The sequence below is a fragment of the Pelodiscus sinensis genome, chromosome 6 (assembly GCF_049634645.1).
Source record: "Pelodiscus sinensis isolate JC-2024 chromosome 6, ASM4963464v1, whole genome shotgun sequence".
Taxonomy (NCBI): Eukaryota; Metazoa; Chordata; order Testudines; family Trionychidae; genus Pelodiscus; species Pelodiscus sinensis.
The window spans coordinates 101,514,174-101,641,494 of record NC_134716.1 but is presented as its reverse complement, the minus strand read 5'-3'; the positions used below and the strand labels follow the sequence as shown (position 1 = coordinate 101,641,494).

At 42.9% G+C, this 127,321-nt stretch overlaps 1 protein-coding gene across 1 annotated transcript; it reads left to right on the top strand.

Annotated features, from left to right (window-relative positions):
* Window positions 1-9,063: 9,063 nt before the first annotated feature.
* Window positions 9,064-94,730, top strand: NNT (nicotinamide nucleotide transhydrogenase). The gene is made up of 22 exons (XM_006139514.3): window positions 9,064-9,220; window positions 12,291-12,496; window positions 27,236-27,465; window positions 28,710-28,927; window positions 31,903-31,990; window positions 32,690-32,778; window positions 35,006-35,193; window positions 36,223-36,356; window positions 44,244-44,435; window positions 47,434-47,587; window positions 49,760-49,921; window positions 51,982-52,092; window positions 53,095-53,240; window positions 54,973-55,168; window positions 56,301-56,534; window positions 58,901-59,061; window positions 60,423-60,602; window positions 66,942-67,101; window positions 68,726-68,807; window positions 86,354-86,472; window positions 89,875-89,990; window positions 92,846-94,730. The coding sequence occupies exons 2-22, from the start codon at window positions 12,346-12,348 to the stop codon at window positions 92,993-92,995; spliced, it is 3,261 nt and encodes a 1,086-aa protein (XP_006139576.1). The 5' UTR covers window positions 9,064-9,220; window positions 12,291-12,345; the 3' UTR covers window positions 92,996-94,730.
* Window positions 94,731-127,321: the final 32,591 nt, after the last annotated feature.

Here is a 127,321-nt window from a genome sequence, read left to right as displayed (position 1 = left end):
CACATAAACACCACCTTCCGAAAACCTACTTACCGCTAAACCTACCTTCATGGCTCCAGCTTCCATCCCAGACACATCACATGATCCATTGTCTACAGCCAAGCACTAAGGTATAACCACATTTGCTCCAACCTCTCAGACAGAGATAAACACCTACAAGATCCTCACCAAGCATTCTTTAAAGTACAATACCCACCCGAGGAAGTGAGGAAACAGATTAACAGAGCCAGATGTGTACCCAAAAGCCTCCTACTACAAAACAAGCCCAACAAAGAAACCTACAGAATACCACTGGCCATCACCTACGGTCCTCAGCTAAAACTTCTCTAACGCATCGTCAGTGATCTACAACCCATCCTGGACAATGATCCCTCACTTTCACAGGCCTTGGGAGGCAGACCAGTCCTTGCTCACGGACAACCCGCCAACCTGAAGCAAATTTTCACCAGCAACTATACACTGCACTACAGTAAGTCTAACTAGGAACCAATCCCTGCAACAAACCTCGGTGCCAACTCTGCCCACATATCTACACCAGCCACACCATTATGGGTTCATTCACCTGCACATCTACCAATGTAATATACTCTATCATGTGCCAGCAATGCCCCTCTGCTATATACATCAGCCAAACTGGACAGTCCCTACGTAAAAGAATAAACGGACACAAATCAGATATCAGGAATGGAAATATACAAAAACCTGTAGGAGAACACTTCAATCTCCCTGGACACACAGTAGCAGATTTAAAGGTAACCATCCTGCAACAAAAAAACGTTAAGAACAGACTTCAAAGAGAAACTGCTGAGCTATAGTTCATCTGCAAATGTGATGCCATCAGTTTAGGATTAAACAAATACTGTGAATGGCTAGCCAACTATAAAAACAGTTTCTCCTTTCTTGGTGTTCACACCTCCACATCAGCTGCTAGAAGTGGGCCTTATCCTCCCTGACTGAATTGACCTCGTTATCTCGAGCCTTACTCTTGATTGGTACTCTTTTCTTATGCCCGTATATTTATACCTGCCTGTGGAATTTCCACTACATGCATCTGATGAAGTGGGTCTTTGCCCACGAAAGCTTATGCTCCAATAAATTTGTTAGTCTATAAGGTGCCACAGGACTCCTCGTCACTCTAATTCCAATACTTCTCTGTATATCTGGCTAGTAGAATTAGTTTGTGACAAGACAGCCACTTGAAGATCTTTTAAACCGTGATTAGGAAAATTGAAATGTTCCCCAACAGGTTTCTGTATGTTACCTTTACGTATATCTGATTTGTGTCCATTGATTCTTTCCCGCAGAGATTGTCCAGTTTGTCCAATATATATGGCAGTGGGGCATTGCTGGCACGGCATAGATCAAATTACTGGACATGCAGTCAAATGATCTTTTGATTTGGTAGCTTATGTTGTTGGCCCCAGTGATGAATTCACTAGTATAGATATGTGGGCAGAGTTGGCATTGCGTTTGGTTGCAGGGCTGTGTTCCTGGCTGCTTATGATGTGGTTGTATGGCATGGTTACCGGAAACAATTTGCTTCAGGTTGGGGGATTGTCTGTAGGTAAGAATAGGCTTTTCTCCCAAAGCCTCTGAGAGTGAGGGATCATGTTCCAAGATGGGTTGCAGATTGTGTATAATGTGCTGGAGGGGTCTGAGTTGTGGACTAAAGGTAATAACCAGAGGAGTTCTGTTATTTTCTCTTTTGGGTCTGTCTTGAAGTAGTTCATGTCTGATTACTTTTTTGGCTCTGTCAATTTGTTTTTTCACGTCTCCAGGTGGGTATTTCAGTTTTAGGAATACTCTATAAAGTAGATAATAGTCTCTGTCTGTGGGATCAGAGCAAATCCAGTTGTATCTTAGGGCTTGGCTATATACAATAGACTGAGAAATGTGTCTGGGATGGAAGCTGGAGGCATGAAGGTAAGTGTGGTGGTCGGTGGGTTTCCGGTATAGGGTGGTGGAAATTTGTCCATTATTTAACTTTACTGTAGTGTCCAGGAAGTGGATTTCTCATGTGGACTGGTCCAGGCTGAGGTTGATCGTGGGGTGGAAGTTGTTGAAATCCTTGTGAAATTCTTCAAAAGTTTGTTTTCCATGGGTCCATATGATGATGTCATTGATGTAGTGTCAGCCGACGTTCAGGGCAGTGAGTGGTGTGTGTGTGTGCTATACACCCGAGACTTCAACTGCTGAGACTGGGGTCCCTTGCAGCGGGCAACCTGGAGGAGATTGACGAGCGCCCCAATTCTGCCAACCAACAGATCTGCCACCTGGGAGTGACACAAATCCAAATGCCCAAGCTCTCCCTATATCTGTCCCTTAAGACCGGCTGAAGTTCTTTTAAATTGTGCCTGGTTCTGCTACAGCAAGTGAAGGAGTCAGGTTAAAGCTTAAACAGTTACAGGTTTATTGAGGAAGCTTATAAATCATATGGTTACAATGGCTATTGCTCTATTTCTTAACTGCTAGCAAAATATAGATCTTAAAAGTGGTTACAAAGAAGATAAAGATAGAAAAATAGAAATAATGGTACCAAGTAACAACTTACTCTTTCTATGTATACACTTAAGACAGATGACCACATCCAGGTACAATTTTTACCCCCTTCTGTGCCTCTAGACTCCAGCGTGTCAGGCCAGGGCCGGTCCCTCAATTCCTAGGAAAGACGAAAATACGAGGTGGGCGTCCCCATAGAACCTCGGGAGGTCAAACACCTAACCCAACCAGCAGGTAGAGGGTAGATTGACACTCAAAGTGAGTGTGCTGCTGTACCCATCTTTATACCCATGGGGTCACGTATTTCTCTTTCTTATCTGTGATGCCAAATGGTGCTGGTCTGTCTTTTGTGAGACCAGTTCTTACAAGGGAGTTGTGAACTTAATTTACACTTGTAAGAGAGATAACTAAATTGGAAGTACTGGGCATTCTTTTCTCAGTGGGAAATTCCTCTCCCAGGGACTGTGTGTTCGTATCAACATGGGTGCCAGCCAGGTACTTCTCGCAGCCTCGAGGCCAGCTTATTGCCTTAATCGCTCTCTCCTCATATCTATGTTTTCAGCTTCTCAGGATCAGATGAGCCAGCACAGACTATGCTGATTTTATTGCTCCTTCTCTGTCCTGTATGCTTCAGGAACCTCAGAGAGGCAAAATAAGATGGATGAGTTGGGGAGGCTGGCTACATGTAGAGTAAGTAAAGTAGAGGTGTTAGCGAGCGAGAACTGAGGAAACGTTGTTAAATGTCAGCCATAAAGATGTTGGCATATTGTTGTGCCATGCGGGTGCCCATGGTGGTCAAATATTGGAATAAATTGCCAAGGGAGGTCAAATTCAGGGTGGTCAAATATTGGAATAAATTGCCAAGGGAGGTGGTGGAATCTCCCTCTCTGGAGATATTTAAGAACAGGTTAGATAGACATCTGTCAGGGATGGTGTAGACGGAGCTTGGTCCTGCCTTGAGGGCGGGGGGCTGGACTCGATGACCTCTCGAGGTCCCTTCCAGTCCTATTATTCTATGATTCTATGGCTGTGCCGCTGACTTGGAGATACAAATTGTCTCCGAATTGGAAGTAGTTGTGATCGCAGAGCTCTGTAATCAGGTGTGCAGTGCTGTTATATGGGATGGTGTTCCTGATGGCCTGTAATCCATCTTTATGTGGAATGTTGGTGTAAAGGGCTTCTAGGTCCATGGTGGCCAGGATGGAATTTTCAGGAAGATTACTGATGTTTTGAAGTTCCCTCAGCAAGTCAGTGGTGTTGCGGAGGTAGCTAGGAGTGCTGGTAGCATAGGGTCTGAAGAGGGAGTCGATACTGCCAGATAGTCCTGTAGTGAGTGTGCCAATGCTTGAGATGATGGGTCATCCGGGATTACCAAGTTTGTGTATTTTGGGTAGCAGATAGCAAGTTCCTGTTTCGGGATTAGGAGGGGGTGTTAGTGTAAATTTGTCCCTGAGCAGCATCAGGGAACTTCATGAGCAGTTTTTTCTTGTTTTGTTGGTATTCCTTAGTGGGGTCACAGGAGAGAGGCCTGTAGAATCTGGTATTGGTGAGTTGTCAATTCACCTAATAGGGACAGTGTGGGGAAGAGAGCCAGATCTTTCAGTTCTGCTGGCAGCTCTCTGGCAGAAGCTAGTTGCTGCTTCCTAACCCCCTGCCCTTACCTCCATGTTTTCTGCCTGCTGCAAGCAGGAGAAGCTAGCCAGGGCTTCTGGCCTCCCTGTTTCACCCAGGAGTTTAGGGTATGTTCTCACCCTGTCCCCTAGTGACAAATGGGGCTCAGCCATCCAGGTCTCCAGAGCAGCAGCCTGGACTCTAGTGCTTATCTTTCTTATCAGTTTCACAAAGGAAATTTACAAGAAAGCTGAGACCTAACAGTCAATGTAAATAACACAGTGTCTATGCAGACACTACTAGGGATGTTAGCTACTGTGTAATGGAATAGTCATGGAACCACATGAAATCTTAGCAGTTATATGACTATTTGATAGTCCCTAGAGGTGGGGCCAGCAGCCAGTGTGCTTTGGCCCCATTCCTGGGTAGCTCCCTGCCACTCTGCGCTGTTGCCTCTGTATCAGCAGGGTGCAGGAAAGGCCATCATGGGCTCTCTCCTTTCCCCCAGCCCCTCCCAGGGAGAGGGCTCTCTCACTCCCAGTGTGTGTGTGTTTGGGGGGTGAGGGTGGCAGCAGGGATTGTCTCAAGGGCTCCACTTATCTAGCTGGGTGGCAAGCAAGCTGGCAAGCTCCATCCCAGCTGGCCATTCTCTTGATGGTGTGGCTGCCCCAGTAGTGACTCTGCAGGATCGCTTGTCTCTTGTGCTCGCTGCCACAGTGGTCACTGTGAGTATTGTGTCCCTTCAAACAGCCCCTCCCTTTCCATGTTCTGGAAAAAAGACCCATTTGCCCACCACAACCAAACCCTTGCTTTAAGAGAAGAAGCTGCATACCAAATTTGGTGGTCCTAGCTCTTACCATTTAGGAGGAGTCCTTGAACAAATGGACTTACAGACAGACACACATGTACATTTCTAAAATATATAGATCAGGGGGTGAGGAATCTAAGGACTGGGGGCTGGATGCTGTCCTTGGCTTGCCTGGATCTACCCCTGAGCCTCAAGGCTCCCCCCTTGCATTGAGGAGCCTGCACTGGCACTCCAGTCCCCTGCCACCTCCCAGTGGAGATGGAGCATACAAAATCTACTAGTCTGGGCCTTAGGCTCTGGTGCATGTGAAATATTTGGGAGAGTGTCATGGGCCAAGTCAGTAAGTATTTGGTTTTTGTTCCTCACCTGTGTGCAGCTGCTGACTGATTTTTCTGGCGGTCAGTGGCCCCTGACCCAAAAAAGCGCCCTCCCATGCAGATAAGACTTTAAAATATTCTTTCCCTATTTTGGCTTGCATTTCTTCCCCTCTTTTAATATTGTGTCTTATAGCAATTTACCTTTTTAGCAAAGACTGAAGCAAAATAGGAATTGAAGACCTCATTTTCTTGTCATTCATTATAAGCTATTTTTCCCTGTGAAAGAGGACTTATATTTTCCTTCATTTTCCTGTTGCTCTTAACGAACCTCTTATTTCTGTAACTTATTTTGTGGATTACTCTGTGATATTATCTGTACATATTTTTGCTATCATTTTGTATTCCTCCTTAGCAATTTATCTGTGCTCCCAGCATTTATAGGATTCCTTTTTGATTTTCAGTTAAAGAGCTCCTGGTGGAGCCATATTGGCTTCTTCCTAGTTTTTTTCCACATTGGGATATTTTACTGTTTTAGTTTGAATATTGTCTCTGGGAGATCCTGCCAGCACTCATGAACTTTTCCTTTTAGTTTTTCTTTCCATGCAACTGTTCCTACTAGTGGTTAAAATCTGCTAGTTGAATTCCCTGGTCCTCTGTTGCTTTCACTCATTCCTTTTCTTAGAATCATGAATTCCATCATTCCACAATCTCTTTCATCCAAATTGCTTTTCACTTTCAGACTCAACCAATTTCTCCCTGATCAGACTCGAATCTGAAATGGCTGTCCCCTGGTTATTTCATTCATCTTCTGGAACAAGAAGTGATTTCTAATATATTCCAAGAATTTATTAGATTGTAATTATTACATTGTATTTTACTGTATTATTTTTCCAACAGGTGCCTAGGTGGTTAACATTACTATTCCCCATTGCTATCAGCTCTTGTGTTTTGGATACTTCTATTATTTGTAATAAAACTGCCATATCTACCTTTTTTGGTCTGATTTGGAGGTCTTGAATAGACACCCATCATGACCCTTCCCTCCCTTATCTTTACCTGGAGACTTTCAACTGATTTGCTCATACCTCCTTCTTGCCATATTAGTCATCCTGTTGTTCCTAACATGTATTAGCTATCCTGTTGCAAAATGCTGGGAGAGAAAAAGATAACCGTACTCAGAGAGTAGTTATTAATGGTTCACAATCCTACTGGAAAGGCATAACAAGGGGGGGTTCCGCAGGGGTCTGTTTTGCTACCGGTTCTGTTCAATATCTTCATCAACGATTTAGATATAGGTGTAGAAAGTACGCTTATTAAGTTTGCAGATGATACCAAGCTGGGAGGGGTTGCAACTAATCTGGAGGATAGGGTAATAATTCAAAATCACCTGGACAAATTGGAGAAATGGTCTAAGGTAAATAGGATGAAGTTTAATAAAGACAAATGCAAAGTCCTCCACTTAGAAAGGAACAATCAGTTTCATACATACAGAATGGGAAGCGACTGTCTGGGAAGGAATATGGCAGAAAGGGATCTAAGGGTTATAGTGGACCACAAGTTGAATATGAGTCAGCAGTGTGATGCCGTTGCAAAGAAAGCAAACATGATCCTGGAATGCATTAACAGGTGTGTTGCGAGCAAGACACAAGAAGTCATTCTTCCACTCTACTCTGTGCTGGTTAGGCCTCAGTTGGAGTATTGTGTCCAGTTCTGGGCACCTCATTTCAAGAAAGATGTGGAGAAATTGGAGAGGGTCCAGAGAAAAGCAACAAGAATGATTAAAGGTCTAGAGAACATGACCTATGAAGGAAGGCTGAAAGAATTGGGTTTGTTTAGTTTAGAAAAGAGAAGACTGAGGGGGGACATGATAGCAGTTTTCAGATATCTAAAAGGGTATCATAAGGAGAAGGGAGAAAACTTGTTCATCTTGGCCTCTGGGGATAGAACAAGAAGAAATGGGCTTAAACTTCAGCAAGGGAGGTTTAGGTTGGTCATTAGGAAAAAGTTCCTAACTGTCAGGGTAGTCACACACTGGAATAAATTGCCCAGGGATGTTGTGGAATCTCCATCTCTGGAGATATTTAAGAGTAGGTTATATAAATATCTATCAAGGATAGTCTAGACCCGTGGTCACCAACAGGTCGATATCACGAGGCCTCGACCAGTCGATCATGAGGCATCCTGTCCGCCCTACCCCCATTTCCCTCTCACCCCCGAGAAGCCACACTACGTACCTCCAGTGAAAATGGAGGTAGTGTAGGCTTCCCGGGGATGGACAGAAGTCCTGCAGCTTAGTGCCACTTTTGGCGATTCCGGAAGTAGCGCTAGCTGCTCTGCAGGGTGTACTGCGGGAGGGAGCATCGGCTCCCTACACCGCACAGGAAGGGTGAGTCAGCCCCGGGGGAGGCCCTGGGGCAGGCACGCGCGGGGTTTCCCTACGCCGGGGAGGTTGGCTCTCAGGCAGGCACGCATGGGGTTTTCCTGAGCCGGGGCGGTCGGCCCTGGGGCAGGTGTGCGTGCACGGGGCTTCCATGTGCCCGGGAGTGGGGGGTGAGAGAGGAAGGGAAGGGTCGGCCACTGGGGCAGGCGCGCTCGGGGGTTTGCGGAAAAGCATCCTGCAAATCTAGATGATCTATTCTGAAAATGCTTTTAATGGAAAACTTTACCGTTAAAAGCATTTTTGGAAAATCATGCCAGCGTAGACATAGCCTGAATGTCGTCTGTGGACTTAAAATGAATAGGCAGAAGGTTTAAGAACAAACAAAAGTCCTTCACATAGTGCACCATCAGTGGAACTCTTTGCCATGGCTTATCCAAGTTATGTGTTGCAAATAACAGTAAAAGCTACTGAGCTGGTGGGGATTTTTTTGCACTCACAGATAAGCATATTACAGAAGCATAGGCCTTTTAAAAACATTTTAACCTATACTGCACCTACAAATAATAATCTGTCTACACTAGAGAGTAATTTTGTAACTACAAAATGGAAGGTAATGTAGGCAAACAGAAAAATTGTTTGTGAATAGTTCCCTGTAAAGCCCCCTATAACTGATTTTAATAGGTTTTAATCCTAATAATTAGAAATTATAGTTACATCCCTCTTTTGTGGTGTACAGACCACAATAAGCTTGACACAGAGGATTTTCTGCTACAGTACAGCATTTCAAAAAATAATAAAACATACTATTTAAACAATGCTTTACATAGTCTTACCGTTTCCTGACCAACATATAGCTAATTAATTACGCACCATGTCAAAGACACTCTGTATCCCAAACTTTTCCTGTCTTGAACGTGCTTGTCTGCATACATCACAATAATGCAGGCAACAAAGAAAATGCAGACATATCTAGTTACCATTACCCCGAACAAGGAGCATAGCGCATCTCCCCTAAATTCCAGTGTTTTCCAACTCTGGTGATTTTTAACAGAAATCTCACAGTCTGCGGAGTTTTTCTTAACGCCTCAGCTGTTGAAATGGGGACACTCGGCTCTCAGGTTTCACTAAAGTTTTTATCCTGCAGGGCTACACGAAAAGCTCGTAAACCTGGAGACAAATAAAAAGACTCCCATGTATTAGCGTTACATATTTTTCGTTCGGAGTTTTTGATCCCACGCAGCTGGTAGCATCAGGGCGCGGTAGCCAGGCGGCAGGCTGCACACGCTCCCTCCCACAGCACAGCGTGGGAACGAGCCAGGGGGCAAGGTTATAGACAAGCGCGCGCTTCTCTGTATCACCAACGTTCGAAGAGCGTCACGTGATAAAGCACGCGATTTCCTCCCTCCCGGCCTTTTTGAAGGAGGCTTAGGTACTCTTAAGATCACGTGACCCATCTTGCCCCGCAGCGCTTGACCTAGCTTTCTTCCCAGCACTTCCGGGTTGTCGGATGCTTGCCCCTCCCTTTCGGCCCTGGCGCGCGCCGGCTCTCGCCAGAAGGTCAACGCAGCGTGAGCAAAGGCAGGCGGGAGCGCGGCGTGGAGGCTGGTGGGTGCTATTGTCTGCTGGGGCTGGGGAGGCGTTTTATGTATTCGCTAGCAAAAGGAGGGTACTCAGCGTGCGGAGCGAAGGGTTAATCAGTGCCTCTGAAACCTGCCTTTCCGTCACACTGCTAGCGGGTTTTACTCCTCTGCTATGTGTAGCGAATCTTCGGGTTAGAGTCTGATTTTATTCTTTTTATTCCCCTCTTCTACTGAAATTGCAGCAAGTGCTTGGGAAGCAAGGAAGGGTTGAAACTGTGCTGCTGTTTTCTCGTTGGAGCGGCAGCTGCTGCTGCCTACTCTACCCCCATTTCACTAAGTCACTATAGACAGATAAACTAAATGGAACTAGATTCTGGAGACTCGGCGCAATTTGCTGATTCTGTTCTGCAGAACAAGGATGAGATATAAATACTTTATGGGGAAAGCCCAGCAGTGGTAGTTCAGTTGTCTGTCCCATGAAAAAACGGGGTTTTATTCTGCTGCCCACTAGACTGAATTAAACTTCATGTTCAAGAAAATTTGGAAAAATCAAGTTTGAAGAATCAGACTTGCAGGGGACCAAGGATTCAGTTTAAGTAAATTCACTATCGTAATGAGGGCTAATGTACTGACTTTGGCAAGACTAGAGGACACATTTACAATAGTGATGAGATGACCTTGTGCTAACTAGACATTGCAGCTTTCATGGAAATGGTGTTTGTAAAAGACATGGGGCAGGGCTACAGAAAGGAAAAGGAGGCTGTGCAACTGTGACAGAGCGCTTGCTGCCTAGATGCATGCATGTGTTTTTAGAAGAAGGAACATAATTTGCCTGATGTATTGCACTGCTGCAGCATTTTCATTGGAAGTTGTAGAATACTGTTTCCTGTGGAGATTAGCTCTGAGTTACATAGTTACAAATGAAGTATCAGTAACTCTTGCTGAAATTAATTATAATTACATGTACTTAATAGTTCTTAGAGCCAAGGCATTTGGTCCCGAATTTAAATATAGATGGACAGAATGAGGCTCAAAGAGTTTGAATGATTTGGGCAAGGTCAAAAAGAAGGTAGTCTGCTCCTATTTTGCAGCCATTCGAGGAGACATGTATATTATGAACACAGCATGGTCTGATGATTGCAGCACAACAGTCAAAATCATCAGTTAGGAGTTTTATTTCTAGGTTCATCAATGAGGGTAATTAAATGTGCAGTAGTTGTAAGGCAAGTGATTTCACATTATTTCAGTGCTGTTTTAATGAGCGGACTTGGAGACTCCAGGGAGAGATTGATTTATGAAGTGAAGGGTAGTGGCCAATCCTAGAGGCTTTGGGTAAAGCATGAATAACATTTGTCTGCAAGCAGCCAATAAGAATCCACTAACACAAGAGTGCTGTTGGGACACCGGTAGCTGTGCTAGTGGAACATGCAGACGTGGTAGCGCGTGTGGAGTTGGGTTGAAGAGTATCCTTTAAGGGGGAACCTTTTCGCAGGCAGATGTGGTGTACCCTGAGATGGAACAATTCATGTTTATTTACCCCTACTACTAATGAAGGGGAAGATTTTTTTTTTTTTATCCCAAGTGTCTGTCTGAATATGTGGCTTGAGGACTGGTAACTTACTCTGCTACAGTGTTTTGTTTTTTTATTTATGGTAATTCCTTTAGAAACTGTAGCTGTCTGCTGAACGCTGGTGACTGGTTATTGGAGAGCAGAGAAAAGGGCAAGATTTTTTTTTTTTTTTTTCAGGTAGGAGAGCTGTATGTGTTGCTAAAACAGGGGAATTGTCCTAGCACATCTCAATTTGTTATTTAGAAATTAAAATATTGCATGTAATTCATTGTACTCAAGTACTTCATGACACTAAAGAGGAGATGAACAAATCATGGTAGAAAACAAAATGGATACATCAGAAATGTCACATTCCAGCAAGATAATGTAGGTAACCAGGTCCTCACTGACGTCATGGGGCCACATGGAAGTGCAGATGTCCATATGTGTGCGGTGTAGTAGCTCCAATCCTCCAAAAATTGAAATAGCTCTGCTAGCTGTGGTTAGAGTCCAAAATTGGAAAAGCTGATGTCAAAACTCTCAGTAGATGGAACTATACCTTAGCATAGGTTTTAAAAGATTTAATGTCATCTTTGTGCAAATTGGTTTTGCTCTCTTTTCTTATATATATTTTTATAAATAAATTAAGATGTTGGATTTAAATCTTCATCAAATTGTACTGTCTATACTTTTGTGGTGGGAACTTTATGTACCACAGATTTAAAAAATCCTGACTAACTGTTACGTTTCAGTAAAATTGACTTAATCCTGATGACAATAATGACCTAGTTGGTCATTATTGTATAGCAGCATGTCTATTGAAGTTGAACCTTAGATTCACAAACATAGTCTATGCTTTTTGATAAGTAATACCATTGTCCGAATTAAGTAAAAATTGCATCTTACATGGCAAAAGAAGAAAGTAATATAAATACAATCAGTTGACTTTGCTTATCAGCTTATATTTAAAAGCAAGAATATTTATTGTTGGTGGATTTCTCTGTGGGAGGCAGGGGCCGCTGACATGTCAGTTCTTGCTATTTGGATCAATGTTTGTTTAACACTTCAGTAAAGATTTAGCATGAATGGTCAAATATCACTTTACATTGAGGATTGTAAATGCCTCTTATATTGAAGAGGCAGCATGGCTGTTGATTAAATGTATGATTGTGTAGGGAAATGGATCTAATACAATGTCCTAGACTTAGCATGCGGCTTTTGTCAAATAGTTAAAATTTTTGCTGTTTCTCTGTAAATGGGCACTGGGCTCTATCCTGCCTATTGAATGTTGTTAATTTCAAGTAGTACTTATAAAATGTTATGTAAATTAACTGTACTGTTGTTCCTTCTATCTATCTGTCTATTTTTGATGGCTGCTCTGACTTTTTAAAAAAGGTGGCCTTTGTTTTCTACTTCGGGGGGACAGATGGACATTTTGTGTGGGTGTTTTAATCAATTGCAATTAGCATCTGGCTCTATACAGTTAATATCTCTAAAGTCATTAATTAAAAAAGTTAATGCCTCTTTTTGTGATTTCTGTGCACAGCAAGGTTGTCACGGAATCCACGCAGGGCAGCCCTTGTTCTTAGATCCCAGGCAACATGGCGAACCTCCTCCGAACAGCAGTTACCAGCTGTTCAAATCCTTTCTTCAGCAATGTGATTTCACGAAAAGTGCAGACTGTGAAGACGCCATGCTTACGAATGTTCCAAACCAATCAGATACTCTGGTGTCATGCACCTGTAAAACCAGGTAAGTTAGCTTACGAAAACTGTCTTGTTGAGCAACTAGTTTTTCCTTTTTGAATGTGGAGATTAAGTTTCCTAAGTAGATATATTTTGAAAAGGCACGGTTATGGTGAAAATGTACAAAACTCACTCCTGAATCATGTGTTAGTTCTAATGGATAAGAGATTTGTGCTTGCTCTTTCCTATCCTGTTGTTATCAGGGAGTGAGGAAAGCCTGCAGCTCATCTGCCCCTTGCCCTCCCCAGCCAGAGGGAGAGGAATACAGCAAACTTTACACTTTCCTCTCACTCCCTGAGTGGAAGGGAACAACAAGCAGTGCTGCTTCAGCCCCTTCCCCTCCTCTCTAAAAGGCATCCTGGGGTGGGGTTGGAAGGTCTTGGGGGCTGAGGCAGTCTCAAACCAGTGAGGAGGTGGCAACCCTTGCCTGCCTGCTGCTTAACACTGCAGCCTCCAGGAGAATTCCTGGGAACCTGGCTGGAAGCATGCCATGTCTCCTTCTTCAGCTGAGCGTCCCAACCAGCCAGCTCCTTGGCTCCTTCTTGCCACAGCATTGCACCGGTGTACTTTAGCCTCTTGTTAAGAACTCCTACTAAATATGACCTTGGTTTAGAGAAGTACTTCATGCATATACTTAGGCTCCATTGCAGTCTAAGGCCTTGTTTACTCTTGAGTTTTGCTGGCATGGCTGTAGGGAAAAACTCTCATCCTTAACAGATATAGCTATGACTTAGGATAGCTGTAGTTAGTACATCAAATGTTCTTTTGAGAGTATAACTTATTTAATTCAGGGAATAGCGTGGCATCAAAAGACCTCTTGCTGACATAAACTGTTTCTGCCTTAGGGAGATTTGCTGTTATAGCTATATGGGCAAACCCTTTTTACTATATATGAGGTGTACGAGATTAAATAAATATATAACTGCTTCCCAACATCTGGATGCTTCCCTGGGCATACTGTAAATTTGGTGGATTAAAATCTGAAGACAGAATTTAGCTTTATGGCCATCAAATGACTTTGCTAGTAGCCCACGCACCAGAGTGAAGTTTGACAGCTTCTTTGGTATTCAGTAGTAATTGTTTCTAAAGATTAGGATATCTTCATATGATACTTGATGTTATGTGTTCAAGTATTTACTAACTACAAAGTATTTTGTATTTAGAATGGTCAATGTGTTTGAAATTCCACTTAAGTGTGAAACTTACTTTTATACCATTCAGTGTTTTAAAACTGAAAGTAACCAAACTTGGTTTATGATTAAATTGTACCAGGTTGGATTTTTTGTGTGTGTTTTGTGTGTGTGTGTGTGTGTGTGTGTGTGTGTGTGTGAGGGGTGTGGTGTTTTTTGCAATCTGAGCATTGGAATTCAATAAACATAAAAGGCAAACCGAGTGTAAATGTCTAAACACAGTGTCATGCTCTTTTCTGTTAAGATATACTTTTATTTGTAGAAATTCATCGGCATATAAACTAAATCATTAAATTTCACTGCCATTTCAAAATCACAGTTATCTTAAAAAATCACTCTGATGTACATTGCATTTATTTAATGTTATTTAGCCTTCAGAATCAGTCTATAAAGAAAATTTGAAAATGTAAGTATGTTTGTTTAGATGTTTGAGGTTGTAGTTGCTTCCTCAGAATATTTTCCCACATTTTGCTTGGTATTTGCAAAAGCTAAGCCTTGAAAAAGAAAACTTTTTGCACTGGTTTCCTTCCATTTGATATCAGTCTGATCAAAATAGGGAAGAGATTTACTAAGAAGAAATCATGGAAGATGTTTATACTTAGATATATTTAGAGATTGTTTTCCACACTGGCTGATTTACAGAGCATACATGGAATGCTGTACGACTGAGGTTAGTGAAAGGACATCTGTAGAAAAGTTGAAACTGAAGGTAAACTTGAAGGGTGGATTTTTTTAAGTCCCTGTTTGTTCTTGTTGCTGTTTTCTTTGTCTCTTAGGTTTGTTTTCACTGCCATGGAGATTAACACTGAAGCAGTTGATATTCTGGTGATCAAATTAATAGGTCTAGAAAAGACCTGCGAAATTATATGCTGACAGCACTTCTGTCAACCACAAAACTCCTCACAGTCGTGAGGCGTAATGGAAGTCGATGGAACATTTCTGTCATCGACCTCCTGATGTGGGTAGTTGTAAAACTCAGCTTCTTCATGTAGCTTGAGTTGTGTACCTTAAGCTGACCTTCTGGCTTTAGAACTGTTCTTTGAGCATAGGAATTGCCATACTAGTACAGACAAGTAGTCAACCCAGTTCAGTATCCTGTCTTTATTTTTTTTTCCTGTGGTCACTACCAGATGCTTCAGAGAAAAGTGTAAATAACTCCACAGTAGGCAGTTACAGAGTGACTTGCTCCCAAATAAATTTTCTTCTTAAACCTGCCTTTAGAGTTTGCTTTATGTCCTAAAGTGTGATGACTATGTCCCTCCTTAAACTCTTTTTTTAGCTTTAAAAAAAATCTTTCCTACTGTTTAAATTCTTATAATTGTGATTCCCCCCCCCCCCCCCCCTCCCCAATCTTACTATACTCTTAGCATCAGTGAGTTCTACAGGCCAACTGTTCATTACATTTGTTTAAAAAAGCCATGAACATTTCATCAGTTGAATTTGCTACTTTTCAGTTTCATTGTTTCTCCTTGTGCTTGTAGTAAGAGGTTGAATAGAAGCATCTGCTCTACCTTCTCTACGTCACTCATTTGTTTTCATCGCATCACTGTCTTTCAGACTGTCTCGTCGCTCTGCTTCAGAATTGTGAGAACAGGTGAGCAGCTTCTTCTGAAGCTGATGTTAAAGTTAGTGACTAGCTGAGCTTTGCTTCCTTCCTCCTCATCCTTAAGACATAGCATGTAATATGATAGTCTGTCTTCCCCTGCAAACTGACTGACTCTCCTGTCTAATAGTATTTATAAGTATCACTCTGTATCCCACCACTCCCTGAAGTTAGAGTATTGTGAAGAAAAGAGTTTGTATTTTTCTTTTGATTTCTCTGCACATTTCTTGCTAATTTTTCCTGTTAGTTGAATATAGTAACTTGTTCAGTATCTTGAATTTTTTAAGTGAAAGTTAAAAGGAGAATAGACTAAGTAAGCTCAGTTTCAATTGTTTGTTACCTCTAAAAGCATGGGAATCTAATTTTTCTACCTATTTTGTGTAGTCAGGAGTTTTTTTTAAGGCCACGTATGCTTTGAAAGACTCATCAATGAGCAGCTGAGTTTTCTGATTACTTTTTGCAGAATCACAGCAGCAAGAATGTTGTTGTCTAAATAATATTTCTACATGTTACAATTTCCTATAGAACTTTGTTAATATCACAAACTATATAGGTTATATGTAAGGCCCTACCAAATTCATAGTCCATTTTGGTCAATTTCACAGTTGTAGGATTTAAAAAGTTATAAACTTCGTGATTTCAGCTAGGGATGTAAAATCCCATTTAATCAGGTAACCAGTTGAACATTATATTTAACAGGTTAACCACTTAAACGGGGGGCGGGGGGCACAGGGCCGGCCAGTGGGCTGCTCTGACCAGGCTGCTGGTTAACTGCTACTGGTTAAGTATTCATATCCCTAATTTCAGCTATTTAAATATGAAATGTTAGTGTTGTAATTCCAGGGGTCCTGACCCAAAAAGGAGTGGGGGAAGGGTTACAAAATTATTGGGTGTGGGAGGGAATGAAGGGGGGCTAGGAACGTGAATGTCTAGTTCAGGGGTGGTGAGTCTGCGGCTCATGAGCCGCATGTGGCCCGCGAAGAAAAAAATTGTGGCTCCTGACTGAACCCGGCACTGCTCATGTCAGCCACTCTCGCGGCCAGGCTGCTGTGAGCTACATGCGTGCTCACTGCCCACACTGTTTTGCTCACAGCCCCCAGCACTCTACGTAATATCCTGCTCGTGCAGGCTGGGTTGCACACAGCGTCCCAGCCTGCACGTGCTAGCAGCCGGCTGCTGAGCACAGGTAACAGCTCTGGGTGCAGCAGTGGCAGCGCCAGCGGCGGTTTTAGGACTTGGGCATAAGGTTAGTGGGGAAGGGGGGAATTGGGTTAGAGCGGGGAGGGGAGGTGTCTGGCTCTGGGGAAGTGAAGGGGAGGGGAGTGGGGTTGGGAGGGTGCGCATGTGCCCCAGAGCCTGGAGGGAGACACACGGCTGCAGCGGTTCTGGGACCCGAGAATTAGGTTAGAATGGGGGAAGGTGTGTGCGCCTAGCTCTAGTTGGGAGGAGCATAGGGAAAGGGAAGAGAGGGGTATTGGGTTTGGGGGGAGGGTGCGCAAGGTGTCCCAGCCAGTGTGTCTCAAGGCTGGCCACTCAGTGCACATGCCTCAGCACCTGGCGGGAGATGTGCATGGCTGTAGTGGCGTCTCCATCTCTGGGACCAGAGAATTAGGTTAGAGTGGGGGAGGAGAAGGGGGAGTGCTATGGGGGAGGCCAGTGCCTGGCTCTGGGGAAGGGGAGGGGGATTGGATTGGGGTGTGTTTTTGGCTCGGGGGGGGGGATTGGGTGCCTAGCTCTGGGGAAGGGGAGGGGGATTGAATTAGGGGTGTGTGTGCCTGGCTCTGGGGAAGGGGAGAGGGATTGGGTTAGGGTGTGTGCGTGCCTGGCTCTGGGGAAGGGGAGGGGTGCCTGGCTGGGGAAGGGGGGGGGATTGGGTTAGAGCAGGGGGGATACCTGGGAGAGGGGAGGGGAAGAGCAGCCAGCATGCTTCCTGAGACCCAGGATCTCCAGGTACTGGTCCCAGCTGTCTGTGCCCTCCTCCTGGCCAGACCCTCCCCCCCCCCCCACGAATACCTTGCCCCAGCATCCTGTCCCCTGCCCCCACCAGCACAGTTGGGGCCATATTAGTGAGGCTTGGGGGTTTTTGCAACAGCAAAAAATAAAATGGGGAAAAAATTAATAAAACAATGAATTGGCAACTGGGCTGGCTTTAGGCCGATTACACTGATTCCCCCGAATCGGGCCCCGTGCCTAAGAGGGCCCTGCGCCCTAAAGCCGTGGTCACCAATTGGTTGATCGGGATCAACCAGTCTATCGCGAGGCTTTCGGGCCCCCCACTCCCCTTTTTTCCTCCCAACCCTGAGAAGTCCCACTACCTACCTCCAGCGTAGTGCCAGCTTCCCGCGGGATGGACAAAAGTCCTGCCTGCAGCTTTGTGCCACGTCTGGGGGTTGCGGAAGTGCGCTGGCTGCTCCTCTCCCACAGCTCTGTGGTGCGCTGTGGGAGGTGGTGTCGGCCCGAAGGAGGAGCATGGTAGCTGCCCTGTGCCGCAAGAGGAGTGAGTCGATACAGGGGCAGGCGGGACGTGACTCTGCCCTGTAGCTGGGGACTTAAAGGGGCTGTGACTCTTTTGTGTGTGTGTGGTGTGTTTTTTTTTTTTTTTTTTTCCGGTTGCCGGGGCCCCATCAAAACTTTTGTGTGGTATGGGTTTTTTTGGGGGGGTGGAGGGACGGGGGGGTTTCTCAACAAAAAATCCTGGCTGCCGGGGCCCTGTCAAAACTGTTCGAATTGGGCCCTGCACTTCCTAAAGCTGGCCCTGATTGGCAATACAACTTGTAGTAGCTGACAATGCTTCAAAGTAAATCATTGAAATTAACAGTTGTCTAGATTAAGCTTGTGTTCTTTTAAGTTTTCAGCTTATCCTCTAGCGCCTGAACAATATAAAGGCTTGATCATGATTGTCTCCTTTTTTGGGGCGGGGTTTGATTTCCCCTCCCCTTAACAGTAGGCTCCCTCAATGCCACTGCATTTTGGAGCTTCCTCTTCCAGGAAGAAAGAGGGGGATCCTTTCTTTCTTCTTTGAGTGATTGCTCATGTCCATTCCATGTAGATGTGCACGTGTAGTGTGCACAGATCGTCAGAGTTTCACCCAGGGACAGCGTACCAGCCAGTGTACAATGGCCCTTCGCCAACTTACTGTCCCCTTTCCACTGTGCCTGGTTGCCTATCATGATGGACTGTTGGGTCCTAGGGATGTTGGAAAATGCATACTCTATCCTGTTTCTGTCCTGTCCCTCCTCCCACTCCCCTCCCCTCTTCAGGGACCTCTCTCACAAGCATCTCTTACAGTTATAGGTGCAACAGCTTCTTGATCTCAGAGCTGTAGAAGAGGTCCTGACAAATCACAGGGGCAAAGGGTTCTATTCCCATTACTTTTGGTCCCAAAAGCCAAGGGTGGGTTTTGTCCTATCTTGGACCTCCAAAGCCTGAATGACTTCATAGTAAAGTTGAAGTTCAAGATGGTGACACTAGTTTCTATCATCCCTTCTCTAGCCATGGAGCACTAGTACACTGCCCTAGATTGCAAAGATACTTACTTTCACGTCTTGATTGCGGACCCTTACAGGTGTTACCTCCGATTTATGATGGGTCAAAATCATTCTCAGTTTATGGCTCTCCCGTTTGGCCTCTGTATGGCCCGCAGGGTGTTCACCAAATACATGGCAGTCATTGCCGCTTTTCTGCACAAGAGATGGGTTCAGGTGTACCCATAGCTAGACAACAGGCTCAAAAGGGGTTCCTCTCCTTCTGAGGTCAGGGAAACCCTCCTCCAGTTAGGCCTCATTCTGAATGAGGCCAAGTCCACTCTACTTCCCACCCAAAGGACAGTTTGTGAGAGCTTGCCTCAATGCTCCTATGGCCACGGCTTCCCTGCCTGAAGCTTGTTTCCTAGTGATAAAGGAGGCTGTTCTGAGATGCCACCTTTCCTCCGTTACTACAGCCTGGTGTTGCACAAGATTGCTAGGCTTCATGGCAGTGTACATGTATGTGGTGCTTCACACCAGACTCAGACTCTCCCTGATTCAGCTGTGGCTGGCATGTATTCGCAACCCAGTGTTCTAACCCATGCATATGATGGTGATGGGTGTTACGAGATCCCTCGACTGGTGGCTGCAGGAGGAGGTGGTCTGTGTGGGGATGCCATTCAGCAGCCCTTCCCCATCGATCCGGCTGATGATGGAGGCCTCTGATATGCGATGGGGAGCTCACCTCGGGGACCTACGGATTCAAAGCGTGGTCCCCCACAGACTTGTCCCTGCATATCACTGTCAGGGAGTTGAGGACTGTTTGCCTCACTTTCTATGCTTTCTTGCCATGGCTTCAAAACAGGTGCGTTTTGATCCTGCTGGACAACACAGCAGTGATGTTTTACATAAACAGACTGGGTGGAGCTCACTTGTGCCTCCTGGCACAGGAGATAGTTCTTCTGTGGGAGTTCTGCATTGCCCATGCCATCTACTCAGTGGCCTCTTACCTTCCTGGGGCACAGAATGCTCTGGTGGACCAACTCATCAGGACCATTCAAGGGGCATGAATGGTTTCTTGAGGCAAATGTGGCCTTGAACATCTTCTGCTGGTAGGGGTTTCCCCACCTGGATGTGTTTGTGACTTGCACCAACAGGAAAGTGTCTCCACTTCTGCTCCCTCTTCAACCACAGGCTGAAGTCCCTGGGAGATGCCCGGCTGGTTCCTTGGCCTCTAGTCTTGTTGTATGCCTTTGCTCTGTTCCCTCTGACTCACAAGCTGATACTCAAGGTCTGGGAGTTCTGAGCCTGATAGTACTGGCGTGATAGTACTTGTCAGCATTGGTTCCCGGCCCTGCTTGACCTCTCTGGAGCCCTCCTCCTGTATCAGAATCTGATCTCACAGGACTTTGGCAGGCTTTGCCATCTGAACATTTGGTCTCTATCTTATGGCTCCATGGCTGCCTCTCCAAGGCGTTCAGTGTTTGGAGTGCATCCAGAGTGATTTGCTGGGGAGTCGTAACTCCCCCACTACAGCCATTTACATAGCAGAATGGAAACACTTCATGCTGGGGTCAGAGGGGAAGAGTTTCTCCCCCATAGAAGCCCTTGCCTCTGCCATCTTAGACTACCTTCTGGACCTTAGAATCCAGGTCCTTGCCTCTTCTTTGATCAGAGTGCACCTGGCCACTATCTCAGCTTTCCATTTGGGGTCCTGGGGAAAGACTGTCTTTGCAGACCCTATGGTGCATTGTTTTCTTAAGGGGTTGGATGGGGTGTATCCTGAGGTGCGACAGTCCCTTCCCCCCAGGACCGTAATCTGATGTTTAGTAGCACCTCCTTTTGAGCCATTAGCAATGTGTTTGCTATTGCACCTTTCCTTGAAGGTGGTGTTTCTTGTGGCCATTACTTCTGCTAGTCGGGTTTCAGAACTGCAGGCCTTGACTGTAGACCCCTCCCTTATACCATCTGTTTCAAGGATAAGATTAGGCTTTGCCCTCACCTTTTGGTGTCTGTCAGGATATATTTTTACCTGTTTTTTATCTGAAACCTCATGAGTTGGGAACAGAGCAGGCTCGACACACCTTCAATGTTAGACGTGCTTTGGCTTTTTCTTTAGATAGAACAAAATGCTTTCGTAATTTTCCCCAGTTATTTGTTTCCATAGCTGACAGGATGAAGGGCATGCCAGTGTTGGCTCAGCGTATCTCATCCTGGATCACTTCCTGCATCAGGACTTATGAGCTGGCTCATGTTCCAGCTCCCCCATTAGAACTCACTCCACTAGGGCCTAAGCTTTGTCTGCCACCTTTGTGGCTCAGGTGCCAATTGTTGAAATCTGCAGGGTGGCCACCAGGTCTTCAGTACGTACTTTTGCAAGTCACTACGCCATAGTGCAGCAGGCCAGGGATGACACGGCTGTGGGCAGGACGGTGTTGCAGTCCCTCTCTTTGTAGTCTCCAACCCCATCTCCGTGGGTGTGGCTTTGGAGTCTCCTACATGGAATGGACATGACCAATCACTGAAACAAGAGGTTTTTTCTTCTAACTGTTCTTCGAGATGCGTTGCTCACATCCATTCCAAATCCCACTCTCCTGCCCTTTGTTGGGGTCTGCTGACAAGAAGAAACTGAGGGTATGTCTATACTACAGTGCTAATTTGAACTAACTTAGTTCGAATTACTTAATTCGAACTAAGCTAATTCGAACTAACGCATCTAGAACTAAAAACTAGTTCGAATTAGCGTTTTGCTAATTCGAACTAGCGCGTCCACATTAAGTGGACCCTGAAGCGGGGTTAAGGATGGCCGGAAGCAGTGCCGGCAGGGCATCAGAGGAGGACTTAGAGTGTGGAGATGCTGTCTCAGGCTAGCCGAGGGCTGTGCTTAAAGGGTCCCGACCCCCACCCCGGACAGAAAGTTCTCAGGGGTGCCCCGCTTGCAAAGCAGTCCTGGCTTGGAGTGCCCTGAGTGCCCACACTGGGCACATCACAGCACTCTGCCATCAGCCCGGCTGCACTTGCTGCAGGCTGCCATCTGAGGAGAGGGGGCAATTGGGGGGCTGCAGGCGAGCTTCCACCCCCAGAAGCCCGCAGAGCCAGCCCAGTCCTCCCCATCGGGGGCACGTACCCCATTCTTCCCTCACCTCCTTCCACTTACCCTTCCCTAGCCCCTCTTCTTGATGTACAAAATAAAGATAACGTGTCTTCCAAAATGGAATCTGTCTTTATTGAACAAAACTGGGGGAGACTGGGAAAAGGAGGTGGGAGAGGGGAAGAGAGAGGCTGGGACAGGAGAGGGCAACTAAAATGATCAGGGGTTGGGAACAGGTCCCATATGAAGAGAGTCTAAAGAGACTGGGACTTTTCAGCTTAGAAAAGAGGAGACGGAGGGGGGACAGGATAGAGGTCTCTAAAAGCAGGAGTTGGGTGGGGAGGATGCATACAGAGAAGTTCTTCATTAGTTCCCATAAAGAAGGACTAGAGGACACCAAAGGAAAGGAATTGGTAGCAGGCTTCAAACTAGTAACAGAAAGTTGTTCTTCACAAAGCAAAGAGTCAACCTGTGGAACTCCTTGCTGCAGGAGGCTGTGAAGGCTAGAACTGGAACAGAGTTTAAAGGGAAGTGAGATCAAGTCATGGAGGTTGGGTCCATCGAGTGGTATTAGCCAGGGGGTAGGAGTGGTGTCCCTGCCCAAGGTTTGTGGAAGGCTGGAGAGGGATGGCACGAGACAAATGGCTTGGTCACTGTCTTCAGTCCATCCCCGCCAGGGTCCCTAGGTTTGGCCGCTGTCGGCAGACAGGCTACTGGGCTAGATGGACCTTTGGTCTGACCCAGTACGGCCATTGTAAGCTCAGGGCTCAGGGTCGGGGGTCTCTGTGGACCCCCTTGATTCTCTTGCACACCTGCTCGTGGGTGGCCAGGCTGGCAGCTCTCCTGCCCAAGCCGGCCACTTTCCTGTGACTAGTGCGGAGGTCGTGGACGAGGTCCACGATGTCCGCACTAGCCCAGGCGGGTGCCCGCCTCTTGCGGTCCCGGGCAAGCTCCCGGGAGCCGCCAGCCTGGTCCCGGGAAGAGGGGGAGGGCTGGGGGGCATCGGGTGGGTGGCTCGATCCGTGCCAGGTGCAGGGTCTGCTGGCTGGGTGCTGGCAGGCTTGCACCTGGCACGGGCACCGTAGCCAGCCCGTGCCCCTTTAAGGGGTCCGGGGCCGGGAGGGGGGCAGATGAGTTTCCCTGGTGTTGGCCAGAGTGGCCACCAGGGAAACCTGGGGAGGGCTAGCCTCCCACTAGTTCGAATTAAGGGACTACACACCCCTTAATTCGAACTAGCTAGTTCGATCTAGGCTTAATCCTCGTGGAATGAGGATTACCTAGTTCGAACTAAGCGCTCCATTAGTTCGAATTAAATTCAAACTAACGGAGCGCTAGTGTAGCGCCTATGAAAGTTAGTTCGAACTAACGTCCGTTAGTTCGAACTAACTTTGTAGTGTAGACATACCCTGAGGGAGTGGTGGGCTGGCAGGGGATAATATATGCGCATATGCAGGCCCCACTCCAGGGGGCTCCCTGCCAGCCTGATGGGTACCTCTAAGGAAAAGCTCTCCGATGATCTCTGCATGCAGTGCATGCCTACCTACATGGAAAGAACGTAAGCAACAAATCTCGAAAAACAACAGTTACAAGAGGTAAGTAACCATTTTTTCTTTCTGGCTTTATATAAAGACGGGGAAGGGAGAATTTTTCCATCCTCTCCCTTGGTTTTGCTGTATTGTGTCCCATTTCCTTCAAATCACCCTCAGCCTTTGCTGTTCAGAACCTTACTGAGCAAGAGTGAAGTGACAATCTGCTTAATTTCGCTTCTGCTTTTGAACAGCATGTTTTTTTTCACTCGGCTGAATCAAGTAAGAGGCAGCACTGGGCCTCTGCTACTTGAGGAGCTGGAAAAGCAAGAGAAGGGGGTGCCTTTTCCAAGTAGCAAGAGAACAGAATTATGACTTTTGTTGGCACTCGGTTGGCAGAGAACGCTTCCTACTTGTTCTTGGTGGGAGTGAGAGTTGTTTTTCTAGTTGCATAGTGATGTCTAGATGGGCTTTATATTGACAATGCAGATGTTTGTAAAGTACCTTTCATGTATGTAAACTGTTTGGAAACAAATCATGGCTCTTCTATGTAGTGTTCTTTAAACACTGCTTATTTTGATAATTGTGTTTTGTCTGGTAAGAGTCGGGAGTTGTATAAAGAACTGTTGATGTGTAATATCCTATTTATTTAGAAATAACATACTGGTGTTTTTAAACTTTTTTCACCACCACTGCAGCAAATAAATTTTGTGTGTAAACACTGAACATCAAAGGAAGAGCAGAAATAATTAAATGAAATATAACTCTGCTTGTTAATCTCGTATCGCTCATTTGATTTCTCCTACCACTCATGAGTAGTTGTGTTCTATAGTCAGTTTTAAAGGATATAGGTGACTGGCTAATCTAATCAGTACAGGCAGTCCCCGGGTTATGCGGATCCGACTTATGTCGGATTCGTATTTACGAATGGGGCTTTTCTCGCCCCGGAGGATGCAGGCGGCGGGGACCGACCAGACGCGCCGCGGTCCCACTGCCCGCGTCCTCCGGGGCGAGAAAAGCTGCTCCGCGACTCCCTGGTCTCCTGGGGCTCCCCCCCCCCCCCCCCCCCCGCCAGCAGACCAGGGAGACGCGGAGGGCCCCGGTGGCGGGACCACGGCAGGTCTCGGCGTGTCTTGGTCCCGCTGCCCGTGTCTCCCTGGTCTGCGGGCGGGGGCGGGGAGGGGGAAGCGCAGCTAGTGCGCCCACCCCCCCCAGCAGACCAGGCTTTTCTCGTGGACGCCTGTGGTAGAGCAGCTGGGGCGCTGACGGTTGGTCCCGCAGTGCTGCTCCTCGGCGCTACTGGACCAACCTGGCAGCACCCCAGCTGCTCTTCCCCAGGCATCCTGATTCAGCCGCTGCTGGTCCGTTTCAGTTTGTATCTGGTTTGTATCTGATGCCTTTAGTATTAATTAACTTAAAAAGACTCTCCCTTCAGGTTGAATATAAACACTTAGGCTATGTCTACACTGGCACCCTTTTCCGGAAATGCTTAAAATGGAACAGTTTTCCGTTATAAGTATTCCGGAAAAAGCGCGTCTACATTGGCAGGATGCTTTTCCGGAAAAGCACTTTTTCCGGAAACGCATCTGTGCCAATGTAGATGCGCTTTTCCGCAAAAAAGCCCCGATCGTCATTTTCGCGATCAGGGCTTTTTTGCGGAAAACACTACTGTGCTGTCTACACTGGCCCTTTTCCGGAACAGTTTTCCGGAAAAGGACTTTTGCCCGAACGGGAGCAGCATAGTTTTTCTGGAAAAGCACTGATGATTTTACAGTAGATCGTCAGTGCTTTTCCGGAAAAGCAAGCAGCCAGTGTAGACAGCTGGCAAGTTATTCCAGAAAAGCGGCTGATTTTCCGGAATAAGTGGCCAGTGTAGACACAGTTATTGTTTTTGTACTGAATATTTAAGTTGTATAAAGTCTATCACCATCTTGTAGCAAAAGACATAACGTTTATGGTAAAGTTGAAAGCCTTATAAATTTTGCAGGAAATTCACTTAACCCCTCCCCCCCAAATTGAAGATGACTGATGCATCCCTCTCATGCATCTTTATGGATGCGATAGGCTATGTCCACTGTAAATTTGGGATGTTAGGAAGCGTGTAATTTGGTAACTGTGTAACCGACAAAAATGTTGTCAATTGCACTATTAACCACTGCAGCTCTTAATTGAAAGGAGCTTAGGAACCAATGCGCAGTCAGGCTAGCTCAGTCCCAGCTCATGCCAGATTCCAGTAGCTGCTCCCCCTGTGGCTCTGCATTTAAAGGATTTTGAGAGCTGGCAGGCAGGCATGCTGGCTCATTTCTGTGCTGGGTCCTGACAGCTTCCCCTGCAGTGGCTCTGCAATTAGGGATGTTAGATAGCAGGTAATATAATAATCAACTAACTGCATGAATTCTTCGTGGTTAGTTGACTATTCTTTAGTCCCTGGCAGGGGGTTGGCAAACAGTGTGCTCCGGCTCCACTCCCAGGGAGTCCCCTGCCACTCTGCACTCTGTATCAGAGGCAGCAGCGTGGGGTGCCAAGCAGGAGCCAGTCTGAGAGATTGGAGCCAATGTAAAAACCAGCTCCGCTTGCAGGTGGGCTGCCTGCCACGCTGCACTGCTGCTTCTGATACAGAGGCAGCAGCGGAGCATTGCAGCAACCCTTGTCTGCCGTGGGTCTGGATGCTCAATGCCTTTGTTTTTAACTTCTATCTCATATAACTTTCTTTGAAACATTAGCTGGAAGGTAGGTAAATATTATGTTTATTTGTAAAAAGGTAGACTCAAGCTCTGATTCCTCTGGGTTCAGATACTGGCTCTATTGTACATTAGTCAAGCCCATAGTACAGGGGTTGGCAACCTTTTAATAAAATACCCTTTTGTGTTTTAACCAAAATATTTTGAGAGCTGTATCACACGCAAAATTCCAGGATAGGCAGGAGAGTGTGAAGGGTGTTGGTCTAGGAGAGAGTTTGGTGCAGGAGGGGTCTCCACCCAGGTTATTGTGGTACAGGAGAGGGTATAAGGCCTGAGGAGGAGCTTGGGTGCAGAAAAGGGGTTCTGCCCTGGGATAAGGGGTTGAAGTGCAGGAGAGGGTGTAAGGTGCAGGCTCTGATTAGAAGTGCTTACCGCAGGGAACTCCCAATTGGCAGCACAGAAAGCTGTGCCCCCATGCCACTTCTGGAACCATCTGACTGCTGGTACTTCTCTGTGTGCCCTTTAGAGGGAGAAGGCAGTGGGTCTTCCTATGCTGCCTGCATCTACAAGCACTGGCCTTGCAGCTTCTGTTGGCCGGGAACTGGCCAATGGCAGCTAGGAGGACAGTGCTGGCGGCAGGGGAAGCACATGGAGTCTCTTCCCTTCCCTCCTCCCCCAGGGAACATGTAGAGACGTCCCGCAGCCAGCCGCTTCTGGGAGTGGAATGGGGCTAGGGCATGCAGGCAGCCTGTCTGAGCCCTGCTGGTTTGAGCTTTTAGTTGCCTCAGAAGTTCATTTCCTTTTGTTTTTGTTTGCCTGCAAGGGTACAGCCAAAGAGCTACACGTGGCTCCTTAGCTTTATGTTGCCAACTCTGCCATGCTATTTTTTGCCATAGTTTCAGGAGAGTGGCATTTGAAACTCAAAGCCTTCTTGCTGCCTGTGAACTTACTCTCCTGTGACATTGAACTAGTATTGCAACCTGATAATTAAGGGAAAGTGATTCTTGGGAGTAGCTGAACTGTATGTTACATTTCTGGAAAAAATTGCTTAGTCTCTCTTACATTTTGCTTGAGGAAAGCATTATTAAATATATCTATAAGTGTCAAAACAAAGTATAGGAAAAATGCTGTCCAGTAGTTCACTATTGCTAAACTAAATGCCTTTTTTTTTTTTTTTTTTTGCATTCACAGGAATCCCATATAAACGGTTGACTGTAGGTGTTCCTAAGGAGATATTCCAGAATGAGAAGAGGGTGGCATTGTCCCCAGCTGGTGTTCAGGCTTTGATTAAACAAGGATTCAATGTTGTGGTGGAATCAGGTGCTGGAGAGGCTTCCAAATTCTCTGATGACCACTACAGGGAGGCAGGAGCAAAAATCCAAGGGACCAAGGAAGTATTGGCTTCTGACTTAGTGCTCAAAGTAATTACTGTCCTTCCCTCTCTCAATATAATGCATTTTAAATGTTTTTAAGGCTAATATATGACTTATTCCAAACTACTTAATGTAGTCTGCTGGACGTATAACTGTTTTTTAAAGTCAGAGCTCTTGTTAAATTCACATCTTCCTTATTTCCAGTTTTACTGTTTCAGTTTTCATCAGTTGATAATTTGGTGACTCACTTCTGGGCAAATAGCTGAAAAATAGAACTAAACCTTTGAATAGCAGTTTTGAAATGTATTGAGGATAGCTTTCTGCTGTCACCCACTCAGAGTAGTGGCATCTCCCAGAGCAAAGGGGAGGGATTGGTGTTCAGAACAATGAGTAGAGGGGATTCCTGTCCCATGGCACCAACTCTCTTTAGACTATCAATAGATTAAAAAATCAGTTATTTTTCTGAGTAATAGTAATTAATAGCTCTACTTGCAGTGCCAGCATAAGAATGAATGCCACTAGCCATCCTCTAGTTGTTCTTCAAAGACCATGTAGCAGCAGTGTGTTCTAAAGTGGGTTTGAAACAGAACAGTGACACCTGATATGGGGAGAACATTGGGGGGGACGGGACCATGAGGAATATTACGAGGTGTAGGTTGTAGCCAAGTTGTGTAGAGCCTTGGAGATAAACTTAAGCTTGATGGTGGGACTTGCTTTGGAAATTTTAAGTTGTGTGTCACGATTTAGTTATGGTATAGTGAAATTTTTATGGACAAAGTATCAATTCTTCAGAAAAATAGTGATTTATAATGGAGCGCTGGCAGTATTAAAAATGTGATTGAGGGTCTAGCTAGACTAACAGATTTGGACATCTTAGCCCTCTGGGTCTAATGCAGTCACCAGCAGTGCAAGCTTCTTTGTGGTTTTCAGCCTTTAGGAGTGAATTCTTAAAGAGTAGCCTGGCTTCCATATCAGTTCAGGAGTCGGTCTGAGACTGACACTAAACCTATTAGTTACCATAATGCAAACATGAACTTCACAAAAATGACCACCAGTTGAATAGGGGCGATGAACTCATTTCACGCAGGGATCTGAATTCTGTTTCTATACTGGCACTTGATTGCCTAGGTCTGATTTTTAACCAATGACCTAAAGGTGAATGGTGCCTTTCACTAGTTTAGTTGTATAAAGAATCCTTAATAAACCTCATTGTCTGTTCATATTTCTCCATGACACATGCACTGATGTGTTTTTTTATATTGATTAATCTGAACCCTTCTCTTTTCCTTCAGGTGAGGGCTCCTATTTTTAACCCTGCACTAGGAGTACATGAGGCAGATCTTTTTAAGACTGCTGCTACCTTGATTAGTTTTATCTACCCAGCTCAAAACCCAGATCTACTGAATAAGCTTGCAGAAAGGAAAACTACTGTCTTGGCTATGGATCAGGTTCCACGAGTCACCATTGCTCAGGGATATGATGCTCTTAGCTCCATGGCCAACATTGCTGGGTATGAAACTAACTTTTTCAGCTTGACTGTAAATATAGCTAAATAAAAGTAACATAACCTAACATTTTGATATTAATGCATTGTGTCCAGAACAATTCTGCATTTGTTTTCATGCAGCAATTTCAAGAAGAATTCATGTTGAAGAGTTGTCTAAACTTGTCAGTCTCTTGTGGTCATCGTTGCAGTGATCAGATTTTTTTTTTTTTAAATTGAGAGGCAATTTTTAATCTGTGAATTTGTTTGTAGTGCCTCATTCAGTGAAATAGATCAGAGTGGGCATAAGATATGGTTGCAATAGTGATATACTAAGAGACATGGAATAACTCATGTCTAGCACAGAGGTGGGGGATAAAATAGTAGAAAGTGCTCTAAATGAAACCCAGCAGCATGGCAGATGGGATTGAATACCAAAAACTACCCCTAAGGTTTGCATTCTCTGTATCTTCTGTGGTGGCAACTTAGAATATTCATAAATTGGCCTGCAGTAAGTATTATGTGTGTTTGCTTTTTTGTACAGAAGTGACAGTGTCACTCTTCAAAGTAAGAAAACTTTTTGTGTCCTTTAAAATGTATATAGCTTCTTGATCTAGGCAAACTACCAGTTTATTTGTGGATGTGTAAAGCTGATTTTTAAAAACAAATTATAATAGAAGAAACAAGGTAATAAATAGCCTGAATAATTATTCTGCATGTTTTCTCATTCACCCTGTACAGTTTTAACAGAATGTGACAGGTAGTCATAATACACATTTTATAACTTTTAAAAATACAAGCTTTGACCCAAAGAATAAACATTTTTTTTTGTGTTCAGAACCAGAGCTAGTCCTAAGACAACCTAAAGACTATACATTTTAAAATAATGTATTTTATCCAGAACAATTATCAGGCTTCTAATCATGTTAAGCACCTATTTAGCACAGATACAGGATTGTCACTATCCCGTGTCTTAATATAAAACATCTCGACTCGTGTTGAGCAGGAAATAAATCCCAGTTTTTCAAACACAACTAGAGACCAAAAAAAGAGCATTGGCAACTTGGGCATAATGCGTACACCAGAAAAACCTTTCCCCCTTACTGAGGCCCCAAGGCTCCTTTGTTGTCCACTAGACTAAGCTGTCCCTAATAAGTTAGTCTGGCTGCATTCTACACTGGAAATGTTAGCAATAATGTCCCTGTGCTTTAATAGGACATTCATTTCTTTTCTTTCTTAAGAATGAGCACTAGGCAACATGTTGCTATTTATAGAAATGTAACATGGCCAACAAGAAGACCTAATGGAGTATGACCCAGTAATAAGCATGTTAAATTTACAAATTGCTTTACTAACAGTAGTTAAAGCCCCTTTATAATGAAGTAAAGCATTCTCAGTTTTTCAGATGAGGCAACTGAGGCCCAAAGATTAAACAACTTGTCCAAAGGCACCCAAGGATTCCCTGGTAGGGCTGGAGCGAGAAAATTCTTGACTCCCAGTTCTGTGCTTACTCTCCCACACTGTGCCACGTTCACTACACAGTTACTGGGCTTGATTCTGCTGTTTCCATGTATGCAGTTCCTCGCATTATGCCTTCATAATAGCTGATGCTGCAGACCTTAATTTCAAAGATTGTAAACTGTTGAAGTTAGTTGCTAAGTGTCAATGTGCTGATTAAATTTTATAACCCCAGGCAAAGAATAAATGGTTAAAGACATCAGAAATCTTCTATTGTCCACAACTATGAGCTCTTAAGTGCAAAGAAATGTACTATGAGGTATCTAGATCTCTTAAGTACCAATATATAGAAAGGAATAATGTTTTGAGTAACATTTGAGATGCATGCAGACAAATGTTACCCCAAAAATATTCTCACTGGAGACCACCCAGGGTTACACTAGTATGGGTTTATTGCTTGAGGAATTAGCACGCCAAGGTTAAACCAAAGAAGATAGAGCTGCCACTAAAGGTATAAACTAAAGAAGATCGAGCTCGCTCTCTCTCACACTCCTCTATACATTCACACACATTGATTCCTCCCGTCAGGCACTCATACACTTACACAGGCATATGAGTTGCAGAAAGAGACAAGTCATGTGGATCCTGGAGGGTCCGTCTGCTCATCATGGCTGGGAAAGCTGGTCAGGAGGAAAGACACTGGCTGTAGAGATGAGTTTCTCTGGAGCAGGGGAAGAAAGCACATGTGCTCCCTCTCTTTATATAGTGTCTGAACGGCTCCTGTTAAGACACCTTGTCATCAGGGAGCATGCCCAGACCTCCCTTTATCCAGCAAAAGCAGCAGTCTGTGATGACTCATCACCATGTGTTCTAGTCTTAGCAACTCCAAAAAACACATTCACACACTCTCTCTCTCCATTCGCTCAGAGGAGAATGCAGTTTAGAGCAAGTTACAAGCAAGGTGGCTGAGTTATAAAGTTGCATCTTGCAGTAAGTTTCTGAGAGTTACAAAGTTTTACAAAGATCACAATGACTTGCAAGGTTTGACAAAGATCCCAAGTTGCAGTTTAAAACCTTAGACCTTACGGTTTAGTGTAGTTTCAGAAAATGCATGTGTATAAATCAAGTAAGCTCATGCGGAGGCTTCTTTATGCAACAACAAACATTTCATTTCCAGGTTATTTAAAAAAATAACATCACTTGCAAAAACACTCAAATATCTTTAAAAAGTTAAAAAACATTTGTTAAATGTTCAAGAACATTTATATTCAGAATAAATTGCAAGTTTCAGAGTTAGAGGTGCAAAAATAACTAGTATTTTATAAACTAGTTGCATCCTTAACTAACTAGCACTTCTCAGTGGGGGCATTTCCCCTCCCCCTGCCATGTTGTCATATTGGCCTGACTGGAGCTGCCCCCTTCAAATATAGAAGTCAAACTACACCTATCTTAAATGAGTGTCTCTTTGATTGCTGCAGTGACTGGGTGGGAGTGGGACATGAACAAATATTGATACATGCGTTTTTATTTTTTTCCTTTGACAGTTACAAGGCTGTTGTGCTAGCAGCAAATCACTTTGGTCGATTTTTCACTGGTCAGATCACAGCTGCTGGTAAAGTTCCTCCTGCCAAGGTGTGTGGACTAAGAAAACTTACCCTGTAACAGAGGTGATTTCATACATACAGTAAACTACTGTTCATGGTTAAGTTCAATGGGCTTTAGTTTCAGAGTTTAGAACCCTGTTTATTCGTTCTGTGTCACTCCTTATTCAGGTCAAGCTTCGTTTGTCTACAATGAAAGCTACTCTCAGTATAAAGAATGTTGAACCTTAATAAATGTCACTTATGCTCAACTTTTTCAGTTCAAGCTTTTGATATAAAATCAGTTTATGCATTAGCAACGTGGGGAGAATTTTGGAAACTTTTGGGGATTGTGAAGGTGGAATTTTGGTGTCTTCAAATCCAGATAGAAGTGGCCCTTGGTGGAGATTGATGAGGGGAATAAAAGAAAACCAGTTGAGAATGGGAAATCAAAGCAGATGTAAAAAGGGGAAAATGTATATTCCTTATGTCAGTTTATGTAGGCGCCATGCTATATATGGGCTAACTCCCAAATTATTTGAAGCTTAGAAATGAATTTCATTTCATAATGTGATATGAACTGTATGCGAGTCAATTTGTATCTCGTACTGTAAAGTAACCTGTTAAATAGATCTGGTCAGTAAGCCACATTCCCTATGGGGAATTCTGTACTATGTCAAACAGACTTGCTGCCACTTTTCCAGATCACTTGTATTTAGCTTGGTCTTTTTAATAACAAATATCATTCTAGGTCCTTATAATTGGAGGGGGAGTTGCAGGGCTGGCTTCTGCAGGAGCAGCTAAATCAATGGGAGCAGTGGTTCGTGGATTTGATACCAGGTAAGCCTGGTGATAAGAATGTTAGTGGCATCTCAAACTCATCTTTGGTTTTTCATGAAATGGTGGAGTATAACTGTTTTTCTCTGTGTTTAGTTGACTACTCCATTGGCTTTTGCATTCCCTAATTAGACAGTGTTTGTTTGGTTAAGATCTCGAGGGAATGGGCTTTCCCTAAGGGGGATATTGCAACACTTGCAATCAGTGGAATTTGTCAAGCTGACAGCCTCTAAGTTTTTAAAGGGAGGAGGCTATTGGGAGGGCATTTGAGGGGGTTTCAACTCTGGAATTATACCCTCTTATTATGATCTGACTTACAGAATATGCTGCCAGCGTAACTGTGTTTCTGAGCACTTGTAGGTAAAGGGCTTGAGAACTGATCGGGGGTGGGGGGAAGGAAATTGTATTATGGTGAGTGTGACAGACAAAAGAAAACATTTCTATTGCATTTGTCAGTTAAAACAGTTTTATTTCAGTTTCACTCCAAAATAGAAAAATAATCTTCCCAACCATTCACATTCATCATAAGAAGTGGTCGTGTCAAAGTCCGTTAAAAAGCTTGAGGATTATATGAGTTAAATGAGTGTGTGCTTACATGTCCAAACTTTCAGGGGAAACCCATCACCACCTTTCAGGCCTCTGCTCATCTAGGAGCTGCAGGGGAGGCAAGAAAGAGAGGAGGCAAGGTTTCTATATCTTAATTTTCCAGTGTGCCTTGCCTCAGATGAGGGCTACAACATGGCTGCCAGAAGGGACTATTTCAAAAACAACAAATGGCTGGTAGCACTTCAAAGATTAACACAACGTGTAGGTGGTGTCATCAGCTTTCATGGGTGCAGCTCACTTCACAGAAACTCATGACATCATCTGCATGTTTTGTTAGCCTTCAACGTGCTACCAGACTATTCGTTGTTTTTTTAAGTTTGTCCTGTACAGACTAACTTGGCTACCCCCTGAAGCTTCAGAAGGGACCATGTTTCCCAGAAACCCTGCTATCCTTTATAGCAGGGTGATGCCACTTGAGAATTCCTGAGCAAGGCTTTTCCCTTGCCACTGAATGGGGAGAGAGAGTCTAATCCGGTGTTTCTCAACCAGTGGTACGAGTACTCTCAGGGGTACTTGAGAGAAGTCCGGGGGGTACATTAACACAATTTGGAGAATTTGGAGAGAACTGAAGTTTTACATTGCTTTTATTATTTTTGTACTTTTTACACCCAAAAATTTCATTGCTTGCCCGGCTGTGATTAAATTGTTTGCAACACATTTGTTTAATGTAGAAAAAAATATTTTGTGTGTTTGTGTGTCTGAAAACTATTAGGTACTGGGGGTCCTTATAATTTTTTTTTGAAAAAGGGGTACTTTATAAAAAATGTTTTCACCTTGTGTGCATAAATCCTTGAATGTTGAGACTATTCCTTCCAGATTAAAATTGGAAAGTAGTATCTGAAACTCTATACTGTGCTGCCACCTGCTGTTAATAAAGTCTTGCAACACAGGTAGTCCCCGGGTTACGTACAAGATAGGGACTATAGGTTTGTTCTTAAGTTGAATTTGTATGTAAGTCGGAACTGGCTCCAGATTCAGCGGCTGCTGAAACTGATCAGCGGCTGACTACAGGAAGCCCTAGGTGGAGTTGCTCTGCCTCCGGCTTCCTGGAATCAGCCGCTGATCAGTTTCAACAGCGGCTGAATCTGGACTCCTGGGACAGAACAGCTGGGGTCCCGCCGCCTGTGCGGCTTTGCTCTGGTCTCCCTGCTGTGCTGGGGAGTCCTCCCCAGCACACCTGGGAGACCCGGAGCAGCTTTTCTCACCCTGGAGGATGCGGTGGCGGGACCGGTGCGCTCTGGGTGGTCCCGCCGCCCGCGAGTTCCAGGACGAGAAAAGCCCTGTTCGTAAGTGCGGCTCCGACATAAGTCGGATCCGCGTAAGTCGGGGACTGCCTGTAATAAGATTGTTTTTGTTGCAGGCACAATCGCAGCCTACCTAGGGTGATTATTGCCTTTGAGTGCCTCTTGATTTTTAATGTATTTATTCTCGAAACCTCCTTTCAGCTAGTAAAATGCTGTTATACCTATTTTATAGAAGGAGGAACTTGATCATACCTTCTGTCTTAGAGAGGAAGAGCAAATTGCTACTGTAATAGTCTTCAGCAAAATCCTGACTGGACTTAATTGTCACTACAAATCCTGATTTTACTTTTCTATGATCTGTAATTCATCTAAACCTTTAGAGCTGCAGCTTTGGAACAATTCAAATCTCTTGGTGCTGAGCCCTTAGAAGTGGATTTAAAGGAATCTGGAGAGGGGCAAGGAGGGTATGCAAAAGAAATGTCCAAAGAGTTTATTGAAGCTGAAATGCAACTTTTTGCCAAACAATGCCAAGAAGTTGACATCATCATCAGCACAGCTCTCATTCCTGGTATGTCACCAATGCAGCAGACATGTTTTCCTCACCTGCTCTGAATACTTTTATTATTCCATCTCCACTAATCTCAGGTAAGTTTGTGCATCTTTGGGGCTATCTGACTCCAGGGTGAGATCACAGAAGGCAGAGAAGCTGTTGGTGATATAGCTTTATGTAAACCTGCCCTCCCCTTCTATTGGTGTGTTCCAGTTATTGAAGAAGTTGCTATATTTGTCACAGCTCATGCCTTGTAAAAACAAATTTGCTAGAGTAAGCAATAAATCATGCTGCACTATTTTTCTCATAGACCTTTCTTACCTTCAGTTCTTGTCAATAGAGTATTTCAGTGTTTGTTCACATAGAAAAATCCAGAAATAAATGCATGCTCTCACTTAAACAAGCTAGAAAATGTTATTTAAGGCCCTTATTGCATAAAGAGAATCACTTGCACAGAGTTTGTCTGGATTCTTTGGGATTACACTGTCTGAATCCCTTCATAAGATTCAAACCTAGCTTCTGCAGAGACCATACATCCCTTTAGAAAGATAATAAAGGTTCACTTAAAGGAATAAATAGGGATAACAATACTCCTAAATACTATTGCTGCTAACATATGGATACTAGAGGCACTTCAGAAATCTTTTTTGTTTCTCAAAAGGCAAATTTGAGGGTCATATCCTAAAGATAAATTTAAAAAATGCAAAATAGAATCGTCTAACATTGTGTTACATAAATAAATATGCACTTTCTGGAGAACAGCATTTTATAACTACTGGAGAGCTTATGAGGCAGTTTCCTACATATTTGGGAAAAATACAGTATCTTTTCTCTCTGCAAATACACACAAATGTAGGTCACATCTGAGCTGAAAATGTTCAAATTAGAGGCCAAATTCTTTCCTTAATATGCACGTACAACTTGGGTTGAGTTCTGTGGTAACTATATGAAAATAGCACATTTCTCTGAGGGAAGTATTAGGTCTTGGGACATTTATTTGCAGCATTGGACACACATGTAGCTGATTCTATTTTCTTGTCTTATCAGGTAAAAAAGCTCCTGTCTTGTTTCGTAAAGATATGATTGAATCAATGAAAGAAGGTTCAGTTGTTGTGGATTTAGCTTCAGAAGCAGGAGGAAACTTTGAAACTACTAAGCCTGGAGAGCTTTACATTCACAAGGTATGGACTTTCTTAAGCAGCAGTTTTAGATTCATGAGAATACATGTAGTTTGAAGACCCCACAGCTTATACACTTAAACACAAAAAACGTGTATCATTCTGCTCTACCATACTGGCTTTTAAAGAATTTTTTTTTTAAGACTAACATTTTGTTACCAGTCATATTTTAAAAGTCAAATGTAATTCAAGGTCTGCTTAAGGATTGCCTTTAAACAGGGAGTGGTTCTTAGACTACGTTGAGACTGATTTGACCCAGCTGTCTCAAGGTTATAGCTACACTTACAGTGGCGCCACTGCAGTGCTGCTAGCGCAAATGTTCTATACCAATGAGAGAGTTATCCTGTCGCTTTAATTATGCCAGCCCCCATGAGTAACAGTAGCTATGTTGGTAGGAGAAGCCATTCCACCAGCATAGCACTTTTCACACCTGTGCTTAAGTTGGTATAACTGTAAGTTATGTCACTTGGCATGGGAGTGGCTTATTCACACCCTTGAGCAACAGATCTTCCTGTATGATATTCCGATCCTTTTCTGAATTGGCAATAGCTCCCAACTTTGTGTCATCCGCAAATTTTATTAGAACACTTCCACTTTTGGTGCCAAGATCAGCAATAAAAAGATTAAATAAAAATTGGCCCCAAAACTGATCCCTGAGGAACTCCGCTAGTAACCTTCCTCCAACCTGACAGTTCACTTTTCAGTATGACCCGCTGTAGTCTCCCCTTTAATCAGTTGCTTATCCACCTCTCAACTTTCATATTAATCACTGTCTTTTCCAATTTAACCAATAATTCCCCATGTGGTACTGTATCAAATGCCTTCCTAAAGTCGAGGTAGATTAGATCCACTGCATTTCCTTTATCTAAAAAAAATCTGTTACTTTCTCAAAAAAGGAGATCAGGTTGGTTTGGCATGATCTACCTTTTGTAAAACCATGTTGTAATTTGTCCCAATTGCCATTAGCCTCAATGTCTCTAACTACTTTCTCCTTCAAATTTTTTTCCAGGATCTTACATACTACAGATGTCAAACTAACAGGCCTATAGTTACCCGGGTCACTTTTTTTCCCTTTCTTAAAAATCGGAACTGTATTAGCAATTCTCCAGTCAAATGGTACAACCCCTGAGTTTAGAGATTTATTAAACAATTTTGCTAATGGACTTGCAAGTTCATGTGCCAGTTCCTTTAATATTCTTGGATGAAGATTATCTGGGTCCCCCGATTTACTCCCATTAAGCTGTTCAAGTTTGGCTTTTACCTCGGATATGGTAATATCTACCTCCTTATCTTTAGTCCCATTTGTTAACTTACCATTATCCCTAAGCTCTTCATTAGCCTCATTAAAGACTGAAGCAAAGTATTTGTTTAGAAATTGGGCCATTCCTAGATTATCCTTAACCTCCACTCCATCCTTAGTAATTAGCGGTCCTACTTCTTCTTTTTTTTGTTTTTTTCCTATTTATATGGCTATAAAACCTTTTACTATTGGTTTTAATTCCCTTTGCAAAGTCCAACTCTACCTGACTTTTAGCTCTCTCACTTTATCCCTACATGCTCTAACCTCAATAAGGTAGCTTTCTTTACTAATCCCTCCCATTTTCCACTCCTTATATGCTTTCTGCTTTTTCTTAATCACCTCTCTGAGATGCTTGCTCTTCCAGCTTGGTCTAACACACCTGCCTATAATTTTTTTCCCTTTTCTAGGGATACAGGCTTCTGACAGCTTCTGCAACTTTAACTTAAAATAATTCCAGGCCTCCTCCACTTTAAGATCCATAATTTCTTTAGTCCAATCAACTTCCCTAACTAATTTCCTTAATTTACTAAAGTTAGCTCTTTTGAAATCAAAAACCCTAGTCTCAGATTTATTTTTGTTTATCCTTCCATTTAATTTGAACTGAATTAGCTCATGATCACTCGAGCCAAGGTTGTCTCCTACAACCTTTTCATCTATGAGGTCCTCGCTACTCACCAAAACCAAATCTAAAATATCATCCCCCCCCTTGTTGGTTCAGCAACTACTTGATGAAGGAATTCATCAGCTATCACATCTAGGAAAATCTGAGCCCTATTATTATTACTAGCACTTGTTCTCCAGTCTATATCTGGAAAGTTTAAATCTCCCATGATTACGCAGTTTCCATGAGTATTTACTTCATTAAAAACATTAAAGAGGTCTCTGTCCATGTCCAAATTGGATCCTGGTGGTCTATAATACACCCCAAACACTATCCCAGGGGAGGATCTGATAGTTTTCTTCCCCAATGTGATTTTTTTGCCCAAACGGACTCTGTCTTCTCCATTCCATCACTTTTTATTTCTTTACAATCTACCTCATCTTTGATATACAATGCGACTCCACCACCTTTACCCTTATTTCTGTCTTTCCTAAACAGCACATACCCTTCAATACCTGTACTCCAGTCATGCCTAGTATTCCACCATGTTTCTGTTATTCCTATAATATCTGGTTTCACTTCCTGGACCAATAACTCTAGTTCTTCCTTTTTGTTACCTAGGCTCCTCGCATTGGTGTACAAATGTCTTAATTTTTGCTGTTTGGCCTCATTCACATTCTTTACCCAATTTGGCACGGACGTTAGACCTCCAGTATGACCTATTAGACTAGTATCCACCCCACCCTTCCTCATGTTCATTCTCCTACCCCCAGCTATATCCTTTCTTACTTCATTTTCCTCCCTCTCAGTGTTAAAATCTGGCGAAGAGATTACCTGGGCATCTCCCAACCGTCTCCCCCAAATTCCTAGTTTAAAGCTCTTTTAATAAGTTGAGCCAGCCTCCATCCTAGAAGTCTATTTCCCTCCCTACTTAGGTGAAGTCCATCTCTAGAGAACAGTCCTCTGTCCATAAATGCCTCCCAGTGAACATACATCCCAAAGCCCTCCTTATAGCACCACTGCCTAAGCCATCTATTGATCATCATAATCCTGTCACATCTTAGTTGCCCTTCTCTAGGAACAGGCAGAATCCCACTAAAGATCACCTGAGCCTCAATTTCCTTGAGCATCCTCCCCAGCCTAGCGTAGTCTCCCTTAATTCGTTCCAGCGAGAATCTAGCCCTATCATTTGTTCCTACATGAAGGATGATCAATGGATTCCTTCCTGCTCCCTTAATAATTCTCTTCAACCTCAGTTCCACATCTCTTATCTTAGCACCTGGCAGACAGCACAGCCTTCTATTCTCTGGATCAGCTCTGGTTACAGGCCTATCTATTCTTCTCAATAAGGAGTCCCCAATCACATAGACCTGCCTTTTCCTAGTGACAGTAAAATTCTCTGGTCTATCTCTAGCTTCCTCTGGCTGCAAGTCCTTGCCATTCCTATTTTCCCTTGTAATCCTAATGCTCATTATTGGTGTTGTCTCCATTAAGTCTTCCCCTTTATCTATGGGACTAGCCACTCTTCTCTTTTTCCTTACCCTTCCATCTTCATTATCTACCTACTGTACCCCTTCTACATTTTCCAGCTCCACATACCTGTTCTTGAGCTCTATTTTTCCTTCACTGACCCATCTTTTCCTCTGCCTGGTCCTCTGAGTCACATGCTTCCACTGTCCATTTTCTTCGCCCAGCAGTCCCCCCTCTGAGGCCCTTGATCCTGCTTCCATCTGCATATCTAAGCTTTCCCCTTCAGCCACGTCATGCCTTTGCCCCATCATCTGCTCAAACCCCCTTCTAAACTCGACCAGAGTTCCCACCTGCATCTCCAGTCCTCGGATCTTTTCTTCCATCAGCTCTATCAGGCGGCACTTCATGCAAACAAAACTCCTTTCAGGTACCCCCTCCAGAATCATGTACATACCACAGCTACCACATCCAATCATCCTCCTTGTGTTCTCTACTACTTGGGCCATGGCCACTAATGCCTCTGTGTTTTATCTACTTTCTCACCAAAATCCTATTAGTCTGGTGAACACAAAAACAAACCAAAACACCCTCTCCACAGCAGAAACAAACTCCAGACAAGTCCCACAATCCAAACTCCCTTTACAAACTCAAACTCCCCTGTTTACAGCTCTGTTTTCTTGGCTCCTGTGCCGCTGCAGCTAGCCAGAGCCAGATACATATTTCCCCTTCTGTGTTTAACTCCACTTGTTCTGGGACAACTAATTCAATAAAGATTAAGACTATCTAATTTGGTAGGAGAAATAATTATATTGTTTATTTTCTGTTGAAAATTGATAGTAATCAATCATTTATTTTTGTAATGAATGTAATTGACATCTCCTTGGCAAACAACAGTTTTACAGAATTGAAATGTGTCTTCATAGTCTTTGTAGTTAAATTATTTTATTTCTCTAGACTTAAACAATAAAATAATGCATTTAAAAATAGCATCATTTAGTACTACCCCTAGAAAGGAAAAATCAAATACAAAATGGGAAATAACTGGCCAGGCAGTAGTACTGCAGAAATATATCTGGGAATTCTAGTGGATCACAAATTGAACATGAGGTAACAATGAGTTGTAGTTGCAAAAAAGGCTGATATCATGGTGGGAAGGGGGTGCATTAAAAGGAGCATTGTAGCTAAAGCACAGGTATGTTAGGCATTGGTGAGGTCTCTGCTGAAGTATTGGGTCTAGTTTTGGGTACCACACTATAAGAAAAATGTGGATGTACTGGAAGCAGACCAAAGGAGAGCAGTTAAAAATGATAAAAGGTTTAGAAAACCTGACGTATAAGGAAAGGTGTTTTTTTTTTAAGGCATGCTTTTAACCTTAAAAAAAGAAGTCTAAGGGGTGACCTAATAATAGTTTTAATATATGTTACAGTGTTATAAAGACCGTGGTGATGATTTGTTCTCCGTATCAGCTGAAAGTAGGTCAAGAACACAAGAATGGCCATACTGGGTCAGATCAAAGATCCATCTAGCCCAGTTTTCTGTCTTCTGACAGTGACCAATTCCAGGTGACCCAGAAGAAATGAACAAAACAGGTGATCTCTCCCCTGTCTCCCATTCCCAGCTTCTGACCGAGGCTAGGGGCACCATTCCTGCCCATCCTGGCTAACAAGCCATTGATGGACCTATCTTCCATGAATTTATCTAGTTCTTTTTTGGACCCTGTTATAGTCTTGGCCTTTGCAACATCTTCTGGCAAAGAGTTCCCCAAATTGACCATTCATTGTTTGAAGAAGTACTTCCTTTTGTTTATTTTTAGTAGATAGCAGGTTTAATTTAATTTAGTGGCCCCCCCTAGCTCTTCTGTTATGAGAGAGCATAAATAAATCATCTTGATTCATTTTCTCCACACCAGTGATAATTTTACAGACCTCTACCATGTCCCCCATTAGTAGTCTCTTTTCCAAGCTGAAAAATCCTTGTTTTATCACATTCTCCTGATATGGAGCTGTATCTTACTCCTAATCATTTTGATTGCCCTTTTCCAAACCTTTTCCAATAGTGAGAGAGCTTTTTTTGAGATAGGATTACCGCATTTACAAGGAGTATTCAAGATGTGGGCATACCGTGGATTTATATAGTGGCAGCAAGATATTCTGAATCCTTTTCTTAATGATTCCTAACATTGTTTGCTTTTTTGGATGCTGCTGCACTTGGAGTACATGTTTTCAGAGAACTATCCACAATGCCTTCAAGATCTCTCTCTCTCTCTTGAGTGGTAATAGCTAATTTAGCCCCATCATTTTATACACATAGTTGGGATTATGTTTTCCAATATGCATTACTTTGCATTTATCAACATTGAATTTCATCTGCCATTTTGTTATCTAGTTACCTAGTTTTTGTGAGATCCTTCTGACGTTCTTCACAGTTTTCTTTGGACTTAGCAATCTTGAGCATTTTTGTATCCTTTGCAAATTTTGTTGCCTTATGGTTTACTCCATTCTTCACATCATTTATGAATATGTTGAATAGGATTGGTCCCAGTACAGACCCTGGAGGACACCACTAGTTACCCCTCTCTACTCTGAAAACTGACCGTTTATTCCTACCCTTTGTTTCCTCTTTAACCAGTTTTCAGTTTATGAAAAGACCTTCCCTCTTATCCATGATATCTTACTTTGCTTAAGAGCCTTTGACGAGGGACCTTATCAAAGGTCTCAGAAATCAAAGTACACTATATCCACTGTATCCCCTTTGTCCACATTATTCTTGACCCCCTCAAAGTATTATAGTAGATTGGTCAGGCATGATCTTTCTTTACAAAAGCCACATTGACTTTTCCCCAACAAATGATGATAATCTGTGTTTAACATTTGTGGAAACTATAGTAAAGAATACCAATTTGCGTGCTACTGAAGTTAGATTTACTGGCCTGCAATTGCCAGGATCACCTCTTGATTCCTTTTTTTAAAAATTGGCACCACATTAGCTATCTTCCAGGCATTTGGTACAAAAAATAATTTAAATAATAGTTTTATAAACCACAGCTAGTAGTTCTGCAGCGTCCCATGTGAATTCTTTCAGAACACTAGAGTAAATGCTATCTGGTCCTGGTGACTTCTTGTTTAGTTTATCAATTTGTTCTAAAACCTGCTCTAACAACACCTCAATCTGGGACAATTCCTCGTGTTTGTCATCTAAAAACAATGGCTTAGATTTGGAAATCTTCCTAATCCTCAGGTAGGAAGACTGATGGGGGGAAAAAATAATCATTTAGTTTCTTCACAGTGAACTTCTCCTTGAATGCTTCTTTAGCATCTTAATCGTTCAGTGGCCCCCACTGGTTCGTTAGCAAGTTTCCGGCTTCTGATGTAGTTTTGAGTTTTTTAGCTGGCTGTTCACATTTCTTTTTGGCCTTCCTAATTATATTTTTAAACTCATTTGCCAGAGTTTATTCTCCTTTCTATTTTCTTCACTAGGATTTAACTTCCACTTTTAAAAGATGACTTTTTTTTTGCCTGTCACTGCTTCTCTTACTTGGTTGTTAAGCCACAATGACGTTTTGCTGGTTTTCTTACTATGTTTTTTAACTTGGGGTATACATTTAATTTGAGCATCTATTAAAAAGTAATCTGCTTAGTCTGCAGCAAGAGAGATTTAAGTTAGATGTAAGGATAAAATATATAGAATACTTAAGTACTGGAATAGGTTACAAAAGGAGTTATGGAACCCCCATTATTGGAAGTTCTTGAGATCAGATTAGACAAACATCTGTCAGGGATGGTGTAGGTATACTTTATCCTGTCTCAGCACGAGGGGCATGGACTAGATAACCTTTTAAGGTTCCTTTTCAGCCACACATTTTTATGATTCACTGATGAAAAAAGCAAACACAGACAAGGACAAATAACTCAGCCAGACAGCCAATCTCTTCTCTCCTCCTCCCCCCCCCCCCCCCCAAAAAAAAAGAAAAGGCTGGGAACACACCCTCAACACTCTCCAAAAAGACTGAAAAGACTTAACAGATGATCCTGTCCATCTCTTACCTGGCTGCTTAACGTACCTCAAGCTATAAGAGTATTTTAGAAATGATATCTGATTAAGTAGATTTTACCTACAAAAGCTTATGCCCAAATAAATCTGTTAGTCTTTTTAAGCTGCCACATAACTCTGTGTTGTTTTTGCAGATACAGACTAACACAGCTTCTCCTGGAAACACTTAAACGAATAGTCTAGTAGCAGCTTAAAGACTAACAAAACACAACTTAGATATTAGAGATAGGAAAAATGCTGCAGTACATCCCTCTACAAAATTCAGGTTTAATCCCAGTAGTGTGCAAAGAGGATGAGTTTACTCTTTTTGTAATAGTAGTAGCTATACAAATCAGAATTGAAGCTATACTAAGACTAAACTTAGTACTTGAAATGTGCATACCCAGAAAAGTTTTGGATGTTTAGAGACACTATTTATTCTTCTGTGAATTGTACTGGGTTTTTAAATATTTCACTTGGTTTCATTTAGGGAGTTACGCATATAGGTTACACAGACCTTCCAAGTAGAATGGCTACCCAGTCCAGCACTCTGTACTCCAACAATGTTACCAAGCTTTTAAAGGCAATAAGTCCTGATAAGGAAAACTTCTACTTTGATCTGAAGGACCAATTTGACTATGGCACTTTGGACCATGTTGTTAGAGGCACTGTAGTAATGAAGGTAAGTCAGAATACTATATCTTTATAATGTGTTTTTGTTTACTTCCAGACCTAACATTGAAATCTCCTTAAATCAATACTAAGGAGGTAAATATTTGCTTGCATTATGGTAGTTTATGAAATAGTGTAAGACGTACAACTTTGTTTTTATGTTCATGTTAATGATCACATAGAGCAGAGGTATGTTTATCACAGCTTTATTTTTTTGTTTGAAAGGCAACGTCAGTTTGAAAATCTCATTTGTTTGAAAATCACATTTGTTTGAAAATGCAGTTCCCTACTATGGTTTACAGAAAAACCTAAGATTTCTCTAACTGAATGATGCCAGCAAAAACTTTTTCTGTATTTTTTGGGGGGGCTTGCTTTGAGAATTTGGCAGCACTTTCTAAGTAGACATTTATGCTGTTCCCATGTATAATCAGTTTTTCCCCTTGCTGAAAAACATCCTTATACGCATTCCAAAAGGAGCAGAGAAACTCTCCTAAAATCTATTCTCAAGGAATTCAAGCAAATAAAAATTAGGAGGTGCTACTTAGAGGGAGTTCTAGCAGAAATAGAATTTTAACATTATGTTCAAATTAGGGGGTTGTGCCCCCTCGATCGCTACACTCGCCTACCCCCTTCTCTGCCAGGGCTGAGGCTGCCCTGGCTCTCCTCCCCCTCCTCCCTGGCCTCTGGGGAGGGCCTGGCTCCAAGTGGCCTTGGCCTTGAGGTGGCCCCAGCTCTTCCTCCTCCTCCTCCTGCCTCCTGCCTCCCCCTCCCTCCCCGACCTTGGCTCTCCCCTATCCTTCCACTAGGCTGGGCCAAGGTGACATCAGCCGTAGCTCTCCCCCTGGCTACCAGTTGGGCTCAGATGGTGGAAGGGACCCAGATTCAGCAGCTCCTCACTGGAAGCGCAGCTGGAGCAGCCCATGTGGAGCAGCTGACTCCAGCAAGTGGTTGAGGGCGGAGGCAGAGGTGGGGCTGTGGAATACAGAGTAACATGATGACATCACTGTCGTCCCGCAGGAAAAATAATACATCTATAGAGAGAAAATCATCAAGTAGACAGTGTCGTTTAAAGTTGTTTTTTTAGTATAGGTCAAAACGGAAGGAAACTTTAAGACCGTAATTTATTCCTAGAACAGGTCCAGCATCAGCAACGGTAATACAGATTTCTTCTCTCTGTTCATATTATTGTGCCTCATTTGTGATTTTATGGAACATTTGTGAAGAGGGAAGGGGGAAGTAAGTTGATTCCTTGTTCTGTCTTCTCTAACAAAGATGTCAGTTGTGGCCTTTTGTGATATTGGTGTCTGTCTACAAGAACCTGAAATAAGACCTCTAAATATGTTCCTTGTATTCCAGGAAGTGAGTTGTGTATAGATGTTGTTTGCTTTTTAAATCTGAATGTGTACTTATCCGTTCACATTATCAAGACAAATTCATCTGAGCAGGAAATATGTCTGTTCATATGTTTGAGAGGCAACATGGCTGAGCAGATATGGCACTGGACAGATAGTCATGACACCTGAGTTCTATTTTTCCACTCTATTACTGACATACTGTATGAACTTGGTCAGATGGCTTCACCTCTCTGTACTTATGTTTGTCCTCCTCTCCTTTGTTTTATAATCTGAGTACGTAAATCCTTTGGAACAGGATTTGCCTCTTTTCTGTACATATTACTGTACGCAGCACCTGGTCCTGGTATTCTACGTTCTAGACTAGTCATACTTCCTCGGGTGCCTAGCAGCTGGGGAAGGAAAGACAGGCAGGAGATGGTGCTTGTGGGGAATCCGGTTTAAGCTGTCTCTCTTCTCTTCCCTCCCCCCCCCCCCACTCATGGGGTGTGTCTAGACTACATGGCTCCGTCAACAGAGCCATGTAGTCTAGACACACCCATGCATTGCTGCCTCTGCATCATAGGCGGGATGTTGGAGCAGCCCCTTTCTGCGGCAGGCCCAGGCATGCTACAGACAAAGGCTGCTCTATGGGATGCCAGCGCAGCCTCAGTCCGTGGAGAGCTCAGGCAGCAGTGGGCGCAGCAGGTGGGAGCTGGTCTGTGAAGGGAGACAGATTTTAAACCGACTCACCTCATGGACCGGCTCCTGCTGGCCATCCCGTGCTGCTGCTTCTGCTACAGAGGCAGCAGCGCAGGATGGCAGGGGACTTCCCTGGGAGTGGGGCTAGATGCATACTGGCTGTTGGCCCCATCCCTGGGGACCATCAAATAATCGTGTAACCACTAAGATTTGGTGAGGTTACATGATTATTAAATTGAACAATATCTAACATCCCTAGTTCCTACTTGTTTCCTGATGGTCCACTCTCCTTTTCTAGACCCCGCACTCTTGCATGCACTTGGGATCAGAAATGTATGTTGATCCTGCTCTTGCCTCTGAGGGGTGGGATGGGATTGGGGAGTAAGGATGTGAATAGTTAATCAGTTAACCCTTAATGGGTGAGGCTTATTGGTTCTAGTTAACCAGTGGGAGCTAGAGCAGCTCCTTGTCCACCGCAGGCAGGAGCTGCTCCAGCCTCGCAAGGCCTGCTGTGGGTAGGGGCACTCCAGCCTGGCCAGAGCAGCCCCTCTCTGAGGTGAACAGGTTGCTCCAGGCTGGCCATTGCGGATGGGCCTGGGCTGGAGCAGCTCCCTCACCCACCCCCACTTTAATCGTTTAACTAATTAAATGGGATTTTACATCCCTATTGGGGAGGAAGAAAAATACATTAGCCCCTTCAATATATCCATTGCAGGCATGCTAGCTCCCTGTGCATCTCCAGTTCCTCTGACCCAAATAATAATCTTTAGCTTTCATTGAAAAGACATTTGTTATGGAAAACACTCTCTTCATAATTATGACTCCTATTTGACAATCCACAAATCAGATGTTCACCCATCATTCTTTGATTTAGGCTTTGACACTAGTCTGAAGGATTTATTTTTTGAAAAACAAGAAATGATCAGTCGTGTAAGCTGTCGTGCTAGAGGTAATTGTAACTTTGTGTGTTGTCAGGATGGCAAAGTGACTTTTCCTGCACCGCCACCAAACAACATTCCTCAGGGAGTCCCTGTGAAACACAAGACTGTGGCTGAGCTGAAAGCGGAAAAAGAAGCCACGATTACACCTTTTAGAAAAACTATGACTACTGCCACTGCCTATACTGCAGGTGAGAGAACTTGGAGTCACTTAATGATGGCTATAGTTGGACTGTCAGTGTGTTATGTGCCAAATTCAGCCTCTGGAAAACTTAGGGGTTGTCTACAAGGGGAAAAATAATTTAGTTTAGTTCACTTTGGAAATAAATCAAGCTGAATTGAATTAAGATCATGTAAATTTTGAAAGAGCATCCACGTAAGAGGCAGTTTAATCTACTTCAAAAGTTAATTCATATTAATTTTTTCATGTAGGCTAGTCCTTAATTAAAATAATAAATTTTAATCATTCTATTAATAACTAGTTCTAAATTTGTTTTTTGGGGTGTAAAAAAATGGACTGGTTGAATGTTGACTTACTGCAAAACCAATGCAATAATTGTTTCTTGGAGAACAAACTTAAAGAATATCACAGAAATGCAGTTATTCCTACATCTCAGCTCAGAGGGGTGTGTGTGTGTGTGTGTGTGTGTGTGTGTGTGTGTGTGTGTGTGTGTGTGTGTGTGTGATAATTGTTTCTTGGAGAACAAACTTAAAGAATATCACAGAAATGCAGTTATTCCTACATCTCAGCTCAGAGGGTGTGTGTGGGTGTGTGTGTGTGTGGATTGCCTACTTAAGAATTTGTGAAATACTTAGTATAAGAAAGATACTGGTTGTTCCTCATGCTTAGCAATGTTTGTGGGCAAGTATTTTGTTTTCATGAATAAGGTTTTCAGTTAGCATTTTGCATGTACCAATATTGTACATTAGCTTACTAAGGAATTCAAAATATATAATTGCCGTGTCTTTTTTCTTTAAAACTCATGTTTTTAAATATTGCAAAGAATTTCACTATGATTGTGACACTCTTATTTAGCTTTTACATTTAATCAAAACAGGGGAGACACCACTATCTTTGCTAAGGTAGAAAGCTCTTCTACCAGTATAGCTTAGTTTGTGTGTTTAAAGAAAACTCTGAGAGCATTTTTATTAATAAAGAGCTTCCCTTCAGGCCCACAGATCTGATTACATTTATAGACAAAACTGTACTTGAGTTTTAAGTTCAATGTTGTCACAGTTCAAGGCATCTGCATCTGTATTCCCTCTCATGACCCATCAAAAGCACTTGCTCTAGGCTCCCTGCTCCACATCTGTCATCTCTCTTGGACAGAGACTTCTATGTCTCTGTCCTGACTCGGGTATTTCCTAACTGCACAGCTCCCTTCCCATACTGTGACCTCTCCAGGAAACTCAGGCTCCCAAAATTGCTTTATTTTTTGCCTCAGACAATAAATGATGTATTTGCCTACCGTTAAGCTACCACACTGCTCTTTCTAAGCAATCATGTTTATTCTTAATATAAAAGCACGACTGAGAACTTGAACTATAAAAGAACTTGCATGCATGGGAATAAGCTTACCAAATATCACACCCTTACTCTAACAAGGGCTCTGGCTTCATAGGCAGTGAATGAAGGTAGGGCTGGGGGAAGCAAGCCCCATGCCTTCTGCACAGGCTTGGCCCTTCCTACAGGAGCTAAGCTGTCTCCCCATCAACACCACGGGAAGGGCAGAGGGCACACAGTGCCAGCCTTCCCAGCCCCAGAGCACTGGGGGGGGGGGGGGTGTGTGTGTGCTCGGAGGCAGTAACCATTCACCTCCCACTATGCCTACAGTAGGCATTTTGGGGGTGGAGTCTGGGTGGGGCCAGGCTGTCAGTTTAGGAAGGCAGTGTCTTCCCCTACCTAGCATAGCTTGTGCCCATGTCTGGCTGGTAAACAGTCCTTCAGGCCCTACACAGATGTTTTCTTGAGGTCAGAGGTTCATCACAACTTCAGATCAGAACAAGCATACTCATGAGTCAGTGAGTCCCTTCCTTATTCACTTTAGGTCTTTGAAGACACCGTGAATAGGTAATCAGCCAGACAATGAGTTTCCTCCTCTTGATAAAACTTCAGAAGGCTGACTTCTTATGTAATTGGAGTGAATGCATTTGAATGCTCCCTAAAAGAACATGCACACAATCCCAGAAAAGTGCAGTAATGTACAGTTGGATACATTTGGGAAATGGGATGGACACAGGGAAATGCACATTGATCAACTGCTATATCTGATTTACATATTCGCCATGTTTTAGAGTCTCAATAGAAACATAAATAAACCATTCAGAGATCATAATTTTGCATTAACTATGTCCTCATTTAGGTCTGACTAGCTTGCTGGGACTGGGCATTGCAGCTCCTAATTCTGCATTCCCACAGATGGTGACAACGTTTGGTTTAGCTGGAATAGTAGGATATCACACAGTCTGGGGTGTGACCCCTGCGCTTCACTCTCCACTCATGTCCGTGACTAATGCCATTTCAGGTAGGTGTCTGTCCTGCAGCTACTTGTGTTGTATAGAGGAAATACTATGAGATTTTATCAGCTTACAGTAGAAGTTGAATCCTCTGTATTTAATGTAACCTATACATCTACTGGGTATGGTTCACTGTAAGTGGTCTGTGTGCCACTACATGGGACAGTGAACCACACTGAGTAGATGTGTGAATTACATTAAGATGCCAGGGAGTCACCTCTGGGTCTAATTGCTGGCAGCTTCCCTTAAAGTGAATTCATTACAAATCTGTTCAGGCAAATATACTTCATTTTTTAAAAAAGTGATTCAGCATGTAACTGGGTTGTATCTTCTCCGGGCCTTGGCAACATCCTGTTGCTAAAATCATCTCCCGTGCCTTCCCTTCAGGCAGACTTGCTGCTTTCTGCTTCCCTCCCCATTCACATCACATTCAAGTCTCTTAGTCCTCACCTTTCAGATCCTAAACATCAGCCCCTGCTTACCTCTGTTTTTCATTTCTACCTACTTCCCTTTTTACTCCCCTCAGTCCTCCTAAGCCTGTATCCTAACTGTTCCCCTTCTCCCCTTTTCCTGGTCATCTTTCCAGAAGTGAGTTTTGAAGAGGAACATGAAGTTTATAACCCTCTCCTTCTCTTGAAAAAAAAGAAAAAAAATACACCAGCACTTGAGCTAGTGTGAGTCTGAGCAGTTTTGTCTTTCATAGACTGTAAGTTCTTTTAGATGGGGGCAGTTTTCTCTTAATATTTGAACAGCATTTCACAGAATTGTTTACTCTCAGTGTTGGTAGTAAATTAGCCATCCTTTTGAAAAGAACTACTGATCTCATGAGCAGCAAAGTAGGTAACATTTGCGGCTTAACTCAGCCTTTAAGGGTACAGCCAGTTACTAAGCTGCCTAAATTAGCCTTTGATGCATTGTATTTCAAAAATGCATTGGTTTGTTGTTTCTGATGTGTTCTGTGGCACAATTGGTAGATTTCCAGTTAAATAAAAATTGACAATCTTGATTCAGAGGGATTAAACAACAGTGATGTGTACAGTGTTTGGCAAAACTGTGGTCACATGGTATGTGTTGATTCTTGTAGTAGGGATGTTAAATATTGGTTAATTGAATAGTCGAGTAACCTCATGAATTCTTATCGGTTACTTGACTATTCTGTAGTTCCTAGGGGTGGGGCTGGCAGCCAGTGCACTCTGGCACTACTCCTGAGCAGCCCCCTGACACTCAGCGCTGCTGCCTCTGTATCCGAGACAGCAGCATGGCATGTTGGGTGGGAACTGGTCCACAAGGGCAGCCAGTTTAAAAACCATCTCCTCTTGCTGACTGGCTGCCTATCACCCCACATTGCTGCCTCTGATACAGGGGTGACAGCAGCCCCTGTTAGGGGGTTGGAGTGGTCTGAGCTCTTGGACCTGGCAAGAGCCATAACTGAGCTGGGCTGCCTGCCCGTCTACCTCTTAACACTTTAAATGCAGAGCCACAGAAGGGGTAGATCCCAGACCCATTGCAAGCCAGGACTGAGAGCCTGCTTGCCAGTATGCTAAAAAATTGACTGGTGGAGGAATGGGAGAAATGCATGTAGTCTATAGCATTAACCTATAAGCTTTTGCTTATCGGTTAATCGACTACACCAGTGTTTCTCAACCAGTGGTACGAGTACCCTCAGGGGTACTCGAAAGAAGTCTGGGGGGGGGGGGTACTTCAATGCAACTGAAATTTGGAGGAAACTGAATTTTTGGTTTAAGTTTTACAGTGCTTTATTATTTTTGTAACTTTTTACACCCAAAAATTTCATTGCCTGCCCAGCTACAATTAAGTTGTTTAAACAAATGTGTTGTAATGGTAGGGGAAAAAAATGGCGTGTGTGAAAACTGTAAGTACTGGGGGTATTTATAATTTTTTTTTTTTTTAAAAAAGGAGTTACTTTATAAAAAAAAGTTTGAGAAACACTGGACTGCACTATTAAATCCCTATCTAGCAGCAAAGATTGCTGCTTGCTATATAATGAGTTTATGTTCAATAGCTTACTTGCATCTTTTATTTATTTATTTATTTATTTTTTAATTAGGACTGACTGCAGTTGGTGGGTTGGCATTGATGGGAGGAAGCTATGTCCCTGACAATACTCCTCAAGGACTTGCTGTGCTTGCTGCTTTTGTGTCATCTGTCAACATTGCTGGTATGAGCATGTTAACTTTCTATGAACATGAATCAAAACAGTTGGATCACAGTCCATTAATGCTTTCTACTTTTGTAGTGGTATAGATTTACAGGATTACAATTTATGGATTGGGATCATTTAACAGGCAAACAAGCTAGTATGGTTGTTGACAATTGCCTCCTTGTGTGCCCTTTCTATGATGTCATTTCCTGTTGGAGAAAGTCTTAGGATAGCAGTTGTCCTTTATGGTTTAATCACTATGGTGATTGCATGGAATACAAGTATTCCTTTGCATCTTGAAATGGAATGGTATATGTCCATCTCCCCTTTTTGGCCACAATTTTGATCTGGACTCTTCAAAAGACTCATAATAAAATTAGGGAACAGAACATGCTTTTTGCTGTGTAACATGGAATGTCATCTGACTTCCATGAAGGCTGGCTGGGAAGCGGGGAAGGGGGAGAAGAGTGAGCATAATCTCCATTCTTATCCCTGTGTTGGCAGAAGCTTTGCCACCTGGTTAGGGTTTTGGCTGCAGCAACCAAGTGCAGCCACTGGAGAATTTTAATCGGAAACTACATAGTATGTCAGTGCATTTCTATCCCACAGTATGGTGAAGAGGAAAGATGCATGCTTGAGTGATCAAGCCAGTGGTGTGATCACGAATGAGCTGTGCGGCTGAGCTGATGAACAGTTGAGAGTAATAGCTGATAGGTAGGTCACCTTGCAAATGTGTGGAGTGTCCTGCTGATCCTGGGATCTCTCCGTAATTGCCAGTTCAAAAACCTTTCCCTCCATGGATAAATTTCCTGTGTAGTCTAAAGAAAATGGTTATATCTGACCTTAATCCTAGATACCTGTAAATTGGCTGATACACCATATTTCAAGCTTTCCAAAACTCTTGCTCACTCAGTCACAAACTTCTATCCCTGTGGTTAATAGGGCTAACTAATTTTTTTCCTGGTAGGTTGGCCAAGGACTAGTTTAAGCTTTCATTTTTTTTCTTTTGTATTTGGCAAGGTGGTTTTCTGGTTACACAAAGAATGCTGGATATGTTCAAGCGTCCTACTGATCCTCCTGAATACAATTACTTGTACCTGCTCCCTACTGGTGTCTTTGTAGGGGGATATGCAGCTGCTCTCCAGGGTGGCTATAATATTGAACAGGTAAGAAAATCCTTCATTTTCTGTCATTTGCAGATCCAGCTTTCAACAGCTCTTTCCCATTTGGCAATTGGCCTTAAAGTGTACATTAAGCAAATCACTTTGATCAAACATGTTCTGAAATAACCATACAAAAGGGCTATATGCTGCTCTCCTTCATCTTCCATCCAACTCTTTCTCAAATTGCATCTAGTTTTACCTCTTATTTATACACTTTGTAAAGATGACATGGGCAAAGGATCAGAACCGAACAAGACAAGGTCAAATGACTTTTCTGATATTTCAGGTTTGTGAGTAACTTAATGCCACTCTAAGTATGGCATTTAGTGTAAAGGCTGGAAAAGGAAAAATTCACTCTGTTGATCTTGTTTTCTTTCTCCCCACGCACACTAAATTGCTATACTTTCAGCACTGTTTTCTTTTTTCTGTGCTTTGCCATGCTTTCCACTTGATGGGAATGACTCCAACTCCAGCTTACATTAAACATTCCCTCTCTCCTTTACCTGCTGCTTGGGATTGGAGCTTGTCTGTACTTCAAGTGCAGTTTTTTTTGAGCAAGCCTCCACTGGCTGCTAGTGACATGTCCTAGTTTTCCATTGATGGGCTTTGGAGAGAACAACTATTTATTTATTGGCTTTTCATCCTTTGCTTATATCCACCCAGGCAGCCAAAATGCTATCCTCATGAGAGAGCACCAAACTTGCAAGTAAACACTAGACATTGACTTTAGTGTGGCAAAGTTTCTAAATAACAACCTCCTTTAAAAAATCTTTATATTTCTGAAATAACAGCAGAGTCTGTAATGTTATGGACAAATCTCTTAAACATTAACAGCAGAAATAGTAGCATTTAAGCTTTGAAATGGATGCTTTCTAGAAATGCCTAAGTAGGTTTTTTTGTGAATCAGAGATTAGGCAAAAAAGGTAGGTTTTATTTTACTTGAGTCTTAAAACATGTAAATCACATTTGTTGTGAGGTAGACACACACACAGAGGGATGGATGTGTGGGATTTTGAGCTAAGGCTGTCTACAAAGATTCAGCGCAAAAGGAGCGATCAGAGATAAGGTCTTAAACATAATCCCATTTCTCAAAATGTAGAACATCTTATTATAGTGCTGCTTGTTCAGATCCATGGAAGCTATCTTGTTTTCTTTTGTAAACAAGAAGCCAAAAGTACCATAATGAAATATTAAAAATTGTTTCCATGCTCATTAGGACAATTGAAGTCTTAACATTAATTTGTGTTATGCTAAGAAAATTTTGCTTCTGGATTTCCTTAAAGGGGAAAACTTCTGGAAAATTGTTTTAGCTTAAAATTAATGTCATGATAAGCAGGTGAACTAAGCTAACTTAAAAAAAAAAGAAAGTTTCAAATCTGATTTATAAATGTAACTTTTGAAAATGGCCACAGTCTTATTATAACAACAAATTCGCACAGCATAGGAAAATTTCTACTCCTCAGTTTAAAAAAAAAAAAGGTCTTATAGCACCTTAGAGACTAACCAAAAAAGCTCATGATACTATCTATATTTTTCTGTTAGTCTCTAACATGCAACAGGGCCATTCATCCATTTGTTTGTTTTTAGTTACAGACTAATATGGCTACTCCTCTGAGACTCCTCCTCAGTATTGTTGTTAGTTAAGATCAAATCCACCTTTGAATCATCAGTAAAAATCTTTTTTGTATAACAATCAGATTTTGATGCATGTATATGTTGCTCTATTATTTTAAAGATGATGTATCTAGGCTCAGGCTTGTGTTGTGTTGGTGCTCTGGCCGGTCTGTCCACACAAGGAACTGCTCGTCTGGGTAATGCTTTGGGCATGATAGGTGTTGCTGGAGGTTTGGCGGCTACTCTTGGAGGCCTTAAACCATCACCAGAACTGTTGGCTCAGATGTCAGGTGCAATGACTCTTGGTGGCACCATAGGTGAGTGCTAAAAGTCAGACAGTTATTTATAACTTAGAGATGAAATTAATAGTTCCTGGTTACATGCCACTTTTGATACCTTTACTCTAACTTTGCACCTACAGAGTACTTTTATCCATATATCAAAGCACTTTAGTGGCATAAAAATTGTGATTCCCACTTAGCAGATAAAAATCTTGCTGCTTGCAACAAACTACATTTTTCCTGCTTCCATTATTATGGCCGTGGGCCATGTGGGGTCCCAGTGCTACTGCCAGGTCATTAATGAAAATATTCAATCAGATCAACTCCAAAGACTGATCCTTGAGGGACTCCGCTAGTAATCTTCCTTGAGCCTGAAATTTTACCTTTCAGCACAACTTTTGGTCTCATATCTTTAGCCCCCACCACACAATTCTGGTATAAATCCCAATTTTCTCAATTTTTAACTAACATTTTCCCATTTTATTACTGTGTCAAGTGTCTTACTAAAGTCCAAATAGATTAAATCTACCATACTTCATATTCCTGGAAAAAATCAGTTATCAAGGTAAAAATATTGGGGTGGCCTGGCACAATCTGTCTTTGGTAAACCCTTGTTGCATTTTATCAAATTTTCCATTTATCACAATGTCTTTTTAATTATTATTTCCTTCAAAATTTGTCCTAAGGGCTTGCATGCTATTGATGTCAGACTAATGGCTCTGTGATTGCCCAGCTCGCTCAGTAAGAAAATTAAGGAATAGAGAGGCTAAGTTATTTGACCAAACTCTCACTGCAGGTTAGTTACTGATCAAGATACTGAAATCTGGTCTACTGAGTTTAGTCAGATTTCCCCTGTTTTTGGACTATGCTGCCTCATATGAAAAGAATACTGGATCCCGTGAAAGCTTCTCAGGTGGCTGCAAAGAATACTTCTGATTTTTTTTTTTTATTTCCTTATTTGCCCAGAGTTCCTGATGCACAAAATTACTTACATTAGGGCTTTCAGTAAAAATGTTGCTAACAGCACCACTTCTAATGCAGAGCAAGTTTTCTTGGCTTTTTTTCAGCAGTCTGTTTAGATTCCATAGTGAACAGAATGCTCAAGTTCATGCTCACATTAAACAATACCTTCTAATATCCCTTTTTATTTTTCTTCAATTCTCACCAGGTTTGACAATTGCTAAACGCATCCAGATTTCAGATTTACCTCAGCTAGTGGCTGCTTTCCATAGTTTGGTAGGTTTGGCTGCTGTGCTCACTTGCGTAGCCGAGTATATGATTGAGTATCCTCACTTTGCTACTGATCCAGCTGCAAACCTCACCAAGATTGTGGCGTATCTTGGCACATACATTGGTGGTGTGACATTCAGTGGTTCCCTCGTAGCTTACGGGAAACTGCAAGGTGAGTGTTGTCCCTGTTGGGCAAAAGCTAATTTTTAAAATTTCTTTGTCAGTTTTCTTTAACTCGATAATACATTTACACATTACAGTTTATTAAATGGATCCAGATGGAGGTTTAACTTGTGGGGTTTTTTTAATTACTGCCTTCATTTTTAAATTTTTGTTTTATTGTGTAGTGCTTTTTTGGGGGGTGTAGTGCTTTTTTGGGGGGGAACTATCTGCATTCAGTCTCCTTATGGACACTCTTTCATGTTAATTACCAAATAATGTAAATATTGTCAAATTCAGTACTGTTTTGGATTTCTTATTTAATGTACTGTGCATACTTTCTGTCTGGACATAATTTGCTTTTACTGAAACTTACTAAAATTAAAAATGCATTCATCATCTCACTGAGTAGACTATTTAGGATGATATCATGGCCCTATTAAAGTAATAGAGGTTCTGTCACTGACTTCCATGGGATTTCTTACTTAGAGTACATATTTATTTTATTGTATCAGTTGACTTTTTGCAAATGTTATATGACCCTTCTTTAAACAGTCAAATTCATTAAAGTAATTTAATGTAGATGCACTTCTCCTTGCATACCTCATGAAGTCTGTCATCTTTTTACATTTATAAACATTCATAAACGATTCCATGTTTCATGGGATTCAGCAACTCCTCATGAGGGGTGTAAATGGTTAACCGGTGGTGACTGGAGTAGCCCATTAGGGGCGTGCTGAAGACAGGGGCACACTCCAACTCATTCGGAGCAGCCCCTGTCTACAGCGGGGGAGAGGGAGAGGCAGGGGGATGACCCAGCGTTGCCTGTTGGCTGGGAGAGGAGGGCGGCAATTTGTTTTGTTTTAGGTGTCCCCTGTAGGTGGTTGTCCTTGCTAGATGGGTCTCCAGTGGCTCAGCCTTCTAGCTAAGTTACATAGTCATACTTGATGAGAATTCCTTCTGGGGTAACAGAAGTTCAGCGCACAGTCTACTCTTTCTAGGATCTTCAACACTGTCTCAAGCCCTTTAAATCTAGCCGCTTTCTTGAGTCTTTAGTAAAGAGTCCAACTGGAATGGTTGGTCTGCTCTCACCAGGGCCTTCATCACTGGGTCCCTTTAAATTCTGCTCTTCACTTGGGCTTCCCAGCAAAGCTTTGTGAGGATTTGGGCACATGGATTACTCCTGGTCCCAGCCCAGGGACCCTACACACAACAGCCACAAACAGCTTCCTTCAGTTTGCTGCTGCTATTCCCTGCCCCCTTTCTCTAACTTCTGAGCTGAAGTTCTCAAATCCTTTTTCACCTTCTTCTGGTTCTGTTCTTGAGCTTCAGTAATCAGCAAAAAGCACCCTGCCTTGTTCCTCTGATCCCAGCCAGGAACTGACTTCCTCAGTCCCTGCAGCACCTTTAAATCAAGCCGCTTAGGTTCTGATTGGTTAGCTGCTTCCCTGCAGCTTTTCTAGGTGTAGAGGACCCATCTTCACTGCTCCTTTCTGGTGGGTATGGTATGACAGCAAAGCCTTCACTAGGGAGCTTGATTTTACCATGTCACAATACCCTTTTTTGGTGCTTTCTGACAACGTACAAACAAATAAAGAATCTGTACCTAACTGGGGATTGGTGTTCTGTGGTGCTTTTGCTGTGGATAGCACGAGTCTTTACCTCAGAGCTAGAACTGATTATGTAATGCACATTCCCTTCTACCTTCTCATTCATTCATTCATTTTCCTCTCTCTCACTCTCATCCAATCCAACCTGCTTGGTTTTATCATTTAAAAAAAAAATTAGGTGAGGTTTACTTTGGAATACTCTGGTGACTGCAGAACTTTTGAAATTAAACATAAGTCACTAGAAACTGGGCAATTGAGAGGGTGCAATTTTTATTCTGATAGGTTAAACTTTGTTTCTGTTAATATTTATCTAATGCCAATGATTAATTAACACTTGGGAGAAAGGACATATTTGTTCCTTTCTCCTAGCAGAGTCAAAATACTCAGCTCTAAAAGTTTCTCAAGCAAGAATAGATTTAATGTTCTTTGGAGTCCTACTTTAACTTTGTCTGTGTGGTACATTTTTTTGAGCCCTTTGAAGCTCATAATACTTCCCTGGGTATTTATTAGCTAGAGACATTATATAAAAACCCACAATAGTATATATACACATGCACTTTTAATATAATGTGCTCCAAAGGTACTAAAAATTAGTTGGATAAGGTTTGTCCAGGAAACTGACACAACTGTCAGTTTCTGCCTTAACTTTGAATTTCACTTTGGTTTTAAGTGGTTTACTTTCCTTTTAATCTGTTTGCGGGGTGTATGTGCTTGTCAATTCTCACTCATGCATTTTAGATTTTAAATGTGATAGTATGTTTGATTCCAGGTATCCTGAACTCTGCACCACTCCTTCTGCCAGGCCGGCACTTACTGAATGCAGGTTTGCTGACAGCCAGTGTTGGTGGAATGATTCCATACATGATTGATCCTAGTTACACTACAGGGCTTACCTGTTTAGGTTCGGTGTCGGCACTTTCTGCTATTATGGTAAGTCAGTGAGTCACACCAACACTCAGTGATCAGTGAATACTAGGGATGTTAACAAGTAGTCAACTACATGATTAACCAATAAGCCTAGACTTATCGGTTAATCCTGTCGACTACATGCATTCCCCCTCTCCCGCTGCTTGTGTCAGAGGCAGCAAGTAGCAGAAAGGGCAGGAGCTGATATGTGTGGGGAGTTGGATTTTAATCCAGCTCTCCGTGGAACTGTCTGCATCCCGCTTCCTCTCCTCCCCCCCCCCCCACTTGCTTCCTCAAATAGAGGCAGTGGCAGGGGGGGGGGCGGGGCAGAGCCAGCCCTCTGCACATGTTGGCTTCCATAGAGCCGCCTCCACTACCCCCGCCTCCCACAGAGTCATGTATGGAATTGTCAGCTGTATCTTCCATATACCAAAATTGTTCAACAGTTTATTGGTGCAGTGCATTGGTTATCATGCCATAGGCCAGAGCTACAGAAGCTTCATTTGCCCACAGGGGTTCATTATGATCTGTAAGAACTCTAGTGAGGTGTGGTTTAGTATTTAGCTTTGCAAGCTGTGTAATTTTACATCCCTTTAACGAGTAAAAATCACCTTTTTTCTAAAATGTTCTGTAACATAAGCTACTTTCTACCATATATATTGGAGAACTCTGCTGTGAAGTCCTGGTAAAAACTATAATACCGCAGAGTGGAATGGGAGCTGACATGAGACTTTAAGGATCTAAAATGCAGCTTTGATTCAGCAAAGTACTTAAGCATGTGTTTAGATTTGCTGAATCTGGACTTCGCTGAGGAAGAAGCTAGTTTATTATGCTGACTATCCTTCTTGCCTTAGCTATTTTGGGCATTCTGCATCTTACAAATACCTTTCAGTTTACTTTAGAAATAAAATATAGTAATTACTTTCAAACTCAAGTATCATGACTTAATGGAACTGTTCGATCTATTTCATTTTATGCCATTTACAAGAGAGACCAGTTTAATGATATTAAGCATATTTATGGGTCTTCAAGTCTCTCTTTTCTCTTAATGATCATATTTCTTATCTTAGTACTTCTAAAGCACAGTTTCTTTATTTTTTATCAAGATCAGTGTTAACAAAAATCTTATTTCTGAAACTGCTAATGTGTGTTAGCTGTCTGATCTTTGAAGGCAGAAATTATTATAAATGCTATATATTAATCTCTTATTAATCTCTTATACATAGAACGTAGTTGGGTGTGTGGATCAAATCATTTTTAGTAAATATCTGCAGCAACACTAACAATTCTGTGATGCTTACGTTTTGTAAGACGATACTAGAGTGAGTGAGTGTGTGTGTGTGTGTATTTATTTATTTATTTATTTATTTATTTTACATCTTCAGGGTGTCACTTTAACAGCAGCTATAGGAGGTGCTGATATGCCAGTAGTCATTACTGTACTGAACAGTTACTCTGGATGGGCTCTGTGTGCTGAAGGCTTCCTGCTCAACAACAACTTGCTGACCATTGTTGGTGCTCTCATTGGTTCCTCTGGTGCCATCCTCTCTTACATCATGTGTGTGGTAAGAATTAAATAGAAACTGTGTTTGTATATGAAGTTGTATTGCAAAACAACTGGGGAGCAACACTTGGAATCTATACTGGGTGGGGAAGGGATAAGAGGCAAAACTGCTTTAACCCATTAATGCTGGTTAAGAGATTGATGGATGTTTTCATTTCTTAATTTAAAGTATCGGGCTGGACAGCTTGAACCTTTTGTGAAAGTAGAAGTGATTTGAAGGTTAAACTAAGGATGTGACTGGGTAAGCATCAGCCTTAATGGTGATGCTTACCCGGTACCATTAGCTGATACCTGGGAGCTCCCGCACAGCTTGCCTTACGGGAAGGACTGCTCCAGCACTGTGGGAATCGGCAGTTTGCAGCCCCCCACATGGGTCCCTGCTTAACCAGTTAGACCTAAGTGTTAGCTGGTTAACTGATTAACTGGGATTTTACATCCCTAGGTGCCTGACTCTTCTGCAGTTCTAAAACACTTCTCTTTTATAAAGTCCCAATTCCACAACCCTTCTCTAGTCAACAAAGTACATCAGACTCTGTTTTTAATTCCCAGTGACTCAGTGCAATTTTAAGCATGCTCGTAAATGCTCTGTAGAACTGGAGCACTAAAGTCTGATACAAAATCCATTGAATTCAGGGAGTCATTCCACTGACTTCAGTGGGCTAAAGATCATGTCATGAATATATAAGTAGGCTGACTCCTCAGACTTGAACATCTTTGTAATCTTTATCCATTAGCAATATAGATGAGGCTGAGACTTGCCTGCCTGTTTCCTTTTAATGGGAAAACCCATTTTCACAAGTGAATTCTTCTGTGATTCTCACACACAGGTTTTGTAAAGAAAGAGAGATTTGTATTGATGATGTCTTTACTTACCATTTGAGTTAGTAATCTACAGGTTTGTTCAGAGTTCCATGAATTTGAATCTCCACTGGATGGCAGCAAATGCACATTAGTCTAATGACAAATCTGCACTGTAATAACATTAAGGGTTTAAGTTTAGTCTGATGTGTGTAATCATATTTTAATATCTGTGCTCCTGGAATACTTTCACACTAGTGTTTTTTTCTTCATCTTCTTTTCATTTTTAAAGTTAGACTGATTTAATGGATCTTTCTATCTAACTCAAGGGGTGCCCCTGTCAGCATCAGTACTCCTGTTCCTCACAAGTAAGAGAGACCGAAGGGAGAATTTGCTCATGTCGGCCTCCCACTGTGTGGATGGTGCAGAAGCTCAGTTTAAGATATGTCGACTCCAATTCGTAATTAACATAGCTGGAGTTGCATACATTCGGTTGATCTTCAGTTGTAGTGTATAGACCAGGCCGAAGTGCTGAGACACTTGCATCTTGTGTTTACAAGAGACAGCAGAAATGGGAAATGTAGGATTGTAACTGAATAGCTATACAGTAGCAGATCCGGTCTTAGGGGTGGGTGAGCTGGGCGGTCGCCTGGGGCTGTCATTTTGAAGGGGCTGCCAACAGAGCCAGTCTTAAGGGCAGGCCATGACCACATTTCGGCCTAACCTCCCAAATCCTTTCCTCAGGTTTCATTGGTTACTCCCTGACCCTCTTTTTTTTTTTTTGCTTGACAAATTCTTCTTGCACACACACGCACACACACACGGCTCGACAGATAATGCAATCAAGTAGATTGCAACCCAGAAGAGCTGGGTTCAGGCGATCTGTTCATGCGCAGATCACCGGACAGCGCAGCTGGCGAGCAGGGCTCGTTGCGGTTCAGCAAGCCCTGTGTGTGTGTATATGTGTGTGTGTGTGTGTGTGTGTGTGTGTGTGTGTGTGTGTGTGTGTGTGTATATATATGTATTTATTTATTTTTTTGGAAACCATCTTGCAACCCTCCAGGTGAGCTGGAAGGTTGCCTAGGGCTGCCACTTGGTTAGGACTGTCCCTGTACAGTAGTATGTATGGCCTGATCAAGTCTGAATATAGTGGAGTTTGGACGGTGGGGGCAATCTTCTACCTATATAGTATATATTTGAGAGAATGCGTCTGTCCAAAAAATAGTCCCAAAGGGTAAGAGCCAGGACTACCAAATTTGATATTCAGCTTCCTCTGTGAGTTAAATAAAAGCAAGGAAAGGGTGTGGTTGTGCCAGGTAAATGGGATGTGCCTGGGTTGGGATTTCTTTAAGGATGTTAATAGGCGAGTAATCGTGTAGTCGATATAACTGTATCATCTACATGATTAGTTGATAAGGGAAGAAGGGTGCTACCCCTGCTGTGGCTCTACAGTTTAAAGGTAGTAAGAGCTGGGTACGCAGGCAGCCTGGCTTCTGCTACATTCACACTGCAGAACCACAGCAGAGGTAGCTCCTGGACCCAGCTTTAGCTGGGTCCAGGAGCAGTGGCTATGAAGAGGCACTTCTTACTTGGCCCCACGCTACTGCAGTGAGCGAGGGGTGGGGTAGTCTTCTCCTCCCGGGGGACAACCTGTATACTGAACCCCTCATCCCCACCCCAGAACAATGATTTAAATGAAGCATGTGCATTTTCATTTCATTTTCCAAAAAACAAAAATTAATTGAGTTAAGGACCCAAAGAATGCTGGGTAAATTTTCTGGATGTCTTATATTTGCAAACTTTTAGGAAAGTTTAGCTTTTAAGATGATGCTCAGTGACTCTAGTGCTGTTTTTTAGCCCCGTCCAGATAACAATCAGCATAACTGCAACTGAGCTGCTGAAGTTTCAATAAACACAATAATGTGGTGGCATTTTTCATCAGGTGGCCATTTCCTAACCTCTTGTAAGTAACAGACTTCATGTCATAGTATGAACTGCCTTCCAAAATGTCACTTTAAATACATTACTTAAATCCATGGGCCTGAACAGATTGTATTCTTCAGCAAGCTCTTAATGAAAAAGAAACTAGTAGGCAGTCAGCTTTAAGAGGATATAAACTCCTATAATGCAAATGTTACTCGATCTGTGCCAGTGAAACAACATTCTTGTCAATGTGACCTTCTATCCGAAATAATATATTTATTGAAACTTATCTGTTGCAGATGAAGAGGTGTTTGTAGAAATGTCTTAATAGTTGAAGATTCGTTTTCCAGAATTTTAATCACAAAATAGATTATTTAAATTAACTTAATCTCAAAAAACATTCCAATAATCTCAAAGCTTTTATAAGACATTCATAGATAAATCTTCTTGACTTTCCCTGTTGTCTTAGACTTGGGTGAGTTAAGGACAGAGTTTTAACCTTAAACCAAAAAAAGAAAAATACCTTAGAGCTGGGGTGGACAAAAGGGCCTCCATGAGCCTGATCTGGCCTGCCAAGCAGGTTGATCTGGCTTGCAGAGGCCCCGCTGATCTCTCCCATCTTCCCCTCCGAGGCCAATTAGGGCCAGGGGATGGGGTTGGGTGGGGGGGGGGGGGGTGAGCATAGTCTCCTACTGCCCTGCCAGGAGCATGTGGCACATCTAAGCACTGCAGACTCCTGACAGGGTGGAGGAAACTTTGTGCGCTTCTCCTTGCCCCCAAACCCTGATTGGCCTGGGGGTGGGGAGAGCATGCTAAGTTTCCTCCGTCCCGCCCTGCAAGGAGCATGTGGCATTTAGAAGCGTCAAGTGCTCCTGGGAGGGCAGGAGGAGGCTTCACATGCTCCTCTGCCCACAGGCCCTGATTGGCTTGGGGGCAGAAGGGGGAGTGCACAAAGTCTCCTCCTACCGCCAGGGGCATGGTGCATAGGGCGGACCTTTTGGGAGGGGGGGTAAAGGTGCTTCACCATCCCCAGACCCAATCATGGTCTATAGGTGGAGAAGCTGGGAAGTATCCTGACCCCACTCCTTCTGGTGCATCCTGGGGCCACTTCAAAAATTTCTGAAGTGGCCCCGGCAAAAAATTATTGCCCATCCCTCCCTTAGAGGCTTCTTGTTACTTGAATTGTTTTGTTTTTCTTTGCAACCTTAAGATAGGCCTATTGTCTGCTTTGTTGATAAGAATCCCCTTCTCATATGCTTTTGGTTTGCACGTATAGGTGGACAGACTGATTAGTCACTAGGGATGTGGAAACTCGTAAGACATTTTTTAAAATGTGTAACCACTGGTTACATGGTCGCAACCCCCATGGACTTCTGGTGCTCCCAGCCCTGAAAGCTCCTGCCCCTCTAGGAGTTTAACTGTTAACTGGAACCAGTAAGCATCAGCTTATTGGTTAACTGGTTAAACTCTTACATCCCTAAAAAGACTTAGCTATTCTAGTAATATCTTAGGGCACTGTTTTCATTTCTGATTTTGTGGTGGTCTTGCACAGTAAGTTATCTCTTTCCTTTAACTTCTCTTGTAAAGACCTTCCCAGAAAAGTACAAGTGCAAGTTTTTGGTGTTGGTTTGTTTAAGTTTAGGGAGCTGCTGCTTCCTCCTCCCCACTCCCCCTTCTAATACACAATTTTCAGTGAGATTGGAGATTGCTCTGCATCTGACAGGATCATCCCCTGTGTCTGTAAGTTAGCTGAATTTTGTTGGGCGCATCTTCCTCTTTTCAAACCACATTACAGGGCAATTAGCCACTATAGTACAATTGCAAGTAAGTTCTCTGTGTCTCTTCTCCCTTTGAAATAGGGGAGGTATTAAAGCATCATAGTATATATCCACAATCATGTTCTACTTATAGGTCTAAGAGTGGGCCTGATCCAATGTCCATTTAAGTCAAGGGAAGGACTGCCATTGGCTTGAATGGGCTTTAGATCAGGCCCATCCTGTGTCCTCATGATGTCCAAAATGCTGTTACCATCTCACATGTGAACAAAGGCCTTCCACTTGCAACATCCTTTTTCCCTTTATTATTTTTATTTTTCTGCCTAATCTTGTCAATTTTCAATTCACACAAAGTGGAACACTCCTGTTCTGCCCTCTTTCCTCAGGCCCAGCTGCTCCTTGCAACCCCTGTTATTTCCATCCTCTCTCCCTGCATTGCTCACTGTTCTCCACACTAACTTGCTTTCATTGGTCTGGGGAAGTGCAGGTGGGTGTTCTGGGGTGCAGGCTTTGTGGTGGTGCTAAGGATGAGAGGTTAAGGGTACAGGAGGGGGCTCTGGACTGGCTGGGGTACAGGATTGGGTGCACAGGGAGTGTGGACTCTGGGGTAGGACTCAAGATGAGAGGTTTGGGGGTGAAGGAGAGGACTTGGGACAGGAGTTGGGGTGCAGGATGAAGACCAAGATGTGGAGTCCTGGCAGGGCTTACCCCTGCTCCTAGGAAGCAGCTATCCGGTCCTTGGGGTCTTTAGGCATGTGGTTGGTTGGCGAGGGAGGGTCCACATGCTGCACCTGCAGGCACTGCCCCTGCAGCTTCAATTGGTGGTTGTTCCCAGCCAATGGGAGCTGCATAGCTGGGACTTGGAGCAGGGGCAATGCACAGAGCCTCACTGAACCTGGAGGATACAGGGACCTAGTGTCTGCTTCTGGGAGCATTGGGGAGCCTGCCTTATCTCTGACTCTGTGCTGCACCACCAACCAGATTTTTAATGGCATTCTTGTCAGAAACTTCCAGTAGGTGTTTGAATACTCTAGAGTGGGACTTCTTTAAAGGCTGTGGCAGATGATACTGTTTAAATGCTTAATTTGAAACGGTATGCTTTTTTGTGGGTTTTCTTCTCATTTGCATGTTTCCTGATCTACATCTGTTCTTCTTAAAAGATTTACTCAGGGTTATAACTTGACACGGTGCATATACTCTTAATGTAACAGCCAAATTATTTCCTTTTTATTTCCCTTTAAAGTTTGTTAGACTGTAATTACAACAAATTTTGCCTATTTTCTAGTAGTACCTGAATATTTTGGGACCCCCGCTATTAGAAAGTTAATGTCTGCTTAAGTGTTCCTGTTGTCAGTCCATGGAACTGAATTTTCAGGAAAAGTAGCTTTTTCAGCTGAGAACTCTTGCTTTTAGAATTCTTTTTGGTGGTCTGCCAGTATCTGGTTTCAGTCCCCTAAACCATTGTTTGAGTCAGCATTTGATTAGCTTTATTTGTATATTTTGCTTTATTTTATTTTTCAGCTTGAAGCTGTGGTGGCAGCATATAGGGCCGCTCATAAAGGCCAGTTAATTGTCATACTATGGTTTTGAGATACTGTGGTTACAAGGAGAGTTGGACAAAATCCAGGAATGTCTTTTTCAGAACTTCCATCATTCCAACCTCCCAGATCCCCTTTATCATTGAAATGTTAATGTTTTGTTTGAAATGTTTTAAATTTTGTGCAATTTTTTTTAAAAGCATATTTTCAGAAAAATATGATATAGAAGAAATTTTGCTTAATGAAAATATTTTTCTGTTGTCCTTGGAACTAGTGATCAACTGGTCCAAACCCCTTGTTTTTCAGGCCATGAATCGTTCTCTTGCTAATGTCATACTTGGTGGCTATGGTACCACTTCAACAGCTGGTGGGAAACCTATGGAAATTACTGGTACTCACACAGAAGTCAACTTGGACAATGCAGTTGAAATGATAAAGGAGGCCAATAGCATTATTATTACTCCAGGTAAGAAGTGGAGTCAGTGGATGTTGTTAGATGGGGCATAGTTTATAAATCTTCATGATTCACACAGATTCCTCTTATGATTGTGAATTAGTGATTTAAGGTACTAAACTTGGAGTCAGTAGTCTTTTTTGGTTCTAATCCCAACTTGGCCACTGACCAACTGTGTAGCATCCTTGGGCAAGTCACTCAGTTTTGTGTATCTTGGTGTCTCTTCCTAACCTTTGTGAACGAAATAAGCTAAGTATACTCTTAGGCTATGTCTACACTGCCCGCTCTTGGGCAAAAAAAAAATGCAAATGAGGCAAAGCATGGAATATCGCCACACCTAATGCACAAAAACAGAGTCTCATCAATTATGCACGAGAGGCTTTTGCCTTTTTGCGCAAAAAAACCCTCTTGAGCAAGAGCCATTCTTCCTGAAAAAAAGAGGAAGAACGACTCTTGTGCAAGAAGGGGTTTTTGTGTGAAAACAGAGCCTCATTAATTATGCAAATGAGGTGCAGTGATATTCCATTCTTTGCCTCATTTGCATATTTGTTTGCGCAAGAAGGGGCAGTGTAGATAGCCTTATGGTCTGGAGCTGTGTTCTGGTATGAGTGTGAGTGAACACGTACACACCGCCAACACTTAGCACAATAGAGTTTATAATCTTGGTTGGGGCTTTTAGGCAGTACCATAATACAGCCAGTAATAGTAATACAGTTTCTCTACTTTGGATTATTAAAATAGTAGAAGATTTTGTGGTTCTTCTCCACTAGGTCAGTGTTCTATTGGGACTTCTGATGAAGATTTAACTCCAACTACTGACACACAATAAAAATCCTGAAAACACTTTACTTCTCATTGGTTTTGTAAAAACTTTGTGTTTGGAAAAAAAAATTATACACTTCTATAGCAGAGTATCCTTTTTAGGAAAAGTTGGAAATATGGTTTCATTAAAATACACGATGTCAATTTCTGCACTGGACAGGATTTTACTATTTAATGTATAAAACCCCAGCAGCATTCATATCCATTTTTGCAAGCCAATATAAGCAAATACACTGTTTCATATGAGTTACCTCTGCTTCAAACAAGGCAAAAAGGTGTATTATTTTGGTGTTTTGCCATTTGTTGCTATGGTTGGTACCTGAAGACTGCTGCTTACCGTTTCTGCTCTTGAGGGTTTTAAGGATAATACCTGTTCCTTCCATGGATTACTTCTGGGCAAAGTTAATGAAAGTAAAAGAATAAGAGTGGCTATATATCGCTACAGGCTGTATCCTATCATAGATTTGTATTGTAGATATCCTCAATTTGGTGGAAGGTACAAGTTTGGAAGTGTAACAATAACTTCTGAACCAGTTTTTGGCTATGATAGTGTGAAGTCTCCTGTTCCGTTACGACAAAACAGGATGTAGGTTTAGTTAAAATAGATTAATAGTCCAAACAGATGTATTGATATCCTAAATGCAGTTGAGCGGAGAGCAAAAACGAAGAAGAAAATTGGTTGTCCTGAAATGCTCATGTGTTAGTGATGTTTTAGTGCCGTTTTTTATGGTTAGAGCTTCTGATGCACGTGAAAGGGAAAGGAAACAACTTCCTAATTTGAACTGGAGAAACAATTGTTTAACTTATCTTTCAGGTTATGGTCTGTGTGCAGCGAAAGCTCAGTACCCCATAGCTGACCTGGTGAAGATGCTGAAAGAACAAGGCAAACATGTCAGGTAAATAGCTTTTGTATGAGTGTAGAGAGAGAGACATGACAGACAGGATTTTTCATTGTATGAATACTCCATAGAAGTTTGCCTTTTTTAGCTGTCACCAGTGATGCTTGTGCCGATATCTGAGAACAAGCTAATAAGAGGAATGTTTTAATCTTATCAAAACATTTAATAATTTCATGGTACTGTTTGATTAAACAGATAATGGTGCCACTCACTGTTTTCAATGGAGTTGCGTCCACTTTTGTCAGCAGTTAACTTGGAATTTGGGTACAGCATTAACCATTGTCTTTTTTTAAGCTTAGTACTGCTTTGTGTGCTCTGTCATGGTGGTACCTATCCTTTCCAATGGTTACAACACTCTTTTAAACTATTTACTGCTGCTGCTCAATATAAGTGTCATTACATCTTTGGAAAGCAGAATCTCTTTTTTATTTGTTCCATTTCCCTTGGGAGTATCTGTCAAAGGATTGTCGTTGAATTTTCGAAAGACACAACACAGGGAGAAGACTTCTTCTGTGCAGGAATCACTGCTTCAGTGAAATATAATACTGGGTCCAGTTCAAGTCTTTCCTGTTTCCTAAAAGATTACCTCCCTCATAGGGAATCAGTCCCCATTCTTATTGCACTGTTACTCTGTTTTCTGGGGAGATTTAAAGTAGGAGGGGACATGGCTGTCATGGAACTTTAGGGAGGAGGCGAAGAGAAGGGGAAAGGAATGCCAGGAGAAATCAGTCCAATAACAGATGGAAGGATGTTAAGGTACCTCCCCCTAAGGCATCAATCTTCATAGCATGGTTATGAGCTTTATTTCCCTCAGGAAACTAAGCCATGAAATCCAGAGTAACTGATTTATACTAATGGAATCAATGCTTACCCTCTCAGGAGCCAATAAAATGCACAGTAATAGCCAGTAAAAACACAGGAAGTGGGTGGCTCACCTTGAGTTGTTTTATTTACACTAAAATGGTAGTAAAAAAGAAAACTGCAAAGAACAGGTTGAACCTCTGAAATCTCTCTGGCATAGACCATGGATGTTGCTGGATCAGAGAGAGCCGGCACCCAGGAATGCGAACTGGCTGGGAGCTCTGTCCCCTGGAAGCCCCCGCCAGTGGGACTGGTAAGCCCCATCCCTTGGGAGCCCTGACTGGCAGGACAGTAGCACGTCAGCTACTGGAAAAAGCAGGGCAGCCCAAAAGCCCCGTCCCCGGGGATCCCCAGAGGAGCACAGCAGAGATGGGGCAGCCCGCAAGCCTCGTCTCCAGGGATTCCCAGTTGGGGGGGAGAGAATTGGGGCAGATGGCAAGACTCATTCTGGGGATCCCTGGCGGAGTGTAGCAAAAGCAGGGCAGCCAGCAAGCCCCATCCCTGGGGATTCCAAATTGGGTGAGGGAGAAATGGAGTCAGGCTGGAGCCAGTGGCAGTGGGGCTAGAACAGAGCCAGCAGCAGGAAGGGGGAGCATCTTGGGAGGCTGGTGGCAGGGGACCTCTCCTGATCTGGCAAATTGCTTCATTTGGGATGGGTCAAGTCCTGAGGGTGCTGGACAAGGGAGGTCCAACCTATACTTGATGGCAAATTCTTTCTTAAATGCATAAGTGCTGACAGCCTTGCAGACACTCGAGCCCTTAAGAGACTTTGGGGCAGGAAAAGCATATGAACCAGTAAGGGCTGTTGGAGATCTTTCAGGAGCACCATGTCTAACAGTGAAGTGGTAGAGCCTGCTCCAAATTGTGGCAAAATATTTCTCGAGAATCTCTAATCCTGATGTAAGCAATATCAGGCAGTTCTCTCTGAAGATTAGCTCTCTGGTCTGGCATAATCCTGAAAGTCCTCACAGGATCTTGTTTCTGTTGTCCGTGAACAGACCATAACTTGCAAGGATATGCTGAGAGCTTTGCCTGAGCCCTCTAGTCCTTTGGCAGCTCACCATTGGACTTTCCAAAATGACAGGGAGTCATTTTACATCCCAGGCACTGGCTACTTTCTGAAGAGATGGGCTTTTGTTGCTATTGTATCCAGTCTTAAAATTGGAAGGCAGGATTTCTTATCCTATAGTTACCATTGCAAGTTGGATGATACCTTACATCAACTCTCTAGCTCTGCAGGTGAAGGCTGTTGGAACTCTAAAACAAATGTTAAACTCTACAGAATTTACCTCAATAGAATGTTACAAAATGGTAAGAAATTCACAGTGAAGTTGACAGGGAAACTTCAGTCCTTTCCTCCTTCCTTCCTCACAAAACTTAGCTTTCTAATGTTTTCAGTACCTGCCGTGTCTTCATTGCTAATTTTTTTTGGAAACTATTTTTAATTTATAGTAACTTAATATCTGAAATTAGTCCAGTCTCAGTTGTCACTTAAAAAAAAGATTCTGACAGATTTTGGTTAGCCAATCTCATTCTCTAATTTCTTTGTGTTTATTTTAAATATATAGTAACTCAGCTTTGGAGTCAGTATTCTAGGAATTTGTGTGGTTTTTTTCTTTCTCCTTTTCCATTTTCATAGAAATGATGCTGATAGTGCCTTACAGTGTTTGTAGTATATAATTTGATGGATAATAGCACTGGTTAGTAAAATTGTTCATTAGCAATTGCCCAAAATAATATACTTCTGTGTAGCGGTTTATTCCATATGTAGAAAAGCCGAACAAGGCCTAATGTCTCTTTCCTATGGCAATTCTTTTCATCCTTTATTTTCTCACCATTTGGGAATCTGTTTGCATAGCTGAATTCTGTTAAAGACACTGAAGGCCCATTAGGCATGTAACAAAAGAACCTCATTTGGGTAATGTGATGACAACATCCTGTTCCTGTTCCTTTTTTTTTTTTTTTTTTTTTTTTTTTTTTACTTTTTATAGCTTCTGTGTGGGCTAGCTTCATTTTTTTCATGATCATATAAAGTATTATTGATTTCACCTTGTATGTCAGCTTTCCATGGGAGAAATATGAATGAACCTTTGTGAAGTAACTGGATTATATTTAAAGTGAGTCAATTTCAGGAAAAGATTGCTACAGTGGTTACCTAGTATTTTAATGAAATAAGTCTGTATTTACAGTTTGTGGTAATTTAGGCCTTTCATCACTTTGTGGAGCTCCCACAGTGTTCATTGAGTGCAGCTGCTGTCCCTCTGGGTTCAGTAGGTCTGAAGTGCCTCGGGACCCAAGCATGCTCAGCATCCAGATGCAGTGACACACTCTCACATCCGCCATGGAAAAGTGCCAGCATGGACATACGATTGTCATCAGTTTTTGTCCATGCTGTGCCAAGAGAAATTGCATCTGTCATATGGTCTTTTTTTTGCTTCATGGCTCATGTTTGATTCAGAGACACTGTTTCCTTAATTTTCCTAGAGCCATAACATGCTCAGTGAAGAGCCTAGATTGTATAACCTGATGTATAACATTTTATGACTAGACCTTAAATTCAGTAATACAGGCAGGATTGGAAACTTAAGTGTGCTTTTGTTATTAAAATGCATTGCTAACATCATCACTGACTTGAAATACTCTTGCAGCAGATCACATATTAAATGTATTAGTAGAATCAGGTAAGAAAATTATATGTTATTCAACCTTCCTGTTGGCTTTTTCTTTGTTAGTATTGACTGGTGGAGCTACAAAAATGTCAGACTGGAAGGTTCCCAAAGCTGAGGGAAGATACTTGATCTTCAAGTAGTTTTATTCTCTGCTGGTGCCTTAGTGATATTAGGAGAACTGTCACTGAAGCTTCTCCATTTACCATACCTCTTGAATGATTTGCTACAATGCATGTAAGGGCTTGATTCTGGATTATTTTAATGCACTTCAAAAGTGGATCAAGTGAATTCAGAAAAAGGCACCCTTCATCTACAGTAAAATCATCCACATAAGGAGTTAATCAGGAATAGCTAGTCCACTTTAAATTCACACCCTACCTTAATCTGAATTAAATTCATTGTAGACAAACCCTAATCATTCATCCATAGAATTGTAGCCTCATATATAATATAAAGATGTGTTTAAAATACAGAAATGCTCAGATACATAGCATATTGAATACCATCCTCCGATCTTCTAGATTTATATGTTGAGATTCATTACATTTTGGCCATGGTATATTAGCTGTGTGACCTTTTCAACTATTCTTGTAGAATATGTATATTTAAAATTCCTGCACAAGTTACAAGAGTAAATGATTACAGCAAGGTAAGGAAGTTAAGAACATAAGAATGGCCATATTGAGTCAGACCAAAGGTCTATCCAGCTCAGTGTCCTGTCTTTTGACATTGGCCAATACTAGGTAGCCCAGAGGGAATGAACAGAACAAGTAATCATAGAGGCTACGTCTACACTGGCCCCTTTTCCGGAAGGGGCATGTTAATTTCACCTATCGTAGTAGGGAAATCCGCGGGGGATTTAAATATCCCCCGCGGCATTTAAATAAAAATGTCCGCCGCTTTTTTCCGGCTTTTAAAAAAGCCGGAAAAGAGCGTCTACACTGGCCCCGATCCTCCGGAAAAAGCGCCCTTTTCCGGAGGCTCTTATTCCTACTTCGAAGTAGGAATAAGAGCCTCCGGAAAAGGGCGCTTTTTCCGGAGGATCGGGGCCAGTGTAGACGCTCTTTTCCGGCTTTTTTAAAAGCCGGAAAAAAGCGGCGGACATTTTTATTTAAATGCCGCGGGGGATATTTAAATCCCCCGCGGATTTCCCTACTACGATAGGTGAAATTAACATGCCCCTTCCGGAAAAGGGGCCAGTGTAGACGTAGCCCAAGTGATTTCTCCCCCCGTTGTCCATTCCGAGTGTCTGACATACAGAGGGTAGGGACAACATTCCTGCACATCCTGGCTAATAGTCATTGAGGGCTGTATCCTGTATGAATCTATCTAGTTCTTTTTTTGAGCTCTGGTATAGTCCTGGCCTTCACAACATACTCTGGCAAGGAGTTCAGCAGGTTGACTGTTATGTGAATTTGCTTGCAAGTATTGAATTATTTTTAAAATTAAGTGTGTGTGCTTCCTAAATCTATTGAATAATGCCATAGGGATGTGGGTTCTTTACTTTTTATTTACCAGTCAGCAGAATATGCAGTTGTGAGAAAAATGTAGATTAGCTTCTGAATATTTTCCTCAAACTTCAGTTACTAGGCAGCTGGTTTTACCTAATATTATAGGTTAATATCTTGGAAAGACTTATGTGCCAGTATCTCACGATCTCAGGACAGAAGGCAAAGCTCTCATCTTCTTTGAAAATGGGAGGAAATGTAAAACAGGTAGACTTGAGGTTTTAAATTTACCTAGATTATTGAGTGTTGGGATTTAATCAAATGGAACTGCTGCATGTATGATACTAGGTTTTGTTATTTAAGCATGCCAAGGTTGTCTTGAGCAGATTAAGGGATGCCATCTTTAGCTTTACTTCTCTAGATAAGTAATTTGAAAGAGTGTCTGTCCGGGGTTTGGCATGAGCATGTGCTGCAAGGGTGTGGGGGCGGGGTTAGGCAGCTGCGGTTCCCTGCCGCAGTGCCCAACTGGTGGCGGGGCATCTGCGCTCCATCACAAACAGTAAAAGCTAGACCCACCAAATTTGGTAGGTAGCTTCCTCTTATCATAACTTAAACCAAGGTAAGGGTTTGGCTGTGTAGGAGATTGGGATGTTCTTGGAATGGGATTGCATCTCCTAAAACCATACAGAAAAGAGACAGAAGTCACCAGGAAGATTAAAGGGGCTGGTTGGGGGCATGCCAACTCCCATCTCCCATGCATCCTTTAGGGAGTGCTGGGGGGGGCTCCTCCCTGGCCTAAGTTAAAAGGGAATATTGCTGGCTGTTCCCCTTCATCAGGGAGCCTGGGGTAGTGCACAATTTGCTGCATTCCTCACTCTGGCTGTGGAGCGCAGGGGGTAGACTAACCTGGACATTCCCAAGCCAGGGACATGCATCCCACTCCCAGCTGTAGTGGCCATGGAGAGGCACTTCTCCTTGGGCCCCAAGCTGCTGCTGTGAGCCCAGGGCAGCCTGCATACTAAAACCCTTATCCCCAGCATCTGCTGTGTGCTTGAGGGTCCTGGCAGGGTGGGCTGGATCCAGTGGCTTCGTGAGACGTATCTTGTCCACACCTGCTCTAGAAGAAAAGCTGGGAGCTCTTTTTTGTAAAACTTAGCGATGTAAAATCTTGGATAATCAGTCGGTTAAAAGTTAGGTTGATCTAATGTTTAACCAGTTAACTGACTAAGTGGCACATGGACTGGGGACCACTCCATCTTGGCCTATGGGGCTCCTGCCTCCAGCCCCAAACTGGAGCTGGCTGCTTGTAGCAGTCCCTGTCTTGGGAGGGCCTACTATGGGGTTGGAGCAGAGCCCAGCAGGCAGGAAGCTGCTCCAGCATCCACTGGTTACCGGTTAACCAGAACTGGTAAGCATTACTGGTCTAAGTGATGCTTACTGGTTAGTCTTTCATATCCCTAATAAAAATGGATAGGTTAAAACCCTGTTACAGTCAGGGCTTATGTTCTTATAACTCAGATTTTCATGAGCAATAAACAAGTGCTAGAGTATCTGCATGCCCTTTGTACTTAAATTGCCATCGCTCCTTGAAACTGGAATGTGTTCTTTGGAGAATTGGCAAATGTACGTATACTGGAAACAGAGACTGTACATGTGGAACAGAGGACATAGAAAATTAAGAAGGGAGAAGCTGGGCTCTGTTGAGCAAGCTATCCTGTGTGTGTAACTTCTACAAATGTTCAGATGGGGGGGGAGGGGGAATTGTTGAGCAAGCTAAAATAAGCACCAAGCAGATGTAACTTACATAGAGCACCCCATGTCTCATCAACTTTGGCATAATTTAAGAAATCCTATTTTTACATGGATGAAGTGCTCTTGGAGGAAGATTCCCTGCCACTGACTCCTGGGTGTTGCGTTTATCGTTCATGAATAATGCATTTTCTTAGTACAAACATCCCATAGAGTCACATGATAATGATGTGATTTTGAGCCACTTCTTATTTGTATTTAACCTGTTGCAGCTTGTTTAGTATTTAGGACAATTGTATTGTTTTCTTATCCACTGTTGACTATATTTACTGGAAATTCTGAAGTTCTTCAGTCCTCAGTAAGCATTAAAAACAGAACACTACTCCATCTGTAATATCATTTTAGGCAACTGAGATTAAATTCAGCATAGCTTTAATTATTTGTGTAATTGTGTTTTATTAGTGCAGGAAATGGTTATTCCAGGAATCCGAACAGAAGTCTGTTCAACTCTGTGTGCGTGTGCTTAAATTTAGCGCTTGTAGGCTACGTCTACACTGGCCCCTTTTCCGAAAGGGGCATGTTAATTTCACAGGTAGTAATAGGGAAATCCGCGGGGGATTTAAATATCCCCTGCGGCATTTAAATAAAAATGTCCGCCGCTTTTTTTCGGCTTTTAGAAAAGCCGGAAAAGAGCGTCTACACTGGCCCCGATCCTCTGGAAAAAAGCCCTTTTCTGGAGGATCTCTTATTTCTACTTCAAAGCCGGAAAAGAGGAATAAGAGATCCTTCAAAGTAGGAATAAGAGATCCTTCGGAAAAGGGCTTTTTTCCGGAGGATCGGGGCCAGTGTAGACGCTCTTTTCCGGCTTTTCTAAAAGCCGGAAAAAAGCGGCGGACATTTTTATTTAAATGCCGCGGGGGATATTTAAATCCCCCGCGGATTTCCCTATTACGACCTGTGAAATTAACATGCCCCTTTTGGAAAAGGGGCCAGTGTAGACGTAGCCGTAGTGTCTACTTTTGTAATTTGTGAATGCTTTGTTTCTTCGTGATGGGGCATGTACTGTAGAGGAAAGCTTAACATCTAACAATCTAGATGTATTTATAGGGCTCCAATGTCATATAGAATCTGAGCTTTCATTTTTAAAAATGAAAGTTTCTAGCCAACAGGGCTGCAAAGACGACATTTTAAATGTGAGCTGATTGTAACAGATGCAGTACTATCTTTTTGCCTCTGCAAGTCTGAAACAGTAACTCTGAGAAGCTTGCACTCCCTTGACCTTCATTCATATCACTGGGGTGGTAAGACTGGATGGGAATGTATTGTAAATGTTGAGCCATCTGTACAAGCAGGTTTGAACTCTTGAGCCTAGTCGTCACCCTCGTCCCACTTGTTGAATTTTATGTATATGCAGAGAATACATAGAGAAAGGCCCTTTGCACAACAGAAAACATCAGCATGGGTGAACAATTCTACCAGTCACTTTTCATGAATCCAACTGCTTCTGACTTGCCACAGAGACTGGCTTTTTTCTGGAAGAAACCCACACAAGGCCTGCTTTCAGACCAGTTCTCCATTTTATTTTTGGTTGGTATTCATGAATTTTTTTTTAACTCTTGTAACTCCTATGGGCACAGATTTGTGGGCACAAGATTATGCTTATCCAGGCTTGCTGACAAGGAAGGGCAAAGAGGGCAATTGCCCAGGAGCCTGGCCAATTTAAAAGGGATAGTGATCTTCTGGCTGCTACCAAAGTAACAGTAGCTGACAGATCTGGGCCCTTCAACATCACCCAGGTAGGCTGCAGGGCTCCTAGGCACACGCTTCAAAGTCCCAGCGACCCTGTAGACGTGGATGGGCAGGTGGTGTGCCCTGCTAGACTATGCTGGGGCAGGGCTACACAGAGGGAGAGTCAGGACAGTAGCACCCAGCTGCGCTGGGAAGGGGGCAGACTGGCTATAGCACCAATCCCAGCAACTTTGTAACCATGTGAGCGAGAGAGGAAGGGGGAACCAGGCTCTTGGGGGAAGAGAAGGAAGGAGCCAAGCTCTGGGGGTAGAACAGGGCTGGGTACTGCAAGGTGGAGAGAGCCAAAGGGGCAGAGGAACTGGGCTTGTAAAGGAAAAGAGCACAGGATTGGGAGCAGAGATAGTCAGGGATGGCTGGGAGAAAGGAGGTTGGGGGACGGCACATAGCTGCTGGAGAATAGAGTCTGGGAGACTGGGGAAAGGAGCTGGGTGGCAGAGAGGTTAAGTCGCTGAGCAAGGCACAAGACTGCGGGGGTGTGGGGCAGAGCAGGGTTGGAGGGCAGCGAGGGGAAGGAGCTGAGCTGGGCAGAGCACAATTGGGAGTCAGAACTGTGCAGGTGGTAATTGAGGGGAAGGACAGTAGGAGGCGCACCCCTGGGCAGGTGGGAGATGGGGCTGCCACTGACCCTCTAATTGGAGGGTGGTGCTTGGGGTTTCCCTGGGTAGGGGTGGGGAGGACTGTGGCTCTGTACAAGAGATGGGGACAGGGATCCCATTGATTGTTCTGTCCTGGGGCTTAGAATTCTGTCAGAAGGCCTATGCTTATGAAACTGGAGATGTTGACTGAAAATTGTGCCCAGAATTGTACCATCTGACTTATTTAAGATCCAAAAAGAGAACCTGCATTTCAGTACAGCAGTGAGCCAACCCCTCCAATAATCTAGAGCATGGCCATAAATTTTGTATTTTTGGACTGAACTTGTAGCCTATGCACTTTGCCTACCACATACAAGTTCATGGAGAGATAAATGTTTACACAGTATAAAGTCCTTTGGTGGTTGACTGAAAAATAGGAAATTTTTAAAGCATTTTCCTTTCAAGTTCTTTTTTGTTTAAGGAGAAACTCTGATGGTCTTGAAGCACTGACACTAGAGATACTTGAAAGAAAGACTTCTTAAGCAATTAATGATTAATAATAATCCTGTCTTTTCAATTTTCACTTTCTTCCATAAAGTTTGTGTGTCTTGTTTTTTTTAAGATATTTCCATTATGGAAAAGAGTGGAAAAAATTGGTTCATTTTGAAACTTGTGGGAGAATGCATTTGGCAAGTATTTTAGACCCTTGAAAAAGCTTGTAGTTTTCAAGAATTGCTGTTGTAATGTGCAGTGGACAGGGCATACTGCACACCCATTGCATGTGATGGGGGTGGTAAAATCACCAGGTTAAAATCCCCTACAAAAATAGTTCTGAAAGGCTATACAATGTTTAGATGGGACATTTTTAAAAAGTCATTTTCCCCCCAGGTCTGTCTAGTATAATCTCTTCAAGAACTTGGTCTGCTATTGCTTCTTCTCATCTTTGCATCTGAAGACTGGTATGATCTTTCTTTTTTAGATCAGTGGATAGTTTTACTCCCCGTGTAAATCTTGCCTATATGAAATCTTTATCTACATGATTATGGGTGTGTGTGTGTCACACTGTTATACACACACATGCGTGCATCTGATCATCAAGACTCCCAGAAACACACTCCCTTTGGGAGTCATTTAAATGTCTCCTGTCAAATAGCTTTTGTGTAAACAGTTCATAAACCTTCCAAATGTGCAGTGTATGCTTTCTGGTGCTGTTCGTCAAAACCTGACACAGATGATGGTCCATACCATAGTTCCTTTCATCAACCAAAAATATTTTTTCCTCTTCCCTCAGCACTGACAAGGTCAAAGGTGAAACTTCATTCATTTGGCAACTTACACTTTGGTTGGGGGATCTGCCCAGGAAACAAGGTTCTGTTGGAGTATTTAATAGAAACCTCAAGCATATTTTGTGTTTTGGATTTACAAGGCAGCTTTAGTTTAAAAAACAAACAAACAAAAAGTAAAAAACTTTTATTAGAAACTAAAGAGAATTTTTATTGTGAAATCTTTTTTCCTTGCCAAAATAATGATGATTTTCTAATATGTTTCAAAATAAGAGTTCTTCTAATGTACTAAAAATCATTGTGTTTGGGTGTAGTTTGGAAACAGCTGTGCTGTTGCACATGGTTTATATTACTGAGTGGTTGGTGTGAAAGTTTAAGCTATTAATATACTGTTTGTTTTGCTGTCCTGTATCTAGTTCTAGGTATTTGTCCTCTGCACTATCCCAAATATTTACCAGCTGAATGTAATATATTCATTTTCCTTCTTATGCAGCTCTAGAATAAAATTGACTTCTGTTCCAATCTTGAATCAAAGTTTAACAATCAGTAGCACTGATTGCACCCCCCCTGTACACCTGTTGAGATCAGGGATGTCAATGTGTAGTCTACTATATGATTAACAGATTGTCCTGGCGGCAAACCACTGCACAGAGTTCATTGCTTTTAGAGTCAGTGTATCCAGGCATTACAGGAAAAGCATAGGACCTGAAAAGAATGTACAGGCAGTCCCCGGTATACGTACAAGATAGGGACTGTAGGTTTGTTCTTAAGTTGAATCTGTATGTAAGTCGGAACTGGCGTCCAGATTCAGCCGCTGCTGAAACTGACTGCCAGTTCTGATTTGCATACAGATTCAACTTAAGAACCCCAAGTGTCCCCAAGTCAGCTGCTGCTGAAACTGATCAGCGCTGATTCCAGGAAGCCTGGGGCAGAGCAACTCTGCCTCGGGCTTCCTGTAGTCAGCGCTGGTCAGTTTCATCAGCGGCTGACTTGGGGACGCCTGGGGCAGAGCAGCTGGGGTGCTGCTGGGTTGCTCCAGTAGCACCGCTCCTCGGCGCTACTGGACCAACCCAGCAGCACCCCAGCTGCTCTGCCTCAGGTGTCCTGATTCAGCCACTGCTGAAACTGACCAGCAGCGGCTGAATCAGGACGCCTGGGGCAGAGCAGCTGGGGTGCTGCCGGGTTGGTCCAGTAGTGCCCAGAGCGGCGCTGCGGGACCAACCGGCAGCGCCCCAGCTGCTCTGCCCTAGGGTCCGGCAACAAAAGCCTGGTCTGCTGGGGGGGGGGGGACGGACACTAGGTGCCCTTCCCCACCCCCCCAGCAGACCAGGGACACGGGGAGCAAAGCCGCATTCGGCACAGGGAGCAAAGACCAGGGACACGGGGAGCAAAGACGGTCTCCAGCAGACCAGGGGCACCGGGAGCAGCTTTTCTCGCCCCAGAGGTCGAGGTGGCGGATCGCTGCCTGTGAGCTTCAGGGCGAGAGAGCCCCGTTCGTAAGTGCGGATCCAACATAAGTCGGATCTGCGTAAGTCGGGGACTGCCTGTAGTATGCCTGCAGTTGGCGGTTTTTTATGTCACATCTGTAATGGGCTCTGCTGATCAAGGATTAGTTTAGTCGCTCATCAGCGGCATCGTGGAAGATGAAATCCGTCAATCGATGGCTCACTCTACATGTGTGTGTACGTGTACACACACACACACACACACACACACACACACACACACGATTAACAGATAACCCTTGACTTACTGGTTAATCTTATTGACTACATGCACTCCATCCCTCCCTCTGTATCAGAGGCAGAAGTTGGGTGGGGAGCAGGAGCTGGTGCCCATGAAGAGCTGGCTTTAAGCAGGCTTCCCATGAGCATTGGATCCGCCTGTCCCTCTCCTCCCATGCTGCTGCCTCTGATAGAGAGCCAGCAGCGTGGATGGTAAGGGGGGCAGACTGAAGCCACTATGTGCGGGGAGCCAGCTTTTGGCTATCTGCACATGGCAGCCCCGTGGACCTGCCTTCTCCCTCTCCCCCATTTCTGCCTCCTACAGAGTCGCGAGGGGAGGCAGGCGGGAGCCAGTGCTGTGGGGAGTTGGCTTAAAAGCCGTTTTTCCCCCCCCCCCACTAGCTCTGCAGTGCCACCTGCTCCCCACCCCCACGCCGCTGCTCTCTTATCAGAGGCAGCAGCATGGGGTGGGTGTGGGTGTGGGTGTGTGTTGGGAGGGGGTGGGTGAGGGGAAGGCGCTGCGAAACAGCCTCCATCCGTGGCGAGCTTGGGCCCACTGTGGACTGAGGCTGATTCCTGGCAGCAGGGGCTGCTGCTGTTACGTAATTTCATTGGAAACCAACCGTGTTACACTTACATTGATTTATTCAATGCCATTGAATAGGTGAAAAGGGAATGGGACTCCTTCACGCACACATGTGCACGCACATTCCTACACTCACACTTATGCACCCTATTAGTTGCACAGAGAGAGCAGAAGAAGCCAAGCATAATGGGTCCGGTGGGTCTGCCTGCAATCAGCAATGAAGGCTGGCAAGCTCATGGTAAGACTTGTGGTCTGCATGCTCTCTTCTCTTTATTGAACTGTGCGGCACCTGTCATGCACACTGAGTTCTTCCTCTCTGTCCATTACTGAGAAGCCCCCCCCCCCCCCTCAAACACATCTTCCAGTTCTCATTCCCCTCATGCATATTCATTTCTTCATCTCCACTTCTTGCCTTTTCATGTGCAAGCAAAGATTAGATCAGACCCTACCTAAGCCCTGGCTCCAAATCTATAGCCTCATGGCTCTTCTCCACAAAGGCATAGACATTACTCTATTTACACTCTCACTCTCCGTTCATACACACACCCACAATCTCCCTTGTCACAGGATAAAATGTTACAGAGCTTAAAGATTGTATAAGCAATAGCTGGAAGTTACAAAGCTTACAAGAAGTGGAAGAATTTAAACCATTGCATGACTTACTGTAAATCGTGTAACTTTAAGTTATTGTAACAAAGTTATGCAACTCACAATAACTGAAAGTTACATGGCTTACAATAACAGACAATTACATGTTTTATATACACATTATACTGGATTTGGCAAAGGTTTTACACAACACCTGGCACTCCACTCTGCTGCCTCAGTATTAGAGTCAGCAGTGCAGGGTGGCAAGCAGCCAGTCCGTGAGAGGTTTTTAAACTGGCTCTCGCGTGCAACCCCACGTGCAGCAGAAGCAGAGGCAGCAGCACAGAGTTGCAGGGGGCTTCCCAGGAATGGAGCTGGGAGCACACTGGCTGCTGCCCCTGCTCCTAGGGACTATCCAATAGTTGTGTAATAGATAAGATTTCATGTGGTTCCATGACTATTCAGTTACACTATAGCTAATTGCCAAATCTCCCAGATCAGACCGATCGGACTCCGTTGCTGTAAATTATGTCTAATCTGGGAGAGCTGGCAACCCTTGCCACCCCAGGCTGGGTCCATAGCTGGGGGCAGCTCCAGAGTTCTGGGCTGGTGTCAGAAATCCTGGGGTTGTGGGGGCAGCAGAACCCTGAGGGCCGTGGGGCCAGCAGGTGACAGGACTCCAAGGGCTGGCAAAGCCCGTGATGGCAGGACCCTGGGGAGCTGGCAAAGTGTATGGGGCTGGCAGAACACTGCAGGGGTGGCCTATAGGCTGGAATCTGGGCCTGGAGGAACTGGCCTGACCCCTATGTGTGGGGAAGCTAGGTGCAAAATCTGGGGGTTCTGCAGCATCTGCTATACCCTTATTTCCTGGTGCCTATGTTAACAATATTTGCATCTTGACATGGCATCTAATAGCACCAAGTCGAATGATCATTCAGGCCAGACCTACGCTCATAGGGAACATCAAAGCCAAATACGCAACTCCAGCTATGTTCATTACGTAGCTGGAGTCGACATACCTTGTTTTATGTTTCCCTGCCGTCCTCACAGTGGGAGTACTGGCAGCCAGCGGGGGTGCCCTCCCACTTCGATTTAGTGAGTCTTAATTGGACTTACTAAATCAAACTCTGGAAGATTGATCGCAGCAGCAATGATCTTCTGGTTAGTGTAGACATGATCTCAGGATGTCTCTGGTTTGTACAGGCAATTTTAATTACCTGGTATTAAAGGTGCCTTAATACTACCTCATAATTGATAGTTGAACATATTCTCATTTTAAATTTTATATTTGCACAGTATTAAAATTAGTAATCATTCTGCAGCTGTGATTCCAAAACTGTACTTTGTATATTTGAGCTGATTCCATCTTAATGATGAAACATGCACTATGGAAAGAGACAGTCTTGTTCTAGCAAGCTTCAGTTGCTTAATCATCAGTCTTCAAGCAGAACTACTTTATTCCTCTGATTCACTGGCTTGCAGTACAGGATCTGAGGTCACTTAATTATCTTCATGGCAGATGTTTGTGTAAATTTAATCGTAATCAAAATTGCTGATTCCAAAACTGAAGTGTGCAAATGTATAGGACAAATAATCTACCTGCAAAGTGGCCAGGAGAGACTAGAGAAGTAGAGGCTGCAGACCAGGAGATAAGCTGGGTCTGAAAAATGTAAATAGCTGTACCTGTTGAGGAGACATGCATCAAAAATTGGGGTGGAGATGCAGCTATGCAGTCCTACCCCTGATATTAAAGCAAGCTAGCACCTATCTCCTGAATTTTGTCCTAGTACTACTTTCATGTGCTGATCACTCTTGCTTCTTTGGGGAAGATGTTGGATTGTGATTAGTAGTGTTAGAAGGAAATGACCATAAGATGATCTGTTATATGATTAAAGGTCCTCAGTATGGAAAGGTGTTTGAGACTCTTTGCTACACACCACTCAGAAATCTCTCTGTAGTATCTTTGGAAATATCAAGTAGGAGGAAGGACGTGCTATTGCCTTTGGATGTGGTCTTAGTGATATTGAGAGGAACTATTCTGTAGAGGGACCGTCATTTAGATGAGATGTGGGGGCAGGGGGAAAGACCTGACCATTTGCCTTGACTAAACATTCTATGGCTAAATTCCCATCTACTATTCACCCAGAGGAGTGGATATTGCCTCTGGTACCTTGGCTAAAGTCCAGTTTGGGAATAACCTTTGGGCTACTGAAACTTGACCTGTGATGTCATTAGTATATGTGGCAGAGATTTCCTATTCTGGTCTACATTATTTATAGTTTTGCTGCACTACTAGATTTAAGGTACTGGGAAACTTTCTATACTTATAACTGTATCGTCTGGTGTCACCTGAAAGTGTGTTAGAGGCAAGAGAAGAAGTAAAATGTTAAGTAAGACTTTGTTAGCTTTACAAATTTTTCTACTAACTTATATCGACCACATCAAAGTTTTGATACGGTGAAGTATTGAATGGAGGAAAAAACTCTGAAAACGTGCACTTGAATTTATTATTTTCTTGAAGAGTAAATAACCACTAAAGGATATCAGACTTCTGTTCCTACTGTAAAGACCTTAATTGCTTGCATTTTTCTTTTAATGACTACCAGATGAAATGGTCATAATTCTGTCTGACATAGTTATTTGTAACAAAGTACATCAAACTTGTCACCAAGTATCCTATTTTGTCTGAAATTTACAGCATAATAGATCAAGTGAAACACAGAGGACATATTTTAGTCTTCTTGTTGTCTCATTGGAATAAAATTGTTGTTAATGGTAAAATCTGAGGGATACATGGTATGAGACGAAGTGGCCTCTTTCGTTCCAAGGAGAGTGTCATGTTTTTTGAAAAGCAAAGAGCTTCACACAAGCTTCTTAAAAACAGATTTCTAATGGCCCATTGGGGTTCATTACATGAATTAAATAAAGTAGAGCGTACAATCTTTTCCACTCCTACCCTCCAGTTTATTTTTCCCAATTCATGGGAGTAATTTATGTAACTCCATTATCCTGATAAATTCAATGGTTCCCATCTTCCAGACATTTGAAATAATTTTATCTAGAAGTCGTAGATAATTGGAACACACTTCAAGGAAACTGTTCTAGTCTGAATTCTTGCAAGAAAATATTTTATTTGTAACTAACAGAGTAAAGTATTCCCTCCCTAACTTATCTTTGAAGATTCTTCTGGCAAAAGTTGGAAGATACCCTTTGGTTATGGAACACCCCAAATTGTCTTCTATTTTTCATAGGAGAGCTGTTGAGTCTGGTCCACATCCCTTACCTTATGTGTCACTTATAATGCTTGATAATCTAAGAAGCCTTCGTAACATCTGTTCTTAGAGTTAGCAATGGACTTGTTCTTAAAGTATGAGACACATATGCCAATCATGTGTGTTTAATTCTTCTAGTATTGTTTGGAAGGTAGACACAAATGTTTGGCATATATGCCCCTCTTGGATTGGTGACAAAAGGAATTGTCAGCCCAAAAGGAGCAGGAAAAAGCCATTTTAAAAATAATTGCAAAAAACCCACCACTGTTGAAATAGAATGTTGCCTTGTAGAAATTTACTGTGCTGCTGCTATTTTGTTCACCAGTGATGCATTTTCTGATAGCCCCTTCCCTTATCTTGAAAGCCTCTGCCATAAGCTCCTCCTTTGCTGAAAGTAGGAGTGTCTCTGTCATTCTCATGGCTACATCATCTCCAAAGGCTGCTTCCTTGTGGCTCAGCTAACTAAAAAGGCTTGTTTCATTAAGGAAATGTTAAAATCTGCTCAATTTCTAATAAAATCTGTTGGAATAGGAAAGTTTTTATCTTGTTCTGGATGCCTCAAAGTGGTTCTTTAACCTTTAAAATGGCCATCTTGTCTCAAGGTAAGATGCAAATTTACAGACTTTCCTTGCTTGTAGTTTTCAACACATAAATTTGGTCTTGATATAGCTGTATTCTGAAGGATTTAATCTGTGGTCCTTGAAATTGAAGAGTTGTGATTTAAAATCTTAATATAGTGGCTTTATGTGATTTCACATATCTTTATAGTCTATAGCTTCTTCCCCTCCACTCTGTTTCTCAAGTTCTCAGGAAAGACTGGAAAATACATTTGGTTTGTTTTTGGAGAATTAAATTATTTTTTAGTAATTCTGTAGGTGTTAGCTAGTGCTCTAGCCCACTTGGCCATGTCTTTAAAGTATGAAATTAAACCGACTACATTTGGTAATGGATGTGTCTTCTTTGATTTTTTTAAAATTAGGTTTGGTATTCACCCTGTGGCTGGTCGTATGCCTGGTCAGCTGAATGTGCTCCTAGCGGAAGCAGGTGTGCCATATGATATTGTGCTGGAAATGGATGAAATCAATGAAGACTTCCCAGGTGAGAGAGCATAATTACGTTATTAGCTAGCATATAAAACTTGCAGTGATTTATTTTTGTTTAGTTTTCAAATGAAAATATAGCCAAATGGTAGCATGGACTCTCTGTGTATGTGCGTGCATGCATATCCACCACGTGTGTATAACAATTGGTAATGTTCAGAACAGGCATTGTTTTCAGCTCTGCTTAATGCTTTCTACTGCAAGATTGTTTTATAAGATGCTTTATCAGTTTTACAAAATGTTAACCATTCAGATTGAATCTTTTGAGAAGTTTCAATAAAAACAGTTCAGCTGCTTCTGAACATTGTTAGAGAAAAGTTTTGGAAAAGGGATGTGCCTTCCACCATCCCACAGCCCAGTGAGAGCCTTGGGCAGGCTCCCTGTCTGTCCTGCTCCTGCATGCTGCTCAAAATGGAAGGCTCCGAAGGCCATGTGCATCTCTGTGCACTTTGGGGGGAGGAGGAGGAGGAAGGGCGAGCTTCGTGTTCTGCTCCTGCTTCCTGTAAAACTCAGAGCTCCCATTGGCTAGTTTTCAGCCAATAGGAGCTGCCTGGGCAGGATGTAGCAGTTCCCCCTTCTTACCAAGGGGACATGCCCCCTGCAACCTGCACCCAAAACCCCTCCCAGACTCCACATCATCTTCTGAATTCCAATCCCTTACCCTGAGCTCCCTTCTTTCTGCACCTAATCTCTATCTGAGACTCTACAACTTCTCCATTAATATCACAGAATGCAGACCTTGACCACTTACAAATTCTTGGCGTGGCCTCCATCAAAAATTATTATCCACTCCTTCACTGGGGTCAGAAAGGTGCCTTTTATTGTCTCATGAACATTCACACACATTTAGCCAAGATAGAAGTCTCTGAGAATTGCCCTTGCACATGTTCAGTAGAGGTTTGCTAGAAACTGGCAACTAAATTCTGCGACGTTCCATCTGCACTGAGCATGCTCCAACCCAAGGCTGCAGGGGTTGAGCAGGGCTTTCCCTTAGCTCTGGCACCAAGTACTAAAATGGGGGGCAGTTCCCCACCCTTCTCCTTTGTGTATTTTCACTGCTACCCCTGCTGATGCCATGGGAGCATGGAGAAGATAGAAGTAGGGTAAAGAATTGAGAAGCAGAGAGGAGATGTTCTTGCCCACCCTTATCCTGGCTACAAGAATAGAGGGGAACAAACTGACTGGCATGAGTAGGAGTGTAGTGTGGGGAACTTAAGAGCAGAGGTAACAGGCTGAGAGTACATCTACACTGTAACACTACCAGAGGTATCCCAAAATAGATACCCTGCCTCTTTTGAACGTGTCCGTCATTGCGAACTATAGCAGATGCACTATCTTGGCATGCCTGTAAACCTCGTTCCATAGGAGATAAGGGATGTCTTGAAATAGTGTGTTATTTTGACAGCTGGCACTATGTAAACGTGCCAAATTTCAAAATAGTCTATTTAGAAATAAAATCAAAATAAGATACGCAATTTATGTAGTACAAATTGCGTATCTTATTTCGAGTTTAGGGTGCAGTATAGACGCACCCTGAGAGGGGTATGTTAAGGAATAGGGACAGATGGAGATATGCTGGGAATGGGCAAAATGATTTCTAACCACTAGAGTATACTCCTGTCCAGAACCTGAAATTGTACACAGGTTTTCTGACCTATACAGTACTCTGCTGTGAAGACCTAATATCTGTGAAACCAAGGGCATGGGGAATGTCTTCTTTGCCCCTGTAGGTGCTGGTCAATAGGAAGTATTTGCTACTAGTTACTCCATTACTTTAAGTGGCTATTGCTCTGTGGGACAAATACGACTTCACATCCTGGAATTTGTTTTTAAATTTGTCAAACTTTATCGGAATGTAAATGAATTAACTTAGGGAGGCACATGAACTAATGGAAAGCCTCTGGATCCTAGAGATGTAAAAAATGTATATAAAAATTTAACTGTAACTGATCAAAATTATATCCAGTTACATGGTTAACTGTGGGGTTCCCAGCCCCGCGGGTGCTGGTTAACCATTTGCATTCCTACTGGATCCAGGAATCAGGATAGTTGGGTTTTATTCCTGGCTCTACCACTGACCAGTTGAATGAGAAACTTCACTTCTTCCTTCTAGGGATGTAAAAGATTAACCAGTAAGCGTGCCACTTACTGGCATGCTTGCCTGGGTAACTGGTTATCAGCCGAGCAGTCTCCCCTGCCTGCGGCATGGTTTGGCAGGCTCAACCTGGCTATGCTGGAGCAGCATCTCCCTCAGGGATGTGAGCAGGGGACTGCTCCAATCCAACCGAGCCCACCACACCATGGTTGGGAGCGGGGGGTCACTCCAGCCTGGCTGGGCCAGAGTGTCCTCCCATTGCAGTTAACACGTAAAATACTTTAACTGGTTAACCACCTAACTGGGATTTTCCATCCCTACTTCCTACATGTGTCCCCTCTTGCTTTTTATCTGTCTTGTGTATTTACAGTAAACTTCCAATAATCCGGCACCTTTAGGATCCAGGGGGTGCCGGATTATCAGATATGCCGGACTATCAGAAGGGGGGGCTATGAGGGATCTGGGGTGGGGTGGGAGGGGATACCACCCCAGGCCCCTCATAGCCCCTCCTTACGATAGTCCGGCTCTGCCCCAGGCGTCCCTGATTCAGCCGTTGCTGGTCAGTTTCAGCAGCAGCTGAATCGGGGATGCCTGCAATAGAGCAGCTGGGGTGCTGCCGGGTTGGTCCCGCAGCGACTAGGGGTGGCGCTGCGGGACCAACCCGGCAGGACCCCAGCTGCTCTGCCCCAGGGGTCCCCAAGTCAGCCGCTGCTGAAACAGATCAGCGGCTGATTCCAGGAAGCCCTGGGACAGAGCTGCTCTGTCCCGGGCTTCCTGGAATCAGCCGCTGATCTGTTTCAGCAGCGGCTGACTTGGGGACCCCTGGGGCAGAGCAGCTGGGGTCCTGCCGGGTTGGTCCCGCAGCGCCATCCTTTTGCGCTGCAGGACCAACCCGGCAGCACTCCAGCTGCTCTGCCCCAGGCGTCCCCAAGTGGCAGCGCTACGAGACCAACCCGGCAGCACCCCAGCTGTTCTGCTCCCGGCTTCCCCGATTCAGCTGCTGGTCAGTTTCAGCAGCAGCTGAATGGGGGAAGTCTGTCTGGCTGTCCCAGCACTTCCGGGTTCCTGATGGTGCCAGATCATCAGGAGTGCCGGAGCATTGGATGCCGGACTAATGGAGTTTTACTGTATATTGTAATCTGTTTAGGGCAGGGACTTAATTGGAGCTCCATGGTGTAAGGCACTGTACTCTCTCTAGTGGTACTCTAAGTGCTCCCATAATGCAACTTAGTGTTCACAGTAACTACTGTATTGTGGTTCCTGATTTTTCACGTTCTGTTTTTTCCTTTTTATTTTTTGATGCAGAAACTGACCTGGTCCTTGTGATTGGTGCTAATGATACAGTTAATTCAGCTGCTCAAGAAGATCCTAACTCTATCATTGCTGGAATGCCAGTTCTAGAAGTTTGGAAGTCAAAACAGGTATGGCAAACAAATTGTAGCAGCAACTTGACTTATCCACTATTACTTCAAACAGTGTTTGTTTGGAGGTACTAATAGGATTATCCTACTTTTTGTATTTGTATAAAAAGTTTTGTCATCCTGTACTGAATTGTGCACAGCAAAATATTCTGTATTTGAGAACTGCACTGCAGAGCATTAGTAATATTGCAGTACAGTCATTTTGCTGTGCTCTGGTCAGTGAGGCTAATAGCTACACCTGACAAGACTAAAAAGTAGCATTCTTTTGGCAAGTATATTTGCAATACTAAAATCTTCAGCTAGTAACTTCAGACCTCTTTTAAAGTTCAGAAGAATTAGACTGTCCAATTAATTAAATGTCTTCTTTCCTGCACAGTAAACTTTAAATGTGGAGGCCCTTTTGCCCACCCCTAACGTAGCGTCTCATATCCACAGCATGCATGACTGGGTCACAAAGTTCCAATTAAAAAAACTTTATACAAGTTAACTGTGGAAACTCTACTTCTGAATACACTAGTCAAGTGTTGGTCTTGCTTTTGATTAAAGCAAGCCATTCCTGCTCTGAGGATCTATGCAAGAGATACATTGGAAACTGAGAATAAAACCTGTGTTTCCTGCCTGGGAATCATAGAATCATAGAACACTAGAACTGGAAGGGATCTCAAGAGGTCATCGAGTCCAGTCCTCTGCTGTCACAGCTGGACCCAGTACCATCTAGATGTCTGTCTAGCTTGCTGTTAAATATCTCCAGAGATATTTGCATCTGACGAAATGGGTCTTTGCCCATGAAAGCTTATGCTCTAATAAATCTGTTAGTCTATAAGGTGCCACAGGACTTCTCATTTATGCAGATTCAGACTAACACAGCTACCCCTCTGATACTTGTCCCCAGAGATGGAGATTCCACAGCCTCCCTAGGCAACTTATTCCAGTGTTTAACCACTCTGACAGGAAGTTTTTCCTAATGTCCAAAACAGTTTAAGCCCATTGCTTCTTGTCCTATCCTCAGAGGCCAAGGAAAACAATATTTCTCTCTCCCCTCCTTGTTACACCCTTTTAGATACCTGAAAACCATCACCTCTCAGTTTTCTCTTTCAAACTAAACAAGCTTAATTTTTTCAGTCTTCCTTCATAGGTCATGTTCTCTAGATGTTTAATCATTTTTGTTGCTCTTCTCTGGACCTTCTCCAGCTTTCTTGAAATGTGGTGCCCAGAACTGGACACAATACTCCACTTGAGGCCTAATCAGTGCAGAGTAGAGCAGAAGAATGACTTCTTGTGTCTTGCTCACAACACACCTGTAAATGCATCCCAGAATCATGTTTGCTTTTTTTGCAACAGTGTCACACTGTTGACTGATATTTAGCTTGTGGTCCACTATGATCCCTAGATGCCTTTCTGCAGTACTTGTTCGTAGACAGTTGCTTCCCATTCTGTATGTGTGAGACTGATTGATTGTTCCTTCGGAGTATTTTGCATTTGTCTTTCTTAAACTTCATCCTGTTTACCTCAGACCATTTCTCAATTTTGTCCAGATCATTTTGAATTATGACCTTATCCTCCAAAGCAGTTGCAACGCCTCTCAGCTTGGTATCATCTGCAAACTTAATAAGTCTGCTCTCTATGGCCATATCGAAATCGTTGATGAAGCTATTGAACAGAACCAGTCCCAAAACAGACCCCTGTGGAACCCCACTTGTTATGCCCTTCCTGCAGGATTGTGAAACTTTAATAACTACTCTCTGAGAATGGTTACCTAGCCAGTTATCCACCTATCTTATAGTAGCCCCATGTAAGTTGTATTTGCCTAGTTTATTGATAAGAAGATCATGCGAGACCACATCAAATGCCTTACTAACGCGTAGGTATATCATGTCCACCGCTTCCCCCTTATCCACAAGACTTGTTATTCTATCAAAGAAAGCTATCAACTTGGTTTGACAGGATTTGTTCTTTACAAATTCATGCTGGCTGTTACCTCTCACCTTATTATCTTCCAAGTGTTTACAGATGAATTCCTTAATGACTTGCTCCATTATCTTTCCTGGAACAGAAGTTAAACTGACTGGTCAGTAGTTTCCTGGGTTGTTCTTATTTCCCTTTTTATAGATGGACACTATATTTGCCCTTTTCCAGTCTTCTGGAATTTCTCCTGTCTTCCATGATTTTTCAAAGATAATAGCTAAAGGCTGAGATACCTCCTCTATCAGCTCCTTGAGTATTCTAGGATACATGTCATCCTGCTGACTTGCAGACTTCTAACTTTTCTAAGTAATTTTTAACTTTGTTCTTTTTTATTTTATCTTCTAAACCTACCCCCTTCCTACTAGGATTCACTATGTTAGGCATTCCTTCATCCTCAGACTTCTTACATAAGAACATAAGAATGGCCGTACTGGGTCAGACCAAAGGTCCATCTAGCCCAGTAACCTGTCTGCCGACAGTGGCCATCACCAGGTGCCCCAAAGGGGGTGGACCTAAGACAATGATCAAGCTATTTGTCTCGTGTCATCCATCTCCAGCCTCTGACAAACAGAGGCCAGGGACACCATTTCTATCCCCTGGCTAATAGCCTTTTATGGACCTAATCTCCATGAAATTATCTAGCTTCTTGGTGAAGACCGAAACAAAGAAGTCATTAAGGATTTATCATCATTTCGAGGCCACCTATTTACTCTGTTCATTGGTCTGCAAGTAGTATGTTCCCATTGACATCCGTAAAGTGACCTATTACGGGGCATAATATCAAATCCCTTTGGTTTTCATTTTGTCTATTAAGATTATTTTCAGATCTCCTACACAGAGGGAGAAGATTGATATGTGCTATGTAAAATATAAACCTCTTCTCTTTGCAGGTCATTGTTATGAAGAGATCTTTGGGTGTCGGTTATGCAGCTGTGGACAATCCAATCTTTTACAAACCCAATACTGCTATGCTTTTAGGAGATGCCAAGAAGACCTGTGATGCCTTGCAGGCCAAAGTCAGAGAGTCCTATCAGAAGTAAATACTGATGATTGCCTATCAAAGCTATTTGGCTACTTTAAAAAACAAAAACACCATTATTTTGTACATCAAAAAGTAAGGCAAAAGTTACAAGGGGGAAAAAAACTAAGTGCACAAATTGGCACTTGTAATTTTGGTATCTGAAAAACATAAATACTTTACTAAGTGTATAGAAAAACCTGAATTATGTTTCTGTTGAGAATTTTATGAATGCTATGAATTAGGATAATTTCAGCAGAATGAGTCCATCATTAGATTAATCCAGTTGAGATTAATGTTTTCCTGTCCCCTGGAATACACTTATGTAATATTAATTGAAATGTAGATTTGCATGGACCTGTTTTATAAACTATCAAGTATGACATGATGTAACATTATGCTCCTAAAGTGCTGAAATATTTCTCAGCAAATGAACTGATTCATATCTTCATTCTCCTGCAGTTGTTGCTATTTTAACTTCCGAGAATACTATTATCCCAATCCTACAGAATTGATTGCATTGGTAGGAGTGGTTGCCAACACAAACTCATTGCAAAATCTTGGCCGCTGCAGGCTATTTCAATTTCAATTTACTTTTGGCATATAATTATATTTTGTTACCTTCAAATGTATTTTGGTGCATTCCTAATCAACATTTTTGTGATGCTAGAAAAAGGCACTTTTTTAATCAACATATTTAAGATGCTGGAAAAGATGAAAATCAAGAGTTTCTTTATCCTATTTTTTTTAAACGAATAAACTCATTGGGGGACCATAAAATTATGCCAATCTTACAATCAATGTTTTAAATATTTGACTTTCCCTTAATCTAATTCAGAGCACTATTTAAATCTTCATTATAAGTACAGCTAAACAGTAAATCAGTTTGACATATAGTGCTATTTTATTTTTATTACGTTAAGTGTACTTGAATGGAACTCAAATATTTGCCTAATAAAATGAATTTATCATGTTTGTACAATGATGTAGCAGCTGTCTGTGGTGACAAAGGCTAGATACAAATAGCTGTACTTGTGTTTAGAAAGCATTAATATCTGGGCAGACAAACTATTATGAAGTTTAGAATTAATCCATCCTGACTGTTTATAAAACTGACTTTTTTAAATCACATCATGTTTTGGGACCTTGTATAACTCAGTAACATATGAGAAATATTACCACTTAGCTACCTCTCTTTTTATGTAAGGATAAATTTAAAACCCATTTTGAACAGGTAGTATATCAAGAAATCTAATAATGAATGGAACAGTCTTTTTAGAAATCTGTTTTTCTTATAATTGAAAAATAAAATTAACACAAGCATGAATATGTTGTTATGCAGCATAGGAATACTTGAGTCATGTAATTCTAACTTAACACACTGGGGCAGCTATGTTTGAATACAATATCTATGGCTTCTTAAATATTATTGTTGTGTTAGCTACATTTGTTGGGTCTGTGCAAAAAGAAACAAAAGCTCCTTGAGAAAGGGGAAAAGGGACTTAAATAGATGACAATTTTGAATTCATGGAATTTTTTTTCTTGACCAAGTCTGATTTAAGTATTATTGGCTGCAGTGTCCAACATATTTCTGCTTGCATGTTGCTAACTAAAAATTAATATTTTCTTAAAATGCCTTTTCCTGTGTATTTGAAGTGAAAAATGAATTTTGTTATGGATCAGAGGTGAAAGTGTTAACTTCAGAACTGTGTTTTATCATGAAATATAAGAGCAATATTAAAAAACTTTGAAATGTGGTTTTTATCAATAATCATTGATCATCTCCTTTACAGTATAGAATGGCCTGAAAAGGTTGCTAGGCTGACCCTTCATTTCAGGAGTTATAGCATCAAAATTACATGGAAGGGAGAGCAGGTTGGCTTGATTACCCTTTGTAACAAAATCTCTTTGGAGGTTTCTGTTTATCATGGATAGTTACCAGGCTTGAGCTGAAAAGATCTTGATTAAATTTTGCATAAAAATTAAGTGTTTTTAAACTTCTTGGTCTTAAAAGGAAAAATTATGTTTTTAGTACCCGTATTTTCCGGCGTATAGGGCGACTGGGTGTATAAGACGACCCCCTATCTTTTTAATTAAAAGATAGGGTTTCATCTTATACCCCAGCGCCCCTCCGCCTCCTTTGCTCCCGGTGTCCCTGGTCTGCTGGAGATGGTCCCCAGCAGACCAGAGGCACCGGGAGCAAAGCCGCCAGGAGCGCCTGGGCTGCCCCCCCCCCCCCCGCCGGAGCCCCTCCGCGGCTTTGAAAGCCTCGGGGGAAGCCGGCGGGGGGGCATCCCATGCGCGCCTGGGATGCCCCGCCGCCGGCTTCCCCCGAGGCTTTCAAAGCCGCGGAGGGGCTCCGGCGGGGGGGCAGCCCATGCGCGCCTGGGATGCCCCGCCGCCGGCTTCCCCCGAGGCTTTCAAAGCCGCGGAGGGGCTCCGGCGGGGGGGCAGCCCATGCGCGCCTGGGATGCCCCGCCGCCGGCTTCCCCCGAGGCTTTCAAAGCCGCAGAGGGGCTCCGGCGGGGGGGCAGCCCATGCGCGCCTGGGATGCCCCCCTGCCGGCTTCCCCCGAGGCTTTCAAAGCCGCGGAGGGGCTCCGGCGGCGGTGCATCCGGCGTACAAGACGACCCCCGATTTTGGGGGGATGTTTTTTAACATCAGAGGTCGTCTTGTACGCCGGAATATACGGTATATCATTCACTATTAGTCCTTTGAGCCGAGGGTGAGTATTTGTCTTAGATCATTGGTACTATAATAAGTTTGATATTTCTATGCTTGAATATGTTTAAAATACAAGCTGATGATGATTTCTATGTATTTACTTAATTAATTACACAATCTACCTTAGCCCATCTTAGAGACATTTCCCAGGAAAAAAAGAAGCTGTTCCCAAGTGAGTGTGGTGAGAGCTTAACTGTCTCTTAGAGGTATCCTATCAGGAGCAGCACTCAGAGCTCTCAATTCAATAGGTAACTTCCTCTTGACTGATTACTCCACCTTGGAGCCAGGGCCCTTTGTGGTGCCATAATTTGGTTAAATTATAAGAGTCCCTGCACCTGTGTAGTGAATAAAATGTCCTTTATTTTGTATACTGTGTTAATACCATATCCCAAGCCACATTCCAAGTTCAGTAACTAAATGCCTTTCTGCACTTCCTGCTCCATTCACTTTCTGTCCTAAATTGTGTGGACAGACTGTTGTTACTGTCTTCACTTTAGAAGTGACTTGCATTTCAGTGAGGGGTAAGTGATCCTAGTATATAACTTGAAGGAATAAATTGGTAAAGTACTCTCCAGTTCTCTGGAATATAAGCACTTTGCAACAGAACAACTTGCATTTTGTATTCAACCTTTATGTAGTGACAGCAGAGTGTAAATTATATCAACGTGGCTCTTAAAGGAATTCCTAATGAAATATTAGCCTGTCTCACCAGGATTTAAACTTGTGTTTTTGTTCTGGTATTTGTAAAATGAGATAATGTAATGAACAGCTTATGTCCTGCTGTATCAACTATTAGTTTTTTCACCTGGAAAATATAGTGGGACTCCAATTCTTTCCGAGATGGAAAGTGATGGAAACTCAAAGCATCAAAAGAGCCACTATAAGCTTCAATTCACTTTTTCCAATCCTGCAGATTTATTTTGTAATGACGTAATCATAAACTTTATGCTCTAATGCCATGTATTTTGAGCAATCTTTCAATCTCACAGGAGAATATTTCCATTCAACAGCTGAATATCAGGAAAGTTGGGCAGCCCTGGTTTGTATATCTAAGCAGAGCGGTCCAAATATTCAGTTTATGGGAATTGCCAGTTTCCTGGGTATTGTTCCAGCAACTGAGATTGGTGTAGGATGGTGAAAAAATTCCTCCACTAAAATGGCAGTGATTTACACACTCCAGATGCTCTGTTGTCACTCAGAGGAAATAAATATTACATTATTTAGGTTACAGATGATTCTCATGTGATTCTTAGTGTTGTTTGAAAGAAGCAGAACACACTATTGTAGCTATGTTTAAAACTTTTACAGATGCAATTTCCTAAAAATATCTAGCTAGATATTTTGCTGTAGTGCCTATCCTAAAATCTTTCTTTGAAAAACTATACTTGGAATCAAAATTATTTTAAAATTGAAGAGTTGCTGCTCCCAAGACATTACTTGCAGTAATCTGTGAAGCAGAAATCAAAAAAGCAACCAATTGTTAGGAATCATTAAAAAAGGGCTAGAGAATAAGACAGAGAACATCTTATTTCCTCTTAAAACCGTGGTACGCCCACATCTTGAATACTGCATACCGATGTGGGTGCCTTATCTCAAAAAAGATATATTGGCATTGGAAAAGTTCAGAAAAGGGCAACAAAATGATTAGGGGATTGGAATAGATTCCATATGAAGAGAGTTTTAAAAAGACTGATACTTTTCATCTTAGAAAAGAAGAGACTAATGGGGGATATGATAGAGGTATATAAAATCATGACTGGTGTGGAAAAAGTGAAAAAGGAAAAGTTATTTGTTAAACATAAGACCAAGGGATCACCAAATGAAATAAGTACGTAGCAGGTTCAAAACAAACAAAAGGACATTTTTTTTCACACAGTGCATGGTTAGCCTGTGGAACTCCTTGCCAGAGGAGTTTGTGAAGACCAGGACTTTAACAGGGTTCTAGAAAAAACTACATAAGTTCATAGAGGTTAAGTCCATCAGTGGCTATATTAGCCAAGATGGGTAGGAATGGTGTCCCTAGCCTCTGACAGGCTACAAGGTTTTCGTTCAAAAACAGTCGTTTTTGTGCAAAAACCAGCAGAGCGTCCATACCTCAAGTGCAGTTTTGCACAAAAACCAGACAAACAGTAAATCAACAGAACAGAGGGCTTTTGGCAGTAGAGTTATTCCTCTCCCCATGAGGAATAACTTCTTTTTGCACTACAGTTCTTGCGCAAAAAGGCATGTGGGGATGTTCCACAGTGGTTTCTTGCGCAAAAAGAGTCTATCAGAAAAAGCGCAGGTGCTCTAATGGCTACTCTGTGAATCAGAGTTTGCTTGCACAAGAGCAACCATGCAGTGTGGATGCTCTCTTGCACAAAAGCACTTAGCTTTTGCAATGCGCTTTTGAGGTGTGGATGTGCTTTTGCACAAGAAGTTTTTGCAGAAGATCTCTTCCGCGAAAGGCTTCTTGTGCAAAAAACCGTGCAGTGTAGACAAAGCCTCAGAGGCTGGGAATGGGTGACAGGAGAGGCATTACTTGATGATTTCCTGTTCTTTTCATTCCCTCTGGGGCATCTGGCATTGTCTTCTGACAGTGGCCAGGATACTGAGCTAGATGGTCTGACCCAGTATGACCATTCTTATGTTGTTTTTGGATGTGGGATTTTTAGCTCTCTAAGAATAGATATGATCCATTTAGATAACGCAAAGTCAGTGAAGAAAAATGCTAAGGAGAACAACCCTTTAAACTATTTATTCTATTTATCTGTCTCTATCTCGTTCTGAACTTTGGAATTTCCAGTCTAGTTTTGCACACAATATTGATTTAGGACTCTGGGTTTTTTAGCCCATCTTATGATCTAATTTAAAGAACATTTTATATAAAATCCCAGAGACTATCCCCTATCTAATTTTTAAATCCACCAATTTTTTAAATTTTCAATGGTCCTTTTTATATAGGTTGCATTTTAATCCTTGCAAGGCAGCTGTAGAATCAGCAAAGGAAACAGAATCACTAATAAACCAGGTTTAACTGCTGCACTCCTATAGATATTCTTAGTATACAAACAAGGAGAAAATGAGAACCATGTTGACTTTTGCTGTATGATTACTTGATGGGTCATGTAATAAAGTCAATATTTTTCTCATGAAGAGAGCAGGTTATTTACAAACTTGAGGTTATTAAAGGAACAAAGTAATTATTAAACAAAAATGAATTACAGTGACCCACTGGGATAGCTTTGTACTTTATACATCTCAGTTTTGTTTGAGGGGGGGTGGGCTGGGTATTGTGTAGGACAAGAGTCTGCTCTTTGCAGCATATGTACTTTTATTGAATAGTCTGCTGTTTGAATCTGCCAGCACTGCAGATATTTTGCAGTCAGATTTTAGATCTGGGCTCAGAAAGGCCCCCACATGGTCTCTTTGCTTCTTGACTTTCTTCTCCCTCTCCCCAATTCCATGCTGACTAGACCCTGAGAGTTGCTTCTTGTCCAACCCCATCTCTGTTATGGGAAGGAAGTCACAGAAAGACAAAAAGGGTGAGAGGACTTCATGCTCAGTCAGAGATGTCTACAAAAAGAGATTGTGATTGTTCTCTAATACAGTATAAAATTGTTGTTCTGTTGCAGTCTAACCAATATTTAAAACATTCCCAGCTAGCACACATTGAAAAAGCCCTAGCAGACATTAAAGTTGTCCTATGCAATAATAGCAGTTTCCTAGTCTCTTTATTAAAATATTTCAGGTGTGGTTAGAAGAAGTGTTTAAGAAATGTTAAATCAGAAAATCAGTTTTATTTTCATGATAACTTATGAGAATTAAATGTATGGCTTTTTTTTCCTTTTAGGAGGGATTTACTAACATGCAGATGACTTTTTCCTTTGTTTTATAAGTACATCAACTCTTTAACATCACTATTCTCTTTTTGAAGTGTCAGTACTTCGAGTGCTTGTTCACGTCACTTCCAACTGTGGGGTGTATGTGTATGTTGCATTCACAGTCATAAACTTTTCCTTATCAGCCTCCATGGGGTGTGCCAGGCAGCCACCTAGAATGGCATCGGTATATGGTGCTATATATGACCCTTTTGACTTGTCTGTCCCTCAGTTCCTTCTTACTGTGTGTGACAGCATTGGAACATCACTCACTTGCTCTGCAAGTGCGCCATTCCTAGCTCAGTACTGACTCATTGTTCACAGTTTATCATTCTCACTTTAGTGTTAATTGTTATAGTTAAGTAGTTAAGGTGGTAGATAGTAGCTACCGCCTGCCTCAGACATTGCGCTATGCCACAAGCCCAAGGTTTTAAGGCTTCTGGTTCCTGCTGTAAGACTTTGCCCAGTAGTGACTGCCACAACTCCTGCTTATGCTATCTGGGGGAGACTCATCAAGCAAACCATTGTAAGATTTGCAAATGCTTTAAGCTGCACATGAAAGAAGAGGAGGGTCTTTTGTCTGCAGCACCTATTGACAGAAGTGGCACTCATGCCAGCGGCAGTAGATTAACTGCATTCCAATTAATCAGTGCATAGTGCCCTGGCATTGGTGTGGGACACAGCACAGCCTAAGGATGCTGCTCAAGAGCCCCAGCACCGTAGATCACTGCAGTGGAACTCCCTGCCTCAGTGCTGGCACCCAACAGGTGTAAGAAGAGTGAAGCGGAGGAGTGCTCTCTATCAATCTGCCAAGCCCCCCTCGGCTCATGGAACTTCAAGGCAGAGGGTGACTGCACTGCCAATTCCAGCACTGCACGGTGCTGTCAAGTTGGGCACTGGGCAGCTCCCCCACTGATCCCGAAGTGGTGGACTTGGTTGAGCCCTCTACACCTGCTACATTTGAGGCAGCCAGAGACCTCATTGAGATCGTGGCACCGCAGCAGCAGCCAGAGGCTTTGAAGCCTGCAGCACAGAGATGCCTGGTGTTGAGGGGGAAGCTGGCAATGATGATAGGCACTCGCCATCACCTGATCAGCACTGGGCTCCTTACCAGCCCGAGTCACCTGATGACTGGCACAAGTCCCCAGCACTGAGCTCACATCACGCTCGCTCGGCACTGCCACAAGAAGTCTGCTCCTTGATTTAGGAGTCTCGCTGCTCACCAGCTCTGACCTGCCTCCGGCACTGAGGTGTGAGGGATTATCTCCTTTGCATACAAGGTCTCAGCACTGGTCCTCCTCAGGGTCGGGGTTGAGGCACCAATCACCAGCACAGACATCTCATCTTCATAGATCTAGCCGTCTCAGTGTGTATAGGTCCTCACCACGTTCCCACCGGCACTGTTCGCATTCGTCGTCCGCTCACTACCAGCCCCTGGTTCAGGGTTCATCAGCCCCACTATGGTCTTCTCTTTTGGTGTCATCGTTATCCAAAGGGGTGTCCACCCACTCCAGGACAACCAGAAGAACATCTCACCATACAACGAGTCACCAGATGCAGTGGCAGCCACAATGGCCGCATATCAGGCCCAGGGAGCATCTTCCATAACCTCCAGGTTTAGTGGCATCCGAGCCACACTATCCCAAGTTGCAAAGGGCCCCTTCCTTGACCCCTCGCCTGCCAAAGGCTTCCATCTCCAAGCCATCTAGCATGAGTGATCAGTCTGGCCACAAGAATACGCATCCAACCCTACAACCACAGGGGCCTATGGAAGTGGCTGGGTTGTCACTAGGGTGACTCACAAGAGCATGTGAGGACTAGGATGACCCTCTGTCTTCAGTGGCTACTTTTCTCTTCATCCCTGGATGAGGCATTGTCTGGGGTGTCCACATCAGGACCTGCTTCCATAGATCATAAAGCTCACCAGGATCTTCTCTGGCCCATAATATAGGCATTCAGGCAGAAAAGGTAGCTGAGGTTGAGGACCCGATGGTGGATGTTCTAGTCCTGAAAGAGCCCTCAAAAGTAGCCCTGCCCTTCATAAAGATAGTAGAGAAAAATAATCTCACCATATACCAGACCTTGGCCTCCATTCCTCCATTAGCTGGGGGTATAGAGAGGAAATACTACGTCCCATTCAGAGAAAGAGAGTATCTGTACTCCCATCCCTCTCCACGTTCTTTGGTGGTCTTTGCAGTAAACAAGTGGGAGTGGCAGGGCCAACCAACTCCAGTACTGAAGGCCAAGGAGGACAAGTGCTGTGACATTCAGAAGAAAAGTGTACGGCAGTGGTCTCCAACCTTTTTACGTCCAAGATCACTTTTTAAATGTCAGAACAAGCCAAGATCTACTGCCCCATACTTCCCCCAAAACCTCACCCCCTCCTTGAAGCCCCGCCCTCTGTTCTCCTCCTCTCCATCACTTGCTATCCCCAGCCTTTCTGGGGGATATCCCTGTACTCTCAGGGTATGGCTACACTGCCGCTTTTTTTTTTTTTAAGATTGTCTAGACTGGGCCAAATGTCAGAAAAACCCCTTCTTTTGGAAGCTCCCTTATTCCTCATGGAACGAGGAATACAGGGATTACCAGCATGTTTGCTGTTCTGCTAAAAAAAAGAACAACAAACATACATCCCTGGACACAGAGTTTTTCCAGGATATCTCTGGAATCCTGGAAAAACGCCTGCAGTCTAGCCATACCCTCAATGGGTTCAGACAGGATGTGTGGGCTCTGGGGTGGGAATGAGGGATTTGGGTGTGGGAAGGGGTGAGAGGTGCAAGGTCTGGGAGGGAATTTGGATGCAGGAGGAGATGGAGACGGGAATGCTGGCTCGGGGAGAGGGCTTCAAATGGGGAGTGTTGGTGTTGGGGTACTGAGCAAACCACATGCTTGTGGATGTGAGGGTGCAGGAGTTTGGGTTGGAGTATGTGAGGGGCTCAGGGCCAGGAGGTTGGGAGTAAGATGGGCAGTATGTGGATGGTGCAGATTTGCAGGTGTGTGGATGGTGCAGGAGTGTTGTGGCAGAAGACTGAGGATCTGGGGCTGCAGGAGTTTGGGAATGTGAGGCGCTCAGGACAGGGGGTTCTAGTGTATGATAGGTTCAGATCTAGGATTGGAGGGGAGGGTACAGGAGCGTTATAATGCTGCAGCCAGATGGGGGCTTGTCCCCAATTGGGGGTTTGTTGGCCAGGTTTCATTTTTAAATAAAATATGTCAAACACAAAAAGTTTCAGCATTGTCTTTATTTATGAGAAGAGCAGGGAACCTGGTTTGAGCCAGGGGTTACTGATCCCCAGAAAAGTCAGTTGGGACCGCGCAAGTGAGATGTAAAAAAAAAATTCCTCCAACCCCCCTCCACCTCACTAATGTGGCCTCAACTGTGGTGGTGGGAGAAGGGGACATGGTACTGAGGAAGGGTGGTAGTGGGTGCTGGGGCAGGGGATGGAGTGTCAGTGGGTTCCGCGGCAGGGGATGGGGTGCCAGTGGGTACTGAGGCAGGGGTCAGAGGACAGGGTGCCAGTGGTTTCTGTGGCAGGGGACGGGGTGCCAGTGGGGACAGAGTGCCGGTGGGGACAGGGTGCCGGTGGGTTCTGCTGCAGGGGACAGGGAGTCCCCAGCATGCACCTCCTCCGGGGACTCTTCCCCTGCGGGGGAGGGAAGTCCCAGCACACGCCTCCTCTGGGGAGTGCCTCCCCTTCCTCCTCCTCCTCCATGCGGAGAAGGGAAACCTTGGTGTGTGTCTTCTTTGGGGACTCCTACCTCCCCCCTGCGCAGTGTCCCCAGCACTCCACAGACCTGCTTTGTGGTACGGCGCCGGCTGTTTGGGGGAGGGGGGGCAGCCTGCGCACTTCCTCAAAACCCGGAAGTGGTGTGCAGCTGCTGGACTTCCATCCACTCTGCAGGAAGCCGGCACTACCGCCCTCGTTGCTGGAGGTAGGTAGTGAGGCTTCTTTGGGGTGGGTTAAAGTGTGTGTGGGGGCCCCGAACGCCTCTTGATCAACTGGTCGATCGTGATTGATAGGTTGGTGACCATGGGTGTACAGTGTAGGGGAGCAGGGGAACTCCAGCTGCAGATAGCCAACCAGCAGGCTGTCCTCAGCAGGTACAGTTTGAATACTTGTGAGGCCACTAAAAAGTTCAAGGAACTCCTGCCAGACTGTTCTTGCACACACTTTGCAATGCTGGTTGAGGAAGGAAAGGCTGCGGTTAGGACAACCCTCCAGACTTCCCTGGATGCAGCAGTCGCAGCAGTCTGCTTCCTCTCTATGAGCTTTATGTGGAGGTTGACTTGGTTACAGTTTCAGGTCTTCTTCCAGAGGTTCAGCAGACCCTGCAAGACCTTCCTTTTGATGGCTTGGGGATGTTTCTTGGAGCAAACAGATTCCCATCTCCATAGCTTGAAGGACACCAGGGCCATGATGCGATCCTTATGGTTGCACACCCCAGCCAGACAGTGGAAACCTTTCAGGCTGCACCAGCCAATGTCAGTTCTACTTCTGCCTCTGCCAGGACTTTTATCGGCATAGGGGCCATAATAACAGACTGAAAACATCTTCTCAGCTGTCAGACCAAAACCAAGGCCTTCCTAAGTCCCAGTCCGGCTCCAAACCTGGATTTCGATGGGATGCTCAAGGGCTGTGGACCAATTTCTACCCAGGTTCCTTCCCCAGCGTGACAGTTACTACTGCCTTATTTTACATCAACAAGCAGGGCAGTGTGAGGTCCTAGCCCCTTTGCCAGGAGGCTCTCTTCCTCTGGGTGTTTTATGTGTAGCCCACTATGCACCTGGAGGCTTCTTATCTCTCCAGGGTCAGGAATGTAGTGGCGGACCGCATAAACAGATCCTTCCTCAGCCATGAGTGGTAAGTGAGGGATGACTTTCTCCACTCGGTTTCCTGTTGTTGGGGAACTCCCCAGATCAACCTATTCATGATAGACTCCAACAGGAAATGCCCTCTCTTTTGCTTATTCAGATGCCACAGCCCAAAGTCATGAGAGGACATGTTCATACTTCTGTAGATGGACCGGCTATTGTATGCCTTATTTCCCTTTCCCTGATTCACAGGGTGATCCTCAAAATTTGAAGGAGAGAGTGTTTTGGTGACCCTGCTCATGTCAACACTGGTACACGTCACTCCTGGGAATGTCGGTGGAAGCACCCTCTTTATCTGGACCTGATCTTTATCTGAACAATGGGTACCTAGGATACCCAGATCTTCCATCCCTGCACCTCATGGTATGGAAGCTTGATGGTTGAATGCCACAGAATTTCAGTCTTCCCTTTAGGTCCAACAGAGTCTATTAGGCAGTAGGAAACAATCCACCATAGCCACTTACCTGGCTAAGTGGAAGAGGTTCTCATGCTTGTACGTTGAGCGCCAGGTCTCCCCAACTGAGACCTCAATTATCTGCTCTGCTGAAAGTCAAGGTTTTGCTCTTTCTTAGGACAGAGTTCATCTTGCAGCTATCTCTGAATTTTGCTCTAGGGATCGATTGTTTTTTGTAAATCCCTTGGTGGGGCATTTTCTTAACGGGCTAGTCAGGTGAGGCAGCTGCTTCTCGCATGGGACCATCACTTGGTCCTCACCCATCTTTTGATCCGCTAGCTTCTTGTTCACTCCACTACCTTTCATGGAAAGTAACATTTCTGGTGCCAATCTTGTCAGGCAGAAGGGTTTTGGAGCTGAGGGTACTCATGTTTGAGCCACCCTATGTGGTTTTCAACAGACATGAGGTGCAGCTCAGGCCTTACATATCCTCCTTCCCCAAGGTAGTGCCATAGTTTTACTTAATACCAGGACATCTTTCTCCTGGTATTCTAGTCTAAGGCTCATACTAGTGAACAGTAACAGCTGCTGGACATTAGACTGTAGAGCCCATGACAGATTTTAACTTTTTCTACTGAGAAACCTTATTTGTTGGTGATAGTGGGGGGAGGGGGAGTCCTAAAATTCTGTTATTGAATCACATAGCTGGCATGAAGGCTTGCTAGTGCTTTTTCTGGCCTTGGCGTATTTTTGGCTTCCATAGCTACTTACCTCTAAGCAACACTGATTTTAACCTTAAAGGGTTGAAAACCATGATTTGAAAATGTATAATAAAGCATGACAGTTAACAGTAAAACAGCCAAGAGTAAAGCACTATGTTGAAAGCAAGAAGCACAGCAAGAATATGGAAACTATAGGGTTGCAAAAAGTAATGCAAAGAAGTAGAATAAAGCCGAAATTACTTTTTACACAAAAGTCTTTAAAATACTTTCACTTAGGATTTGATTGCTCTCGGTTATTGGAGTATTTTATGTAGTAGGTAAAAGCCTAGTACATAATGAATGCCTACTTGAAAGTATATTTAGTTCAATTAGTATATCTGCCCTCAACATGGAGATGTTTTTTGGGGTGGCGGGATGAGTCCATGTGTGAAGCATATTGGCAGAAGAGTACTGGCAACCTCATTCTTTACTTCTGCATGCTTCAAAATAATGATTCAGACCTTAGAGCTTTGACTCCAGGTTCTTTTACAAGCACTAACTTCACAAAATATACATCCGAAGATACACATTTTGAAACTAGTTTGAGTTAGAACTAGGATTGCCAGGTGTCCGGTTTTGAACCAGACAGTCCAGTATTTGAGCATTCTCTTCGGCAAACAAATTGAGAAAATATAGATGGCTGGTATTTTCTAAATAAGATATAATGTAGATTGTGATGTAATGTCAAGTGTGCCTGGTATGTTTGATGAAACTGTCTGGCAACCCTAGTTAGAACAATGGTTTGATGATTGATTTAGGCAGGGTGCTCAAACTCGGGCTTGGGGGTGGGGGAGCTCAGGGCTAGGGCAGTCCCGGATGGAGGGGCATGCCCCCAGCCAGCTCTTTTCACCTGCATGGTGTTTCTCTTTTCTGTGTGATTTTTATGAGAAGCAGTCTCATTCCAAGCACATCCCATTTTTCTGGTACAATGAAATCCTTATCTTGCTTTTAGTTAGGATAAGAGGAAGCTGCATACCAAATTTGGCAGCCCTTGCTCTTACCATTTAGGAGGAATTTTTGAACAGCCAGCCAAACACTCTCAGGGCTTCTCTACACTATGGAGAAGATCTTCTGGAATTTGAATGGGCGGGTCTAGTAATTTGAACTGAGCGCGAGCTACTGTTGGTGCTCCTCAGGAGGAGTAAGGGAAGTCTAGCGGAGTGCGTGCTCTTGTTGACCTTCCACTGTGTGGACGGCACTAAAACACAAGTTAAGGTACTCAACTATGTAATTAACGTAGCCAGGCCATAAAGATATAGTAGACTTATTTTAAATATTATTTGTTAATAAGTTTAATCTGTAACATAATTACACAGTACAGAATGCTCATTCATTACTTAATTGGATTGTTTGTTAAAAATATAAACCATTTAATAAATTTACATACCAACATTTTTTGATTAGTATAGTTGCAGAGATGCCCTGTTGTGTCACATAAGCCATGTTTATCTATTTTTTATCTATTTTTTCTAGGTAGTCACTCATTAACTCTTTCAGCTGCAGAATTTGTCTTGGATTTCTAAAGTGGTTTGGTAATTGTATGTTTGTTCATGCAGTGATAAAATAGGATTTACTAGGACTGCTTCAAAGAGTCTCAGCTACCTTACGCCTATGATACATACCTCAAAAGGAACAACATAAAAATTATAAGTCAGCTCATGCATAGTGAAAGTGTTGTCTTATTCTTGAGTCTGCCTTAGGAAATCTACCTTTTGAAATCATTCAGCAATGTCCAAATTAGAGATCTGTGAAACACTGTTCAAAGAATGCCATCCACATGTGATTCTCAGAGGCACCCTGTTACATTTTTTCTTTCCAACTGAGAAAACAGATTGTTACCTTGCCTCTGTTGGTAGCAATTCTACAGAATTGTTCATTACAGAAATGATTCATCTTTGGAACCCACAAAAATGTCTCTGAATTTGGTTGCACTAAATTTTAGGTTTAAAAATATTCCTTGGGGAGGATGCCTATAGTCCCCTCCACAAGATCTCACGGCTTATCCTCCCTTGAGATTTCATAGGCTGCTGCTATGCTATGCTGTACTATCAATGTACTTGTATATTTTCCAGGAGCAAAATATACTTGCTCACAGTCAAGTGCAGCTTTAGATTTTTGCCAAGTATAGTTACCGTCCTTCCTTTTCCTTCTGACCCAAAGTACCATGAAGCTCCCTGGGATTTGTGATTTCAGATGAATGAGAATATTTTAGAGGGACTCCTTTTAGAAAACATTGTCAGGGTTGTTTTAAGATTCAAACCAGGTTTGACATGACTGGCCAGGTGGTCAAATGGTGGCACAAAAGGTGGGATTACAATTTTTTATAAAGCAAGGTCATTGCTTCTTTATTTGCCCCTTTCATCCTGGTGTCCATCTTTGGCATGCTTTGGACTAGATCTTCAAGGAGCTGTCTAGCTGCCTTCAGTCAGAAGGATAGGTTAACATACTGCAGACCCTTAGCCTGGGCAGGAAGCAGATAAGAGAGCAAGGGAAGGATAGTCAGAGTACCTGGCTCAAAAAGTGAAGGCTTGAAATACAAATAGTAATTGTCTGAACCAGCCACTGGAGGTCACTTGTTTCATACAAATATACCTGGGAAGTTAATAGTCTGGCAGCAGAGAAAATTCTGAGTCTATTCAAGATGGGAAGATGCAGATGGCTTCAGAGTGGATATCCTCTTTCTCTCCCTGTTGTAGATGTCAAAGTGGGATACCTTGTATCTAAGCATCAGCTCACAGTGTGAGAGATCTACGTCAAATGGCCATCTGCATGACCCAGTTATGAACCCACCCTGCTACACCACTTCTTGAATGGCATGTCAACATTTGCCTCTCCATAACTGGTATCTGTGGGACTAGCAGCTGGAGAAGGACTCTAACCCTGCCACACAACAAAGCAAGCTTTTGCCTTGCTGCAAGGACGTGACTCAGAACATAGACCTGGTCACTTTCCCACCAAAGTTTCTGAGATTTTAATGCAGATGCAGGCCTGGCTATAACAGAAAACGAAGACTGAAAGATGTGCAAAGAGAGGAATGGCAGAAAATCATGAAGAAAATTAAAACTTAAGAGGAGAGGTACAACAAAGAGGATAAAGGGAGAAAAACCAATGTTTTCTATCAGATAGTAACTACAGCAGACTTGCTTAACTAAACTCCCCATCTTGGAGGGCTGGCTGGATTAATTAAGTTAAATTCTAATCTCACAGTGGTTTACTCTTCATCTGTGCCATGGGAAGAGAGAATGGAGTTGGAGTCACTGTTTGTAGCCTGCTTGTTACCATGCAGCTGCTGGCTTATGCAGTTCAGTCTTATCAGATGATCTAAAAGGGGAGAGTCTCTTCTTGGTTAAGCAGGAGTTGTGTTAAGTTTCTTTTGGGCAGAAGTCAGTATGTGCCTATGTAAGCCTGTGTGTGGTGGTTTTGTATCTCCTCTTTTACATTTCTTAACTATAGACCTTCATCTTTATCACAAATTGAACAAGCCCATACTGTTAGCCTTGGAGATTTCTAGTTTGGTCTCCAGTTGTGACCAAGATGATGAGTATCTCAAACATCTTACAGTGAGAGGACTGTTCATAACCCAGTAGGTTAATTAATGGAGGAAAATGACTTTTCAGTACACCATTACTGGGGCCAATTAATGTATTCCTGATTTTTCTCTCTGAAATCCAGGGGCTACAGTTGTGCTAGCTCCTTACACGTTCTAGAGAAAATGTCACTAAGTGTCATGTCACTAGCTAATGAATGGAAATATCCTCATCATCTTGAGCAATATTACTGATCATTTTATTCTGATAAAATGGTAAGATTGAAAACTGCAGGGAAACCTAATAGAGTGGTTTATAAATACTAGGGTAAGCTCCTGGTCTCAATAAGATTACTGGTTGTATTTCCTTTGACTCCAAAAGCAGCAGTTCACCTTTGTTCAGTTATTCATGAATTTTACAACATTTAATTCTGACAAGCCTAGAAACATTTAGAAAACAAAATTGAAATTCACTCTTTCCATGCATCAGAGCATTAACCTACATTTTATTCCTAACCAAATTGTACACGCAAAATTAGTTACATTATGTGAAAGCATGGAACGAATGTATGGGAGCTATATCCTGAAAAAAAATCTTTCCTGAACCCCATCTTCTGGTGGCCTTCAAACAATGCTCTACCTTGCTAAGCTCTTCATCAGAAGAAAGCTCCCTACAGACCAGGACACCAACTCAGAACAGGACCAGCTCCTGCCAGAACAACAAATGAAAAACCTGCAGACTTAACTGCTTTGATCAATGCCCCTCACAACACACCTATCAAGATCCATTGGTCCTACACGTGCTTGTTGCAATATGTGAGGTACTTCAACCAATGTCCCAACAACAACTAGGTGGGAGAAATTCGACAATCACTGAACTCTCAGGCTATGTCTAGACTGCAGGCTTCTTTCGAAAGAGGCTCTTTCGAAAGAGCCTCTTTCGAAAGATCGCGTCTAGACTGCAGGCGGATCTTTTGAAAGAGCAATCCGCTTTTTCGAAAGAGAGCACCCAGCGAGTCTGGATGCTCTCTTTCGAGGAAGCCCTATTTACATTGAAGAACGCCTTCTTTCGAAAGTTCCTCTTTCAAAAGAAGGCGTTCTTCCTCGTGAAACGAGGTATACCGCCATCGAAAGAAAAGCTGCGTTCTTTCGAAATTATTTCGAAAGAACGCGGCTTGAGTCTGGACGCAGGGGAAGTTTTTTCGGGAAAAGGCTACTTTTCCCGAAAAAACCCCTGAGTCTGGACACAGCCTCACAGAAAAGTAGTAAAAGACAAAAACACCGTATCACAGATGGGTGAAAACTTTTTACAAAACAGTCACTTCATATCTGACCCATCAGTCCACATTTTCAAAAGAAACCTGCACAACATGTTCAAAAGATGAACCTGGGCACTTAAGTTCACAATTCTTAGATAACACATAACATGGATTTAATAAAGACATTGGATTTATGACTCCATTACCCCTGACTGTAGAGGTATAAACTGCTGATTTAGTATATGTTGCAAAAGACAATGAACACTATCTGTTCCACCTTTGCATTTAGCTGTGATAGTCTGCGTACATTTCACAGACTTGAAAAACAGTTGTGTTTAAGTGTGAAAGTCTTTTCACCAATGGAAATTGGTCTAATAAAAGCTATTAACTCACCCACCTTTTCCTCCCTAATTCCTGGGACCAATATGGCTGGCTATAACAACACTGCAAACAACTTTTAAATGAGTCTTTCTTAATTGAAAGTTATTAGTATTTTTCCTTTATTTGCCCTTTCAACACCTTGACTCTTTCATGATACATCAAAGACGACCAAATAGGAAATACTTTACATGCTCAGGTGTCAAGATTGATACTGGTTGCCCACTTCTCCAATGTTAGCAAAATATGGCTCTGTAGTCATTCCAAGCATTTTGTAACTCCTGCTTTATCACAGAGAGGTTCACATATTTTATGAACAGCTTTGACTCTCCAATTTTGTTGCATCTTATAAACCTCCATAGCCAGACTCTCTTGCCCCTGCTTCTCATTATTTTATACTATATTAATTATCCCAGGGTGATATTTGTTTCTCCATGTTAACTATAAAGCCATGTTTAATGCCCGGGGAAAACTGAGCTCATGCACTCTTAATTGCATACAATCTAAGTGCTGTACAACTACAAACCTATGTTAATTTTGTTTTAACAGTTAAGCATATTGGTCAAATTTGGGTAAATGATGCCCTAAAGGAATTAGCAACAGATTACAAGGATTACAAACAGTTTTTCTTGTGAAGTATAGTCACTTTCTGCACTGAATGTTTTAATTAGCAAATGAAAGTGGAAATATGTTAGCGTTTTCACTGACCACAAGTGAGTGCCTAAGCAATTAAGGATTCATATTTTACTTATATCAAAATGCTACTGTGAAATTTCAGATTAATCCCCCTCTTCCCCAGCTGTGTTCCTGGAAACAGGGCAGGAGAGGAGAAAGTTATTCCTTCATGGAGGGGGTTTCTATGTGCAAGCCTCAGTCTTCCTTTGCAGAGGAAGCTACTCTTGAAAGTCCTTTCCTACTTTGGATGCTGGGTCTCAAGATGGACCTCCATCGATCCTAGGCTCCACCTGTGAAGGAAGGGAGGGGTATATATCACTCCATCTTCAACCCATGTACAGCAGGTAGTGTAAATTCTACCAGAAAGGGAGCCCCCAAGCAATATTCCTTTTTCTGTAATGCTTTTTGTGCAGACTCGTTCCAATTTTTCATGGAGAGGGTAGTGAGAGCAGCAGCAGACGGAAGGAGCAGGGAATCCTAGAGTCAGTTTGTAGCAAACCTCATCCTCATCTCTGCTGGAAAGAATTAGGAGGATAATGTACAAGAGAACCTCACTGAGTGCTCTTCCCTTCAGGGTCCCTCATGTTGGTAAGAGGGTTGATCCGTCTCAGCCTTAGGAAAAACAGACATATAGGGCTGGAAGGGACCTCAAGAAGTCATCAAATCCAGCCCTCTGCACTGTGACTGGACCCTAGACACTCCCTCACAGATGTTTGTCCAACCTGTTCTTAAAATCTTCTGGTGAGGGGGATTCTACAACCTCCCTAGAATGTCTATTTTAGTGTTTAACTACCCTTATGGTTAGAAAGCTTTCCCTAGCTTACCTTAATTCCTGTTGGCTTCAGAATAAATTCATTACTTTTTGACTTAAATCATTTAACTTGTACAGAAACGGATCACTGTCCTGTCTAACACAACATAACATATTTGAACACTTGGCCCATCAGTAGTTTTCTTTTCTCAAGACTAAGCATGCCCAGTTTTTTAACCTATTCTCAAAGGACAGGTTTTCTAAACCTTTTATAATTTTTGGTTGCTTTTGTCCGGACTCCTAGGAAGTTGGTATGCTAGACAGAGGAAGGTACAGCCGTCCCAAACCACCAGCTTGGCCCTGCCCACACTGCCTTCAGAATGCCTACTTTAGGCATTCTGGGGACAGTGTGTTGCTGCTCCCCAGTGCCTGCCCTCCCCGTGCTCTTGGCCAGGAGGCTGGAGCCACCCGCTCTCCTCGTTCCCCGTGTTCTGATGCTGGGGAGGCTGGAGCCATACCTGTGGTTTGGGGGGTGGGGCCCCAGAAGAAGAGGCAGGGCTTGCCTCCCCTGGCCCTACCTTCTCCAGCCACTGATGTCTGGACTTTCTTTAGTTTGCCTGCATTTTTCCTAATTCGTGGTGCCCAGACTGGATGCGGTATTCCTGTTGAGTCCTCATCAGTGCTGAGTAGAGCAAGACTGTTACCTCCCATGTCTTACATACAACATGCCTGTTCATATGCCTCAGAATGATATTAGCCTGTTTTGCAGCTGTATCACATTTTTTTATTCAATTTGTGATCATCTATAACACTCCTATTTCGAAATAGGAGGGGAATGTAGGCATACCGCAATTGCAAATGAAGCCTGGGATTTGAATTTCCCGGGCTTCATTTGCATAAGCCGGGCGCCGCCATTTTTAAATCCCGGCTGGTTCGAACCCCGTGCCGCGCGGAGTAACGGTAGTTCGAACTAGGAAGCCTAGTTCGAACTACCTAGTTCGTGCCGCGTGTAGCCGCGCGGCACGGGGTTCGAACCAGCCGGGATTTAAAAATGGTGGCGCCCGGCTTATGCAAATGAAGCCCGGGAAATTCAAATCCCGGGCTTCATTTGCAATTGCGGTATGCCTACATTACCCTACTAGTTTGAACTAGTAGTGTAGACATACCCTCAGATTCTTTTCAGCAGTATTAGCATCTGGCCAGTTATTCCCCATTTAGTACTCATGCATTTTATTTTTTCCCCTAAGTGAAGTACTTTGCATTTATCTTTACTGATTTCCCTAATTTGAATTCTTAAATGCCTTATTAAAATCAATGTTTATCACAGCTACTGTTACCCCTAGTCCCCCAAAGAAACTAGGCTAGTAAATCAATTAAAGAAGAAAATTAATGTGGGTTAGCATGGTTTGTCCTTGACAAATCTATCCTGGGCTAAGCTTATAATCCTTTTATCCTCCAGGTACTTTACTAATCAGCTAACAATTTGTCAGATATTTTTCAAGATATTGAAGTTAGGCTGTGACTCTTTGTTCCTCCTGTAAAGACAGATGCTATGTTTGCCATTCTCAAATCTTTTGGGACCTCACCTGTCCTCCCAGGAGTTCTTGAGGGAGAATTTCAACCAAGGCCACCAGTGAGCCTGTCCCCTGTTTATCTCCAAAAGGGGCTCCTGCTTTCCCTCTGTGTGCCTTTCCTCTCCCACCCCACTCCTCTCTTTCCCTGTCCTCCCTTTCCACCTGCCCCCCTCTTAATGCAGAGCAAATAAAGAAGCTCTAAAAAAACACAATTCTGTTTATTTGGGGGATATACAAAAGGAGAGGGACTGAGGGGGAGTTCAGGGGTTGGGCTGGTATTTGTGTCTACCTCAGGTAGCTCGGGAGCTTTGGCTGCTCAAGAAGTCCCACCACCACATGGGGCCCCGGCAGCCCCTGGGGGCTTAGGAGGGGAAGCCAAGGGGAATGGGGGGGGGGGGGTAGGGAGGTGGCTGGTGGCTCGCTCTATGCATGCAGCCATGTGCTCCATCACAAAGGTGAGGAAGGAGCATGTGGTCTTGTGCTGGCATGACAGCTGATCCCACATGGCCTTCCACTGCTTCTGGTCAACATGCTCTCATTGAGCCCCTGGATGAGGGACTGGAAGCAGGCCATCTGGTCCCTCAGCAGGTCTTCCGGGGATCACCGCTTCAGGAGGATCTTACAGAATTGAGAAGATGGCGTGGGAGGTGGTAGACCTGACATGCTTGCAGCTGGCCCAGCTGTGAAGAAAAGTTGCAGGGGCAGTCCTCCCAGGAGATATTGTGTATGAAGCCTAGCCCTATTATATGCACTGACACCAAAGGTCTTGGTTCAGACAATGGCAATGTACTTTGAGCAAGTCCATGTGTTGTCTATGCCAGTGCTTCTCAACTTTTTTTTATAAAGTACCCCTTTTTTAAAAAAAAATTTAAGTAGCTCGAGTACCTACAGTTTTCAGACACTTTTTTTCTACCATTGAAACACATTTGTTTAAACAACTTAATCGTAGCTGTAAAAAGCACAAAAATAATAAAATGTTGTAAAACTTAAAACAAAAATTCAGTTTTCTCCAAATTTCAGTTGTGTTGATGTACCCCCAGACTTCTCTTGAGTACCCCAGGGATACTTGTACTACTGGTTGAGAAACACTGGTCTAGACAGTGGACACTTTTCAGTAGGGGCATAGATGTCCCAGGGGAGCCTCACTACATCCTTGTCCCAGGAACAAGCAGGCATGGGAAGGTCCCATCCAAGCTAGGAGCCCGTGGGAAACAGGTGGGCTTGGCTTCTTTCTAGGTCATGCATTCTCTGATTCTGGCACTGGTGGCGTCCCACAGAGAACTTCTATCCTTGCTTGCTGGAGAAGGGGGACGATGGATTGGGGGAGGTGTGTAAGAACAGCAGAGGCTACTTTGCTAAAGAGTGTGCTATTGGGGTTCTCTCTTCTTTCTTCCCTGCCAGTTTCCCATGCACAGGATCAGTCTCCTCTGCATCACCGAGCTTGACCAGGAGCAGATTCTGCCCAAGTGCAGGCATGAGCTGTGTGTGGCACTGCTGTGTGGTTCCATTACCCCAGCCTTCTTAGTGGTGCCTTGTCTGGGAAGTTGTCCCACCACAAAGGCTGGAGTAAGGCTGGCCTCTCCAGGAACATTGTGAGAAGGAGCAAGAAGTTTCTATGTGAGAGTATCATGGAGCTGTGTGCTCCAGACTAGCGCTCCATATGCACCCATGTGCTCAGGCTGTTGTGTGACCTCCAGGCCAGACCTCCAGGCTGAGTGAGGAGTGCACAGCCCCTTGTAGCCTGTTGCCTACCCCCACGTGTGTATAGGGAAAGTTATAAAACTCACCTGAAATGCCTTCACCAGGATTGTCCGAGGCTTGGGAGACATCCGGGGGGACTGTCTCCAGGATAAGAAGCTGGCTGGTGGGCATGGTTTCCCAGCTGGCCTGCTTCTCCTCCTCCTCCTCTTCCTCGTCTGCACCCTACCCTTGTGGTGGCTGATGCTGTGCACGTCCTGGCCGGACTCGATGACGGGGGAGGTGATCCGCTCCCCCTCCCAGGATGACATCAAGCTGCTCATAATAGCAGTAGATGTGAGGAGCTATCCCAGATCATCCACACTGCTGCCTGGCCTTGTTGTATGCCTGCTGGAGCTCTTTTATTCTCATGCAGACCTGGATGAGGGTCCATGTGAGCCCTTTTTTCAGCCAGGCTAGCAGCCATCTGGCTGTAGACATCAGCATTCCTCCTGTTGTAGAGGTCCTGGAGGTTTATCTCCTCTCCCTTCCGCCCCAGACCTCAATGAGATCCAGGATCTCTGTACCAGTGCAGGCCAGTGCCCTATTTTGTACCTGCTCAGGGGTACCTGAGGATGCTGTGGGAGTGCTGGCAGCCATGAGGGGCTCACAGGGAGCGCTAGGCTCTGACATGGCTCCTAGGATGGGTTCTGTGTGGCACAGGGCTGTAAGAGGTCCATACATGCCACAAGCCCTTTTCCTTCACCCTGCTACTTTAAGCTCTGCAGAAGAGAAGGAGAGGTCTTTGGAGGTCATGTATTTTGAAATAGCAACAGCTGAGCATCCACACACTATTTCAAAATAACCAGCCCATTATTTCAAAATAACAGGCTTGGTAGTGCGGATGCTTCTCTTGTTATTTTGAAATAAGGGGAGTTATTTTGAAATAATTCCCTAGCATAGACCGGGGCTGTATCAGTCAATAGAGATGAACTTTGTTGTCTACCATTTCAAAGGGCGGGGGGGCAAGGAAACCATTTTCATTACAATAGGGAAAGTCATGAGAACAATGTTTTCTATAATAAAGCGTTCATATGACTAATCTCTTGGGAAATAGTGAAAGACAAGCAACTTTCCCACACTATGAATCGTAGAATGTGGTCATTGTAGGGAGAGTTATCTGTGCCAATATGTTTTTGCATGAATGATTTTCTTCACTTTGACATTTGACACTTTTTCTGCCTATCAATAAATCAAACCAAACAACTGTGGTCAAATGTGTCCACAAAAGTCAACTGATGGTAAAGGGAAGGTGTGTAGCTGTTAGTGTGTGGGGAAAGTAAAGATTTTTTTTCTTTTAAAAAGAAGCTGCTCATTTGCTTACAGTTTCACAGAAGAAAACATTGTTTACACATTTTCCTAATGTATTCTGTTTATCTGCCAAGATAATTCTTGCACCATACTAATTCCTGTTCAAGAAACAAATGGCCCCTTTTACATTACAGCTATGCACAGTTTACATGAATTTTTCCACGACTCCACTTTAGAACTGCAGCAACACATCTGGTTTTCTCTTCCCTTGGGTTCAAATACTGACTATCGAGGACCCCGTGTTCGTCCAAGCCAAATAATGAGGGTGATAACTTATAGGTGATGCACAAAATATTGCAAAAGAGAAAATGCCATTGGTTCTATTCTCTCAAAATTTGAGATAGGCAAGCCAGAAATGGAAATAAAGAAACAAAGTTTGATATGAGAGTAGGACTTTATGGAATAGATATAAGGAATTTCATTAATGTTGAGGGGCACACTGCATCTGTGCTTGAAACCAATTGCATGAAGTTTGCTATACTGATAATTACATTGTGGCAAATTTAATCACACTAGCATCATGTAGCTCAAACTTTTGCTTTCACAAGAAGCAAAATGGCAGAAGTCCTTTTTCCAGGCAGGATCTTTTGTAACATTGGCTTAGTTTGGTGCTAGATTCCTTGAAGCTTATTGAAGCTGTTCTGTGATATGGACAAGTATGTTGCAAGGAGCTTTCTCACTCTTAGGGGCTCAGAGTAAGTGCCATCTCTTGATCTCAGTAAAGCCATTTCCGTTATGTTTAAAAATAGGCAAGTTAATAACAGGCAAAAGTGTTCTTTAATGTATGAATATTTATGTTTCTTAATCCCTCTCAAAGGTGCTATGATTTGTAAATATTACAACTGAGAAGTGTGGCCAGCTTCCATAAAAGGAAACTTGTCATAGCCAAAAGTAACACGTTATTATAGAATCACAGAACTGGAAGGAATCTCAAGAGATCATCAAGTCCAGTCTCTGGCACTTTGGGCAGAACCAAGCATCATCGTAGACCATCCCTCACAAATGTTGTTTAACCTGCTCTCAAAAAGCTCCAATGATGGAGATTACAGAACCTCCCTAAGCGATTTATTCCAGTGCTTAAGCACCATGACAGGAAAATTTTCTTAATGTCCAATCTAAACTTCCCTTGTTGCAGTTTAAGCCCATTGCTCTTGTCCTATCCTCAGAAGTTAAGGAGAATATTTTCTCTCTCTTCTCTCTATAAGAACCTTTAAGGTACTTCAAAGTCTTGGTGGAATAATACACAACTGGAATATTAGTATACAAAGGTACAGCTTACTCAGCAAGGACAGACAGGGGAAAAGAAAGGTGGTGTTACCTTATATATTAAAAATATATACTTCTGGTCTGAAGATGAGATGGAAATAGGAGAGAGACTTGTTGAGAGTCTCTGGGTAAGGTGCTACAGACCACCTAACAAGGAAGAAGAGGTAGATGAGTCTTTTTTTAAACAACTAACAAAACCATCCAAAACACAAGACTTGGTGGTGGTGGTGAACTTCAACTGTTTGCATATCTGTTGAGAGAATAACACAAGTGCACCGATTATCTGACTAGTTCTTGGAATGTAGTGGGGACAATGTTTTATTTTAGAAGGAGGGATGAAGTTGTCCTAGATTTGATTTTTACAAACAGGGAGGAACTGGTTGAAAATTTGAAATTGAAAGGCATCTTGGGTGGAAGTGATCACACAACGATAGAGGAATGGTAAGAGGGAGAACAGCAAAATAAAACAATGAATTTCAAGATAGTAGACTTTAGCAAACTCAGCAATAGGGAGTTGGTAAGTAAGATTCCATGGGAAGCAAATCTAAGAGGAAGAACAACTGAAAACAGTTGATAGTTTTTCAAAGAGACATTATTAAGGCCAGAAGAGATAATTATTCTACAGTATGGGAAAGATGGGAAGCCTGACAAGAGGCCAACCCAGCTTAACCAGGAAATCTTGACTGATCTGCGAGTCAAAAATCATACAAAAATGGAAACTAGGTCAAATTACAAAGGGTGAACATAAACAAATACAGGTATGTAGGGATACAATTAGAAAGGCCAAGGCACAAAATCTGACAGCTCACCAGTGAGGAAGGAAACTGCAACTGTTCCCATTTAACAGTAGAGAAATGGAGAACAAGCAGCTTTTCCAACATCACATGAGAGCCTGTGCAGAACAGGGAACTGAACCTAAATCTTCTAAAGATTGGGTTAATACCCTAGTCACTGAGGCTATGTCTATATTGCAGCCTTCTTACACAAAAGCTTATGCAAATGAAGCATGAAAAAATGAGGGAGAACGGCTCTTGTGCAAACACGGTTTTTTACGCAAAAAAGAGCTATTCACACAGCTACTTTTTGTGCAAAAGCCTCTTGCACAAAAACGGCTGCAAATTAATTATGCAAATGAAGCACGGTGATATTCTACTCTGTGCTTCACTTGCATAAGTTTTTGCAGAAGAAGGCTGCAGTATAGACGTAGCCTGGACTATCCTTTCTCAACAGCTTCAGATAGAGTGTCAAGCAGGATGTTTCTGTATTGTGAGTTGCATGAAGGAATTGAGAGCATCCAGGAAAATGTGAACAGATGCAGTCTCTAGCGATTTGATCGTTTTCTGAGGTTTAGTGTATGACTAAGAAATAGTCTTCCAGAATCCGGAAGCAGCAGGGAAGGGAGCACCCCACCTCAACAAGTGATCATAATTAGCCTTTATTGCTGGACCAACATCAGTCAGGTTCACTTCCTCCATCAAGAATGCTCCATAACACTCAAGAAACATATTTTGTAAAATTCATAACTGCTCAGCTATTCCCAATTGAAGAAAAAAATCTTTAAAATACCTCTCATATCACTGGGATTAAGCATTATTTGCTTTCAGTGTTCCATGCTTTTGAAGTTATTAGTTGCAGATTTGTGTTTAACCCTAAGCACGACCCCCATTTTATTAAATATTATTTTTCAGCCATTTTTTCCTGCAAGGAGGTTTCCATCAGTTGAAACTATTTGCTGCAAGATGTCATTCACATTTCTGATTATGTCTACCTGGAGAGCAATCTTGTCTTAACATTTTCCTTCATACTGCGGCAACATTTTGTTCTTTTTCACTTTGCTGCTTTTTCTCATATACAAGCTGACGGGCATAATGAAGCAAGATCTATAGAACCCATGTTCCATAAAGCAATTTTTAAAGTGAGATACTTATTGTAACAAATATAGATTTCCTCGTTAACATATATACTTCTATTGTCTTATGAAGTATTTGGTGAATGCTTATTGTGTTTTAATGCCCACGAGTGTGCCAATAATAGCAACCAGATAAATTGTAGACGACACCTTTGACTAGTGAAAAACAGGTCTTATACTACCATCTTCATTAATAGTTCTAGCTCAAGCACTGGGATAAATGCACTTTCTTTGGATGCTGTCTGTCAGGTTATAAATGTCATATATTTTAAAGCTACATTTTTATATTTATGTCATTAACAAACCCTTACATTATTAAAATTGAAAATTCCAAAAATATAATTTATTGTTTACCATTACTTCATTGCATAGGAAAGTTAGAAAGTATGACCACCGTGGTTTAAGAGCTCTTCAATGGTCTGAAACACAAAAAAAGTCTTACAAAAAAGTGGAAAGTAAATCAAATTTATGAATGATGAATATAAACAAATAATGTTAAGTGTGTAGGGACAAAGTTAGAAATGCCATGGCACAAAACCAGACTCAACTAGCTAGAAACATAAAGAGTAACAAGAAAACACAAACACTTTACAAACATATTAGAGGCAAGAGTAAAACCAAAGACATGGTCAGCCCATTACCCAATACAGTAAAATCAGTAACAGAAAATATGGAAATGGCAGAAGTGCTAAATGACATTTTTGTTTCAGTTTTTAATAAAAAGTTTAGCAGTGGTCAGATACCAAATATAGTGAATGCTAGTAAAAATGAGCTAGGATCAGAGGTTAAAATAGGGAAAGAACAAGTTAAAATTTACTCAGGTAATTTAGATGTATTGAAGTCACTACAGGTTGATGAAATTCATTCTAGAATACTCAAGGAGCTGACTGAGGAGCTATCTGAACCATTAACGATTATTTTAAAAAATTCGTAGAAGACAGGAGAAATCCAGAGGACTAGAAAAGGGCAAGTGCAGTGTCAATCTATTAAAAAAAGGAAAATAAGTGCAACCTGGGGAATTATAGACCAGTCACCTTATCTTCAGTAGTTGGAAAGATAATGGGACCAACAATGATGCAATCAATTTGCAAACATCTAGAACGTAATAAGTAATAGTCATTATGGACTTCAAAAGAACAAATCATGTCAAACTGCTCTAGTAGCTTTTTTTGACAGGGTAACAAGCCTTGGTGGATGGGGGTAGAGAGCATCAGTAGACATGTTATATCTTGACTTTAGAAAGGATTTTGATACTGTCTCCCACAACCTTCTAATAAAAAAAACTAGGGAAGTACAGCTTAGATGGAGCTACTCTAAGGTGGGGGCCATTTCCAGAGAGTAGCTATCAGTGATTCACCGTCAAGCTGGAAATGCATATCAAAGAGGGTCCTGCAGGGATCAATGCTGAGTATGGTATAGAGAGCACACTTATAAAGTTTGCAGACAATACCAAACTAGGAGGGATTGTGTTTTGGAGAATACGACTAAAATTCAAAATGATCTGGACAAACTGGAGAAATGGTCTGAGATAAATAGGATGAAATTCGAAGTACTCCGCTTAGGAAGGAACAATCAGTTGCTTATTACAAAATGGGAAATGATGGAGTCCTGCAGAAAGGGATCTGAGGGTCAGATTGTACGACAAGCTAAATATGAGTCAACAGTGTGACACTGTTGAGGGGAAAAAAAAGCAAAGCAAATATCATTCTGGGATGTATTTTCTGGAGTAAAGCAATTTTTTCACTCTACTCTGTCCTGATTAGTCCTCAATTGGAGTATTGTGTCCAGTTCCAGGTGTCACATTTCAGGAAAGACGTGGAGACATTGAAGAAGGGCCAGAAAAGAAGAACATACATGGTTAAAGGATTAGAAAATATGACCTATGAGAAGAGAAGACTGAGGGGGGACAAGATAACTGTTTTCAAGAACATTAAACTTTTTTACAAGGAGGAAAGAGAAAATTTTTTCTTAGCAGCTCAGGATTAGACCAGAAGCAATGATCTTAAATTGAAGCAAGGGCAGGTTAGGTTGAAGATTAGGAAAAACTTTATTAATGTCAAGGTGGCTCATCACTGGAATTAATTACCTTGAGAGGTTGTGGAAACATCATAATTTGAGATTTTTAAGAGACCTATCGGGGATGGTCTAGGTAGTATGTAGTCCTGCTATGAGCAGAGGGGATTGGCACAGATGACCACTTGGGATCTCCTCCGGTCCTATGATTAATGTAGTTTATTAGTTGCATTTCTCTTTACTTGGACAATGAAATTAGATTTATATGTTTGTTTATAGTTAGTTTCACTTTCTGGTTCTTATGTGGTAGCATAATAAGACATTGCATGGAGTCTTGAATACTTCAGGGCTACGTCTACACTGGCCCCTTTTCCGGAAGGGGCATGTAAATTTCACGAGTCGTCGTAGGGAAATGCGCGGGGGATTTAAATATCCCCCGCGGCATTTAAATAAAAATGTCCGCCGCTTTTTTCCGGCTTTTAAAAAAGCCGGAAAAGAGCGTCTAGACTGGCCCCGAAGCGTCTAGACTGGCTCAAAGTAAGAATAAGAGCCTCCGGAAAAGGGCACTCTTTCCGGAGGATCGGGGCCAGTCTAGACGCTCTTTTCCGGCTTTTTTAAAAGCCGGAAAAAAGCGGCGGACATTTTTATTTAAATGCCGCGGGGGATATTTAAATCCCCCGCGCATTTCCCTACGACGACTCGTGAAATTTACATGCCCCTTCCGGAAAAGGGGCCAGTGTAGACGTAGCCCAGGGGTCTTTTTCAATACAGTTATTTTTATTTTTTAAAATTATGATATTTTTCCTATATATTTTACACTTTGTAAAAGTATAGCTTTATAAAACCTAAACTTGATCTGACACTCTCCAGTTAAAAATGATATGCAAAGAGAGCTTTTTGGGGATGCTTTACATTTTATTACTTTTGAGTTAGAAAGGGAGGGACATTGGACAACTTACATGAGAAAGAAAAAAAGTAGCAAATTCTTGGATTGAATCCAATTTCTTAGTTAAGCCACAAACTCCATATTTGGCTTGATATGTCGATTTTTCTCCCCAACAGCTGTCTCTGGAATCATTATAAACTGTTCTAGAATATTTAGTAACCAACATAGTGGTACTACAGAAAAGCTTTAAAAAGTTAAGAGTTTTGAACTTTTTTGGAAAGTCAAGATTCATGTGCTGTATGTTAGAGAACAGTACGTAACATTATAGAAATTCATATACATATTTTCATATGTGCCCTGCAACCCAAAGTCATGTGAATATTTCTTTTATGAGTAAATCCCACTGAGCTCAAACAAACTACTTTTGTGAGTAAAGACCAGGCATTTTGTCATATAATAAAATCTCTTTCATTTCTTCCTTGTGAGATTTCAAAAAGATCTTTGCATTCTTTTCCTCCCTTTCACTCTGCTTTTTAAGATTCATTGCCAGAAGGGAAGATGCTTTCTGTAACAGTATTTGCCGATGGCTGAATTTACCACCTCACCTCTCCAACAACACCCATAAAACATTTCAAGGAGAGTTTTACCACTTTGAATTAACAGAACATTTCAATCAAATTCCCCAGCCACAATTTAGAAAACACCTTATAAAGTGTTGCCTTCTTTTTGTTCTTTCATTTTATGCATCTTTATAAAAATTAGCAAATCATTTTTTAAAAAACCCTCTGATTTCATCCCCAGTTGAGCTAAAATTCTGTATAGTTCAGAATAGGCAACTTAGCAATGGAAAAGAGTTGTGGTTACCTACTCTAGGTGTCTGATATTTATACGAAGGCACAGGCAGCAACCTTACTGTATATTTAAACGATGTATTAAAAAGAATGCACACAACTTAAGAATGACAGCTAGATATAAACCAGAACTAGCTGGAGTAAGGGGGCTGTGGTACTGCATCTTCTCTCATGGAACATTTTGCCATCTGCTAAAATCACTGTATATTTTATAATTATCATTGATGATGACCACCGTTGAACACTGAGGTATTGACTCAGAAGGTTTGGTTGATCTCTGGAAAGTAAATATTATAACAATGTATCATAGAAAAAAATAGTCTGTGGGATTCCTCTCTGTAGGGGAGAGCAAAAGAATGCAATAAAAATCAGTTTACTCTGTACAAAAATGCAATAGGATTTTAGAGCTGTTTTACAATTAAAAAAAGGAATAGACCCACTTTGGGGACTGATGTGGTGAAATGTTAGAACACATAATCTGAAGTTTTTAACTCACATAGTATTATCCTTTATTGTTTTAAAAAAGATCACATATTTGCACCCTAGCTCTTCTAAATCTGTTTAACCAAATCCAATTAATGAAACCCTGTGCCTAGGTCTATACTATAGCCTTTTTTTTTTTTTCAAAAAAAGCTACGCAAATTGAGCTCCACAGTTTGCATAGCTTTTTCCGATTGCTTTTCTGGAAGAGGCTTTTCTGCCATTTGGCCCAATCTAGACGGGACCAAATGGCGGAAAAGCCATCTGAGGAGCCCTTATTCCTCGTATACAGGGTTCCCAAAAGAGCACGTTTGCTCATCTGCAAAAAAAAGTGGAAGAGCAAATGCGTTCCTTGGAGTCTAGAATCCCACAGTCTAGACGTACCCTATGGCTGCGTCTAGACTGGCAAGTTTTTCCGCAAAAGCAGCTGCTTTTGTGGAAAAACTTGCCAGCTGTCTACACTGGCTGCTTGAATTTGCGCAAGAACACTGACGATCTAATGTAAGATTGTCAGTGTTCTTGTGCAAATACTATGCTGCTCCCGTTCGGGAAAAAGCCCTCTTGTGCAAATGTATTTGCGCAAGAGGGCCAGTGTAGACAGCTAAAATGTGTTTTGCACAAAAAAGCCCCGATTGCGAAAATGGCATGGACGCTTTTCCACAAAAAGTGCTTTTGCGCAAAAGCATCCGTGCCAATCTAGACGCTCTTTTCCACAAATGCTTTTAACGGAAAAACTTTTCCGTTAAAAGCATTTCCGGAAAATCATGCCAGTCTAGACATAGCCATAGTATAAAAAGTGCAAAAAAGCTTAATGATCACCATACAGGTTAGATCCCAGCCTGCTTGATATATGTATGTGACTGATAAGACACATTCTTTTCTGGTTATGATTGACTGATTCTTAGCTTTTGTTTAAATTAATTCAGTTTCTAGTCCTTATGATTGCAAAAATAACCTTCCAATATGATCTGAATGTAATGGATGCAATGTTGTTTTCCTCAGTCTGCAGACAGCCTGAAACAATGACTTCAAAAGATGTGAACTTTTCTACTACAATTCATCTGATTGGAGTTGTGATGAATGGAAGAGATACTACCTTTTTCTGGACATCCTAGCCATTCAGTTATCTAAATTGCAAGTAAGTATTAAATCCACAGAGACTCCAGGAAGGGTTGGCAAGGAGCTACAAGAGCCAGTGAAATCAGAGTGTGTGGTTTTGAATTGAAAAGCAGTTTTTGTGTGACCAGAACCAAGCTGGGAAACATGAGAGGGAAGTCAGGAGCAAAGCATGGAATTTCCAGTGATATCTATATTTTGGAAAGGACTAAACTTTGGAACAACACATATGTGAGTAGCACAGGTAATGTTCAGTTGATGTGATCAGGTTATTTTCTTTATTTTGGGGGTTTGTTGGACTCCTCTGTACTGAGCCCATGTACTTCCCTCCCCTCCCTCCTTCTAACTGAATACCAGAAAAGCAATTCTCTATGTTTTTAATCTTGCCTTTTTCAGTTGCTCTAGCAACCAAGTAATGCTTTACCAAGTATATCTTCTTGATTTTGTTAAAAAATCACCTTTTAAAGACTATGATCTTATTCCTGTGTCCTAGAAGGCAGCAGGTTCTGTGTGCACATGCCTATAACTGCAAGGGTCAGCTATTAGGAATTAAAGTTTGTTTTCAAGCTCTCACCTGAGGGATGGTTCAAGAGCTTAAGGGTACCCCTCAGGAAGAAATTCCAAAGTGTGTCTTCCTAAGTTCTCAAATGGGGTTTTGCATTTGGGTGGTGGCAGCATACCACCCAACAGCAGGGAATCTGTGACCTTGAGAAGTTTTTTAAGCAGAAGCCTTTAGTGGCAATGTATTTTAAAGTCTCTTGCAGGCCCTCACAATTTGCACTTGAAGTGCCAGGATGGGGAACAGCCCTGACAGCTGACTCTAACACATAATTATGGCATATCACTAATGTTAATGTTAAATTTACTGCTAATCATTTAAATTGATGAGATTTGGAGGAGGTGGCACATGGGAGTTGCTGGAGCAAAAGAACTGAGGACATCTTTATCTAAGGATATATAGGAGGTATAAAAACAGGAAAAGGAAGACGGAGAAAAAAGTGAAACAAAGGCCATACACCAGAGTAATGTCATCACATCACTCTGTGTCCTGCCTGCCTCCTCCCTCCCTCCCCACTCCTTCCTTCCTAGTGCTCTGGCCAGGGTAGATGGGGCTGCGCACATTGGTCTTGAACCTCCCCAGCAGCCAGGGGGTGGAGGGAGAGAGCTAGGGCTAGCCCAGCCTTGGCCCTGCCCAGCGATGGGGGAGAAGGAGGAGGCCAGAGCTGTCACACCTCAGCCCAGGCCTCCCCGGGAGAGAGGAGAGGGGGTTGGCGAGCGTAGCAAGCAGGGGGCACAGCCTCATATAATTTACATTAACATTTCCCTCTCTCCATTGAATGAAATTGATGTTCTTATTTAGTCTGTAATATTTATTTTTGTATCTTAGCAAACCCTTTTCTTGCTGTAGTCTTCGAGAAGAATATCTTCTCTTTATCACTGCCATTGACAGAGCACACAATAGGCCCAAATTCTCTGTCCAGGGCACAGCTTGAATAATTTAGCTGGCTGGTGGAGATCCTACCCTAATAGCTGAAGCAGGTTATGTGCCCCTAGTGTACCACAGACCCACATGTAGGAGAGAAAGGCATGATGATCCACGTAGGTAGTAACTTTTCTGTTCCTTGAAGCTATTCTGCAAGACTGCACCAGGAAGCATCTGCACAGTGGCTTCTCCATTGCTTGGAGGGTTCTTAGAGAGTTCTGATGTGAAAAGTAATTTAGAGTGAAAAACCTCAGATTGCTTCAGTGCAATGTAACGAGCTGAGTCCCAAAAAGTCAAGTGATCATGGATCTGTACACTGCTGCTATTACAAAGATGTTTGCAATAACATCATCTTCATCTTCTTCACAAAGCAGATTACTGTATAACTTAGCTAATGTTATATCCAGCATTCAATAACTGGAGAAAATGTAAACCTCACTCTTCTGTGATGTTTTCCAAAAACACTATGTAACAAAGGCTCCCAGAACACCTTCTTAAGGGTGGTTTCTGGGCATGGAGTT

Coding starts and splice junctions, on each gene's coding strand:
- NNT (XM_006139514.3), top strand. CDS start 12,346: ATGGCGAACCTCCTCCGAACAGCAGTTACCAGCTGTTCAAATCCTTTC. Junction 12,497..27,235: donor TCATGCACCTGTAAAACCAG/GTAAGTTAGCTT, acceptor TTGCATTCACAG/GAATCCCATATAAACGGTTG. Junction 49,922..51,981: donor CGTGACTAATGCCATTTCAG/GTAGGTGTCTGT, acceptor TTTTTTAATTAG/GACTGACTGCAGTTGGTGGG.